This window comes from Aotus nancymaae, unplaced genomic scaffold (genome assembly GCF_030222135.1).
Source record: "Aotus nancymaae isolate 86718 unplaced genomic scaffold, 86718_ANA_hifiasm-v0.15.2.pri h1tg000002l, whole genome shotgun sequence".
Lineage (NCBI taxonomy): Eukaryota > Metazoa > Chordata > Mammalia > Primates > Aotidae > Aotus > Aotus nancymaae.
The window spans coordinates 108,210-251,296 of NW_026988413.1; the positions used below are offsets into that span (position 1 = coordinate 108,210).

Sequence of the window (143,087 nt, forward strand, 5' to 3'; positions counted from 1 at the left end):
AATCAGTTTATGAACTTTAACTTCAAAAATAAATAACAGGCCTGGCAGGGTGGCTCACACCTGTAATCCCAGCACTTTGGGAGGCCAAGGCAGGTCAGGAGTTTGAGACCAGCCTGGCCAACATGGTGAAATCCCATCTTTACTAAAGATACAAAAATTAGCCAGGTGTGGTGGCACAGCTACTCGGTAGCCCAGCTACTCAGGAGACTGAGGCAGGAGAATCGCTTGAATTCAGGAGGTGGAGATTGCAGTGAGCCGAGATCATGCCACTGTACTCCAGCCTGGGCAACAGAATGAGGCTTTGACTCAAAAAATAAATAAATAACAATTTCATTGGCTTTGTGAAATTTCCCATGACATTTCTTCTTCCACTGAAACTCGCTGTTAAGTGGGTCACTCCGCTGAAGTTGTGACTTTACAAGTGTGTAGCTGGTGGGGAAGGGAACAGAAGCAATTGACATGGGTGGGTGCCATTGTGGAAGGGGTGATTTGTGGTATCGCTAAGGAGAATGGCCTGCAAAGAAAGATGGGAAAGAATCCCCCGGCGGGAAATGGCTCCCGAGGAGTCACTGTGTGGGGAGTGAGCTGTTCTTATTCGGTGTGAGCAGTGTCTAGGCTGGATGTTGACAAAAATGAGCAATTTACAGTCGATGTCAGGAAGAGTCTGTCACCACAAGAGGGCCGTTCCTGCACCAAGAGGTGTGGCTCTGGGAAGCCTCTTAGGGGGACGCCAAGCCCGGCTTCCCGAGGGTCCCCCGGCCACACCCACAGCAAAGCCCAGAGCCCACCTCTGTGATCTCAGGCTGATGACTCAGAGCACTCCATTTTTCCAGTTTCTTAGGAATTAAATTCCCGGATTACATTAAAATGGTATGTTCAAAGGAGGATTTCACGAACAGAAGTGTAAGGAAATGGAAGTATCAGAAGGAATGTTCTCTTGTTCAGAGCAACATGTGAGGCCGTGAAGCAGGAGAACAGCCGCTGGGTTTCCACGGGTGTCCAGTCTCCAGTCTGGAATCTGGCGGAGCAGCTCCGATGCCCCGCCTGGAAACCAGGTGGTTTGCTCCACAGCGGCTTGTCCTTTCGAGTTTCTGTACACTTCAGTAATAAAATCAATGATTTAAAAAAAAAATAGTCGTTTTCTTCCATTAAAAAAATGAGTCCACAGTATCTGCCCAGTGGCATTTTGTTAAGGCATAACAATAACTGATGCTTTCTTCTAGTGATAACAAAGATCTCGGCGTCACAGAGTCTGGGAGACGTGCTCCTCGCGGCAGGTGGAGGCACCGGGCCTGTTGGTTGCAGGTGCCAGGCTGGGCACCGTCAGCTGCTCCGTCCCTGCTCATCTGCAGGCATTTGCCCGAAGTTTGCTGCGACAGTCAGCTCCTCTCTGGGATCCAGAGCTTCATGCTGGCCAGTGAGAAGGCAGAGATGCACCTGGGCTGGCCGCTGAGGCATTGAGAGAAGCTTGACTGTCATCACGGCACCTCGTGCTGGGACGAAGGAGCAAAGCATCCCGCATGGACACAGCAGCCGGCCCTGGCGTCTCCAGCTGACCACGAGGCCTTCGGCAGGCACGCTGTCACCTGCACACGGAGGCGTCGGTGGTCCCAGGGTCCACGGGCTCTGAACTCCACGCAGCTGTGAACACGCGGTGGTGCTTATGAAAACGCTGCTGCCACGAGGTTCCAGGGAACAAGTCACGCGTGGACCAACCTCATGTAAGCCGCACACAACACCACCAGACAACAAAACGAATCACCTTTCCCGACACGCTGTGCCCCATACGACGGAGCGGGGAAATCAGCACGGGTAAGGCTAATCGTCGTTTCTGCATCTTGCTTTTGAGTATCCTCTTCATGTTCCTCACGTCCTATTTGTCACGTTCTTACCACACCATCTTTCACGATCCGGAGGGAGGGTGTGCTCGTAAAGAAAATCAAAGCAGAATATAACTGCAGAGGAATGAACACTTTAGTACGGCTACGGTGCCCTGATCATAAGAACATTCTGCAGGAGAAATGCGCGCTGATTTGAGGGCCTATCAGATCTTCATTTTCTGCCGTTACGCTGTGTCCAAGTTGGTGTGTTTAGGACTCAAAGGCGTTTGAGTTAAAGCTCAATACTTATTTCATTCATTTTCTGACTCTCTAAACTCCATCTGTGTAGTTAGTTGAGTTGATCAGAACGAAGCATGAAGAGGACGTGGTCTGTGGTCTCACTGCTGTTTCTTCTCAAATGCCAACCAAAGCACCTTGCACATACTGGATCCTAAACAAATTGTTGATGATTGATTGAATAAGCAGTTAGGAGTTTAACTTTTCTATCTTATGAGACCATCTGAAGATGGCTGGGGCGTGGGTGGAATGTTGCCAGTTCTGTGCCAGCAAACAGCATCGTGTGGAAAGCACCCCTTAGGCACCACTGGGGCAAGAGAGACGAGGTCCAAGGCCCTGCACTCCGCAAGTGTGCACCTAGCTGAGCCACAGACACACAAAACAGTCAGAGGTCACACAAATCAGCCTGTGGTTGCCCGTCAGCACGAGCAGCACGAGCGCCAGCCACAGTCCTGGGCCGAGTGATCCATCGCCCACGCTCCCACACTGCCCTGGTTGCAGTTTTGAAATAAAGGCACAGCTGTGCCAGGTGGCGGAGATGGTCTCGTGACCAGGAGGTGGGCGAGGGAGCCCTGTGTCCTCGGATGTTCTGGGTCTTCATTCGAGCGGTGGTTCCGCAGGCGTAGGCCACTGTAAAACTCTCGAGGGACTGCACACGACTGTGTGTGACTTACGCCTCAACTTAAAAGTCAAAGAGGAAGATTATTTTAACTACAGCCAGGCGCACATTTAGTTGAGTCTGGAAACTTCTGTATTTCTGGCACACCAAGCGTCATCTGGCACATAGAATTATTGTGAAGCGGAGAAGACTGCTGAAGACAGAAGATTCTTGAAAGTACATCACCACTGTACATCAGCTGTAGAAAAGCATCTACAGTTGACCCTTGGTGATGTTTAACCCTCTTCCAGTAAAAGCACGCACATCCCTGGTGCCTCCCACAGTTCGAGGCTCTGAGAGGAGCACTGTGCCTGTGGCTTTGTATCCCAGAGTCCTACGCAAATCTCAGCAGAAATATGGGGGATAGAACGTTCCAACTCTTCTCAGCGAGACACGGTACATGTCTGCGTGTGTGATGGTTAATTTTAGGCGTCAATTTGACTGGATTGCAACACCTGCATAGCTGGTGAAGCACGATTTCTGGGTGTCTCTGGGAAGATGGGTGCGTGGGTGGGTGGACGGAGCAGGGCCGATCTGCCCTCAGCGTGGGCCGGCACTGCCCAATCGGCTGGAGACCCAGATGGAACACAGAGGTGGAGGAAGGGAGAATTCTCTCTCTTCGGGAGCTGGGACACTACTTCTGCCCATGGATGTCGGAGCTCCAGGCTCTCCGGCATTTGGACCCCAGAGCTTGGGGATTTGCCCTGGTAGCGCCCAGGCTCCCAGGCCCTCAGCCTGGGACTGAGAGTTACACCATGGGACCCCTGGCTCTTGGGCCTTTGGACTGAATTGCACCACCAGCCTCCCTGGCGCTCCAGCTTGCAGAGGGCACGTCGGCAGGCATGGCAGCCTCTGTAACTGTGAAAGCCTGTTTACTCCCCCGGTAAACCCCCTCTCACATACACATATCTGCACCTTGTCCTGTGGCTCTGTCTCTGGAGAACTCTAATGGTGTGATGGCTTTTCCTAAAAGGTTCTGCTGGTCCCCAAAGTGTCAGTGCCCCCAAGGCAGGAAGTTATTCAGAGTTCCTGGTAACTGGCTTGGTCCCTGGCACAGTACACATGCTCTAAAATACATCAATATTTATCACATTTAATATAAATAGAGATTACAGAAAAAGTTAAATGGAAAAATGTACTTCCACAGGTACGCATTATTCTATCAAAGACTTCAGAAGTAACAAGTAGCTTTCATGAAATTCAGCTCAGTTGAAAGTAAAGTCACAGAAAAATTCCGAGGTTGACAAATTTACCCTGAGAATCTCTATCCCTGGCCCCCCTTTTTTGTGGCTCATTCGCCCTCATTTCCCCACACCCCCGTCTTCTGCTCTCCCACAGCCCTGGGCTAGATGCTCCACATCCGTGGAGTCTGAAAGGACTGAGGAATGGGGGTGAGCAGGGCAGCCGTGTGGTCAGCGGGTCACACAGCCTTTGGAAGACACAGGGCCCCACTGCCGGAGGTGGCTGGGCTCAGGGTCTAAGCCTGACCTCAGCTCTGGGCGGTGGGGCCTTTAAGCCCTCCCTGTCAGACAGCAGACTCCTCCTGGCTTTCCTAGGACGCGGCTGCTACACATGTCCCTGGTCTTGGCAGTGTTGAGACAGCGACTTTCCTGGAAAAGTCATCTTTTCATGAGTGAGTCTTTCTCCTTCAGACGAGGAACTGATCCTCTGGGGTGAGGACGGAATCCCACAGCACAGGCAAGACACAGCCCCGACCGCAGGAGTGCTCCTGATTCCAGGTGTGCAAACATTCCAGGGCTTTTGTCTTCTAAAGACGCAAAAAAAGAAACTGTAAGGGGTTTTATTTCCGGTTTTGACAGCATAGGAGGATAGGAGATAAAACGCCTCATAACGTGGGTTTTATTAGTTTAAAGACTCCAAATCAATAAGAAAATGAAGCTAAATTTCATTTTTAAATGTCACTTAGTTTGCCGTTGAGAGTGCCAGGGGTCACTGAAATAGTCTACCAGCCTTCAATGGGTTCCTCTTACAAATGAGGAGATTTGTGTCCTGAGAGATCAGGTCACACCTCCAGGCCGAGCCGGCACACCTGAGCCTCTGGGTGCTCAGGGCTCTTTTGATTACCCGGGGGTTGAAAATAAAAGTGATGACCGCGTGCCTCACACTGGGCCTGGGAAAGGTGCAGGAGCTGATGCCAGCGAGGGAGACGGGGATTAGCCACTGCTAGTGCTGTGTCTTGGGAAAACATTGCTTAGTAATTGCGGTAAATAACACTTTGAAAACTCTTTTGTTGAGGGAATATCTCCACCATCTGCCCACCCTCATCTGCCTATCCCATCCCCTTCCCAGGGGCATTCAGAATTGGGGAAAGGACCTAGTCAAATAGGGTAGAAAATGGGAAAAAAGATTAAGAACAAGAAATCAGTATTTTAATGAAAATACTTGGACGAAAGTTGTTGATTTTTGTGTAAAAACAGTAACTGAGAACAATTAGACACAGAAAATCCCTCACTTTCATGTGATGCTTTAATTACTCCCAGGAGAACATTATTAATTATTTAAAGGGTCATGTGAGTCATTAATTATCCTTCCCTGTTCATTTCTAAGCACTTTTAAACTTAGTCTCATTTGCCAATTTACTCTTCAATTAGATTTCTATTTCTGCTTCATATGCAGCTAAAAATAGTTCCCGATTTTGTTCCTTTAATGTTTGTTTTCTTCTCCCTAAAAAGCAAGCCACTTGGAAAGGTGCCATGGCTGTCAAACCAGACTCCGCTTCTCTCTGAAGATCCAGGACCCTCTGGCCTGGAACCATGGGCCTCTGGGCCCTGCAGGGTCTCCCTGTCACTCCCGGGACCCTCCTTCCACCCTTTCTCCCCTTCCCCGTGCTCCCTGGATCCCCCACACCCTCAGAATTTTGGCCCGTGACAAATTCGTGACTGATGCTGCAGATGATGGCCAGGGAGGCTCAGCTGGCAGCTTTCTCCCTCCTCTCAGCAGGCCCCGCCCAGGCCTCACCTCTCAGAAAAGAAAGTTCTGGTTTCCCAATTTGCACACAAGTGTTAGCGATTTAACACCTTTTGCTTCTCCTTTGAAAGGGAGTCGGAGAGGAGAGCACAGCCCAGAAAACAAGGAGGCCCTGGCAGAGGGGCAGGGTCTGGAGGGCAGCCTGCTGACCTGCTCCCAGCCCGGGCCGGGCTCGAGGGCGAGTGCTCAGGGAGGGCCTGCTGTCTTGGCAGCCGCTGGCCGAAGCCTCCCAGACTGCAGTGAGTGTAACCAGGAGTCACTCCCACATCTGCCCACAAACAGGAACCACCACTGTGCAAATCCCCAATGCTGAGCAGTCGGTGGAGGGGCAGACATCAGATAATCTCCCTAAATATTGTATCATATTATGTTAATTATATTAAGCCCCGAATGGTTCTCCAAAAAATGGCAACACCTCCTTGTAAAGGGGAGTTTACAGAACTCTGAGCCTGGCTGGTCTGAGAACTGGAAGCTGGCAACAGTCAGGGCCCCAGGAGAGGAGAGAGAGACGCCTCCTGGAAGAACTGGTCACAATCGGAAGGCAGCGGCTGGCGGCCTGCCTCTGTGAGTCCCAGCATCCTGGGGTGGGAGAGGGGGCCCGGCTGGGGCTGGGCCACGTGCTGGTGTGTGGCCGGCTCTCGGACAAACCGTCCAAGCTGTTCTTCCAGCAGCTCCCGGACCCCCGAGTTTCCTCCCCAAATCCCACAGCTTGGAGTGAAAAAAGAGATGAAAGCTGATGTTTCCCAACATCCTAGGCTTTTCGTTAAGGAGGTGAAGAAAGCAATGTTTTTAAGTCTAATATTTAGGTTTTAAAAGATACAAAAACAGGGACACAGGCAAATGATGAGTTGCTTCACAGTACAAGCTAAAAACGGCCTGGCTGGGGCACACCTGAGGTCAGCATCGTCCTCTGGGGTGCCCGTCTCCTCTACCCAGGCAGATGTGGTCTCTAGAACCCGAAGCACTCATCTGGATGTGGCAGGGACACCGGAAGGATCTCAGCGAGTCGTGTTTCTGGGAAGCTTCGTTCCTCTTCTGGAAAAGCAGGCAGTACTTACTAGCGTGGCGCCTTTTTAAAGTGATTAACCGGGTGCGTCTTTCACTCTGTTCTAATCATGAAGCCCCGAGGCTTCCCCCTGATGTGTCATTGGGTTCCAGGCTTCTGCTTCATGAGGAAAACACACAAGTAGATGCTCAGTTTCTGCCAGTTTCTGCCAGGGATTTGATTCTCCCATCAGAGCTCAGCCTGGAAAAGCCAGGGCAGCTGCCAGTATGGGAGGCAGCAGGGAAGTGGGTGACCTTGGAAGGGGTGTCCAGGGGGCAGGAAGAGAAACTGAAAAGCATCTCGGGGGCCCAGCCCCTCCAGAATGCCCCAGGACAGAGGCAGGTGGAGGTGCAAGGGAAAGAAGGCCTGGTTATGGGGAGGAGAGACCTTGGTGGGGGCAGGAGGCAGAACCCAGGCTTCTGCCGGGTGCATGAGCTCAGTCAAGGGCAGACCATGCCAGAGGCCCAGACCAAAGACCACAGCGCCAGGAGTCAGGCACCAGCAGAGGCCGGGAAAGGGAGCCTTCTCTGCCCGGAGGACACAGGGACTCTGGGAGGAGGAAGTGTAAACCATCCTGAAGGAGAGGGCATTCGCCCAACAGAGTTGGAGTGATCTTTGACACACACAAGTACAAGCCACCCCCGCGCCTGCGGGAATTCTGAGCAGGTTAGGAGCAGTCGGAACAGGAGGAGCCTCTTGTGACGCATTCTGTTTTGTAGGGTGAACTTTACCCCCACTGCGTGTGCCTTCCACTGCATCAGAGCCTCCAGAATTGGCCCTGTCTCCCCCCCGCCACCCCCTAAACTCCTGGCACAATCACCGCTCTCAGCTCTTCTCCCCAGATGTCCCATCTGCGGGAAAGGCTCTGCACCCCACACTCGGCCACCCGCTCACACTCCCCTCACCCACTCACACTTTTCCTCCACCTACTCACTCGCCCTCCGGCCACTCACACTCTCCCCTCCAATGCACAAGTAGCTCCAAGTTTATGGCTTTCCCAGGGTGGAACCGGGAGGAGAAGATGCGTTCATCGAAGGAACCCAGCGGCACAAGCTTTCTTCATAAGCCAAGCAGTCAGCTAGGGCCCAGGTCTCCCTCTCCGTCAGTTTCCCACTAGATACACATGGACGAAGCCGGAGAGATGACAGGTAGAGGACAGATGACAGGCAGATGGCAGATGATTGACGACAGGCAGGTAGAGCCCAGATAAATGACAGACGGATGATAGATGACAGATAATAGAGAGATGATAGATCACAGACCATAGATAGGAAGATGACCGATGACGTAAAGGTACCTGATACATGGATAGGTCATAGGTAGATGACCGATGATAGACGAGAAGTCGGTAGATGGAAGGTCACAGCTAGATGACAGGTACATCATAGATGAATAGATGGCAGGTAGGTGGTAGGTGGTAGGTGCATGATAGATTTTAAATAGGTACCTGATAGGTGCATGAGGGACAGATGACAGGTGGATGACAGAGGATGTGGATGATAAACATCAGATGACAGAAAAATCGGTATCTGTGAATACGGGGGATCAGAGAGAAGCAAACAAGCCCAGCGAGGTCAATGTCAATGACCGAACCCAGATAAAGGGTAAAAGGAGTTCTCTGTACTATTCTTATTCTTCTAATCTTTGTGTACGTTTGAAATTATTTCCAAATAAAAAAAAAAACACAAAATTAGCTTTCGCCTCTCATTTCCGGTGCCTTCCCCTTGCTGGGGACGCCTGCTCGCCCGGGCTGGCCCCAGGGGCCCCGCGTGAGCCCCGCCGCTGCGTGTGCGGGGAGAGGACGACTCCCCGCGCCGCAAACGCGGGACACGAAACCAGCAGCCGAGCTGAGGCCGGGCCCCCCGCCCCTCCGTCCGCGTTCTTCTGCAGCTTTCTGTCCGGCCTGACTTCCTCTGGCGAGGCTGTTCCCGGGTCTCCACCGAAACGCTCTAATTTTCTCGATTTTCAGACGTCTCCACCCGGCGCCAGTGGCTACAAAGACAGCGCGCCCACCCCGGGCGCGTTTCCGGGCGCTTTCTTGGGCTTCTGCAGTTACTCAGCGAGGCAGGTGCAGGTAACGAGCGGAAAGGCCTCGCTCCGTCCGAGCGCGCACACCTGGCCGGCTCCTCCCCCCCCGCCCCGCGCCGGGCGCGCCCCGAGCATCCCCTTCCCCGCCCCTCCGCCCGCAGAACCGGGAGGCGCGGCCAGGAGGGGAGCGCGCGGCGGGGGTCTCGGGGGAGGAGGGAGACGGGGGCGCGAGGAGGGGCGGGGACGGGGCGGGGACGGGGCGTGGCCGAGAGAGGAGCGCGGGGCGGGTACGGGGCGGGGACGGGGCGTGGCCAAGAGAGGAGCGCGGGGAGGGGGCGTGGCGGGGGCGTGGCGGGGGCGGGGACGGGCGGGCGTGGCGCGCGCTCCAGCACCGGGTGAGGGGCGGCCCACGCGCTCGGGACTCCCGGCTACAGCTGCGGGGCGCGCGCGGGCTTCAGCGGCTGGAGCCTGGGCTGTGGGGGCCGCGGTCTCCGCGGACTCGGGGCCGGCCCGTCCTGGAGGCGGCGGAGCCGCGGGGACTCGGGACGGAGGCGTCCGGCGCCGGGCGGCCCCCGGCGAGCCGAGCTCGGGATGCGGGCGCTGCTGCCGCCCGCGCTGCTGACCTGCTGGCTGCTCGCCCCCGTGAGTGCGCCTGCGACCCCCGCGCGCTGCACCCCAGCCGGGGCTCCCGTTCTGACATGGGCGCTCCTCCCCCGGGCTTCGCGCTCCTCCCGGGTCCTGGCGCGGGGACGCTCCCTGCCTGCCCGGGTGCGGGGTGCGGGGTCCGCGGAGCTCCGGCCCTGCCGGGTTGTGGGACCCGGCCTGGGACGCTGCCTGCGCCCCTCCCTGCGCCCTGCATTTCGGGGTCTGCTGGAAGCGGGATCGTTTCTTCCTGGACGCGTCCACGATGAGCTGAGCGCTCCGGGCACCTGCGCGTTTCGCGGGGACGGGGTTGGCGTTGGCCGCAGAGCCTCGGCCACCTCCCTGGACTTAGCGGGCTGTGTTTCAGTGTCGGGGGGACGCGGCGCCGGCTAGGGGGAGTTTCCTGTTGGAAATAGTTGCTGTTTTTCCCAAGAGCGCGGGAGGAAATAACTGCGCGTAAGTTTGTTGAATGAATCACTCACTCTGTGAACCTTTACGAAAAGAAAGAAAGTCCGAGGCTCGTTTCTCGCTTTCCTCTCGGAGGCCGAAGCGCGTTCGCAGTGCGCGCGGCTTTCCTGGCGTCGCGGCCCAGGCGGGTCTGGATGGATACGCGGCCCCTCCGCGGCCGGGGGTCCCTGCCGCCGCCAGCGGGACGCGGTTGTTTCCGGGGCGCCCGGTGCTCGGCGGGGCGCGGGCTGCACTCCGTGGCCTCGTGCAGAGGCGCAGCCAGGCTTTCCCACTCCAGGGTGGGCGCTTTACGGAGCGAGTCCTTACCGTGGCGAGTGCCGCTTTCGTTGCTAAAATGTCCCAAGAGGAGTGATTGCATTTTCCAGGAACGTCAGGTATTGTAATGTCATTTATGCCTTTACAGAGTTTTTTCTTTTTACATCAATATAATTTCCTTAATTCTGAAATTTAAGCCACTGACTTTCCCTGCATGAAAGCAGGACCTGGAGCCCCGAGTCGGGCCTGTGCTGCTTCCGTCATGAGCTAGAAGCAAGCTAGGCTTGCCCTTTTAAATGGGGCCAAAGGCGGCCAGAGGTCCAGCGTTTCTTCCCCTTAATTCTTTAGGAAATTGTGTTTGTGGCTGGAACTCTTGCTGACCATTTCAGTAGTAAGGTAACTGGACGTCCATGGCCGTAATACACCCAAGAGTACGACTCTCTTTAGTTGTTACTTTAGTACGGGTAGAATTTTGGTCGGTGCGGGTGAGGGGAAGATCAAGACCCGAAGGATGGGTGGGTAGAGCCCTCCTTAAGGCCCCAAGGCTGTTGGCAGGCCCGGTGCTGACTCGGGGTGGGCGTGAAATGCGAGCGTGTTGATCTTGGTAGAAACCGTGCCTTCTGAGAGGAACCGTTGTGTAGTTCTGTCTTCTGGCACTCAGAGACAAGGTTAATTACCATCTTTGTAGCATCGTTCCTCCCCTGATGGAGCCTGCCTGGAAATCGCCCCTCTTCTTCGTGAGGCCACAATGGTGTGACTCCCCCACCTCTGCCTCCCTCCTCATCTTCTTGAGTATCTCTTCCACTGCAAATTCTAGTCAAAAGGACTGCAGTTTTACCTGTAGTTATAGGGTTAAGCTTTGAAAGTGTACCAAAGCCTTTAAAAATAAAGCCCTTCTATCCAGCCCTTTCCCTGGTGGAGGCTGTCTGGGGAAAGCCGCATCGTCCACAGGCATCCATCCACTCAAACCACAGCAAAGGCTGTGAAATGGAGGACCCGGGTGTCCAGGGATTAGTGCAGTAACGGGCTCTATTGCCTCCAAATTAGGACTGAACAGCATGCGATGTATTATGTTAGCAAGTTTATTTTCCTGCTCAGAAAGAAAAAAAATCCCATTAGATTTTGTACTTGTAAAATACCTTTACAAAGTAAATACTGAAGTTTAAGAAAAGCCAGAAAAATGAAGGTGACTGGTTTTAAATGAATTTTAGTTTGGAAGTGGTTTAAAACTGTGAGGTTTTTGGGTGTTTTTGCAGAAGTTTTGCTTGCTTTTCCTCTTATTGTGGAATTTTTAGTTACTAATATTTCTTTTAACCTTGAACAGGTGAACAGCATTCACCCAGAATGCCGATTTCATCTGGAAATACAGGAGGAAGAAACAAAATGTGCAGAGCTTCTGAGGTCTCAAACAGACAAATCCAAAGGTAAGGCAGCGAGCTTGTGGGAAAGGGCCCCAGTGACGTTCTGACCCAGGAACATGCACACTCGGCCGTGGTTCGGGGTCACCACCGGCATCTTAAAAAAAAAAGAAAGAAAGAAAGGTCACTTCCCATTGCTTGTTACTGAACTACTGGAGCTAACACTCATGGAGTGTTGGATAGGTGGGGTCTTCCCCACACCTTAGAAAACCCGAATCCTTCACAGTAACGGTTTCTACGGTCTGAGATGATAGCAACAGTTACTTAAACAGTTTCTTCATGGGCTTTGTTATGCTTTACAAAAGCAGCTCTAGTTTTCCAGGGGATAAGCATGTATCTGAATTCCTGCCTTTAAATTCTTAGTTATAGCACAGATGATTTTGAGCTGGTCAAGGATGGTGGATACTTGGCAGAAAGCAAACAGAAAAATGAGTCTTTTGTTGTGCTGAAGACGGGCCTGCGGTGAACACTGTCTTCTCGGGTTTGACAGAGGCATGCTGCGCCGTCGTGCCCCAGACCCGGCCTGCTAACAACCTGTTTATACACTCTGTGCCCTGGGATAGCACCCGGCCTATAAATAGTAGCAAGGCCTTTGTCCGTCAGCTTTCTCTGCTCTTTGTCATGATTTTCTCCTCTTCAAGAAAGAAATTAAATCTGTTGAAACAGTCTGGTGTCCTGTAGAGGGCCTCAGATGGTGGGCTTTATTCAAGAATAGCCGTGCCCAGCAGAAATAGAATGCAAGCCACATTACAATCAGTAAAGGAAGCATGAGAGATTAATTTTAATAGTGTCCTTTGTCTACCTGAATAAATCTGAATCTTTAACATTTCCATGTGTAGTCAACCTAAAATGATCAGTTTTACATTCTTACTTTATGCTAAGTCTTAGAAGTCCAGTGTGCTTTCTTACAGCACAGCACAACGTGGACCCCATTTCAAGGTTGTCACTAAACAGGTGTCCCCGCTTCCCATTCCCCTCTGAGCCACCATTTCCCACTCTGAGATACGCGGCTCTGCCTCTAGGGCTGCTTCTGGCTTTGAAGATCTGTGATTCTGTGGTGCATGCATAGTTCTGTTCACATCTTCCACATCGTCTGGTTGAACTCTGTCCAGAGAAAGGCAGATAAATTAACTTGGCTGAAACCGCGTGGAGAGTCTCTCCGGTGAAACGTTTACGCGGCCGAGATGTGGATGGATGAGGCGGCCAGGGCGCCACAGCACAAGCAGCTGCGTGGCCACGGAGGGTCGTGCTTCCCAGTGAAAAATCTGAGTTAGGAAAAGGAGTCCTAAGGAGAGATGGGCTTTTAGGGTTCCCTGGTTCCCTGGGGGCCTGGACAGCCCTCCTCACCTTCAGGTCCCAAATTGCCCAGCTTCATGTTTTCATAAATGCAGATTTATATAAAACATTCTACTTTCTTAAAAGCTTGTAAACAATACATGTAAAAAATATATTTTGAGGGAGCCCAGAGCCGTCTGATGGCTCTCTGCCCAGCAGCTGGACCTTAGCTTATCCCCAGGTTGGAGGCGCCTCCTGGAGCACCGTCACCCAAAGCCAGGTCAGCACATTTAAACTGTTCACAGGGGCTCCTCCTCAGTGGGTGATCTGTGTGTGAGCCACGTCGGACGCCAGGGGCCAGAGGTCCCAGGGAGTCACTCAGCCCCACACCAGCTTGAGCGAGTTCAGATGCAGGCCCAAGAGTCGGGCCTTGAAGATTCGATTGGGACGTGAAGGCTCCACCTCGTAAGGGTTAATCCATTAATAGATTCGTGGGTTAATACATTTTCATGGAAGAGCTGGTGGCTTTAGAAAAAAAGGTAGAGAGACCTGGGTCAGCACGCTCGGCCCCCTCACTACCTGATGCTCTGCACCACGTGGGGCCCCTGAAGAGCCCCCACCAGCAAGAAAGCCCTCACCATTGTGGCCACTCAACCCTGGACTTCTCCAGCCTCATAACTGGAAGAAATAAATGCCTTTTCTTTGTAACTTACCCAGTTCCAGGTATGTTCTATAAGCAACAGAGGCAAACTTGAGCAGACTGCAGCTCTTCCTGAAGGGGCCTTGGACGTGAGCCTTTTTGATGAAGGATTTGTAGCGTTTTCTGGGTCAATACCCAGTTCCGGTGATGCTCCAAAGGCTTCACGGCCAGGGCCCGTATGTTCGAGGGTAGCCTCATGTCGTGGGATGAATGGAAATGAAACCATCCTGCTGACATTTGCTGATGCATTGCTTGATCTTTTCATTTATTTATCTATTTTTTCTGAGATGGAGTTTCACTTGTTACCCAGACTGGAGTGCAGTGGTGTTATTTTGGCTCACTGCAACCTCCGCCTCCCAGGTTCAAGCAATTCTCCTGCCTCAGCCTCACGAGTAGCTGGGATTACAGGCGCCTGCCACCACGCCTGGCTATTTTTTTTTATTTTTAGTAGACACAGAGTTTTACCATGTTGGCCAGGCTGGTTTCGAACTCCTGACCTCAGGTGATCCACCACCCTGACCTCCCAAAGTGCTGGAATTACAGGCCTGAGCCACTGTGCCCAGCCTTCTCTCACTTACTAACATTTTTTCAGCAGGTTTTTACGGAACAGATACCAGATTGTAAAAAAGAACTTTCTTTTTCATATATTATTTTTTTTTATTATTTTATTTTATTTATTTCTTAAGATGGAGTCTCACTCTGTTGCCCAGACTGGAGTACAGGGCTGCAATCTCACCTCACTGCAACCTTCGCCTCCTGAGTTCAAGCGATTCTCCTACCTCAGCCTCCCAAGTAGCTGGGATTACTGGCGTGTGCTGCCACGCCCAACTTATTTTTTGTATTTTTGGTAGAGATGGGGTTTCACCATGTTGGCCAGGCTGGTCTCGAACTTCTCAAGTGATCTGCCTGCCTCAGCCTCCCAAAGTGCCGAGATTACAGGCACAAGTCACTGTGGTCGGCCCTTTTTTAATATTAAAGACTCACTTTTCTTAACGAATCAAAGACTCACGTAATCCTGACAAAACACAAAATCATTGTTTTCTAGGCCAGTTTCTTAAAATGAAAAAAAAAAATTTTTTTAATTGAGAGAAGACCAATATTTAAGAAAATATTGTCCTATTAACAGAGACAAAACAAACTTTGTGTCAGTACTTTACTAAGCTTTAAAAAAAACTTGTAAACAAAATTCTAACCTTAGTAGTTTGGCCACACGTAAAATTTCTTTTGTCAGACCTCCTACAGCTGTGTGTACCCACTCAGCGCTGGCCGTACTCATTTTCCTCATTTTTACGCTGGGACAATCAGTCGTCTGGCTTTAAGATAACATTCCTCTCTTTTTTCTTAAAACACAGACCTCGTATAGTTTCCCTCATTAAAAGCACATCCTGCTTTCTCTGTACATTTTTCATATACAGTTGTTTGCTTTCATCTTTATTTCTGGTAGTTTTAATTGCACATGTTAATTCAAATTCTTAATCCTTAGTGACGTTAATATCCACTGTAAATTAGGAAGTACATGATGTCATAGTTATTAAATGGCATGTGCCTCCGCAGCCCAGGACACGCTTACGGGCAGACCCAGGTAGCTCCAGTTACACCAAAAATAATTAAGCTGAAACTTCTTTTTAGGAATTAGTATTTTAGGAGTTTATTTTATTTGGGCATGATCTAGATATGTAGTAAATATCATTTAATTTAGCTTAGTATCATTCAGAGTTTCAAGTTTTCAAAAATCTTTTGGAAACTGTTTTTAAACAGACACATAATATCAAACTACCTGTCATCTCAGGTTATTTTTCTTGTTGACAAATTTTTTAACAGGAATAATGAGCTTATTTGACTAGCTCAGCTAAGTAGAATATTCATTTCTACTAAATCATCAATATTCTTATTTATTAAAGATTACTCAAGTCATATGAACTTAAAACCATTGGGTTCCTTTTTTTCTGACAAAATATTGAATTTATACAAGCAACTAATTTTCTCTAGGCCAGTAAAACAGAGCTCTTTTAACATTATTGCTAATAATAGCATCCAGAGGTGGAATGCTAGAACATGTAAATAACATACCTATATATAGATGCAATAACCAAACAGACAGATGCAGAGATCGCTGACTTCTGTTCTCTAACTGTAGCCCTGTGCCAGGTACAATAATATCAAACTCACTGGTCGGTCCAAATTGTATTCTTGGCAGACAAAGTTACCTGTTCGGATGGCCAAAGCCTTTTGTTAATACATATGAAAAGGACTTTTAAGATTTTCCATTTGCCAGTTTTTTTTCACAATGTTCCCATTTCTTCTCCCTTCTGATGAGTCATTTCCCTGATGCTGCATTTTAAAGCTTTAAAAACTCTAAGGCAGGGAGAAAGGACAGTGAGTTTTCTCCAGAGAGGAGCTGTGCACAGAGCTGCCTGTTGTCGGGGTCAGTCTTGTGGGTACCGCAGGCCGTGTTTATGGAGTGGCCGGGAGACACCTGTCTGTTGAGGAGTCCTTCTCCCCTTCAGCCTCAGGTGGCTGCGTTTGTAACAGCTCAGGGTTGTGAGCAAGGTCAAAGTCTGAGTTAGTTGTTGCAGAGGCCCCAGGCTCAGTTGAGGATTTAATTTGTAAGGAAGTTGTTTTTCAGAATCTTCATATGAAAAAGGTTGGAAATCAAATATTAGACTCAAAATAATATTTTCTTCAAGCGCTGTAGAGATTCCTTCAGAGAGGCTATAATTTTGGAGTCATTCTGCCTAAAATCAATCTGTAAACCAATTAAAAAATGTATCGCATGGTTTTGTAGGCACTCAGGATTCCTCTTCTTCAATGTGCCCATAGGTGAATGATTTCATCTGGAATACACTTCCCACTGCGGCCCCTGTAACTCAGAGCCATCCTCCTGAGCTGCACCCATTTCTCTAGAAAGGCGCGGGCTCTGGGTCTGTAGTTTCTGAACATAAAATTACCTGGAGTTCCAGGTGGGGTGTCCCAGACTCCATGGATTCTGATGAACCCACAATTCCTTGTTTTGCTCACATTCTTCTGACCTGAGGCCTCCAGCTGGACCCAGGCCAGTTCCTGTAGAACACGCAGTGTGACCCTGGATCCCAATCCAGGTTCCAGTGCAGTCCTGTCAGACCCAGGCTGGCCTCTGGAATAAAAGTTGCTCCCATGGAGTCGGAGAGCTCAGGATGCAAGTTGTGGAGCTCGACCTCCTCGGGGGACTTACCCTGTGACCACCAAACGCAGCTAGAGAGAGTGAGCACGGTGGCCCGGAGGCCGCCCACGCCTGGTTACTCGCTGCTCCTGGGGGTCATCAAGGGTCTCCTTCAGACCTCACTTCTGGCACGGGACTGTCAAAAAGGTAAACTGAGGCACAGCAACACGTTTAGAGAGTTCATTTGAGCAAGCCACAATTCATGAATCGGGCAGCTCCAAACCAGAGGTGGTTCAGGAACCCCCCTGAGGGAATGCCTCAGGGTTTTATAGACAGCACAGAAGTAAAGCAAAGAGTGCGGGCTTGGTTACACTTGCACAGATGCCCACTGGAAAGTCCCTTGTTGATATGACTATTAAACATGTGTTGGCCACTTCTGATTGTTGAGCTTATGTTCTATTCTTCTTCAACATGGGAATTTACAAGAAATAGCTCAAGTTAAGTGTCGCTTATGTCTGCAAATCAATCAAAGTTGAGGTTATTTGAGACCTGACTGGTTGTGTCTGCTCAGGGATTTTTCAAGTGTTGTCTCCATTTTAACTAACTTTGAAAAGCTTAAGCCACTTCCAGCAAAACCAAAATGAGTGACTGAGGCACGGATTTCAGTGAAGAGGTTTATGAAGCCAGCTTTACAGCACGTCTGGACAAAACGTCAGTCACAGACACACCTGTGACTATTTTTTCTGAAGAGGTCTTCGGTAGGGTCAGTGTTTTTCCTTCTCCTTAAAGCAGCACAGTCCTGTCGGGAGAGGGGTAAGGAGGCAGTAAAGCAAGTGCCCACATGCCGAGACTACTTAGTTCCCGGTGAGTCTGCGTTTTACATCAGACCAGATGAACTTTTGAAGGGAAAAGGGCGGTGAAGGAAGAATCGGTTGTGCAGGTGTCTCTGGGTGGGTGGAGGAAATGACTGATCTCGTCTTGTCAGTCTGCACCTGGGAAGACAAGCTTGTAACTGGCATAATCAGTGTGGAACGGAACAGAATTTGGTCTTAGGAGCTAGACTTAGGTTGCAGACCTAAAGTTAATAATTGGATTGTCTTTGTTTATGGGAGGCCAGTAAATAATTCATTTCCGAGTGATCCCTGAGGACGGTCGTTCAGAGACGCCTGAGGCCGTTTGCCTGTTGAGGGCTGACCCATGATGCTGGCCACAGCACTGCATTTGGAAGAGGATATTGAGTGACTCACCTCCATCCTTAACTTTTCCTTTGGCGTAAAGGTTTGGGAGTCCTGAGATTTTTCTATTTGCCTTTACACTGGAAATAAGGTTTTCCATTTGTTCACCATCCACTTTGTGAAATCAGCATTTTCTCTTCTCTGGTCTATGTTGATTCTTTGAAGTTTGAGGGCAGGGCCCCACGTTGTTCTTTCTAACATTTGATGACCCCTCCTCGTTCCACTGGACAGAGTCTCCCCATCACACCCCTGGCACAGACCACCCCATTCTCTGCCTTTCTGTGTGTAGATGGACTGGGCAGAGGCAGCGTGTTCTGTCTGGAAGAGGGACTAGGCCTTGGACGCCATGCCCAGAGCAAGCTCAGATGTCTGCAGCCGCTTAAGCATCCTGCTGTTGGCTGTGCTTCTGTGGCTCAGAATTAACAGTTAATTTCAAGGCTACCTTCCTCCCAGCCCAGATTTACTAACGGAGCCAGCGGAGAACATAACCACCCGATGGGTTTGTCCTGCCCACTGCGTAAACAAAATCAATCCGCAGCATTTCGGTAAAGAAAGAATTTAATTGACATGATGCCGGCCACGGGTGGGAGACAGAGTTGTTACTCAAACCAGCCTCATCAAAGGCTCAGAGGCTAGGGTTTTTCAAGGTGGTTTGGGGTGTGGGGGACTAGGCAATGGGGCTTGCGGCTGGCTGGTTGGGTTGCCGTCATGGGGTGTGAGAAATGGTTCTGGGTGGGGTACAGGAGTGGTTGGTAGGTCCAGGTGGAGCCGTGGTGTCAGACATGCAAAAACCCCGAAAAGACAATTCAAAAGGCCAGTCTCAGGTTCCACAATAGTGATGTCATCTGCAGGGGTAATTGGGAAAGTTGCGTATCTTATGGCGTCCAGAATAATGGCTGGCAATAATTTCTATCTGTGCCTTAGCAGAACTCCGGCTCCCCTCCTTCCCCTAGCCCAGTGGTCTCTCATTAGCTTTACAAAGGTGGTTGAGTTTGGGGGAAGGGCTCTTATCACTGAAACCATAACCTAAAAGTCTCCAAAAGTTAGCTTGACCTAAGCCCAGGAATAATTGAGGGCTTCTAGAGGCATGATGGTGGGGGGTGGTTAAATCAGATCTCTTTCACTGCCATCATTTTCTCACTGTTACAATTTTTGTGAAGGCGGTTTCACGAGGGAAGAACAGAGGCCAGTTTGAGGGGACAGAGTGTGAAGCTGGTCACCTGGCCCTGTCCCCCCAGGTGGGTGGTGACGGATTCTCCTTACAGCTGCACACAGGCGTGCCGTTGCCCCCAGGACCATTGTCTCCTGGCACCAGAAGGCGCTGTGGGAGCTCACAGGAGAGAGAGAGGGCGTGTCTACACTGGGGCTCAGGCTGGCTTTGCCGGGGAGCTTGAAAGGTGGTGGGCTTTGGTGGAAGAAGCCTATGTCAGGTCTGAGCTTAGCTGCAGGGAGGAGAGGAGGGAGAACCTCAGCATGCCCGAGAGCTGAGACCCCTGAAGGCCCCTAAGAAGTGGGATTTGTGTGTGAGCTGAGTTTCAAGAAGGTCCACAGAGCAGTCATTTCTGGAAGGAGCCAGGGCATTCCTGGAAGTGAGGAAAGTCACTGATCAAGCTTCTCCAGGTGGGAGATAAAGATGTCCTTGTGGCAAGTGTGGGAAGGCAGCTCCAGGAGCCACCTCTGAAGATCCAAGGAGCCAGAGCCAGGCCGCAGGGCAGGACCCAGGCTGCAGGACAGCAGTGCACACTCCCCCAGAAGTTTCATGGAGAACAAAAAAGCCAGGGTCAGAGGCGAGGAAAGTGCCTCTGGTGGGGACTGCCAGGGCTGCTGGGAAGAGGGTGAAGGGGTCCCAGCACACAGGTGGGAGACCTGGAGGCAGGAGGGGAGTGGCCAGGGCAGTGCAGAGGTTTTACTTAGTTGTCGGGACCTCAGTCATCTGAGGGACTGAAGGGAGGTCCTGGTGTGAACGTGGGCACAGGAGGCCACTGCAGGCTCAGAACTACTCCAGGGTAGTCAGGGGTTGGGGGAGGATTGGGCTGTGAGGTCATAAGAGCTGGGTCCCAGGGTATGGATGGGGCAGACATCCCAGGCCCGGCAGCTGACCGGCCGGCCTGCGGACCCTGGGCACAGCTGCTGGCCCTGACTAAGCTGGGGTGGTGGCCCCCTGTCACGTCCTGCAGGGGCAGAGGCAGCAGGAGCCTCAGACCAGTACCAGGTGTCCTCACCTGGCTCCATTCCTGCCGAGACCCACGGCCAAGTCATGCTGCAAGGTGGGCGTAGGTGGCTTGTCCTGGCACTGTGGACGTATGTTCTGGGATGATCCGAGAAGTGACTCAAGTCCTGATCATAATCTATGGAAGATTGTCCTTGGAATAGTGTGGCAGAACTCCCCATGCTCTGAGGCCTTGAATGTTCACCCTCTCCAAGGCAGGCCTCGCATGGCCCTAGCCCTAGAGCCCCTGCGGCCCCAGCAGCATCCTGAATGGCAGGAGTTCAGGGGAAGGGTTTGAGCATATTTGATGTGGAAGGAAGCACTGGTTGTCTCTGAAGGTAATAACAGCAAACACATCGATTTCCTGATCCCCGCATGCGTTTACCCTGTGCCCCTGTTGGTGTGAAGCTGAGGGCCCCGAGGACGCTGCAGTCGTGGGAGAGACTCCGTCTTCGAGGTGTTTGCAATGATTCTTTCTCTTTAGGCAGCGATGGCTGAGCAGTGATCCCAACCACACGTATTGGACTGACTCAAGGCTCAATCTGGAGCACATTTAGATGTTTGCATTTTATCGGATTCAGCGCATTCTTAAAAATACAAAGGTTCTGTCTGCACTTTATATACGTTACTTTGAAAAACCCTCTTGTTCATTTTATTGTTTTGGTTATTTCTGGGTTTGGAGTTGTGGGTTTAATGTTTGTTCAGGTACCAGAATGCACCCCCTGTCTGTGGAGTCCACCGGAACCCCAACCCATCATCAAACTGCTGTTTGTCAAATTCGGAATTCTGCTGTGAGCCAGTTTCCAGGTGCCATCTGAGGGCTCCTGTCACAGGAGATGGTGTTTCCCGACACACAGTCTGTAGTTCACCATCTGGCTGTCGAGGGTGGGATGCGTGCAGTGCGCTAATTAGACAGAATGTCAGTGTATCTGAGTCGCCTGAAAAAAGTCTGGCTCCCTGTACAATATCCTCTGCAGCATTCTAAACACACTTGGAGACCTTGCTCCTCCTGCTCAGCTGCTTCTCTCAGGGACCAGGGGCGGACACTCACCAGCCAGGGGGACGCTAGGAGCAAATCTCCACGTTGAGGCTGTGTCTGCAGGGCTGAGCTTTGCTGTCGTTTCTGGCAGGAAAAGCCCTGGTCAGGGAGCCCCAGATAGTGGCAGGTGATCCTGCCATAGTACAGTGCCTGGCAGTGCAGCAGATGCTCAGTAAACATTTGCCGGAGAAATGATTGCTCATTACTGCCAAGTATAAGGAGCTTGTCTAAAAACCATGCTAAGTCATCAAGAGCAGCCTATTGGTTGGACGGTGTATTGCCTGGTTTCTGCCTCTGTGGACGGTTGGGTTACTGTCGCACCCAGAGCCCCTTCTCCGATTATCTCTGTGGTTAGTCTCTCAGATCTCGGCTGCAGCTAACGCCCTTCCCAGCATGTGGTCATCTGACACCTCCGCTGGTTGTCTTCTGAGAAGAGCACATTCTCATATCTGTACTCCATGCATTCCAGGATGTGCTCTTTTTATTAGTTTTGACAGGTAATTGCTTTGGGTATTTCCCTCCAAAGGCTCTTCCCTCTCTGTTTCTGCCAAAAGCAATTATTGTCATCGTTCTTAATTGCAGCGTTTCTAAAATGGCATTTGGCATCATACCCAGCTTAGCGAATGCATAGACGTAGCTTTCCTTATCTCAGCTGCAAATATTTTAAGAACAAATGATGTAAACGTGCATCTTTAGAACAAAAAGAAAGAAAATCTGTCATTTGGCGGATTTGTATAATCAGTGTTTGTGTTAGAATAACTGGAATTCTGTAGGACTGAGAGTAACAGGATGTTTTGTAATTGGTCACCCGAACAGGCAGCATTCAGAGATGTCACTGACAGGGAGATTTCAGGAGCCTGGCAGTGTGGGCTACCATTTCAGAATCTCCAGATGCAGCGGAACATGTGTTTACCAGACCCCTCAAGTTCACATCCCACAGGGTTGTGACATCTGGACCTGGGTGATGTCACGTTCCAGCATTGTTTCATCAGCTTCACGCTGGAGCTTTGTTTACCCTAAACACTAGGACAAGGAAGTTCTGGAATGCAGCCACTAGAACACTGAGGGTCTCTGTACCGCTACTCCCTGATGGGGTGGGCAGGACCACTGGCATTGGCTCTGCAAAAACATCCACCTCTCAACTGCAAGCCCCTGAGCTCTGGACGTGGACACTGTGGGGTCCTTGCTCTGCATGGCCAGCAGGGCAGCTGGGAAGTGATGGCCCCAAGTGTTCAGGCTGACACCAGGTATCCAGGAATGGTGTTATTTTGAAGGGCCTCTGAGTAGAAAGTCAAAGTAAGGCAGGGATGGAAATCATGCTAAACTGCAGCTTATCATGACGGCAGCGGCCCCTTGAAGGCCCCAGAAAGCAGAACTAGGGTTGGGGGTAGAAATCACAAGTAGCCAGATTTTGGCCCTAGGACATACTGGAGACTTTTCTAGTGAACTGAGGTGGGCAGCTGCTGTAGGAGGTGCTGACTTCCCAGACTCTGAGAGTAACCAGAGGGTTGGGCTGCCCTGGACCAGCTCTGTGGCCTTTCGAGGCCTGGGCACCCACTGGTCCAGCCTAACCACAGTTCCCCGTGTCCTTCTCACCCAGGGACCATGTGGACTGGCCAAGAACATCTTACACTGCAGGAAAGACTGTGTCCTCCCTGTAGGCATGGATGCCAATTGGCTTTGCAAGGTCGGCAAGTAGGGGTCAGTTTGTCTGGTCTGGGATGATTCAGGTCAGAGCAAATGGCCATGGTTCACAGAGGACAAAGCATTTTTTAAAAAATGATTTTCAGACGCCCTCTCTCAGCTCTCCTATTTAACATGCTATTGGAAGTCCTAGCCAGGGCTCTCAGGCAAAAGAAAAAAATAAAGTGCATCTAAACAGGAAGAGAGGAAGCCAACCTATCCCCATTGGCAGACGACATGAGTCTACATCTAGAAAACCTCACAGTCTCACCACAAAAGCTCCTTCATCTGATAAACAACTTTAGCAAGGTTTTAGGATACAAAATTCACATACAGAAATCACTAGCATTCCTATACACCAACAACAGCCAAACTAAGAGCCAAACCAGGAAAGGCAGTCCCATTTACAATTGCCAAAAAAAGAATAAAATACTTAGAAATACAGCTAACCAGGGAGGTAAAAGATATCTACAGTGAGAATTATAAAACACTGCTCAAAGTAATCAGAGATGGCACAAACAAATGGAAAAACATCCCATGCTCATGGACAGGAAGAATCAGTATCATTAAAATGGCCATGTTGCCCAAAGCAATGTACAGATTCAGTGCTATTCCTATTAAACAACTAATGACATTCTTCATAGAACTAGAAAAAAACTAATTTAAAATTCAGTGGGACCAAAAAAAGAGCCCAAATAGCTAAGGCAATCCTAAGCAAAAAGAAGAAAGCGGGAGGCATCACATTACCCTACCTCAGACTATACTACAGGGCTACCATAACCAAAACAGCATGGTAGTGGTACAAAAACAGGCACATAGACCAATGAAACAGAAGAGAGAACCCAGAATGAGGCTGCACACCTATGACCATCTGATCTTCAACAAAGCTGACAAAAATAAGCCATAGAGAAAAGACTCCCTATTCAATAAATGGTGCTAGGATAATTGTCTAGTCATATGTGGAAGATTGAAGCTGGACTCCTTCCTTACACCATATACAAAAATCAACTCAAGATGGATTAAAGACTTAAATGTAAAACCCCAAACTATAAAAGCCCTGGAAGACAACCTAGGCAATACCATCCTGAACATAGGAATGGACAAAGATTTCATGACAAAGATACCAAAAGAAATTGCAACAAAAGCAAAAATTGACAAATGAGGTCTAATTAAACTAAAGAGCTTCTTCATGGCAAAAGAAACGATCAACAGAGTAAACAGACAACCTACAGAAGGGGAGAAAACATTTGCAACTATGCACCTGACAAAGGTCTACTATCCAGCATCTATAAGAAACTTTTAAACAGATTTACAAGAGAAAAACAACCCCATTAAAGAGTGGGCAGAGGACATGAACAGACACTTTTCAAAAGAAAACATACATGCAACCAACAAGCATGTGGAAAGAAGCTCAACATCACTGATCATTAGAGAAATGCAACTCGAAACCGTAATGAGATACCATCTCACACAGTCAGAATGGCTATTGTTAAAAAGTCAAAAAGAATAACAGATGCTGGCAAGGTTGCAGAGAACAGGGAATACATATATACTGTTGGAAGGAGTATAAATTAGTTCAACCATTGTGGAAGACTGGAAATTTCTCAAAGACCTAAAAACAGACTACCATTTGACCCAGCAATCCCATTACTGGCTATTACCAGGAGGAATATAAATCATTCTACCATAAAGACACATGCGCCTGAATGTCCACTGAAGCTCTATTCACCATATCAAAGATATGGACTCAACCTTAATGCCCATCAGTGACAGACTGGATAAAGAAAATGTGGTACATATACACCATGGAATAGTATGCAGCCATAAAAAAGAACGAGGTCATGTCTATTGTGGGAACACGAATAGAGCTAATGCAGGAACAGAAAAGCAAATGCCACACATTCTCACTTGTAAGTAGAAGCTAAATAATGAGAACTCATGAACACAAAGAAGGAAACAGACACTGGGGTCTTTTTTTTTTTTTTCTTTGAGATGGAGTCTCTCTCTGTCATCAGGCTGGAGTGCAGTGGTGAGATCTCGACTCACTGCAACCTCCACCTCCTGGGTTCAAGCGATTCTCCTGCCTCAGCCTCCTGAGTAGCTGGAACTACAGGTACCCAGCACCATGCCCGGCTAATTTTTGTATTTTGGGTAGAGACGGGGTTTTACCATGTTGGCCAGGATGGTCTCAATCTCTTGACCTAGTGATCTGCCCACCTGAGCCTCTCAAAGTCCTGGGATTACAGGCATGAGCCACCATACCTGGCCAACACTGGGGTCTTCCCCCAGTTGGAGGGAGGGGAGCAGAAAAGATAACTATTGAATACTAGGTTTAATACCTGGGCGATGAAATAGTCTGTACAACAAACTCCCATGACATGAGTTTGCCTATGTAACAAATCTGCATATGTACCCTAGAACCTAAAATAAAAGTTAAAAAAAAAAAGATTTTCCCAGTTCAACCAGTCAATCACTTCATCAAGCTGTTAGTCCTTTAAACTGATAATAGTCAGACGATCAATGGCTTTGATGGGAAAAGAAAATAATTGGTTTTTCTCGAAACTCTGTTAGGTCTGCATTTTAGAGCTCATATGGAAACCTCCTTGCTCAGCAGTTGCTTTTCCAGAGAAGACACAAAGGCCCGCAGGTGTGCTCTGCATCTGTACGTGACCCTGTGCTTTCCCGTTAGTGGCAGGGACTCAGAAACACTGCCAGCACCCTCCAGACCCACCCCGTGGCAGGAAGTGAGGTGAGAGCGTCCACTCTGCTTTGCTGTTGGGCCTGTTTTTATCCAGTTCAGTCTCTTCCCTGGGGAGCAGGTGGCTCAGGAGATGACTTCCAGACCCCAAAGAGAGATTCTGATGGGAGCACACCTGCCCCTTGCAGCCTCATCTCTGCCACCAGCCAGGCACTGCGTCAGTTCTGTTTGTGTAGCCTTTGGTGCATGACCTCAGGGTCCCCATGGGAGGGGGCCAGCAGCTTCCCACCACAGCCTCCCCAGGTGCCTTGCTCACTCAAGGACTCAGGATTCCATGAGCTCCTGCTTTTCCAGGGCCAGGCAGAACTCTGCAGGTAAAGGAACCCTGGTCTTCGTTCTCACCTTAATGAGCAGTTTTCCAACATGGAAATGCTGCCTTCTTTCTGAATGTTTGAAAGTTTTTATAATCGTGGTGTTGGAAGGATATGTGGAATACTCTCGCATTCCACAGCCTGGATTCAGCAGCATTTTGCTGCATTTGCTCTGACCGTGTTTACAGATTCTAGAGGGCATATTTTGGGGAACAATGTGAGTGCAGCTACAGACCTGTGACTCTTAGAAGTCCAAGACACTTGGGCCTGAGCCTCCTGACAATGAAGGCATTTTAACAGGCAGGTCTGTCCCCAACCAGCCCAGATTCTGTCACAGCATTTGCTTTTGGTGTTGAATTCTTCCTCTGTTCTCTGTGGTTCTTTTGAACTAGAATTTAGTGCTAAAGGCTTGATTAGATTCGGGTCCAAGGCTTTCGGGAGGAAGACATCTGGGGATGCTCTGAGCCTGCTGGTGCATCTCCCAGCACACAATCCTGCAGCCCATCGTGCCCTTGACCTCCTGTTATGTTCTTTGTCACTCAGTTAGGAAGTGACCTCCAGAACTCCATACAGAAAAGCATTCTCTTTCCCTTCACAGGGAGTCAAAGTGGGGCTGGCGAGTCACCTGTGAGGTTGCTAGCACAGTGGTGTGAGCTCTGGTTCAACAACTTTTCATGTCTTAGCTTTAGTATCTGTCAATGTTTCGTCCCCAGTCAGCTGTCTGGAGGTTAACCATGTTGACTTCTCAAATTTTAATTATTCTCCACACATTATTAATTAGCATTTGCAGTAACGAAGGGCTTTTCCGCATCGATTGTGGAAGAGCCACAATTCCTTTTAAAATGACAGGATAAAAGTTCAAGCATTTTTGGCCCTTATTAAATACAGAATAACTAGATTTCCTATCAGACAATTATTTTATTGCCATTTGTTTATATCATAAGTATAGTGGATATTGATGATTACAAATGGGGCATTTAACTGTACTGTGGAATATTACACAGCCATGAAAAATGATGGCGTTCTACATGAGTAGCATGAAAAATATGCATGATGTTAATGATATATTAAGTGGGAAAGCAAGGAAGGTTTCCACGTGTATAATATCCTATTTTTGTAAAAAGAAATCATACGTAACTTCTGTGTGTCGCGTGCACATGTGCCTAAGCATGTATAACAGTGTCAGAATGAACTCCTGGAGCTCCGATTCATCATGCCTTAAGCAGGCAGGGTCCTCTTCCCAAGCAAGTCCCTGACGTTGCTGGACTCGGAAGTGGTGTCCTGACAGTTATGTCTGCCCTCGGAATGCCGTGACTGCCCCCGTCCCCTGTGGAGGGAGATGGCCACCCAGGTCTCCCGAGCGGGTCAGCGGAGCCCCACAACCCCAGGGGCAGTCTCCCACCCTGCCCTCCAGCACCTCACGCCCTGGGCATGGGAGGGAGAGGCCTCCTCACTTTCCACGCAGGGTTCTGCCCCAAAGCTTATTTAATACATTCAGCTGAAAACTTTAAGTCTAAGCTTAAAAAGCAGGCAAGGGTGCCTGGTGCAGAGGGTTGGCCAGGAGATGGCAAAGTCTGGCTGGATGACCCCTGTTTAAGTCCAAGCTTCAATGTTAAAATTTGGAGCTAAACATATTAAATGAGGAAACCAAGTCATACCTTAGACTAGGGTGGTTAGAAAATGCATTTTCAAAGAGTGGCCAGAAATACTAGGGACAAAGGCACCTGCCCAGAGGTGAGAAGCGACAAGGCCCAGCCTTCGTCAGCACAAACAGGGTGCGGCGGGACACAGAGATGGAGCCTGCACGGCTGCGCCTGCTGCCAGGCTGCACACTAGCCTGTTACTACACAGCGGTGCCAACGTGAGGCCTTCACTTTTCTGCCTGCGCTGGAACGTGTTCCCAGCGGGCAGAGATTACCTTCCTCATTTGAAAACTTACACCTGGAAAAATGTTTGGAATCTTAAATATTTAAGTGAGACACGTGTATTGTCACCTTAGAAAGGAAAACTTCTAGGCTGTTTCCTATAAAAGAATCCTGGTAGCCCAGGACAGCCTGGTGTGACTGGACTTGGCCGTGACCCCTCCGTCCCTGCCTTCGTGACCTGGGACGGGTCCAGGTGCAGTGGGCAGCTCCTCCGCGGTGACACTTCAGGTGGGGCCGCCCAGCCTGGCTTCGCTGCCTCCTGGACAACCCTCTGCACCAGGCATCCTTCCCTGCTTTTCTCCCCGGTAGAAGGCTGCTCCTTATCTAAGAGACAGATGAGAATGACAAATACAGTGAGAAAAACAACATTTTTTCCCATTCAGGGGTGTTCAGTAATTAGTTTGGCATGAACCACCCCAGACCAAAATACAGAACATAGGCACAGCTGTGGTGGGAGGTCCTTCCTGTCCCTGCCCGCATCCCACCCAGGTAGGCCACAGGGACCCCCAGCAGGTGCAGGAAGCTCAGGAGGCACCCTTGCAGAAGTCAGGGGCCCACGATGAGAGATGCCACCAGAAACAAGCTCAGAGCTGGGGGTGGCCCCAGCATGCTGTCCCCTCTCCAAGGGGGATAGGTGTTTCTTCCAACCACACCCACCAGGCTTCATGGGTCTCTGGGTGGCTCTGAGTGGGCGTGCCTTGCCAGGCTGCACTTCCCGAGGCCAGGCCCTCCTGCCCTTCAGCCAACACAACCCCACCCTGGAGGATGCTGTGTGGGGGCTGAGGAGAGGCTAGGCACGCGCTAGCTGCTTCACCTCAGGCACTACACACGTGGGAGATGGGACTGTGGCACCGCCTGCCCTTGGGCTTCTGGTGATGAACAAGTTCCCATGTCAGAGCGTTGGGGAGGGGTTTGCCTTGGCCTCTGCCTCACACCGCTGCCTCCACAGCCCCCTGCGCAGCAGGCTGGTCTGGGCATCTGCGACTGGGCTCCTGAAGGTGCAGGGGGAGCAGCAAGCACGGGTCTGAGACTGGAGGCACAGGCCATGAGTCGTCCTGCAGGAGCTTGAGTGCCGCTGCCTCGAAGTCGCCCCGTGCACCCAGCTCCGCCTTGCGGTACTCGTGATCACCTCCTGCCTGGTGGCATGTCCATTCTGCAGAAGAGCAAACTGAGGCCTAGGGTTAGCAACATGTTCAGGGGCAGCCAGGAGCTGTGGGGTGGGACCCCTGCGTGCCTGGGCCCCGTCTTCCTATCTCCTGTCTCCACCTGGGGAGCTGTAGCCCGTCAGAATTGCTGGGGGCCTGTTTAAATGATGGCTAGGGACCATGCTGCACAGTGACCCCATTCCAGCCTCCACATTCCAAGGCTGGGCGTCAGCCCAGGATATGCTTGGAACCATGAATAATCTTGAAAAAATAAACATTCTCCAGGCAAATTAAACGAGAACCCCTGGGATGTGGGTACTTATAGCAGTTTGGGAGGAGTGGGGCTTCCGGCAGGGGAAGGGCGTGCAGTCGATGAGTATCAGGCAGGGAGGTCCTGCCACAAGCCTGGAGGGACCCAGGGCTGCATTTCAGGAGGGGTGTCCGGTCACCCATGTCCACATCCAAAATGTGGGATCTTGCTGCTAATTTTCCTCTGAAGGTGTGGGTCTGTAGGAGTGCACACAGTGCTGTGCAGCACACCTGGGCCTCGGTTCTGTGCACTCAGGACAGCAGAGCCTGTGCCGGTGACAGCATCCAGGAGTAGCTCTGTGCACTGGCGCCAAGTGACCATGGGAGCCGTGTTGTTCTGGTCACAGCAGATTTTATACAAAGAATGACCAGGGCACAAGAAGTGCTATTGTTCTGGTTTCTCTTAAGGTAAGGAAAAACAGTCACTTTCTATAATAAAAGAACTTGGACCTGATCATGCATCTCCGTCTGGGCTGGAAGAGAAGGGCCAGCGGAGCTGGGCTCACACCTGCCCTCGAATGGCGACTACGTTTCCGTTTCTCTCTTCCTTTCCCTCCATCTCCTTATTCACGGTAGAAACCTACTGAATCTGGAAGCGCTGCAAAGACGCAGAATCAGGAGGCGAGGGAGCCGGGACGCGGAGTACACTGCTCTCCCGCCTTGGTCTGGCCGCATCGGGACCCGTGTTTTAAGCTCGTTCGTTCCCTGAGATGGACTGGGCCTACTGCTTTCACCTGCGGCTCCTTGAGACACAGAAAATGGTATCCAGCAGCACACTCCATCGCACCGGTCAGTCAGAACTCCTCCCGCGGGCCTTTTCCTTATGGCTGCCTCCACAAAGAATCCTGGCTGTTACCATTTGGGGCAGAAGTGGTGAGGACTGCAGAGAACTCAGCCACTCAGACACGTGGCTGGTAGTAAACATCCACCTTTGGAAGGAGTGGTCACAAGGACTTCAGCAGCCCCCCTTGCAGGAAAAGAGAGGCTCATCCCTCAGCCCCTGTTATTTGCCATGAAAGAGGAGTGTTCAATGACTGTGACGGCCCCGAACTCTCTGAGCTCCCTGTGAGAACCAGCTAGGCTTCCTGCTCTGCCCAGATTCTGGAGGAAGTTTTGTGGCTGTCACTTGAGACATGAATCAAGCTTTCTTGAATGGAGGATGTGATTGGAAATATTTGCTCCTAAATGTATCGGAGGCAAGCTGTGATCTAAGCCAATGGCCAATCTCAGGAGGCTTCGCTTCTCAGTTCCCTTTCCCGAGCTGCTCCCCAGCCCTATTGGGATGAGGCAGCTTCAGCCCTCATGCCCCTTCTCCCGGTCCTGCTGACACTTGGTGGTCACTGATGACAGCAGCAGGACAGCCTCCCGTGAGCCAGGCCTCCCGGGCCACCCACCCTCAGCTGCCGCTCTCTGTGGAGTTGCATGTGGGTTAGGGGCAGGTGACGCTGAGACGGAAGGAGGGTGTGGGGGAAATATGGAAAGATCTAGGACGCCACCTCCCAGAGCTGCCCGCTGTCCTAAGAGAGCACGAGCTGTAGCAAGCATGATGCACGTGACGACTGGAGTTGTGCCTCTCTGTGTCCATGTCTCAGGAGAGCAGGTGCAGCCCCCACCTCCAGCGTGATGCCCTACATTGCCTATGCGTCGTGGGCACCGTGGGTGACATGCTCACTGTTATCCCATCTGTTCACAGACCATGCAGAGGGGTTCATCTCCATTCACGCCAGAGGTTTAAAGAGGATCCTGGACCCACATAGCTACCCTTTGGCTCCATGACCAGTGTTTTATAATTACAAAATCGTGGAGAAATTCTTAAGTCACAGGAAGCCTGTGTGGTATACACTGGTGATGAGGTTTGGGACAGCAGGTGACTTTCTAGGGAAAGGGCAGTGACCCAGGAGCCCAACTGCTCGGCCAGCTCCCACACTCCATCCTGTGGCTCAGAGCATGTTTCCCCCCTCTGAGAACCTGCTCTCCTCCCCACTGTGAGGACAGGGGCTCTCGCCTCATTCAGGGAGCTGCTGGGAGGACAAAATGGAATGTTTGTAAAAGTCGTTTCCTAGATAAAGGGAAGCGTGTCGTGTCAGAGTCTCTTGATATTTAATTGATGTTTATGTCATTGAAGTTGAAATAATGAGAAAATGAATGCAAATCCACAACTCAAAATAACACTTTTAATGTCATCTGTGAGAGCCAGGACTTTCTAGGGAGCCTTTGGAGAGAAGGCAGCCTCTTTGATGTGATGAGATTGCAGGTTCCTCCCCACTGGATGCACTCTCCCGTTTGGCTGGAAGGTGTCACATAAATGGGTTACTGCTCTGTTCCTCAGCATTGCACCTGGAGGAGCTCCCAGCATACTGATAAGAACCTGTTCTAGCCGAAGCCTTTCCCAAACCCTGTGTATTCCGTTGAAGATACTGTAAAGCCGCAGAAATGTCCGGAGGCTGCACCGTCACCGGATCAGTTTTTCTAAACCATTTAGTCTAGAATGTTGTTTTCGGGAGACTAAGCTGATTTTCAGGCAAAAAGTTAGGAAGTCACCACTGGCAGTCTACATCAAAAAGTCACTCATTGCCTGGAAGCTTCCAGCCCCCTGGCCGGCCCCTGTGACTGAGCACCAGTCACTGCCCACTTGCTTCCCTGAATGCACTGACCACGCGGGCACTGACCATGCCAGCGCCAACCCGGTGTGGGGCACCTAGAGGGCCCATGTGACTGCTCCGCCAGCTGTGTGCTTCCCAGGAAGATTTGCTCCTGGTGAGTTATGTGTGGCTATGGTACACATTTCCTGAAATTTGGCTTCAAAATTAGTAGTTGGCCCCTCCCAGGGCTCTGAGGTTGGCCCAGAAGCTTCTGCCCACATCGCCCGGGCCGTTCCTTCCCTACACTTAACAGGTGCCTAAGCCTCGCTTCTCCCTGCAGCCTCTCTAGCCAGGGTTCCCACCAACTGATCTAACCCTTCCACGATGACTACCTTCCAGAAGGAAGCAGAGCCTGCCAGTCCGAGTGGTCAGCACAGGTCACAAGGCCACATAGCAGGGTGGGGACAAGATCCCATGTCCAATGGGTGGAGCTGGTGTGCATGGGATAGGAGGAGCTCACAGCAGCCCTGGGAGACCTTGCTGTGTACAAACAAATCGATGCCTCACACCTGCTGCCTGACTGCTTAGCTAAACGTAGCCTAAGCTGGTGTCATATGAAAGGAAGCATGTGGCTCCAGGAAGCTGACTCGTGTGCTTAGGAAAGACTGGTAGCAGCAGCAGAATCGGAGGGGAGAAGGGCGGCTATGGGGTGTCGGGCAGTTCGGACACCAGCTTTGCCAGCCCGAGTTCCTCCACTCCAGGTGCCCTGACCTTGGATGTTCCAGGCAGCACGTCAGGGCCACGACCCTCAAAGGCCAAGGGTGACCCAGCCAGCAAGCCTGAGCTCGGGGGCTTTGGTGATGCGTTCTGAGTGCTAGTGGTGACACACCTTGCTGTGTTCCAATTAAGGTGAAATGTCCAAAGCAGACAGATTGCTGTCCTGTTTCAGCCAGGCTCGCCCACCAAGCCCTGGCTATCACTTCGGATGAAGGGCAGCTGATTATCAGAGAAGGCTCCTTCTCCACCCCTCTGCCAGGTTTTGAAAGATGAAGATTGGGGTGATAAGTGAAATAACTTTCTCATTTATATTGATTTATAGGTATTTTGGATTATTTATATGGAACATTTAAGCTGAAGAGCAGTGACTCAGAGAGGTGGCTCCTCTGAGCTTCTGCCTCGGTATGCAAACTGAGGGGCATCATCGCTCTTTTCTCTTTCGCTTCTTGATTTGTGAGACAAGTTTGCTGGGTTTACACTGCATTTGTCTAACTCTGGCCCTAAACAGTGCTGTCCAGTAGAATTTCCCACGGTAGTGGAAGTGCCGGCGCGATGGCTACCAGCCGTGTTCCACTGCGGAGTTTAAATGCCGTGGTTGCAACTGAGAAACCAAACCTTTAACTGCGTTTCATTTTAATTAACTTTCATTTAAATGGCCACATGCGGCTACTGGTTGCTATATGGAAAGTCCAGTTCTAGGGTTTTTTCTCTGCTTTTTACCAATTTATACCTCAGTTCGTTTTCTTTTATCTGCTGTTTTAGCTGAAACTTATGACACATTGTTGACTAATAATGGATTGCAGGTACCCAACCCGGCTGCTCAGTTGTACAATTGTCTTTAAACATGTCTAATAACATTTGCTGTTTCTTTCTCTTTCTTCTTCCTTTCCCTCCCCTCTTCCTCCCTCCCTTCCTTCATTTCTCTCTCTTTCTTTCCTCTTATTTTTTTTCTTTTCTTTTCTTTGAGACAGGGCCTCACTCAGTCACCCAGGCTGGACTCAAGCTTCTGGGCTCAAGCAGTCCTCCTGCCTCAGCCTCCTGGATTGCTGGGACTGCAGGCACTCACCACAGTACCTGGCTTAATACTTGCTATTTTCAACAAATATTCTCTGTGATGTTAAGGGATTCTCATTATTTTACTTTTTAGGGTTTTTAAAAATTAGAAATGGCCACTGAATTTCACCAAGTAACTTTTCAGAGTCTCTTGATACAAATACGTTCCACTTTTTGAGCGACCTTTATGATCACCATCTCGAAAACCTAGGTTGCTACCAGAGCTTAGCAAGTCCCATTTCCCCGACTGCCTCGTCTAAGCACTTCTGTTTGTTTCTCACTACCTCCGTCTGCAAATCCTTTTTTTTTTTTTATGAAATCTGTAACTGCCCACTGCTTTCATGGCTGTGCTTCTCTCCTCTCGGGGGTAGCCCTGCCTGCCCCCGCTTCTATTCCCATGCTGTCCTGTGCCTCGGCACACTCTCCAACAGAGGGATTTGCTGCCTTTCCCAAATGTACTGCACCAAATTTGAATCACTTACATCCGACACCGAACTGATGGCCTGTTCCTGCATTATTTTGCTTTGGCCTGCAAAAGGTTTCTTAAAAATGTAAATATTTAAAAGTGAGTATCTTAATATTATGATACACTTCAAACATTAAAGTCGTAAAAGGCAAATGATACTACAAGGCTGATGAAGATAATAGTCTCCGGCCCCTTGTTGGCCCCTCCTCATCCCAGTTCTCGGTGCTACGGTAGCATCTCTTTTATGTCTTCTCTGGTATTTATTTTACTTCTAAACAGCATACTTATGCTGCTGTTTCTTTTCTTTCTTCCTCCCAATTTACATCAGTGTCCATTAGATTTCTAACAAGAATAAAGATCAATCTCTCCTGTGCTGTTCTCATCACCCAAGTATAATTTATCATCCCGCCAGCCTCTTGATAGAATCACTTCACATTGCTGGTGTACATCATTGCATCACAGTTGAGCCACATGAGATTCAACATTTCCTTTCTTCATAACTTGACGCCTTTCCTCGTTTTTCTGTTGCTGGGTTTTTCACCTACCTGTCAATAGTTAGGCATCAAACCTCAAGCCAGAACAGCAACAGCAAAACATTCTCCAGATGCCACATTCATGAGGTGGTCTCAGGGTTCCATCTTTTTCTCTTAGAGCCACTCGCTTTGGATTCCCCTTCCTTCCTATTCAGGATCCTAGGGCAGGGGTCTGGTCCCAGGTAGGCGCCCTGAGCCGCCTCCTCGCAGTCGGGATCTGGTCCCAGGTAGGCGCCCTGAGCCTCCCCCTCACGGTCGGGGTTCTTGGCCAGGTCTGGTCCAGGTAGGTGCCGTGGCCCGCCCTTCAGGAGGCTGCAGCCTCAGAGCCCGGGCCTCCACCTGAACACGGTTCCCTGCGGCGTCCTCAGCCCTTGCCAGTGCGGGGGGGAGGGCACCACGGCGTCGCTCTTGCTTCTCCCCCTCCTCTGCCTGGCTGTTTAACACAGTTGCTTCTGTCTGCAAGGCTGTAGGGACATCTCTCGGAGTTGCGCTTTCAAATTCTTGGCCGTCCTTTCCGTGAGGTTGCGAAGCAGAGGGAGAAACTCGCGCGTTCCCGCCCCGCGTGGCTCTTGCCCGGAGGCTGCAGCCGTTGCCGCGCATGCGCCCCAGCGCTGTGGTTGTACTTCCGGCTGCGCTTCCGGCTGCGCGCTCAGCCCCGGCGTCCTGCCGCCCTCGAGTCCGCGTCCTCGCGTCCTCACAGCTTCTAGCTCTGCTCGCTCACGTGCGGTTCAATAAAGGAACGAGTGAAGGGAAGACTTCACCTAGGCCTCGAAGGGATCAGATGACGCGCTCTAGACACTTGAATCAAACCCTACTGTACTGCAAAGACTGTTGTGGTATGAATTTAGTATCTCGGTTAAAATTTAAAGCAGCAGTTAGCAGTATCATACAGCATATGATTGTTGCATTATAATTTATGTATTAGTTATCTTATTATACATTATCTTATTTGTTATTTATTTGAGACAAGGTCTCACTCTGTGGCCCAGGCTGGAATGCAGTGGCATGATCTAGACTCGAGGCAACCTTGACCTCCAGGCTCAAGTGATCCTCCCACTTCAGCCTCCTGAGTAGCGGAACTGCAGGCCTGTGCTGCTACCTCCAGCTAATGTTTAAGAATTTTCTATAGAGACAGGGTCTCACTGTGTTGCCCAGGCTGGTCTCAAAGTCTTGGGCTCAAGGGATCCTCCTGCCTTGACTTGCCAAAGTGTTGGGATTACGAACATGAGTCACCACACCCAGCCCATTATTTTAAAATAACAATATTATATAATTTTTACTATCATCAAGGCAGAAATTTGTCATTTTGTGGTGAAGAGTTGAACCTTCAAAATGACCAGCCAGAAAACTGTCAGAGCTTGCTGTTTTATAGGAGAGGGACAAAACTTTGCTGATCATGTGCAGAGTCTTCACTGGAGGCCCAGACATCTTCACTTTCCTCTCCACCTTGTTCACTCTCTGCTGGGAACCCTATCCTGGTACCTCTCCACCACCTCCCCTATACACCAGCGTTAGAGGTGCTTGGTTTGCAAGCTTAGCACTTAAATAGCTCTACGACTTAGACTCTAAGCACCCTTACACGCGGGCTCATGCCTGGTGAGCCCAAGGCACATCTGGAGTTTCTAGTGATGCCTTTAAAATGCTCACTTGTTTTGAACATTTTAAAAGAAAACCAACATTTTCTTTAAATATGTTAACATTAATGTGATATGAATTTATGGATCTAGTAAATATTGATATGTAATTTTATTTTATAATAAATATATTTTCACTTTTATTGAAAGTATTTAGAAAGTATTTTCATCTGCAAAACTTAGCTCATGCCCAGCTTTTCAGAGACATTTCCGTATTCTTGAAAGTAAAACACTTCTGTGTTCACACCAAAGCTGTGTGTTCTCCATAAGCATATTCCTGCAGTAATTGCACAGGTCTGGGTGGCATGTGTCTGAGAGTTTGTTTGTTGGTTTTTACCTAGGCTAGCACATTGCTTTTCCAAGTAAAAGGTAAAATTTTAGAGGTCTCAAATATAGTATAAATACCATGGACATGTAAGAAAAAGTCCTGGGTTTAAACATGGATTCTGTCACTGTTGCGCAATATTGAAAAATCATCAAATGATTTGAACTTTAGTGCTTTGCATCTGGAAGATAATGCGGCATTTTTATGACTTACCTTCACCACGTGGTTAAGACCAAATAAGAGGTCTAAAAATGTTTAAGCTATGCTTTATGCAAATTATTTGATAACTCCATGAAGGTAACCTAAGATTTTGTTGCTAATAAGGCATCTTGAGAGGACCAAACTCTTATCAAATACTTCAATTTGCAAATAATCAGTGATGTCAGATTCCCCAGAAGCACAAGCATACTTTCCCCGGGAGTCTTCCTCCCCCACGGGCCCCAGTCTCCAAGACTTATGCTAATACCCAGTGGTGCCCATTTCATCACACTGGGAAATGCTGATCACAAGAAATATTAAAAATTCAGAAAGTACATAGTATATATTGAATTACTCAAATGCTTTCTGTCACCATGTGATTATTCCTCCGAAGCTAATTGAGATGAACCCACAAGCTAACTGTAGTCTCAATAATTGTGTTGGTGTGTGTTTCACAGAAGAGGAGTTTGTGAGGCGGTTGTCTCTTTAATGGCTTTTCCATTTGTGACACTTCTGTCACCTTGCACCTGCCTCATTCTGCTTCTCTCCTTTCCAGCCTGCAGTGGCGTCTGGGACAACATCACGTGCTGGCGGCCTGCCAATGTGGGAGAGACAGTCACGGTGCCCTGCCCGAAAGTCTTCAGCAATTTTTACAGCAAAGCAGGTACTGTCTGTGGGTTGAGTTCCTTAGCTTCCCCAGGGTGTTTTTTTCCATCCAAGAAGCAGGAACATCACTTTCCTTCAGGCATCTCCTGCTACCCTGGGGGTCAGGGAACAGCTGTGGCACATTGGGGTGAGTGCCCATCTCAGGGAGCAGGAGGGCATTACCTACCTTCAGCCAAACGCCAGAGAGCAGGGCAACTGCAGGGAAAGAACCAGGGGACACAGGAGCCAAATGGAAACCAAAGCATGGGAAAAGTGCATGAGAGGGGAGGGAAGGCAAGGGGGTCATAAAGGAGGCTCCCCTCCTCCTGCCGAGTTGGTCTGTGAACCCCAGAGAACATGCCCTGGAAGGTTCTGGGAAGTGGGAAAGTGTGGCACCCAGAGCTTCCATGCTCAGGGGAGAGGCCCCAGGATGCAGCTAGCTTACTGAACCCACTCCCCCGACCTCCTTGCTGCCTCACAGGTTTGATGCTGCCTGGAATTTGCAGTTTTCCTGGGGTTGCAGGCTCCTTCTCTGTGTCCAGGGCATGCTCCGTATGCGGTGCTGCAAATATCTCTTGGCTGAATCCTCACAGAAGGGTTTTGATTATTTTTGTGACTGATTCAGATTTTCATAATGTGAAGAAATCTATTTAGAAAAGTAGAAAACGTAAGAAACATCTGGAAACAGCATAATACTTTGGAGTGCTATGGAGAATTTGCTTTTATCTTGGACAGAGGTTAAAGGGTAAAGATGCTGGGAAGTGATAATGTTGAAGTGTTAAAGCAGAGTATTAGAGCAGAGATTGGGACAGAGGAAAAGGAGATTCTGAAAGGAAGATTTTTACTTCCTCACCCCGAGTTGCCAGCAGAGAAGCCTAAAGGCGGGGACCAGACTTGTGTCACCATCATTGGCCACCCCCAAGTTAGAACCTATGTCACTTTAGAGGACCTGAACTTTAAGAACTGCCCCTCCGGTCAGTAGCATTTCTACTAATCAGCTTGGGCTACCTCCATTCTTCCAGAGATCTGGAGTGAATTGGCATGGACTCCAGCTTTTCCTAGTCAATGGCATGGTTCTCAGGCTTCCAGAAAGCACCCAGGTTCCCACATTGGCAAACACCAGAATGCAAACTCCTGCCCTGCAGAGTTAGGACCTGGGATGCAAGCCCCCTCCCCACCCGAGCTAGACTTTACCCCTCTCCCACCCGGGCTGGACTTCACCACTGGTGTCGGGGAAGGCCGTGAGGATTAGGCGCTTCTGGCATTTCCTGTCCCCATCCCCTCCAGGAGGCCATGAGCCAACTGTCTGCACAGAGGGGAACAGAGGGAGCAGAGAGCTGGGGCGAGAGGCACGAGGACTCACCACCCGGATGGCAGCCTTCCGTGAGCAGCTCTTGCTCATGCTGCGTGCTCAGCGTCCGGGAGGCAGCTCTGACAGCCGTGTGCTGGCTTTTCTCCCTTGACTTGCTCTCCGTGTTCCCAGTTGCTCCTCGTGCCCACCTGCCAATTCGCATGGTACTGTTGTAGCCAGACCTAGGGCAGCAGCTCAGCCCCCTCCAGCACAGACGTAGGTCCAGGTGCAGTTCTGAGTCTTTAAAGGGGCATCAGCGCAGCCCTGAGTGGAGGATGATATAGGCCCATGGGGCTTGGAATAGCCGCTGGGAAGCACTGAAGCCCTAAGGAGGCCTTCAAGTATTCTTTGTCTGGCAAGTGGGCGAGAGTGTGGCGCCCCCCTGCCCCCAATCTTTCTTTGCCTCTTTCTTTCTTCCTGGCCTCTCTGCCCGTCCCGGGCATCTCTGCACCTCCCTGATCTCTCTGCAGGTTGCCATCTCAGGCATTTCATATCCTTCCACATCTGCCCCATGTGTCTCAGGAGTAAGAAGTCAGAAAGGATGAAGAACCTCGGAGAGAATCTGCACTTCATAGGATGACTTACTGGCTTAGTTTTTTGAGTTTTATTTAAGCATCTTCTTTGGAGTGGGAAACACTGATCTCCTGTAGGAAGGAAAAAGGGCTGCACCTCACAGAGGCTGAGTGACAGGCTTAGCTCCCACCCAAGTCCTGGCTCCAGGCTCAGGATAGGACCTGCAGGTGCCCTGCTCAGGTGAGAGCAGGCTGTCGGGTGTGACACTTGGCCCATCGCTCACCAGAGTGTGACTTTGGGGAAGTGGCACAACTTCCCTCAGCCTCAGCCATCTCGCCTCTGAGATTAATTAGAGAGCTGCCTCCTGTGGTGGTTGGGATTAACTGGGCTGTTGCAAGCACAGAGCCCAGTGTTCCTGAGAGCTCGGTGAGTCATAGCTGCCACTACCACCTGACTACTATCGTTATAACAACCGTTAACGAGTGTTGTTCCTGAGTCTGTAGTGGGCACATCATTTGTGTTTGTGGGCCTGTCTCCTTGTCTATAAATTTGAGGCAGTGGGACCAGACCTCTAGGAGTATTGCCCCCTTTAGGGCTCTGTTTTGCCTCCACCGTGTATGGGGGTCTCTGCAGCTAAGCAGCCCCCAGAACCCCCTGGAGCTTGCTATGTGAGGTGTGGGTCTTGTCAGAGCCCCCAGTTGGTGACAGTGTCAGGGTGCCAGTGGGTAGGGCCAGCCCTGTGGCCTTGCTGAGACCAGCCTCCCACCCGCTCCTCCCTGGTAGAGTCAGGGCCTGGCCGGGCCCTCTCTCTGCCTCTCACCACTACATGACAAGAATCACACATGCGCCCCACTTAGTCTTCAAAGCTTTGTTTTCCTCTTCTGTGAAATGGGAACAGCAGTACCCACCAAGTCTGTCTTGCAAGGTTGTCTTGAAATTAAAAAGTCATGAGAGTGAATATATTGGCTAACTCCAAAGCCCCAGGCCCTTCCAGTCACCCAGGCAGGGAGACAGGTGCCCCGCTCCGGCCACACCAGGCTCGGGGATGCATGGAGGGGTCCGGCCTCGTGGGCTCTGTGGTGGGGTGATCCTGAGGCCATGCAGCCATGCTCGGGGCAAGGCTGGCATGGGCTTCAGCGCCTGGTTTCATTCTTATGCCTCGGACACCCTTGAGAGCTTTATCACTGTTCTGTGTGGCCCCATCTGCTAAGGACACACACAAATACAAAGAACATCGAGTTTCTGAGCTTACATATGATTTTAGTTCTTGAGGAGCAAACGATGAGATTGTAAGGGCATAACTGCCTTGGTTTCATGTGATTAGACTGTAATTCCTCCACCCTTTCTTCCAATACCAGTGGCCGAGTGGAGCCTGCCCTGCTGGGTCAGGGTTGGTGGTGAGGGCCTAGCAGGGAGGAGGGAGGGTGCTGTCAGGACCCGGGGCAGGTGAGGCACCTGGCTCCAGGATGGTCAGGGCTTGGCTGCAAATATCACTTATGGTGGCAGAACGTAAGAATCTATTAAGAATTTTCATTCTGACCCAAAAGAACTACACTTACAGCTGTGGTAATGATGATTTATGACACAGTGCATTCACTCACATCTCATGCCCCTGAGAGGGGGCCTGCTGGCCAGGTCACGTGCATGAGGAGGCCAAGGAAGGTTTTTCAAGGGGCAGCCATGTCTCCTAGCTGACCCCTGGGCATGGGAAGCATGTCAAGACAGCACAGGCTCAGCGCGGACCAAATGGTGCCTCCTAAGGCCGGTTTTCATGGACTTGCAGATAAAATATCTGAACTTCACTTTCCAGGAAACATAAGCAAAAACTGTACGAATGATGGGTGGTCGGAGACTTTCCCAGATTTCATAGATGCCTGTGGCTACAGCGACCCGGAGGATGAGAGCAAGGTAGGCTCCCACGTGGTGCTGCGGTGGTCGGGTTCCACGTCCTAACACTACATCACCAGCCCCTCCCGCCATGCAAGAATTATTCACATGTTTCCTCTAAATAATCCTCTGAGTACCAACACTACTTCCATTTTCCAAATTAAGCAACGTCCCTGTTCTGCTGTGAGCACTTGGAATTGTTGCACTGTTCGTCGTTCTGCAGGCAGGGAAAGGCAGGTTTTCTTGATCTGCTGTCTGTGTATCTGGAAGATGGTGAGGAGAACCTGAGAGTGGCCCCACCTGCCTGAAAGTAACTTTTCAGATGGGTTCTGGAGAGCGCGTCCTTTCTGCATTTGGATTTCTCATCCGATTTAAGATTTTGCCACATTCTGGGAGGTTGAGCAGCCAGTGCCCTGGTTTCTTGAGCCCTGAGCCTACAGCAGGAGATGTGACCACAGCTAGGGTGTCTTTTCAAGCTGAGAGACCTGGTTGTCCTCGGCCAAGAGGCATCTGGGAGCCAGGGGCCCAGAATGAGTTGGGGACACCCCCATCAGGGCTGCGCAAACTTGCCACAGTGTTCTGGGGCTCTCAGTATGATGTTCACTGTGAACACTTATGCAGGGCTGTGATCTTTCAGTAGTGAGGATGTTTTTCCTGAGTGTGGGATGTGTGGCCTTAAGCTCTGCTCCCGTCCATCCGCGCAAACTTCCCCAGCCCCGCCTCGGGCGTCTGCTTCTCCTGAGGGTTCACTCCGCTGCAACGTCCACCTGTGGTCTGTTTTAGCACCAGACAGACCGCCATCCTCCCCCGCAGCCCTGGCAGCACCGTGTGGGTGGCGGGCGCCGTACCAACCTGCAGCCAGAGGTGTGTGCAGAGCGTGGTCCCCGCACAGGGCGAGATTGGCCGGGGATGCGTTGGAGGCTGCTCTAAGGAGCCCCGGGAAGTATCGCACTCCCCACATGCAGATGTTCTCCTGCAAGCCCACAGAATTCCCAGCAAAACCATCAGCTCCCGGGTGAATCACCTCCGGCCCTGCCCCTGCTCCACCTGCCCCTCCTGGAGGTGTGGCTTCTGCCCTCTGGGTCCCCAGGGGACGGCGATGCTGCCTGGCTGCCTCTTGGGGGCATGAGCCTGACTTCATTCTCACAGAGGCTTCCTTTGCTCACTTCTCTAAGATTCACAACTCTAAGCCAGTTCTTTCTCCACCAGATTATTAAACCCTAGGAAAGGCAGTGAGTAGTGCTGGCTTCGGTAGCACGTATACTAAAATTGGAAGTAAGTGAGTAGCCAATATCCCAGCAATTGGAAGATAAAACTCCTAACCCATGGTATATTAGTTCGTTTTCATGCTGCTGATAAAGATGTACCCAAGACTGAGTAGCTTATAAAGAAAAAGAGTTTTGATAGGCTCACAGTCCTACGTGGCTAGGGAGGCCTCATAATCATGGCAGAAGGTAAAAGGCACGTCTTACATGGCAGCAGACAAGAGAGAGAATGAGAGCCAAGCAAAAAGGGAAAGCCTTATAAAACCATCAGATCTCATGAGACTTACTCACTACCATGAGAAGAGTATGGGGAACCGCCTCATGACTCAATGATCTCCTACTGGGCCCCGCCCACCACACATCAGAATTATGGGAGCTACAATTCAGGATGAGATTTGGGTGAGGACATAGGCAAGCCGTAGCACGTGGCCAGTGGATAAGGGTGACGGTGGCGGTGGCTGACGTTGGTGGGTGTTACTGTGAGCCCGCTGTCATCGCGTTACTTCAGTGAGGCTTGAAAACAACCCACTGCGTGGATGGAGAAGCTGAGGCTTAGGGGAGTGGTGAGGTGTGCTCCCCACTCGAGAGCGGTCACAGCCAGGCCCCCGCCGGTCTGATTCCCACGCGGTCTGCTTGTTGCCGTCTGGTTGGGGCAGCTCCTGGCCCCACTGCTCTCCCTGCGTGGGTTGAAGGCCCCTGCAGGAGCCGCCTGGCTGGGGACCACACCGACCTATGGACCGTCTACGATGCGTCTCCCCCACGGCAACCGGTCGAGTTGAGTGTCAGGGTCCCAGCTCGGTCACGCACGGAGCCCTTGAGGAAGGTCCTTCTCCGGGAGGGTCCCCAGGCGCATAGCTGCACCAGCCCAGCCAGGGAGAAGGGGAACATTGTGGCCTCTGTCATCACGCACCATGGCTGACAACTGGCTGTGGTGTATGAAATCACAGCAGTGACAATCCCATCTGCCCCAGGCTTCCATAGGAGAGGGGGCGGCCAGGCGTCTCGGGGACTTCTATAGCCTGGGTGGGATTCCAAGGTCCAGGTGGGATCCCCGGTGTGTTGGGGGCACCACCTCTGAGTCTTCATCTTCATCTGCACCTGGCCAGCAGCCATGCCTGGGAGACATGAGGGCAGAGTGCTGGTGACGAGCAGAGACCAAGACGCCCAGCAGCGTCACCCAGAGCCCCGTATGTGCAGGCTCCTTCAGAAGGCCTGGGCCTGACGCTCCTTCATTTATTCTTCCTTCCTTTATTCACTCCATGAATAAGCATTCCCTGGGAACCTCTATGCTGAGCCCTGGCCTGGGTTATAAAGAGTGACGTGGATCTGGGAGGCAGTGACAGCCGCCGCCTACTCTGGCAATGTCAGCTCACAGAAGTCATGCGCAAGCTCCTCATCTCCTGTCTCCCCCTGGGCACACTCTGGGGGGCATCCCAGGGACACCTGGAAAGCTCCTCCGGGTCCATTGGTCCTTCAGAGAGGCCTGCAACTAAACCCTGCCTGCATGAGCTCTGTTATCCCCTCGTGCTTTGCTGTTTAGTCTGAAGAATTATTTTTCTTCTTAATTAAACATTTCAGAGATTCTGTGAATATTATAAATGCATATTCACTGCTAAGGGATTAGAAAGTCTAAATATTTTAAAGTGAGAGAGCAAAGAAAAGGATGGCACAAAACCAAAATGAGTAATTCTTCTTCCTGTTGCAGTTTCTGCTCTTTGAATGCTTTGAATACTTGGTTGGTTTAGGGACTCGTTTCCAAGACGAAGTGATAGCACGTGGCGCAGGGCGTTCCAGAGGCTGCAAGCGCCGGGACAGGTCCCAGGCAGCCACGGGACGGACACGCACTGCCCGGGGCCAGGTCGGCCCATCGGTGAGTGCAGAGGCTGCAAGCGCCGGGACAGGTCCCAGGCAGCCACGGGACGGACACGCACTGCCCGGGGCCAGGTCGGCCCATCGGTGAGTGCAGAGGCTGCAAGTGCCGGGACAAGTCCCAGGGCAGCCACGGGACGGACACGCACTGCCCGGGGCCAGGTCGGCCCATCGGTGAGTGCAGAGCTGCCTGGGAGCCAAACTGAACAGGGTTTCTCCTGCCCGGAGCTCATGCTTCATCCCATCAGTGCCCACTTGCTTCCCAGATTCACACTTTTAGTTTCCTGCTTGCACAGAGCCGAAGTCTGCCCTGGTGTTGTGTGTGCAATAATTATTGTTTATTGTTTTCAAAATCAGTTAAATTCAAGAAAAACTTTAGCCTCCACAAAAGCTCCAGACTTGGCTGTGTGTGTGAGGGAATCAGCAGAAACGTGGGTGTGGCAGCCCCTGGGAGGATAAGGGCTCTGGGGGCCAGAGGGCTCTGGGGCAGCCCTGGATGCTGCTGGGCAGCTGCGTCTCATCCAGACCTGGGGCCCGAGGGGCCATAGCGTCCATGGTCTGGGCCTCAGTTTGGGGTCTCACCGGCCGTGGTCAGACCCTGAAGCAGGTGTGCCGACCAGGGTTCAGCCTCTGCATTCGAGGCCTTCCTCACTGTGTCCTCCTCCTGCCAAGACCGGCTTTTAAGCCTGGGGGAAGAACATTTCCATTTTAGGCCTTGGGTCTTCACTGAGTAAAGGGTTCCGTCCCACAGTGTATCAAGGGGTGGCAGCCACGGCCCTTGCACTCCACAGCTGCTTCCCTTTCCCAGCCGCGTTCCCTGTAAGTCGTGGTTCTCAAGCAACACCACCACCAGACTGAGGGCTCAGGACCATCAAATGTGGGCGGTTCCCCGAGCCCTGTGCTGGGGCCCAACCGCCCTGCCCTGCCCTGCCCTTCATCCCATCACATCCCTTCTGTGCTGATGGATGGGGCTGGGGTTCCTATCGCGTGGAATACAGAACAAGAACCACCAAAGGCAACAGAACAGCTCAGGCAGAGGATGGGAGCTGCAGCAACCAGGCTGGTGTGAGGCTGGGGATTCTGCTAGCCCAGGCAGGGCTCAGGCTTCCAGAAGGCCACTGAGGAGCCCCTGGGACTTGGAGTCGCAGGCTCTGGCCCAGTGGGTCTGCGTGGGGCCTGAGACCCACCCTGCCTTTCGAGCATGTTTCTGGCTGTGGAGTCCTGACGTGAGAGTCTAGAATCCTTGGCCTCAGCGGTCTAGGCCTGAGAATCTGCCCAGCTGTCACTCGCCAATGGCTGAGTGACTTCGCACGAAGCCCTGTGCCCACCCTGTCCTACTCCTGGGATCAGGCCCAGAAATCTCTGCCTGTGCTCTGGAATAGCTAGAACTGCTGCTCAGCTTCTGAAAGGCGCCTCTTCAAGCCTGTGTTTCTTGAAACGGGGCACTGAAAAGCGTACTTTGTATCAAAAGCCCAAGGGAGTGGGAATTCTCCCTCGTGATTGGATTTCATCTCGGGCACTGCCGGAAGAGTGCGGAGTGGGGGCCCCCCTCGTCGAGTCAGGGTCAGGCAGGCTAACGCAGTGGAATCTCTGAGACCCTGGGCACTCGCAGCCCCTACCATTGCTTCTGCGGCGGAGGCGGCTGGGGCAGAGTGCAGGGTCCCCAGGAGTGGCCCCAGCAGCACGCCACGGTGGGCACACGAGGCAGCCGGCTCTCGTAAGTCTTTGTGTTACATACTTGTTAACTCCGTTCTTAAATAAAGAACACTTCTGCTAAATTTAGACAAGAGAACTGTTTGGCATTTCAGCCTTCCCATGCTTCAAGTGTACACATTTCTTCCATGTGACGCCACATCCCTAAAAATAAGCCTGTGCCCTCCTCCGACACTCAGACCACTGTGGTGACTTGTTCCCACTGACAACAGACTTCACTCCCCAGGCTCCCACCCCTGACGACAAAGATCACAGCAGCTGGCCCTGCGGGCGCCTTTATGGGAATCACCATCTGATCATCCCGCCAACCCTCCAGCAGCCCCACAAGGACACACCGGCCTCCCAGGGTACCAGGAGGAGTCTGGCAGAGACCCCCAGAGTAGCCTGCCGCAAATCGCCTGGGAGGAGGAGCGTTTCAGAAGGAAGCTTCCCCTCATGGTCCTCAGGCTCAGCAGGTGCCAAGCTTGGGACCAGCCACGGGGTTGTGGGCTCGTTGACTGATGGGAATGGGGACAGCAAGGCAGCCACAGACAGGGTGGGCTCGGCCATGGACACGGTACCACAGAAGCATCCACAGGTGGGTCAAGATGAGAGCTGGACCTGCGGCTGCTGCAGGGCCCACAAGACTGACCTCAGGCAGGGGCAGAAATCATTCAGCAGTCACCTGGCACAACCAGACAGGATTATGAGCACTTCTCTGCTGTTCAGTTTTAACTGAACCTGTGCAAGTGATGCTTAATACTTTCCAAATAAATGGATGTGTCTTTTCCCGGCCAAAGGAGATACAGGACCAGGGAGGGAGGTTAAGAAGGAAATGCACGGAAACCCTGGTGTCCAGGGACGGCAGTTGGGTGTCCAGTTTCTTTAAGTTCTAAAGGAATCCACCAGGGAAGATTCTCCTAAAGGGAGGGAGATGAAGGCGAAGGAGTTAAAGGTCCACATGGTCAGGAAGATGGACGGATGGAGGAGCACACCGGGATCATGTCCAGCACGGGACAGGGAACCCGGAAGAAACAGCAGCACCGGGGCCGTGACGGCACGCCAGGCGCTTCTGGGCATGGAGCTGGCCAATGCCGGAGGAGGGTAGGTGCATGCCTGGCACAGGACGGACCCTCCGAGGCAGTGGGGCCTGCACACCGGGCTCTGCATGAAGGAGTGTGTGGCTGGGGCACGTGGAGATGAGGTCTGTCTTTGGGCTTGGGCAGCCTTGGGCGGGACCCCCGGCCTCATGCTCTGGGGAGGGGTCCAGCCTACCTGCTGCTCCCCTTAAGGGGAGGCCTGTATATGGGCAGCGGATGTTCAGCTTGGGCACCCAGCAGCTGGCTCTGGGGCCCCACAGACGAGCGAGGCAGGGGCACTGGTTCTGAAAAGTCAGCGCCCTGCAGCTGTTGCCAGGAGCCCCCAAGAGCCTCCCAGGGCTCACCGGACACTGCACCGGCCCCTCCAGGATGCAACATTCCGGGACTTAGCATTTATGCTCCTAAGAAACACTGGATTGAAGAAAGTATGGAAACCCAAAATTCGGGGTACTAGGGAGGTCTGTTAAAGATTTAACAGAGACAAGAAAGAGTTTTGAAGGGACTCACCTGCTGCCTGTCAGGCTGGCACCACCTGTCCCGTCAGTGTGATTTGCAACCCGAATAGGAGCAGGCGGCTTGTGGAGAACACCGTGGGCAGGATAGCGGCCGAGGGGGCAGCACAGCAGGGCCTTGGGCCTGGGGCTCCCGGTAACACTCATGTCGTCTCTCTCAAAAGCCCTCTTGCTCTGTTTTCTGCTGTTTCAAAAATAAGAATATATTGGTTTTATATTTACAAAAACCAACTTTTGAGTACTAAAAAACCACTGAAGTCTATGCCAGGTTTGCCTTTGAGCCAAGGACTTTGTCAGGACACTGATGAAACAGCTGTCACGTCCTCTCTCTGCTGTATCTTTCCTAAAAGCTGTTTTGAAGTTAGTTGCGAGAACAAGGCCAGGTTCCCCGGTCGTGAGCCCTGTCAGCGGCCCTGAGCGTTGCGCGCCCCTCACGTTGGGTGTGTGTAGCACACAGTCATTTGAGGGTGGGTTGCACACACGGACCTCTTCACTCCTTAAATGTTAGGGGAATGCCCTGGAAACACTGCCAGCCTCTTAAGTCGCTTCAGTAGTGTTATTAAATTTAGGGAAAGTCCCACTTTCACTAATGCTGTCCTCTGATACGCTGTTGAGGGTCCTATTTCATAGACTCCAGGCCACGGTAGCGCGCTGGTGTGTTGCGGTGGCTCTCAGCTTTCATCGGGAGCGCTCGCCAGCCCCGTCCGTCTTTGCGGCCATGGTGCCCTCACAGGCTCCGGCCCTCTCATTTCATGAAGCAGCTTTGCCAGGGTCTTTCTGATCTGTCTGATGTCTTCTTGGAATTAGGTTCAGCAGAGCTGCCAGGCACATGTTTCAAAGCAAAGTACGAATATTTGGTAGCAAAGCAAAGGCCCCATTTCCAAGGTCAGTTGCCTTTTTTAATCCTAAACTCTATGCATAAACTAGGTTTCAATGGGATAAAAAGCTCCAAATGTCTCTGGCTGTTTCTTCACTTCAGAAATGTCATGTTTGCATTTTAAAGGAAAATCAGTTCTCCCTGTAACTCAGACACACCACAAAGGAAACACGTTGCTTAAACTAAGGTGCGTGGCTCGGCACGGAGTCACGGTGACTGTGGGCTGTCTGCCTAACAGCCCTGTGCGCACAGATCTTCCTCTTCAAAATGTCACCACCAGAGCCGGATGCCACCCCGCGAAGAAGCTGCGAAATCACACTGCAATTATCACCACAGGCTCAGCGTTCACGTGTCCTCACTTAGGGTAACAGCAGTGCACTCTTCCTTCCCTGGGAAAGCAGCCCTTATTCAGGAGGAACAGGACACCACTCTTCCCTCCCAAGGATGTCTCTGCTGCTCCTCCAGGGAGTGTGCCTGGCTGCACCTGGGACTCCCGGCAGCTCCAGCTCCTGAGTGCCAGCCATCAAGGGCTCCTAAGGGCTGAGCTCAGCTGATGGCCAATGTCAGAAGCAGCCATGGGCACAACTCTCTGTGAGCCTCGGGCACTCTCTGGCCTGTGTCTAATGATGTCCCCACTCCTCAGACAGAAAGATACGAGGGGCGAGTTCCCACATGTTCATCGGAGACCCCGATGGCCTCTTCCTCTGCTGAGTCTGGAAGTGAAGCCACAGTTTCCACACCCCAGATGGCAGAGGTGAGGCCCTGGCTCCCCTGGGCATGGAGCGGAGGGGAGGAGCCTCCCCTGTGAAGTACGAGACCAGGGCTGCAGTGAGAGAAACCATCCCGTCCTCTGCATCTCTCCTCTTGGGGCCTCTTAAATGATTTGAAAATCATTCCCCCAAAAATCGAGCCTTTCCTCGAGAGGTCAAGGCAGACTTTCCCGTCACAGATATAAGCATGATTCCCCTCCCACCCGTCACCTTCCTGCTCCCTTTCCATCACCCAGACCTGACCACCAGCCCTGAAAGGGGCAGGCATGAGGGGCGTGCATCAGCACCAGGCATGGGATGGCCACTGTCCAGGAGACCCCGGGATGCTTTGGGGCCTCTCCCTTCTCCAGACCCACAGACACTGCGGGATCTCCCACGTCCAGACCCAGAGATGCTGCGGGCTCTCCCCTCTCCAGACCCAGGGATGCTGCGGGCTCTCCCCTCTCCAGACCCGGGGATGCTGCGGGCTCTCCCCTCTCCAGACCCGGGGATGCTGCGGGCTCTCCCCTCTCTAGATCAGGCCCCTTGGGCTGGATTGCAGCCATCTAGCCTGAGGGTACCTGCCTGTTGTGGGTGGAACAGCTCCTTATTCCCATCTCGGATCCTGAGCCCCTGTCTGCACTGGCAAACTCCAGGGGAGCCTTTGGCCCAGGGAAGTGGTTATTTTTGTGAGAAATCAGACTTTTTAAAAATCTCCCCCGATGAGGTAGAGAGGCTCCTCACTTTCGGCAAGACTTTCCGCAAGACCACGTCACCCCGACCGAGACGTCACTGCGTGAGGTCGACGCCCATGGGGTGGCCCAGGGGCTCCTCACCGCAGCAGAGCCAGGTCTATAGTGGGACCGAGCCCCAGCGGCATCCGCCAGCACCCTCGACATCAGCAAGGAGCCGCAGAGCCTGCTGTGACTTCCGCTAGTGGGCACTTCTTAAATCACGGTTGGTCTGAGTTTCCCGCTTCCCTCAAGGATGACCTCTGAGAAGACTGACGAGACCAGCCTCCCGTGTTGACGTTTCCAGTCTCAACCTAAGGAAAAGTAAATGGGCACACGAAGCTGTCGAAGTCTACAGTGTTTTTAGACATAAATATAATTACGTTTGCCTCTCGCCTTCCTCCAGTAACTGCCAGTGTCTTGAAGAAATGTATTCTGTTCCCGCCATCCGGACTGCGCTTCTCAGCTTGGGAGCAGCATCTCTGCTGCTTGGACACGTTCTCCAAGTGGACAGCACTGACGTGGACGTGGATGGCTGTTCCAGCTGCCTTGACTCCCCCGGGCCACCCGCTCTCCCCGAGAGGCTGCAGCACACTCACATGCTGGTGTGGGTAACGAGTCACAGTCTGTGTTCCCAACGTCTAGGTCTTGCGAACAGAAGGGAGGCAGCTCTTGGTGGCGGCCCCGTGCCACTGCCCAGCCCATGAGATGGCCGGGGCCCAGGACTCCAAGACACCGAACCACAGGCCCTCCAAGCAGAAAGCCACATTGCAAACACCAAACACGTCCCTCTGGCAGACGCACAAATCCCGGTGAAAACAGCCTCCTGCCAAAAAGCATCCTGAAATTGCTCGTGGAAGGAGGTTATTTTGATACCGGAGGCTGTGTAATCTGGAATGAGTCAAGGCTCTTCATTTTAAAATGGGAAAGGAAATGAATATTTGAAGATAAATATCTCAAAGGGCAGTGGCAGCCAGAACCCAGAAACCCTCCTCACCCTGTCATCTTGAGGAGAAAATCCCAGAGGAGAGGGTAAATGGGGACACAGTTCACTGTCTCCTCCCTCTGACCTCAGATTAGAACACGGCGGCTGGGCCTGTCTGGAGGGGACAGGTTAAGACCTGCTCCTGTCGCACCAGCGCCGTCAGCTACTTGAGCGTCAGATTCGCCGATTTCACTCTGGGCCCCAGCCATCCACTGCTGCGTCCTTTTGCTTAAAACGGGCTCAGCCTGCAGCGTCCGCAGCTCAGGCGGAGGTGGGCAGGATGTGCGGGTGGGAAGACCTCACGCCGGCATCTGACTCTGTCTTCACAGGAAAGCCCTGGGAGGTTCTCACCTATGTTTTCTGAGAGACTAACCGCTGCCCAGGAGTGCGGTGGTGCAATCTTGGCTCACTGCAACCTCCGCTTCCCAGGTTCAAGTGATTCTCGTGCCTCAGCCTCCCAAGTAGCTAGGACTACAGACGTACGCCACCAGCTTGGCCAATTTTTGTATTTTTAGTAGAGACTCCTGGCCTCAGGTAATCCACCCACCTCAGCCTCCCAAAGTGCTGGGATTACAGGCGTGAGCCTCCGCCCCCAGCCCAGGTGGCTTTTCTAACTGACGTTGCTCAGGCTCATGGAACAAGGACAGGGCCAGGCCCAACTGACTGGGAAGCAGCCCTCAGGGCCAGGCAGGCTCCCGGCCGCAGGTCGGACCGTCCACCTCCTCCTGTGGCGCCAGCCAGTGCTTGTGTCCCGGGAACACGGGAGGAGGCCAGGCAGGTCTCATGGCCCCTCGTCCCCCCACTGCTGATGCTGATGAAGGAAAAGGAGTGTGTGGGGCAGGGCTTGCCCTGGGCCCCCTGTGAGGCCAGCATGTGCGAAGGAAGCAAGGAGGGCTGCCGTTGTGGGATTACGCAGCATTTCACATCGCTTCCATTATGAAAATGCCTTTCATCATCATATCAAACCAAATAGCATAAATTATTGGCATGCACGGAGCAGCTGGCACCATGCTGAACTCTGTGTGGACCATCTCATTCACTCCCCCGGCAGTCCCATGACCACACTTTACCATATGGGGACACAGCTCAGAAGGGGCAGCCACAGACTCATCCGTGAGCAGGGGATTCACACCAGCAGGCGGGACATCAGCCCTTATCTTCTGCGTCGTGTGCAAAGCCCCTTGTTAACCTCACTTGTGTTGCTCCAGTTCCACCAACCACGATTTGATGCTTCTGTAGAGCTCCAGGGGTGAAGCAGTTTCCCAAAGAATCCGGGCTTTACCAGTTTGGTAAAATGGTCATAGGAGGTGGCCTCTGTGCATGGTCCCAGCATGTCTGTGCTGAGGTCACCAGGGAGTGCGATGGTCACAGGAGGTGGTCTCTGCGCGTGGCCCCAGCGTGCCTGTGCTGAGGTCACCAGGGATTGCGACGGTCACAGGAGGTGGTCTCTGCGCATGGCCCCAGCGTGTCTGTGCTGAGGTCACCACGGATTGCGATGGTGGTCTCTGCGCGTGGCCCCAGCGTGTCTGTGCCGAGGTCACCAGGGATTGTGACGGTCACAGGAGGTGGTCTCTGCGCGTGGCCCCAGCGAGTCTGTGCTGAGGTCACCAGGGATTGCGGCGGTCACAGGAGGTGGTCTCTGCGCATGGCCCCAGCGTGTCTGTGCTGAGGTCACCAGGGATTGCGACGGTCACAGGAGGTGGTCTCTGCGCGTGGCCCCAGCGTGTCTGTGCTGAGGTCACCAGGGATTGCGACGGTCACAGGAGGTGGTCTCTGCGCGTGGCCCCAGCGTGTCTGTGCTGAGGTCACCAGGGATTGTGATGGTCACAGGAGGTGGTCTCTGCGCGTGGCCCCAGCGTGTCTGTGCTGAGGTCACCAGGGATTGCGATGGTCACAGGAGGTGGTCTCTGCGCGTGGCCCCAGCGTGTCTGTGCTGAGGTCACCACGGATTGCGATGGTGGTCTCTGCGCGTGGCCCCAGCGTGTCTGTGCCGAGGTCACCAGGGATTGTGACGGTCACAGGAGGTGGTCTCTGCGCGTGGCCCCAGCGAGTCTGTGCTGAGGTCACCAGGGATTGCGGCGGTCACAGGAGGTGGTCTCTGCGCATGGCCCCAGCGTGTCTGTGCTGAGGTCACCAGGGATTGCGACGGTCACAGGAGGTGGTCTCTGCGCATGGCCCCAGCGTGTCTGTGCTGAGGTCACCAGGGATTGCGACGGTCACAGGAGGTGGTCTCTGCGCGTGGCCCCAGCGTGTCTGTGCTGAGGTCACCACGGATTGCGATGGTGGTCTCTGCGCGTGGCCCCAGCGTGTCTGTGCCGAGGTCACCAGGGATTGTGACGGTCACAGGAGGTGGTCTCTGCGCGTGGCCCCAGCGAGTCTGTGCTGAGGTCACCAGGGATTGCGGCGGTCACAGGAGGTGGTCTCTGCGCATGGCCCCAGCGTGTCTGTGCTGAGGTCACCAGGGATTGCGACGGTCACAGGAGGTGGTCTCTGCGCGTGGCCCCAGCGTGTCTGTGCTGAGGTCACCAGGGATTGCGACGGTCACAGGAGGTGGTCTCTGCGCGTGGCCCCAGCGTGTCTGTGCTGAGGTCACCAGGGATTGTGATGGTCACAGGAGGTGGTCTCTGCGCGTGGCCCCAGCGTGTCTGTGCTGAGGTCACCAGGGATTGCGACGGTCACAGGAGGTGGTCTCTGCGCGTGGCCCCAGCGTGTCTGTGCTGAGGTCACCAGGGATTGCGACGGTCACAGGAGGTGGTCTCTGCGCGTGGCCCCAGCGTGTCTGTGCTGAGGTCACCAGGGATTGCGACAGTCACAGGAGGTGGTCTCTGCGCGTGGCCCCAGCGTGTCTGTGCTGAGGTCACCAGGGATTGCGACGGTCACAGGAGGTGGTCTCTGCGCGTGGCCCCAGCGTGTCTGTGCCGAGGTCACCAGGGATTGCGATGGTCACAGGAGGTGGTCTCTGCGCGTGGCCCCAGCGTGTCTGTGCTAAGTGTCTCCTTTGGTGCCTGCCTTGCTTTTGATTTGCTGTCACGTTTTGTGTACGGTAATTTCTTAAGTCCTGATTTGCTCTTCCTTTCTTTCCACGAGTAGCTTCTCCCTTCACCAGAGCAATCCTTGCTAATCGTAGCATCCTTTAGGTGTGGAATGACTTGCCCTCACAGAATCGCAGCCTCACACTGTCATCCGCTCTGCAGTGTGCAGCTAGTGACGTATTCGTTGTTTTCTGAGACAGCGGGACAGGGTTTGGCTGCTGCTGTTTTACAGATGGAGAAACGTGAGTTATGAAGCATCTAAAACCTTGTCTCAGGTTTCCTTGATGACAAAAATCACTAATAAGTATTGAACATCTATAATGTGCTAATACTATTAGTTATAATAATAATAGTTGTTGTTAAGGGCTTACTGTGTTCTAAGCACTTTACATGAAATTCTAAACTTAATGCACAAGACTGCCGGATAGGACTATTCCCATTCCACAGGTGAGGAACTGAGGCCTGGAGGCACCGGGATTGTGCTCCCAGCAGTGTTTCCAGGTTGACTGGAGGAGCTGAATGGACTCCAGAGCTCACTGCTTTCACTCTGGGTGCCGTCTGTCCCACTGTCGTTGTGTGATTCCCTCTCCAGCTCAGACGGTAGCTGCTCCAAGAAATCCTACTCAGGTCAGAACTTAGTCCAACTTGGGAGGCACCGGCCTGTCCACTCGCTCACCATGATGTGAATAACATGGTGGGACTGTCTTATCTCTTTGCAGGTGTCCAGCTGTGCTGCAGCAGGTGTGCAGGTGTACAGGTGTACGGCTGCAGGTGTACAGATGTGCTGCAGCGGGTATGCAGTGTGCAGGTGTACAAATCTGCAATGGTGGTGCAGGTGTACAGGTGTGCTGTACCAGGTGCGCAGGTGTGCTGCTACAAGTGTGGGGGTGTGCAAGTGTTCAGGTGCCCTGCTGCAGGTATACAGGTGTGCTGCAGCAGGTGTGTGGTTTACAGCTGTGCTGCAGTGGGTGTGCGGATGTACAGGTGTGCTGCAGCAGGTGTGTGGTTTACAGCTGTGCTGCAGTGAGTGTGCAGATGTACAGGTGTGCTGCAGCAGGTGTGTGCTGTACAGGTGTGTGCAGCAGGTGTGCAGGTGTGCTGCACATGTGTGGTGTATAGGTGTTCTGCAGTGGGTGTGCAGATGTACAAGTGTTCTGCACATGTGTGTGCTGTACAGGTGTGTGCAGCAGGTGTGCAGGTGTACAGCTGTGCTGCAGTGGGTGTGCAGATGTACAGCTGTGCTGCTGTAGATGCTGGCTCCTCTGTAGGTTCTGTCAGGATAGGGCAACAGTCAAGGCTGATGGATGCCGTGCTCTAGTAGGTAGAGGAAGGATGATTCCTGACTGTCAGAAGACCCTCAGGCTCATCACAGGCTGTGCCTTCAGGGGTTGGGTGAGCACTGCCTGTGACCCCCAGCCAGCCACAGTCACCACCCAGTACTCGCTGTACCCTGGATTATGGGAGCAGCAGGGAGAGGATAAGAAGCGCCCCCGCCTGGGTTTTGTTTATTCGGGAAGCTGTATCTTGCTATCAGAATCCTGGCAGAGTGTGGTTTTCTTGACACAAGGACGTGAGTCTTCACTAGACCATTTGAGGTGAAAGCTGATGTTTAATTCACAGAATCTGAAGACAAATTGGTGGTGTCACATCTAGGCTCCGAGACCCACTTTTCCCACTTCAGAGAAATGTGTCACTTTCATGTTTATTGCATGGGTATCAGCTACTCACTGAGGAGTGATGGCTTTGCGCCAGCCCGTGGGGTGGAAAGCGAGCACCGTCAGCTGAGGGTCCTGGCCAAGGCGCTCGGAGGCAAGCAGAGTTCAGACCCTTCAGGACCAGCTCCTGGGCATGACGCCCAGCCGTGGAGAATCAGCGCAAATGCCACACCCATGTGGTGCCTGTAAAAAGAAAGAGTGTCCCTCAAAAGAAACTTCACACTGACATCCCCCAGGTTGAGAGCTTCTCTCTCGCGTTCCTGCAGTCACAGCAGAACCATGCAAGCCCCACCCTCAGCTCTTCCTGGTGGCAGAATCTATGTGGCAGGTCTCAGCCGGGCAGCCAAGGTGCAGGATCCAGGCTGCCACAACCTTTGCTTTGGGAAGGCCTTTCCAGCGCACCTTGGATTCCGTGATGCCACAGTGCCCAGCATGGGTCAGAACACGGCACCTCCCTACAACCCAGCTCAGTGTGGTCTGATTTTCATGGGACTCCACAGGTGAAACAAGTCAAGATCATGCCTGTGCTTTACCTTGCTGTTGGAAAAACAGTTCTCAGCCCTCCTCCCCAGTGCACACCAGAGCACACATTCTTGAGATGGAACCACCCCAGGCGTCTTTAAGTTCTCTGCTAGACGTACCAGCTCCTGCTTTTCCAAGCTAATTGACTCTTTAGAGCAGTTCTATGGTGACATAAGAATTAAGCAGAAAGTACAGGGGTTCTCGTGCAGTCTGCACTGCCCAGTGCCTCTTATTAACGTCTTGTTAATGTGCATTTGCTACAACTGATGGCTTTGGTATAATTGGACACCTTATTGTTAACTGAAGTCCCTGGTTTACTTGGGGTTCGCTCCTGGTGCTTTGCATTCTGTGGTTTTGGACAAATGCCTAATGACAAGGACCCGCCATCACAGCATCACACAGGGCGGTCTCACTGCCCTGAAACTCCCCTGTGCTCTGCCTCTCATCCCTCCCTCCCCAGACCCTGGCAACCACTGATCTTTGCCCTGGCTCCATACTTCTGCCTTCCCAGAATGTCATGGGCTGGAATCTGCAGCATGTGGCCTTTTCAGATGGAATCACCAGTTACTTCTAAAGAAAAAATATCTGAAACAAAAGAGTAACTGGATTCTTGCTGTGAGAGGCTTCCTCCAGTGACAGGGTGTCATGGGATTTGATCCTGGTGTCAGCTTCAGCATGGGAACTGTGTTCTTAAACTCACCATGTGTCTCACTGGGGCTCATGCTCCTCATCTGTGTAATGGGAATGGAGCAGTGAAGCTCGATCTGGTGTCTTCACAGGGTTGTTGCCAGAACTGAATGAATTCGTTTTGTAAACTGGAAAACACTGCACTGTTATCATGATGGTTGTGAGAGTCTCCTAAGCAGAGTGACTTGTAGAATCAGTCTGGTGCAAAGCACCAGACTATTTGCCAAAGGATATATCCTTTGGCAACAGTGAATGTCCTCAAAGGATATTTTGCCAGTAACTTAAAAGAAGAAAAATTCTACTTGCTAATGCTTTTACACAGTGCAGCGTTCTCATCCTGAATCTTGAGACAGCACCTCAATTTTGGGAAGAAGCTTCCATGGGCCATGATGTCCTTGGAAAACATTGCAGTGGAATCTTGGAGAACATTTCCCTCAAAAATAGGTTGTGGTTTCTGACAGTGTCTAAAACATTTGAGAAGCAAAAGAAAGTTCTAGCCTTCGACTTTTAAGACAAGAACAGGCACCTCCTACCTCTGAGATGCAACTGGCGGCCTCCAGTGAGGGGTGGAGTCCATGCCCTGAAATCCTCCCTGTGGCCCACTCCGTGCCAGCACAAGGCAGAGGCCCCCAACAGGCCAGCATGCTCCGGGGTCTCGTGAGATGCAGACAATCCCTGCACTTTCTGCAGCATAAGGCTGCGCCTCCAGGAGCCCTGCAGACACTGACCAGGCACTGACCCTGCCGCTCCACAGGCAGTGCCTGAATCCCATGCCCAAGGCCCTCTCTGCAGGAGCCTGGAGCCTGGCAGAGGGAACAGGGGTGCACTGTGCCACCCTGGGAGGGAGAGGCCAAGGGAGGGTGCTGTCACTTGGCATGAAATGCTACCCCAGGGCCCCCACGTCCTGTCCCCTGCCTCATGCTGTTCCTGCCCCACCTGGCAGCACTGCCCTCCAGGCTGCTCGACCGCCTGCCCCATCACTCGCTACTTCCCTTCGCCCACTGAGCGCTCCCAGGGTTCCTGCCCCGAGCACTCTCCTCCCCGCCCACACCTCGTGCAGTCCTGCTGAGAGCCTCCTGCCTGCCTGCAGAACCCGGAGGCACGGCCTCTGCCCCTCTGGCGTGGTGCACGTTGGTCTTGTTTACCAAGGACAGGACAGAAACTGTCGGAGTGATGTGGCTTTGCCTTCCGCACTCCCACAGCACCCTGTGCGAAGTGGCATTGGTTCACACGTTCATCATTACACAAAGGGTCTAGAAGAAGCAGTTTCCCAGACGGAGATGTGTGTGATGGGGGCTGAAGTGGGCTGGGAAGCTGAGACTTTGTCAGAGCTCATCCCGCGAGGATGTATCCACTGAGGGGAAAGAATGCTTCTATCTGAGGGTTTCCCGAGAACATTCACATGCACAGGCCCTGCCACTGCCTGCAGCAGACCCAGGCTCCCGCACAGCCAGCCATGGAGTCAAGAGCCCCCTGGCCTAGCCCAAGACTTGCTCCGAGTTTGCCTGAGCCTCTCAGTCAGGGATACGGTTCACAGTGTGATGCAGTGCAGACACCTCACAAGCCCACAGGTGCTGTGCTGTCCTCTTCCGAATGTCGGTTGTCCCCCACCAAACTGCATACCTCCCGAATGGGTTATGAATGCAGTGACAATAAATGTGTCCACCAGTCCTGGCTTCTCCTGAGAGAACAGGGCTGTGCGTGATTGCCCAGGACAGCAGGTGAGAAGCGGGCCTGGCCCAGCTAGTGGGTGTTGGCCGCCCGGACTGTGGCTCAAGCCGTTGAACCCATGTGCCGTGAGAGGGACTCTGCCATTGTCACTCAGGCAGATATTCATGGAAAGGTGGAGCTGGAAGAGGACTTAGACCCTCCTTGGCCAACACACTCATTTAGGGATGAGGAAACTGCTCCCAGAAGGGGAACCATGTGAGGTCCCTGCTTCAGGGAAGAAAAGGGGGCTGGGCGGCAATAGAGGTTCTTGCAAATGGGACTGGAATGGAAGCACTTTCTCCATGGTGGCCACAAAGTTCCAGATGAAGTTGGGGGAGCCTCCCTCACCCAGACAAAGATGAGGGGAAGGGGCTTTGCAGAGCAGCGGAGAGGGCTTGGAATCCTTGCCGAGTGAGGAGGCTTGGGGAGGCTGCTCTGGGGTGGACAACGGGATTAGCGTGTGTGGCAGGCAGGTGGAGGTAGGGCAGGGGCAGGTAGGACAGGCGCTTCAGGAAGACTTGGGGGTGTGTCCCACCAAGATCCAGTATTAGACCACTGAAGCTCCTGCCTTTCTGTTTTATTCTTGAAGCCAATCACAACTGAAACAAATATAACACCATATGTAACTACATGAGGATGATGATTAGCCCTATTTGCATGCAATTAAAACGGATGTAATCATTGTTCATTATGCATTTGGTGACCCATTGATACACTGAGAAGGTATCATGATACCTTCATGATAGCTGCGTCTCTGTCAACCTGTGCCTGTCTGTCTGTCTGCAGGTCTGTCGGGCTTTCTGCCTATCTGTGTATCTGTCTGGAGGTCTATCTGTCTGTCTGTCTGACTGTCTGTTTTTAGCACAGCCTGTTCTACTGCCTTAGAAACCCAAATGAAATGGGTGAACAGGTAATTAGGGTTAATTCAGAATGTTTGCTCTCTCATAGAGACATTCTTAAAAGTGGCATATGCATCAAAAACGCAGCAAGCACTTGTTTTCATTTACATTATTCAAACCTACATTGTTTTATTATTTTTAAAACTTTATATCCAAAATGAATATGATGGTTCCAGAGGAAATTCCCCCAGGGCTGAGTGGAAGTCACCAAGATAGACTGACTCTGAAGCCCGTTGCTATCACCCTGTGCACACTGTAATTTGGCATACTTATGGTTACAGCTTTCCTGTTAGATTATGGTGAAAAACTTACCTGGGCTGCAGGAAAAAAGCAAAATGTGCATCCAGCAACAGATTCCCTCCGTTTTTTACCCCCACAACATTACAGCACACTCTGAATGTGTACAGTAAGTGCGATGGGGTGTCCGAAGAAATGTCAGAGGGATTTGCTTGATATGAGCATTTTCTCGAACAGGAAACAAACTGTTCTTAAACGGAGAGACTTGAAACCCATAAGAGGTAAGAGGCTCGTCTCGTGGAGGCTACAGGAAGGTTTAGGTTCTGGAAGGAAGGAAGTGCACAGCGCGTCCTGCTTGCTGGCTGGCTGGGTGGGCGGGTTGCTGGCACCCCCCTGCCATGTGCCAAGTCTGCTGACTTCACAGCGGATAAAGGGGCTCTGTGAATCTCACTGAGCTGCTGGGGCTGTGGCTGGGGCAAAAGTCAGTCCCCACCTGCATGTCTGTTTTTATTTGACACTTCTTCCCTTCTGGTCTTTCTCTGAGTGGAGCTGAGAGTGCAGCCCTTCAGCGTTCCTCTCTGTCATCGCCTGGCTCTCCTCCATGACACTGAAGGCTGCAAAGTGGGAGCTCAGTGGGCTCTGCAGGTTGTTGCTTGGTTCTCACGGAGACCATTTGCTGAGTCAGTGGGTACTGCCCAGGAGAGGTGGTGGATGTTACTCTCAGGGGAATAACACCAGTATCCACAAATGCAACCTGCCCAGATTTAAGCAGCCGAGAAACAAATGGGTCACAGTCAGATTCAGATTCGTGTTTCCAAGCCCATCTGCATTTTCCTGCATAACGTGTAATCGGGTTTCCGTTTTTCCTGAGTTACTTCGGTAGACACAATATGATGCAGCACGTGCTCCTCCTCAGCCGTGAATAGTCCGAGGCTGTGTGATTATCTAATGCAAATCAGCCTCAACACTTTATAGATTTTTTTTGCTATAACCGTAAATATTTTTCAGAAGATACCTTCCAACAGGCTCAAATGCAGTCTTTCGTTGGTATCTTTTCCAATAAACTAAGTCTCCCAGTTCTAAGTAAGGGGCACATTGCCTTCTTTTGGAAGCAGATCACAGAAAACCTCTTAAATCTGGTGGAAATGAGCTTTTGAATATTGCATTAGTGCCTTAGAGTGTTGAACCATGTCATGATTACCTGAGACAAGATCAACATGAGGATATCTCATTTCAGGAGGCAGTGTTACAGGTGCGCTTCCTCCGAATGGGATGGCTCATTTCAGGAGGCAGTGTCACAGGTGAGCTTCCTCCTAAATGGGATGGCTCATTTCAGGAGGCAGTGTCACAGGTGAGCTTCCTCCGAGTGGGATGTCTCATTTCAGGAGGCAGTGTCACAGGTGAGCTTCCTCCGAGTGGGATGTCTCATTTCAGGAGGCAGTGTCACAGGTGAGCTTCCTCCGAGTGGGATGGCTCATTTCAGGAGGCAGTGTCACAGGTGAGCTTCCTCCTAAATGGGATGGCTCATTTCAGGAGGCAGTGTCACAGGTGAGCTTCCTCCGAGTGGGATGTCTCATTTCAGGAGGCAGTGTCACAGGTGAGCTTCCTCCGAGTGGGATGGCTCATTTCAGGAGGCAGTGTCACAGGTGAGCTTCCTCCGAGTGGGATGTCTCATTTCAGGAGGCAGTGTCACAGGTGAGCTTCCCCCGAGTGGGATGGCTCATTTCAGGAGGCAGTGTCACAGGTGAGCTTCCTCCGAGTGGGATGTCTCATTTCAGGAGGCAGTGTCACAGGTGAGCTTCCTCCGAGTGGGATGTCTCATTTCAGGAGGCAGTGTTACAGGTGAGCTTCCTCCTAAATCAGGCTTCTACGTGGTGTGAGCAATCGGGTATTTGTTAAGAGGCATTTCTATGGAAACAAACTAACAAAAAAACCAAAGGTTAATAGTTGGAACAGATTATAAACTCAGTCTCTCAGTTCAGAGGGAAGCCGGTTGAGATTTGTAGATTTGAGCTCAAATTATCTGTAGAGGGTAAAACGGGGGGCGGGGGTTTCAATGTGAACGATTTTCCTGATTTTCGGTTTGAATGCCCAAGCAATATTACCAGATGTTCCAATGAGCTCTCTAAGTGCCCCACGTGGCAACAGGCATGAACATTGTCCATACATGAACTGTGGCAGTGAGTTCTCTGAAGTTTATATCAGATTGTCCAGTTTCAACTTGCAGGGTGTGAGGAAATGGGCAGTTTTGTGTCTTGTGATTCCAGGTGAGAAGAGTGGGGAAAATTGGAAATGCTCAGTTGGAAAATCATAGCCAGACATTGGAGGAAAAATGAAAAACTCAAGTTCCATTCCAGGTCAGAGGTACACAGCAAACCCCAAAGACACTGAACAGGGTCCAGTCTGATAATAGGTACACTGTAGTTTTCTACTGAAACACAACTTTTATCTCTTCAATCACCCTCATTCCCACCAGAGATAATCATACTAAGACTAATCTGTTTGCAAAATAAGTCAGGTCTCATTAAACTTGAACCGATCATTTATGTAACTGCATCAAGGGTAGGGATTCAATGCACGTTCTCAAATATGACATTCCAGTCAAAGTTTTGGTAATAACAGAGTGGGGTTATTGGCTCCATAAAGTCGACCACCACTCATTAAAACTCTCTGGTAATAAGGGATCTCAGATTCGACTGTTAAAATCCTCTCCAGGCTGAGCAGCCAAGCCACCAACTTACACAGTTGTTTCCTGCTACAAGGAGAACAGATTCTTACTGAATTTATATAAATAGCTATGTTGCCATGAAAATAAGAATATGCAGTAAGAGTGTCTGAATTCTGGAGGGTTCAGGTAGAGAGAAAAAAGAATAATGTGGGCCGGGCACGGTGGCTCAAGCCTGTAATCCCAGCACTTTGGGAGGCCGAGGTGGGCAGATCACAAGGTCAAGAGATTGAGACCATCCTGGCCAACATGTTGAAACCCCGTCTCTACTAAAAATATAAAAATTAGCTGGGCGTGATGGTGTGTGCCTGTAGTCCCAGCTACTTGGGAGGCTGAGGCAGGAGAATTGCTTGAACCCGGGAGGCGGAGGTTGCAGTGAGCCGAGATTGTGCCACTGCACTCCAGCCTGGGGACAGAGTGAGACTCTGTCTCAAAAAAAAAAAAGAGATGAATGTTTCATTTTTGTTTACAAAAGTATACTTAACCAAATTACTTTGTTATAGATAACATAAGAAAAAAAGCCAAAAGAGGTTCTTTAAATCTGGAAAACAAAACATTAAAGAATCAGCAAAGTTTCAAAAAAAGTCATAAAAATTATAATCATCCTTGTATTCAGAGAACTTGACAATTTGATATAAACTTCAGAGAACTTCAGAGAATTAATTATGTAATTAATTCTTGTTCTGCTTGATCTTGGGTTAGCAGTTTTATGAATCCATCAGTTTGACATTAGGGTTCTGGAAATTCTTGCCCAATCCAGTGGTATGATCTTAAAGTTACCAGAAAGCTCTCTGTTAGTCTTTTCCAAGAATTCTTTCCATTTTGTATTATAGCTGCTTGCAAAAGTTTTCAGGAAAACAGAATAAAAATAAGAACTAACTATGGATGACTAAAGACTTAAAATGGTCATGGTTAAAAATTGGATGGGGAGGAGCGCAGTGGCCAAGCCTGTAATACTAGCACTTTGGGAGGCTGAGGTGGGTGGATCGCTTGAGCCCAGGAGTTCAAGTTCAGTCTGGGCAACATGGTGAGACCCCATCTCAAAAAAAAACCAAATAAATAAAATAAAATAATTTTAAAAGATAAACTTGATGAGAGTTTATTAACATTTTAAGACAGTAGAATTATGACTAACAATATGATGCTAGGGCATATCAGATTTCCAGTAATTTTATGCAATTATTAGAACACTTAATCCCGTATATCCATACAAATATAACATAAAGATTAATCATCACCTTTATTTGACAATGCTTCTCATGCAATTTAACATGTAAAATAAACCTGAATAGTTGTACCTTTGACAATTCTTCACATGCAAATAAGCCTGGTTATCTTAATGTCTCTTTATAAGGAGAGAGAATAATTTTTTTTTAATTTTCTAGAGGACCTCTAGAAAATCCAAAAGTTTGCTTGAGACCAAAAAATACCTCATTTAGAATTTGATTTTGGAAAGTTTGTGAAAAATGTCAAAAGATTTAAAATACTTGATTAGAATCACAGATTATTATCTGCTATGGTTTAAATATGTCTCTCAAATTTCATGTGTTGGAAATGTAACCCACATATGCACGTGTTGGTGACATTTGGAGATGGGGCCTTTGGGAGGTAATCAGGATTAGGTAAGATCATTAGGATCAGATGTCCATGCTGGGAGCAGTGTCTTTATAGGAAGAGGAAGAGAGACGTGAGCTGGTGTGCCGTCTCACCATGTGATGACCTCGGCCATGTTATGACATAGTGAGAAGGCCCATACCAGATGCAGCTCTTTGACCTTGGACTTTTCCAGCCTCCATAACTATAAAAAATAAATGTTTTTCTTTATAAATTACCCAGTGCCAGGTACTCAGGTATAGCAGCAGAAAATGAACTAGGACATATATCCATTTAACAAAAGTGACAGAGGTTTCAAAGACAAATACAGAAAGTTACATCATAGCATTAAAAAAAACTTAATTTTTTTTATACAGAAGCTTAAATAGTCAAATTACTTTGATAAAACATAGTATCTTTGTTTCCTAGGCAGATTACTAAAATGCAAAGGAAAACCTTTCACAATCTCTTATCAAGAGCAGATCAGTACTCTAAGATAATTTTTTTTAACAGAGAGAAGACTAAATCCTAGCTTTACAGCTGTGTATTTTTGACATTAATGCTCATTTTTAAAAACTCTTATAATTCAGTTTTAGCCAGCTTGACCACAAAAGATTGACTCCTTCTCTCTTGCTCTCACCAGCTTTCTATCTGCATTGATTAACCATCTGTCACACCAGCATTTCATAGATTGGCAAATCCACGAATATAATTTGTCTATGTGGCACAGGACAGATATACTAACTGACCCAAATATCTTCAGTTTCTGTCCAAAAGTAGATAAACTTATGTTGAGCAATTAATGTTTTAATATTTTGTCTTATTTGGATGTTCATCAGTTTAATTCTTTTTTTTTATCTTTATGCCTGGAAACTTTGTAAAATGGAGATAATTTGACTAGTAATAGAAGTTGTATGTCTGCACTGTGACAAATATTGATAACTCTGAAGGTATATCCTTTTCTTGTTTTTAAAAACTAAACCAACAGTATTCTTGCTTACCAAAGACTATCCATGTCATGTGAACTTAAAAAGCATTTGAGTAAATTCCTATTTTTCTGAGAGTTTTAGGAATACTTATATAAGTGCTTATTTTTCTTTAAGCCAATTAAATAGAGCTCTTTTACAAATTAATTTTGGCAATGCCATCCGTAGGTTAAAAAAAAAATACTACATTTCATAGACATATAGACAGACACAGATCTTATAGCTTCCATTTAAAAATTTTAGTCATATGTTAGGTACAATAATACAAAACTTGCTAGTTTATAAAAGAATAGCTGGATCCAAATTGTGTTTCTGGCAGATAAAATAAGTTAAAGTTATTTGTTCAAATGGCTCAAGACTTTTTACTGAAGATTTTTCATTTGTGTACTGTAAAGATTCTTTTGGAGAATCATTTTATCTTTTAGAAGCTTCTGCATGACAAAGAATGCATTTCACTGTCTCTGAAAGGATGATGATCCCTGTTTTTAATGGTAGCCCTAAGCTGATCTATCTTAAAGTTTCCCCAAAGTGGCCATGGCAGTTCCTTTTGGACCAGGTGGAGCCCCTCTTTGCCTTAAGTTACCCAGGCGTGAACAGCTGTTCCAAAACAGTTCAGCTGTTTCTTCCACTTCTGTACAGAACAGGGTGACCTACCAAGAAGGTTCAACAAAGATTGCTCAACACAGAGGGCTGGAGATTGGATCCTGGAGACCTACCCTAGGCCTCAGTGGCCCATGAATGAGCAGCAAGTGCAGCAGGTCTGTGGGTGCCAGCCCTGGGCTGTTAGTCACTGGCCTCAGGGCCCATCAGGGGTCTTCTTTGGGTTCCCAACCCCAATACCAAAAAGCTGTCAAAAGAAAGTTTAGAGAACTTCTACTTGATATGAAGATTTTATTGAGCGAGGAAAAAAGTGTTTGCAAACAGGGAGACTTCTAAACCAGAAGTGGTAAGAAGCTTGTCTCGTGGTTACAGAAGGTTTAGATCCGTGAAAGAGGAAGGTCGTGAGCTTGGTTCTCATTGGTCAGGTTGAGTGAATGACTTGGGTCACTGATTGGCTACAATGCGCTGAGGCGTTCCAACAAAGAAAGCAAGCTCAGAATTGGTTTATAGTATGAGTGGATAAGTGGACATCTGCAGATTTTGCTGAGCTGAGGGTAGGCCATTGGCTCACAGGCAAAGGTCAGCTCTAGCCTCCATTTTTTTTTTTTTGGATTTAACAGCAGTAATGGGAGGATCCTAAACTTTTCAAAAGGATCTGCAAAGGCCACATGTAGTCTAAGGCTAACACAGAATAAGCAGCTTTTTATAGTGTAAACTGTATTTGACCACCACCTGTCTTTACTCCAGAAGCCAAGCCATTTAAATATCAGCTAAATAACGGATTCATTGAGGTCACTTTTCATAGACATAGAGCTGCTCCAATCCCACTACCTGTCTTGTGGCACCTCAAGCATAATGGGTACCCAGTGTTTCCTACATGTTCTTTGGTCTCTTTCCAGTGGCTTAAGAAAAACGAGTTCTTTTTTTGTCTGGGTTTTTGTTTGTTTGTTTGTTTGTTTGTGTGACAGTCTCACTGTGCTGACCAGGCTGGTCTCAAACTCCTATCCTCAAGCAATCCTCCCGCCTCAGCTTCACAAAGTGTTGGGATTACAGGCATGAGCCACCATTCCCAGCCAGAAAAACAAGTTCTTACAGATTTCTAGTAATAAGAACAATTTTTAATAGTATATTATCTTAGTCTATCTCAGTCTATATCTTGCTATAACCAAATACCATAGGCTGGGTGGCTTATAAGAAATGGAAATGTATTTTTCAAGCTTTGGAGGCTATGAAGTCCCAGATGAAGGTGCAGCAGATTCCTTGTTGGGTGAGGCCATGTTTCCTCTCACGATGCTCCCATACGGCAGAGAGGCAAGGGGCTCTAACCGTGTTCGTGAGGGCTCCACCCTCATGACCCAATCACCTGCCCCACCTCTTGATACCGTCACCAAAATTAACATAGGAAATGATGTCCTTAGCAAGCTGAGTCTTTCGTACCAACATGGGTCTGTCTCCCTTTTATTTGGATTTCTCTTCTGTTGCTTGGGGAAATGTCCTCACCTTGGGCTCAGAACACTTTCCGCTCAGTTCATTCCTGTTTTACCCTTTGTGCAGCTCTTTTGAATGAGGCCTGATTAAATTTACTTGGTAGTTTTACTGACTATTTCTGTTGACTTTGTTTTATTTTGCTGAGTATGGACTTACCCGATCCACAAGCAACACTTTTGTTTTTTCTTTTCTAATGTGTAAAAAAATTTCATTTTGCATGTTTTATTTTATTGGTTAAAATTTGAAAAACATTTTTGGTAGAAGCAGGAGTGGACACTGCTAATGTTAATAGAGAAATTTCTAGTCAGGGCTCTGATTCCATCAGCCCCCAGAACTGTGTGGATGGCTGTCTGTCTGTGCACACAGTTTTCTTCCTGTAGAAACAAGGTTCCATGTCTCCTTAGACAAGCAGACACCTCCACAGCCCAGAAGACGTGGAGTTCTTCCTGGGGCTCCCCACTCCATGTGACACTGCCTGCACCTGAAAGGAATCGTTCTAACTAATGAGGCCTAAATAATTATAATGATACTCAGTTTTTTAAAAAAGATAGGCTAAGCATGGTGGCTCATGCCTCTAATCCTAGCACTTTGGGAGGCCGAAGCAGGCAGATTGCCTGAGCTCAGAAGTTCAAGACCAGCCCGGGTAACATGGCAAAACCCCGTCTCTACTAAAATTACAAAAAATAGCTGGGCGTGGTGGCACACACCTGTCATTTCAGCTACTCAGGAGGCTGAGGCACGAGAATCACTTGAACCTGGGAGGTGGAGGCTGCAGTGAGCCAAGATCAGGCCACTTCACCCCAGCCTGGGTGACAGGGCAAGACTCTTGTCTCCAATAAATAAATAAGTAAACAAGGACAAATGAATGTCCATTGAGATAAGCATATTTTTCATTGACATAGGGATGCAAGATATTGTACTAATCGTAATCATGTGTCATCTTTGCATCCTGGGGAGAATCTACTTGACTGAGGTGTGTGTGTGTGTTTAATATACTCCTAAATTGATCTTTTTCATCCTCAACATTTTGATATTTTTCCTTTTGTATTTATAGGTGAAATTAGTCTGTAGTTATTACTGTTTGTCTCAGTATATTGTCTGCTTTTGACATCCAACTTATGCTAACTTTAAAAATAAAATGTTACGCTTTTCCTTTATTTGTTGCTATGTTCTGGAACAATTTTTATATCCTAGGACTAATGTATACCTTAGAAGATAAAAAGAACTCACCTGTGAAAACTCCGCGGTTCACTGACATTTTTACAACTTATATCTCACCAATTTTTTAAAAATATCTCTTCTGGTTATTGGTGTTTTTAGGTTTTCCTTAAATCTGTTCTGGAAATGTTTACAGCCCCAGAATGTTACCATTTCATTGAAGTTTTGACTTTGTTAGCACAGAGTTGTGCATCACACTTTAATTAAAATGTATAAAATACGTTTCTCCTTGTTTTTGTTTTGATATTTCATAACTCTATCTACTCTTTAGGCTATACCAAAAAAGTGGATTATTGTAAATCTGATCAGTGTTCTTTAAAATTTACTCTCTTTAGTAAATATTTGCTGGGTATCCCTGCATGCCAAGCACTATTCTGGCCATTTTGGACACACATCAATAATCAGAAAGCCAAGGCCCAGGACTCATGGGCTTGTCTTCCAGGAAGGAGCTAACTTTCGGTGTCTTCCATTTTTGTTTCCTTCTTCTTGCTTTCCTTGACTTGTTTTATCATTTTTCTGGCTTCTTTAGTTGAATGCTTTATTTTCTTAGCTATTAACAAAGGTATTTAAGGCTCTAATTATGCCACAGAATATAGTTTTGGCAAAGTTTTGAAATGTTACCATTTTCTCTTTTTCAGATGTTTACTGTTTTTCTGGTTTTAATTTTATTTTTTGAGTTTATTTGGAAAATAAGTTGACTGTTAATTTTCTTGCTCTTTAAAATTTTATGATCGTGTGTCATTCCGCAAGCTTGAGAGACCCAGGACTCTGGATTTTGTTGCCATTCTAGTGATGTGTGTTTTCTTACCTGCCAATGCCATCCTGCTTTCTGCCAGCAGATACTGCAGGGTTCCCAGCTGTGCTCTGTGCTATTGTGTATATTACAAATTTCAGTTTACCAGAAGTCTCCTCTGGATCTAAAGTTAAAGAGAAAACTCTCTCCACCTGTTCTCCTGTGAACAATCTTTCTCATATGGACAGGTTCACTCATTACCGCTGAACCGAACTCCTGTTCTAGACAAGGAGGAGGCCTGGGCCTTGGGATGAGGCTGGGTGGGGCTGTGGGGCTGAGCTCCAGGCACAACTGAGGAACCACGAAGAACGGAACACAGTGCCCATGGAAAAGCCGGAGGCAGGGAGATGCTCAGAGCCAAGATTCTCTCTGAAGGCCCCAAATGGGGACAGGCACTCTCTGAGGGGTCCAAGACCGAGGGTCTGCCTGGGGACCCTGGAGGAAGAAAGCCAAGATAGGAGACTGAGCCAGGGAAGGTTCTGGGGTCCAGAGGCAGAGGCCTCCCAGGAAGAGACCCTCTGTGCAGCTCTTGAAACTGCTGAGCGGGCTTAGCCCCCTCTAATGAAGATAAACTTAACCTCGCACTGAAGATGGAAAAGCGTGCACTGTTCCTCATGATGACCGTGTTCTAAACATTGGTTCTTATTACAGAAGGTTGAACAAACGTTTGTGCAACCCAGAAAAACCCCAGAAGTTGCTTGTCCTGCCTTCTGCAACAGAGCGGCCTGCTGCTTTTCTTGTGAGTTGCCTCATGTTTTTAAAAGCTGACTACGAGAAGGATTCCTTGCCCATGATGACCGGTGTGGTGAAGCCACAGTCAGCCGGTCTTTGGGCGTGCCGTTTCGCGCCCTGCTGGGCCACGCTGCCAAGGTTCTGACGGGGCCTTCCCACCTGCACGGGCTTCCACCGTCTGCTCTGCGTTCCCAAGGCCTTAATGGAGGCATTTTTGCAAGAAACCAAATAAGCCTTCTTAAATGATTGAAATCACAGGACGTGTAAAATCAAAACCGGCTTTAAGCAATCTAATGTAATTTGAAATGTAGACCTTTCTATTCTTCTAGTGAAGACAAACGCAAATTTTAATTTATATCCATTTTACTTTCTAGCTCATAGATTGTCTTCTGGGACAGTTCCCAAAACAAAGTTCGTGTGGTAAAGAATGGGCTGAGTGACTTGTGGGGCCCTTCTGTCAGTCAGTGCCGTGTTTCCCACAGCGCCTTACATGGTATCTGCATCTTATTAAGTGTCCGTGAATGTCCTGGGTAGAAGAAGTTAAGTTAACCAAGGATACCAAACACATTCAGCAAGAAACACAAATCTTATATTAGAAACTCAGGATAAACAGCTCCCACCACAAATCATCCCAAAATGCTAAATAAGACGTAACCATTATCCTTTAAAATGTGTAGCTGGGATTTCAAGAAAGTAAGAAAATCTTAAACAAAAACAGCTGAGAAGCAGAGTGAGTGTGGCGGCGGTGCTGGGCCCCGGGGTGCGTGCCGAGTCCTCAGTGCGGCCCTGGATGCAGGGGCGGCTGCTTGGAATCTGACCCCAGGACAGCAGGGAAAGTTGCCTTATATGCCTTTGCTTTCAGCTAGAAAGACTTTTAAAGTCCTTCCCAGGAATCTCGCCATGGGCGTGGCCTCCTAAAGGGCAAGTTCCTATTTATCTTACCCTCAGTACAGAAGCTCTGAGCTGAGACCTTGGCAGCATTGTGGGGGACCTGGAAGAGCAAACAGGTTCTCTCTGGAAGGAAACGCCTACCAGGCCTCACAGTAAACTCCAAACATCAGCTCATATTCCAGGTCCACAAACTACGGAAGGAAAAGGCACCATGAACACGAATCGGCCAACGACAGTAAAATTACGCCCAGTCTTCAGCTCATGAAATCATCAGGCACCACAAGGAAATAAATGCATTTCAAATGGATTTTAAAAGGGGGAGCGGGGGGGTGAAAGTGTGACCAGAAACAAGATACTCTAAAAAGCATGGGTTAGATGAGCTTCCCTTTTGGGGGGAAAATGGAGTAGGTGCAATAAACAGCATATTGGACGTGATGCAAAGAGGGTTCTGGACCAGGAAGGATCCGTACAAAGAAACCACCCCAGGTGCAGGCAGAGAGAGGACAGAAAACAGCAGGGTCAGAGACCGGGACTGCCCGAAGCCAGTCACAGGCTTCATGGAGGTTTTCCAGAGTTTTGTGAGGCTCCAATCCTCAGATTCAGAAAGCCTGAAGACCCCAAGTACAGTGAATAAAAAAATCTCCAGCCAGGCAATTGTGGTGGGTCTGGAAAGTTCCGGAAACAAGAGATGGATTCCGCATATGTGAGGAGGAGTGCAGCAGGTGCAATGCTGTTCGGAGCCTACAGCCGCTTTTTTCCAGGAGCGCATACCCAGCCAGACGGCATGCAGGTTCCGAAAGCGGGACTGGCAGGGTCCGCAGCCAGCAGCCCTCACTCGCAGTGCCTGGAGAACACGGTTCAGGGGAAAGTGGACACAGCGGGAAGAACTGAGACACAGGAAGAAAAAGTGAGCAGGAGAAAGGCCCCACGGGAGCCCTGAGCACAGTCGCTGTTTGAGGCAGGAGTGAAACTGGAGAAGGGCTGCTGCGAGACAGGCAGAGTGGACACTGCACAGCCGGGAACCAGTGGGGAGATGGAAGCCCTACGAGGAGTGGGTGCCCTTCCGTAAGTCTGCTCAGTGAGGTTCAGGAATTGGAATGGTTCACGCAGCTCAGTGAAGCCTGAGGCCACGGTGCTGCACAGACCAAGGACAGGGGGCTGCTGGCACCTTAAGGTTTTACTCGCTTGCAGTTCTCTTTCTGCTGTTTGTTAGTAGCTGCGTGTCTTCCTGACGTTGTTTTCTATACTTTTGGTAAGTTTGAAATATACTGTTTCCTGACTGTTAGGTCTGAACTCTGATCACAAGATAATTGGTGAAGAGTGGCTGTTCTGCTCTGGTCCCTGTGGGAAGGTCTCAGTCAGAAAGGAAATTAGGGGACAGTGGCCTCAGTCACCGCTCTGGGGACACTTTCAGAATCCTCCTCGGCCCCTGCATTCTTTTCAAGGCCGTGCTCTTGCGCCCACCGTCCAGAAGTGCGCCACTCCTGCAACAGACATCACAGCAGCGGGATCTGCTGTCTCCCTCACACTCAGGCCTGCCTTGGCCCCAGCCGGCTTTGTCGTGGGTACCAGGGCTGTCTGCACTGACTTAATAATCGAACAAAAGAACAGAGAACCCACTTGTAAACACACACACTGTGGAACACAGAAGGCTAGCTATGTGGGAACCCTGTTCTTGAGTTGCGCCCTTGCTGGTGGCTAATTAGAAATGGGTCATGGCTGCTGACCGTGTTCTAGGGGAAAGAGTGCTGAGTTTGGGGTTAGATGGCTTTGCCATTAACACTCAGCGTGCATGATTTCTCTGACAGATTTTAATCAGTTCTATTCCCCTTAAAGGAAAAGCATGTGAAAAGAGAGCAGCTGGTTTTTTTTTTAAAGGGCCCTGAGTTACAGGGGCAAGAACCCTGGGGCTGGGCTGACTCTCCCTCTCGGAAGTGAGGACATGCTGCTTTGGGTCTTAGCGCACCGTCTACGTGCTGGGAGGTGGGGTTAGCGATACTCGGGTCGACGGCCAGGTCCTCGGACGGGCTTGATATTTTCAGTTAACACACCGTTGGCCTCAGTGTTTTCTCATTTCTGAGACAGTTGCTGTTCACTCTGGAGTTGTCCCCTGTGGTTAGCATACACTAACCTTAGCCTGGCCTGCTCAAGAAGGACCCCTGCAGAGAGGGGCTGGCAGCGCCTGCAGCACCTGCCCTTCCTGCCCAGCCACAAACCATTGCAAATGACAGCAGCGAAGCACCTGCTTCCTTTTGGCAAGCCCAAGTGATTCTCAGCCTTGAATTTATGAGAGTATCTTTTGCCCGTCTCCTTGGCCTTGACAGGATCTTGGGTCACGGGAAGGAACTTCAAGGTCTTGCAAATCCTTCTTTCCAAAATCAGTGCTGGAATTAACTTCTGCTGTGACTGAGCCGCTCCCTGGAGTTGCAGCTGTTAGATTAGGCCCTTTCTGACAATAAACACTTCCTGCTGGACTATTCTCTTTCTAGTATGAACTCATGGTGCTTTTAGAATCCTGTAATGATCAGAGCTATTGTACATTCTTGAGATTTAAAATACCCACATTGAGCAGAGCATTTTCTTGTCGAGAGGAAATTTGAAGGCACTGAGCTCATGGGATGGGTGTAGCTCCCAGGTGTCAGGCTGGCATCAGCTCCTCCTGCAGACCGGGTTCTGGGCCGTTATGGAAAGGTTGGCGCTGTTCAAATAGATCTGCTTTATAAGTTCCGGGCATTGCCCACAGAACTGCCCCCACACACCTGGAATCCAGAGGCTCTGTGTTGGGAATAAATCCTACTGCTACACAACAGAGGTGATGACTTTCAAATGGCTAAGAGCATGTGCTTGGCCGCCCCATATGTGAGAGTGGAGAATACACACGTGCAAACGTTGATTAACAACGTGAAGGTGCTCCTGTGGGTGAATGGTGGTCGTATGGTCTCTGTGCCAACAGAACTGTCTATGCTGATGGTAACGTTCTTTATCTGCTTTGTCCAGTGTGGCAGCCACTGGCCGCATGTGGCCTTGAGCACTGAAATACGGCTGGTGCCACTGAATAACTGGCGTGTCAATTTTATATGTTTAATTAACTTAGATCTCAGCATCTGCACATGGCAGGCACGTGTTGGAGGGCACCAGTGCCCACTCACGGGGCTCCACTCACAGCGTGGGTCTTGGTTTTCCTACTGAGGTTTAACGAGGCAAAAACCCCCTTTCTAAAACTATTAATACATTAGTTTCCCAGATCAAAATTGATGTCAACCTTGATTACCTGAACTATTTGAGGAGTTACACTAATGGATTTAGTTTTCTTGTTAAGTATTTATCAGTATTGTCTTTCTAAAATGTGTTAGCCCGTGATTGAGGCTTTGCAAGCAGTAAAGAGCATAGGGAAACTTTCCTTGAAACATCATCACTGAGCTCAGTTCTCGCACCATGAAGAAAGATGCAGGGAGTGAGTTGTGAAAGCAATGCAGACAAATCTGCTTGGTCCACGGAGCCGTCCCAGAGCAGAGGCTGTCTGACTGGGCCGAGTGGCCTCCAAGAATGCCATGGAAGGGTTTGGAAGCAATTTGCCTGGAAACCATGGGATGGTGTCCTGAATCCCACAGAATGCTGCAGGAGCAGACATCCTGGAATTCCACAGATGGTGCGGAAGCAGGCATCCCGCAATCCCACGGACGGCGTGGGAGCAGGCATCCCGCAATCCCACGGATGGTGTGGGAGCAGGCATCATGAAATCCCACGGACACTGCGGGAGCAGGCATCCTAGAATCCCATGGACACTATGGGAGCAGGCATCCTGCAATCTCACAGATAGTGTGGGAGCAGGCATCCTGCAATCCCATGGACAGTGTGGGAGCAGGCATCCTGCAATTTCACAGACAGTGTGGGAGCAGGCATGGTGAAATCCCATGGACGCTGCCAGAGCAGGCATCCTGGAATCCCACAGATGCTGCGGGAGCAGGACACTAAAGGAAAACCTGCCCCAGCAGCCTTCTTTTAATATCTTAACACATGTTGGGTTAAATGATTATACTTCACCTGCATTTTCTGTTGTCTCAGAGGTCAAACCTCACAGCTCTGAGGTCTATGTGGCTTCTTTCATTGAATAAACACAATGTGTGGGTCAGCCCTGAGCATTCTGTAGCGGACACTGTGGTCATGAACATAACCACAGGTGGGCCAGGGGCACGACAGAGAAGAAACCAGGGTATTTCTGGGTGGGGGGCTTCTGAGGCTTTCAAGAACTGTGTCCCTGACGTCTTCTCGTCTTCTTGTGTGATCTCAAGTTCTAAAACCTGGGTGTTGAAAAATTTTCCTGGTCAATTTGATGGTCTTTTTATGGGGATTCGAGTTCATTACAAATGTTATTGTGTGTGCAAGGAACAGTGTGTCGATTCAGGGTTCAAACAGGACACTGCTGGCACATGCCAAGGATAAAACTGAAAAGTGCCTAAATGCAGAGGATCCTTACAGAGGTCTGGGCAGTCAAGAAGCCCTGTGAGAACTGTGCAGCCTCCACTCTCCAGCCATGGGAAGCCAGAACCCTGGCCAGAGGGGCAGGGAAGGGACCCAAGATACCAGGGCGTGGCAAGAGTGGTATTTTGAGCAGCCACAGAGGGCCAGAGCCTGGGGTGGAGGCAGTAAGCACCCCCAGCCCTCCTGCCCCCATCTCCCGCAGATGCCTCCTGCAGCGGCCACTGCAGAGGAGGGGAGGGAGGGACATGGGTGGGCAGAGGGAGCAGCAACATGACACTGTCCAGGGCTGTCTAAGTCCAGGAGGTGACGTCCTAGAACAACTCAGAAACACAGACACATCCAGACACTTCTCTCTTAGCTCTCAGATCTTCCACTCTCTAGGGATCAGGCCTTTAGGAGAGCCAAGAAAGCCTTAGTTTAGGAAGAATCATGTGGGGTTCTGACACTGGGTTGCAATTTCTGCCCTCCCGGCTTTCAGGGCCCGGTGCAGTGGGCCCACCATGACTCCAAGACCCACGGTACGCTGCTGACCTCGAAGCCTCACCCGACAGCAAGTGGCTGCTTCCACCTTTAGCCCAGCACAGAGCTCGCTGCCACCACTGAGACCACAGTTCCGGCCCCGTCCATTTTCACCCCACCAAGATCCCCACCCGTAAGAGGGGTGGCTAGAGAAGCTGAGGAGAGTATTTAGGTGAAGCAGAGGTGGTTGTTAGGTGAGGTGAGGGTGACAGGTGAGGTAAGAGTTATGGCTAAGTGAGGTGAATATGGGTTAGATGAATTGAGAGTGGTGGTTGGGTGAGGTGAGGCTGCTGGTAGGTGAGGTGAGGGTGGTGGTTAAGTGAAATGAGTATGTGTTAGATGAGAGTTGTGGTTAGGTGAGGTGAGGAAAGCGGTTAGGTGAAGTGGGTATGGGTTAGGTGAGTTGAGAGTGGTGGTTAGGTGAGGTGAGGGTGGTGGTTAAGTGAAATGAGTATGTGTTAGATGAGCTGAGAATGGTGGTTAGGTGAGAGGAAATGGTTAGATGAGTTGAGTGGTGGTTAGGTGAGGTGAGGGTGGTGGCTGAGTGAAGTGATGTGGTGGGTAGGTGAAGTGAATATGGGTTAGATGAGAGTTGTGGTTAGGTGAGGTGAGGAAAGCAGTTATGTGAAGTGAGTACGGGTTAGGTGAGTTGAGAGTGGTGGTTAGGTGAGGTGAGAGGAGTGGTTAGGTGAAGTGAAGGTGGTTGTTAGGTGAACTGAGATGGCGGTTAGTGAGGGGAGATGGTTAGATGAGTTGAGAGTGGTGGTTAGATGAGGTGAGGGTCGTGGTTAGGTGAAGTGAGTATGGGTTAGATGAGACTTGTGGCTAGGTGAGGTAAGGAAAGTGGTTAGGTGAAGTGGGTATGGGTTAGGTGAGGTGAGGATGGTGGTCAGGTGAGGTAGGGGGGTAGTTAGGTGAAGTGGGTATAGCTTAGGTGAGGTGAGAGTGGTGCTTAGGTGAGGTGAGGATGGTGGTTAATGACATGTTCTCGTGACTGGAGTCAGGAAGGATGAGGAGTAGCAAGGAGGAGGGATCTGGCCAGGACCACTCTGTGCTCTTCTCTGAGCTGCCCTACGTAAGCAGGGTCAAGGTTACCAAGAAGAGATTCCTACAAGGCAAAGCAAATGGGTTAATACGTTCTCAATAATGATTAAACAGTAAAATTATTAAGAGTCAAACTAATAAACGAGAGCATCACTTTTTGAGTTTTGCCCTAAATTTTATATCGTAAAGTAACGGTGAGGTTCCATTTCATCTACACAGACTTAGGACCTCTTGGCAAAAATAAAAATCATCATATAAGCACACGTGGATTGTTTACCTCTTTATTTTATAGGAAGTAGCTTTATCAAGGAAAATGCAGATCAGGAAGTGGCTTTTGGGAGTGGTGAGTGATGATGAAGCCCTGCAGGTGTTGCTGGTTTTATCAGGACCGGCACTGGTTTTCCTTCTAGAGGACCCGGTTCTTTCTGTGTAGGATTCCCTGTTGTCAGTGATTCTGCCACTGTGATGATCACGAGTCCCTCCTGTGCCTGATGATTTTGTGGAGATTAAAAGTATCAAGCCATGAAGCTTTGCTAAGCCAAGAAACGTTCAGGAAATGGAATTCCCAAGATACTGCAGCTGAGCAGCTGGCTGTGGCTTAGGCAGCTCCCTCTGTCTGGAGCACCTTGCCCAGTGCCTGGAGGTCATAGCGTTTAACAGACTCAGACTTGTGTGTCCACTCGAAGTATCAGAAGGCTGGATGTGCTGCCTCGGGGACAGGCTGAGCTTTCTTTGTGAACTTAGCTCAGCTCTTCTTCCTCTGCTTTCCCTGATGGTGGTGGGTCATGTTCCCTCCAGACAGACGTGCTTTACGGGAACCATCCAAAGTCATTCGTGATGAAATACAAGAAAAAAGAGGACGTTCTGAGTGGTGGGTGTCATTTTTTGGTTCAAGATGGTGGTGGAATTACAAAGTGAGACTGTCTCATGCCTTCCAGGCAGGCAAGAGTCCTTCATGGCCAGAGCACAGGGCCGGATGTTGGAACCGTTCCCATCGTCTGGTGCTGCTGCTGGTCACCATCAGCTTACAGACCCATTTTCTCTCTTTGTAGATCACGTTTTATATTCTGGTGAAGGCCATTTACACCCTGGGCTACAGCGTCTCTCTGATGTCCCTTGCAACAGGAAGCATAATTCTGTGCCTCTTCAGGTAAGGAGTAGAAATTAGTAAGTCTGCAAAGAATACAAGACAAGAAAAGTTTCCATTTAGGCCTTCTAGGCGCTGTCCAGCCTGAGGCCCTCTGTGTGCTAAGCCAATAAACCTCCCTTGGAGAGTGCTGGCAGGAAATACGATGTTAACAGTTACATGTTTACTCACATGCTCTGTATCTGTCATATAGAGAGATAATACTGACCTTGGATAAGAATTCAACTCAACTATCATTTATTAAATACTTAGCCATTGTGTAAATACATGGAAAACAGAGAAGAGATACGATCTCGCCCTTGCCATCCAGAAGCTCCTGTGTTGTGCCTGCAGGTGCTCCATGAGCAAGATGCTGCAGTGTGTTTAAGAGCGTGAAGGTGGAGCCAGACCGTCTGGGCTCAAATCCTGGTCAGTCTCTTAGCAGCTGTGTGACCTTGGGCAAAGTACTTAACCCGTCTGTGCTTCTGTTACGTGTGGAGACTAGGAAGCCCCCTTCAGAGGGCTGTCGTGCGGACTTAACACGTTGGCAGATGTGAACTGCTTAGCATGACATGTGGGGTGGTGACGACGGCTTGTTAAATGCTGCCCACTCTTCCCTGGAAGTGAGGTGAGATGGCCCCTGCCCACCTGCAGCTTTAGTGGGTCTCTTGGTAACTAATGATGACATTTTACAGATGATTTGACTAATCGAATCATTGTTTGATTTGAGTTGGGGGTAGAGGTTTTGGTCCCAGAACAGCAGTTTCTCTGTAGGAAGAGCTCATTGGTGTATTAGGATTAAATCTGTCTTCCGTGTCGTCAGCACTAAATAAAATGGATGCTATTCCGCTTATTCTAACAGTGTATCAGTCATTACGTATTTTATTTCTCTCGGCTAAAATGTCATCCAAACGTTTGCCAGTATGTCAAATAAGATCAATGGTATAACAGATGGAATCTTTCTAGACCCTAACAACAGTCCATTAGGAGATCCATACTTGGAAGTAAAATAAACAAGTTAGTTGTTGAGAATCCAGCTAAGAAATCCAGCAAATATAATTGAGTTATGTTTTTTGTTGTTCAGGCATCTCAACTATGGTTGGCAATGCTCAGAAAGACTAAGTCCACCTCTCATACAGGGTTGCACTTTGAAAAGTGTGAGGAAGGCCTGTCATATTCTCGTTATTTCAAAAAGCTGGTACAATATTAGTATTTGTTCTATTATACTCTATATTTTATTATATATGTTTAAATTTTCAAGTTGCTAAAGAGAAGAAAGAGAGGAAAAATTTAAGGATGTAAGCTGACCCAAGGTAATTAAATCTGAAATTTTGTCTTATTTTCCTATATTGAACAATCCCTATTTTTTACACACATCGGTTTCCTTCGTGTATGTACAGTGTGACATATTTATTAGGCAACCCAAGAGCATCAGGAATTATCCCACCTCTGAACGCTGATCCTTTAGGGCACAGAGCACGCTCCTCCATCTGTGGGCATCGTTAGTCACCTGCCTGTGGCACTTCTGAGCTGAAAAAAGTGTACGTCTGCATCAGATGTCATTCTGCTGGTGGCCGAGTGTGTGATGTTTGCCAGAAAAAGCATCCAGAGCCGGTGTGCTGTTGTAGGATTGGGGCTCATCCCACATCCTTCCGTCAGAAGCAGGGTCCAGTGTCACCTCCTGAGAGCTGTGTGCGTGTGTCGAGTCTAACGTCCACATTATAAAAATAATGCGCTCCATCGTCTTAGTAATTACACCCAGGAGCAGAGTGCTTCGTGGGCCTTGAACATTTCTTCTCCAAAATAGCCCCATAAGCCAAGAAAGCCTTCAGTCGCCATGTTCTTACTTTACACACAGGGAAATGGAAGTGCTTATTTCTTAGAACAAGTCCCAAAATGCGATGATGGCTCTCACGACAAATATAAGACCAGCTTTGTGTAGGAGTCGTCCTGTGACAGCTGCCCCTGTGACCCAGAGGCCAACAGAGACAGCTCCAGTTCGTGCCAGTCCAGCAGGGACCACAACACAGTTGCTCCTCAAACAACACGGGTTTGAACTGCATGGTCCACTTCTCTGAGAATTTTTTTCATTATGGTCAGCCATCTGTATCGAGGGATTCAACCACAGATCAGAAATACGGCCTATTCTCAGGATGAGAAGCCTGCAGACACGGAGGGCCAGCTTCCTGTGTCGGCGGGTCCTGAAAGGCCAACTGTGGGACTTGGACATTCATGGATTTTGGCATGGTGCAAGGAGGGCAAGGTCGGGGAGGTGGATTAGACCCAATCCCCTATGGACACCAAGGGACAACTGTAACTGCTCACATGCACCATGCCAAGTATTTTACAGATGTTGACGTCACCAGGTAAGTACTGCCACTGACCCAGTTTCACCAGGCGGAGAGTGCAGCCCCAGGAAGATCGCTGGACGTTTCAGGGTTGCTGAGCTGGTACATGCAGAGCCCAGATTCTCTCATCAATGCAGCCTGCACCTCCGTCACTGTCCGATGGACGTGGCCTCCAAAATCCTTTCCCACCAGTGCTAATGAGCAGACTCCAGACCCCTTTCCAGAAGCCACACTTCCCGCTACTTCCATTGCCCATTGGCAGATCCATACGTGGAAGTGAAAATTTAAAATGAGCAGTGAGTAATGAAGAATATCATCAAGAAACCCAGCAAACGTGTCTTTGGATGGCTTGCTAACTGGAACAAAAGCGTGCTTATGTCTGAGCAATGGCTGTAAGTCCCAGCCTCACTCCACAGAAAGACATGGGGTGGGAGAGAGAGGGAAGGAGAAAAAGAAAATAAGAGAGGGAAAAAGGTGACCGGGAGAGATGAACGCAGCCAATGTGAGAATCAGCGGGAAGCGAAATGGCACCGGTAGGGGACATTTGCCTTCTGAGGAGGGGAACTGAGGAGAAGCCAGAGGGAGCGGCGCTGGCTCGTGCACCTGGCGCAGTGGCCACACCGTGCCCACGCAGCTTCAGAATTGCCCCCAAGACACCAAGAAAATTCAGAGCATATTTATCATTCTTCACTTACCGAGGCTCGGTGGCAGTTTCACATGTTAAAATAAACATTTGCTAATGCAGTACACATTCAGAATGCATGCTTACCAAGTGGACACAGCACCAGATCCAGATGCAGGACATGACTCTCACCAGGGATGCTGCAACCACGCCGCATCCACCCCACTCCCCTCCTGAAAAGCAGTCGTCATTCAGCGTTGTTGCACCAGAGACAACTTTTCTCTCCTTTTGAAAATGTTATTTCGGAATCCTACCAAAGGAACTCCTGATCTCTGGGTTCTTCCGCTCAACGTTCTGCAAGGAGGCTCATCCATGTTGTTGCATGTAGTTGCCATGTTTTGTTTTCTTGCTGTATAGTATTCCACTCAGAAAAATACAATTTATTTATCCAAGCAGCTGTTCGCGGACATATGGGTTACTCAGCTGGAGGCAGAACATACAATGCTGCTCTTACACTCTTAGTCACCGTCTCGTGCACATATGCACGTGTTGCTTCAGGTATGTGTGTTTATGTGTACACACATTTATATTTACATTTATGCTGACCTTGTATTTACTGGTCATAGGCTATACGTAGAGATGGTCCTTCTGGACACTGCCAGTGGACACACTAATACCCTGATGGGATCATCATACAGCATAGACATGCATCAAAGCACCAAAGTGTGCCCCATAAATAGATACAATCACCATGTGAGGCCGCCAAGTAATTTCCAAAGTGGTCACCAGTGTCCACACCCGCCAGCAGGGCATGAGGCTTCCGTTCGCATCCTTGCCTCCGTTCCGTGATGTCCGTTTTTAAGCCTCCAGCCGTTCTTGTGGGTCTATAATAACATAGAATGGTGTTTGAATTTACATTTCCCTCATTTCCCTGGTGGAAAATGAGTTCGTATGTTTCAAAATCTTGCTTTTTTTATAGTGCCATTTGAAAATGAGTTTGCTCATTTTTTTATTTGATAGCTCTCTCTATTTAAATCAATATTTAGGAGTCAGAGTCTTTCATTAGGTATGAGTATTACGGATTTTGTCTCCAGCTCCGTGATTGGGTTTAAGCCTCTTTGTGGTCTTTGGATAAACAGAAGCTCTTAACTTTAATGGAGCTCATTTGCCATTTGTTTCTTTATGCCATTGTTTCTTGAGTCGTCTTAAGAAATCTTTTCCATATTCTTCTTTATCATCTAGAGATTTTATTAACTTTTCATGTTTCCGTCCATAATCTACCTGTGATTCATGTCTGCCGTGGTGTGACGTGGGGTGAAGTTCCGTTAGGTTTCAGCGTGTCATCCAGTTGTCCCGCAGGTATGGGAAGGAGCTTCTGCGGCCTGCATTGCTTCTCTGTCACAGAGCAGGCAGTGGCACGTGTGGGGACCTGGAGTCTCAGTTCTGCTCTTTTGGCCTCCTGTCTGTCCCTGCACTGTGTCTGTCTATTATAATTACCCTGCCTTTAATAAGTCTTTATTCCTAGGAGTCCCAAGTCCATCAACTCTTTTTTTTTTTTTAATTAGGAAGAGCTTGGCCATTTGTACTTACATGTGAATTTTTTAAATTAACTTTTAAAAATGAACTTTTTTTTTTTTTTTAGACGGAGTCTTGCTCTGTCGCCAGGCTGGAGTGCAGTGGCGCAATCTCGGCTCACTGCAACCTCCGCCTCCTGGGTTCAGGCGATTCTCCTGCCTCAGCCTCCCGAGTAGCTGGGATTACAGGCACACACCACCACACCCGGCTAATTTTTGTATTTTTAGTAGAGACGGGGTTTCATCATGGTGAGGATGGTCTCGATCTCTTGACCTCATGATCCGCCCTCCTCGGCCTCCCAAAGTGCTGGGATTACAGGCGTGAGCCACCGTACCCAGCTTAAAAATTAACTTTTAATATCAATTGCCATTTTTGAAAAATCAGGCTGGATGGAGTGGCTCACACCTGTGATCCCAGCACTTTGGGAGGCCAAGGCAGGAGGATTGAACTCAGGAGTTCGAGACAAGCCTGGGCAACATAGGGAGACCCCATCTCTATGGTCTCTACAACAAAATTTAAAATTAGCTGGGTGTGGTGGTGCATGACTATAGTCTCTGCTACTTAGGGGCTAAGGGGCTGAGGCTGCAGTGAGCCGTGATCATACCACTGCACTCCACGCTGGGCAACAGAGCACGACCCTTTCTCTCAAAAAAACAAAATTATATTGCAATTTCATTTGGAATTGCATTGTATCTATAGATCAGCTTGGATAAACAGGACATCTTTCTAATTTTGAGTCATCCAACCTGTGATCATAGTAGATCCTTCAATTTGTTTTGGTTTTCTTTAATTTCTCTCAGTGTTTTATGATTTTCTGAGTGGAAGTCTTATACATAATTTAATAGTCATTCCTAAGTATTTGTTTATGCTATTACAAATATTTTGTTAAATTCCATTTCTAATTGTTTTTTGAGGTATTAGTATATTAATCTTGCTTCAGAGGTTAGGTACAGTGGCTTATGCCTACAATCCCAGCACTTTTGGAGGCCAAGGCAGGAGGATCACTTGAACTCAGGAGTTTGAGACCAGCCTGGGCAACAGAGACCAGCCTGGGCAACCCTATCTGAGACCAGCCTGGGCAACCCTATCTCAGAAGGAAAAAAAAAAATCTTGCTTCAGCCACCTCACTAAATTCATTTATCAATTCTTTAATTAATGCATAAATTCACTTGGATTTTTCTGTGTAATTCATGCTGTTTGTGAAGTACAATGTCAAATAGAAGTGGTGACAGCAGATTTTCTTATTTCTGAACTCAGAGTGAAAGCTTTCCATACTTCACTATAAGCATGATGTTTGCTATAGACATTTTGAAGATACCTTTTGCCAGATTAAGAAAATTCCTCTCAATTCCCAGTTTTCTGAGAGTTTTTGGTCATAAATGGCTTTTGAATTTTATCATGATTTTTATGTACATACGTTTTTTATCATTTGTTCATTTAATTTTAAATATTACATGGATAGATTTTTCCAATGTTAAATGTACCTCTCATTCTTAAATTACCCCATGTGGTTTTGACATATTTTGTTTTTAATATATAGCTGAACTCAGCTTGCTAATATTTTGTTGAGGATTTTCGCATCTACATTCATGAAATTGATCTATTGTTTTCCTTTCCCTGAGTCTGGTAAGGTTTGATGTTGGCCCATAAAGTGAAGAGGAAAGTGTTTCCTCTTTTCTATTTTTTGAAGTAGTTTGGGTTAGATAAGATGTTATATCTTCTTCAAATGTTTGGAAGAAGTCACCAGAAAAGCCATCAGAGCAGAGAGTTTTCTTGTGAGAAGGTTTTTTTTGGGGGTCCAAAATTTCTAAAACAGATAGAGAACTATTCAGATTCTCTGTTTCTTTGTATGTTAGTTCTGCTGAGTTGTACTTTTCAGGAATGTGTCCATTTCATCAGTGTTTTCAATGTTCTGTTACATTTTTAACGTGTGTAAGATCTATACCGATCTCTGCTTCTTCAGTCCTGGTATTGTCAATTTGTGTCTTCTTTCTTTTTATCTTGATGAGTCTTATTGAATAAAGTGTTATCAGTTTTATCAGTGTTTTCCCAGAACCAACTTTCAATCCTCTACAGTTTGTTGAGACGTGCTTTATGATCCAGCATGCCACCTCTTTTGGTAAAAGTTTCATTTTATTTTCAAAATAACTTAAATTCTGCAGTTCTTGACACGCTACATATGTCATTCACATCGTTTTTCAATGTTATTTAATTATTCCATATCTTTACTGATCGTTTTAACTGCTTTTTCTACCAGTACTGAAAGACGTTTATTAAAATCTCCGAATGTAATTGCGGGCTTGTCTATTTGTCCCTTTAATGCTTTCACTGTTTGCTGTCTATATTTTAATGTGTCACTAGGAGCATATCAGTTTAAACTGCCCATGTGTAGCAATGCCCCGACCTTAAAAATCTGCTTTGTCTGATATTTAAGATAGTTACATTCGCTTCATTTTGTGTTTGCAAGGTGTCTTGTTTTCTGTGCTTTTATTTTCTACTTCCCTGTGTCTTATACTAAATGTAGGTCTTTTATAAGCTCCATTTAATGGGAATTTGCTTTTTGTCTCCAGTCTTTATTTGCAAATGCAGCATCTTCGTACCACATACAGTCTACTTATAACAGCTCTGAATTCTAATCCAGCTTTCATTTCTTTGCTTTCTAATAGTCTCAGCTGTTCTTTGTCATTTTTGCACATATTCTTGTTTCCTTTGAATTGATCAAGTATTTGTATCATTCCAGTTTTCTCCTCTTTTGGACTGTTAGTCACACATTGTTATTATTCTTCTAGCTGTCACCCCAGATTCACAACAGGCATCCTTTTCCCATGAGTTAACCTCCAGTTACCACCTTTTACCACTTTCCAGTCAATTCAAGAATTTTACAGCATTTTCACTCCATTCACCTCTCATGTGTTTTGTGTTTTTGTCGTGTATTTTAATTCTATATATATCTTAAATCCCACAGGACATAACTACTGGCTGCTGTGTTAAAAGTCGTATTTACTCAGCGCTCCCCCGGCATTTCATTCTGGTGCTCTTCATTCTCCTGCATTTCATGTTTCCATCTGGGGTCATTTTCCTGCTGCAGGAAGCTTTCCCTGTGGCGTTTCTCAGCACAGTTCCACCAGCAGTGAATTCTTATGAGTTTTGATTGCTAGAAATCATTTTAATTTTGCCTTCATTTTTGAGACTATTTTGGGGAGTGTTAATTTCAGGGTTTTTTAAGTTTTTAATTTTCTATTTGATTGTCTTAATTTTAATATCTAATAAAATTCTTCATCTCTTTATCTGTTTTCTTAAATATATTACTTTTATAGTCTACGTCTTAAAACACTAGCATCTGAATCACTATTGTCTGGTTTTTGTTTTCTTTTTTTTCTTTTTTTTTGAGACAGAGTCTGGTTTTGTTGCCCAGGCTGGAATGCAGTGGCGTGATCTCTGCCCACTGCAACCTCTGCCTCCCAGGTTTAAGCAATCCTCCTGCCTCAGCCTCCCAAGTAGCTGGAATTACAAGCATGTACCACCATGCCCAGCTAATTTTTGTATTTTTAGTGGAGACAGGGTTTCACCACATTGGCCAGGCTGGTCTCAAACCCCTGACCTCAAGTGATCCACCTGCCTCGGCCTCCCAAGGTGCTGTGATTACAGGCATGAGCCACTGTGCCTGGCCAGTGTTTTTTCTTTTCAACTTGGCTTTTGATTACTTAGTCCTGTTTCTGGAATACCTAATAATTGTTACTGAATTTACAAATACTTAAATTGCAGAGGCTTCAGGTGATATCTTACTACAGAGGATTTGAATTTTTCACAGTAAGAAGAGCAGACCAGCCTGGGCCGTCGGGGCCAAGTGGGTTTCGGGCTGGTTTGGGAGCTGCGAAAGGCAGCTTTTTAGGGTCACCCTGGTCCTTTCCTGAGGGATTCTCCTTCACGGCCACAAGTGGAGGTCCTCTTTAGTGTGTGTTCCAATTAAGTCTTCTCTGAAGAGAGTTATAAACAAAATGTTCTGAATACTTTTTAGAAAAGCAAGATGTCACATAAAGTTAAGCCCCAAGAAAGGTTCATGTTGACATTTCATGAGGGTCTTGCTGGAAGAAGAGAATTCCAAGAGAGAAAGTTTTATGGGAGTGCGTGCTTGGCAATAGGCATGCTCAGAATAGGAACGCTCAGATGACCCACGGAGGTCACCACACAGCTACGTGCAGGAACAGGGTGGCATCGTGATAGAAAAAATAAAAATAAGGCTCAGGAAACTGAAGGCCAAGAATGAGGAACCTTTTGAGTGGGAAAGAAGGGTCCTCCATGCCTTGAACAAGTGGACCCAGCAGAGGTTTGTGGAAGGAACTAGAGAAAAGCCCCTGGAGCTGTGCAGGACATTGGGGAGGGCTGAGCTGGAGTGCACGCTGGCTGTGGAGGAGTTCAACGGGTGCCAGGGCAAGGGAGAGCGGAAAACGCTGTCAGGATCAGCAGTGTCTGACTGAAACGTCAGCAAAGCCTCTAGCGTAATTGTAAGTGTTCTAGTATCCTCATTTTAACATTTTATTTTAAAAATAAAAAGAAACCAGTGAAATTAATTTTAATAATACAGTTTATTAAAGTTGTTAAATCCAAAATATTACTTCAACATGTAATCAATATAAAAGAATGTTAATGAACTATTTACATTCTTATGTTCAGAGTAAGTCTTCAAAATCCAGTTTGTAGTTCACACAGCACAGTTCAATTTTGTCACTGATTTGTATTGGAAGTTATTTGATCTGCCTTTACAGTTTTTAAAATTTACAGTTGAAAAAGTTGTTCAAACATATCTAGCTGTCCAAACATACGTAAGCTCTCCAGCAAGTCACTCGGGTGCCAGGAGTCATTTCCCTTTACTGTTCATATCCACATTAACAAAACTAGGTCACCGTTTTTAGAGAAGTTGATTTAACTTTGAAGCAAAAGCACCTTTGTTTGAAAATTATGTTTTCTCAAGTTAAATAAGCTTACCCTTGTAGCAGTGTAACTAATGTCAAATTCAAAGGAGCAACACAGAAACTGGCAAACAACTCTAAATTCATTGATATGAAAAAGCGTTCCTCAAATTTATATGGTAGTTTTCTGCCAGTTTACGTAGTTCTCTTTATTGCAATTAAAATATTCTGCACATTTATTCATGTTAGAAAAACATGAAATCATTAGTTACGATTTATATTATGGGAAGTGTTTATTTCCACATAATTTTTCATACCTAGCTATGTCACAAATGAGCTTTCCTTTCTTCAAGGTTTCAAAGTCAACAAGATAGAAGTGAGAAACCATAAATTATATTGTCACTTTGCCTTTGATTATTGAATATTTGGAAAGCACTTATTGTTTGAGGAAAGTCCTGACTTGGAGTTACCAATGGAGTGAACATTGTAAAATTCTTCCATGACTCACCCAAGCCTTGGCAAAGAACACCAGATCATTAAGTTCACTGTCTTCTTTCTTTCTTCTTACTGTTGTGTAAACTCTCTGCAGTTCAAAGCATTTGCACATAAATATTGAAAGATTTTAACAACTACATTCTTGGTGATTTTTCTAGAGTCTGCTTCATAAAATGGAACACAGATACTTTCAATAGTATTATACAGTGGATTGAAGCAATAATGGGAATATCTGTCCCTTATTTTAAATTCTAAATGAATTGCAATAAATTCAGATTTTTGACCTACCATAGCTGGAACAGTGTCTGTCATAATAGAAACTAAGTTTTGTATATGTAATTGAATTCTTTGACAAATGGAAACTATGAAAAAACTTACCCTATAATTTCTAATTTTTGGGCCATCAATTGACATTTATTTATAAATTTGGAATTCCTCTGAAATTAAAGTATTCAAAGTATTAATTGTCCAGTTTCTCTTAACCACACAACTCATCAAAATCAAAGAAAACTACTTGCAACTTTTCAAGTTTTAAGTTAAAGGATCTTTTATAAATTTTTTTTTTTTTTGAGACAAAGTTTCACTCTTGTTGCCCAGGCTGGAGTGCAATGGTGCAATCTCAGCTCACTGCAACCTCCACCTCCTGGGTTCAAGCGATTCTCCTGCCTCAGCCTCCCAAGTAGCTGGGATTACAGGCATCCGTCACCATGCCCAGCTAATTTTTGTATTTTAAGTAGCGATAAGATTTCCCCATGTTGGTCAGACTGTTCTTGAACTCCTGACCACAGGTGATCCACCCGCCTCAGCCTCCCAAAGTGCTGGGACTACAGGTGTGAGCCATCGTGTCTGGCCCGTGATCTTTAGTAATGTCAGAAAGGGCTTGTACTCTGTGGGCAATGCTTTGGCTTAATTGAAATTTTTCACTTTTTGTAAAATATCTTTCTTAGTCTGTTCTTTATATTTCTCTAACAACGTTTACATAAATGAAATAAAAATTTCTTTTAACATCTTTTTGGATAAAAATTATTTTTTTATGCAAGAATCCAAATTGTTTTACAGCTGGCCATAATCATTTAAAAATTTGAAGGGGAGAGTAGATTTTCAAAATTTATGGTAAAATGCCTACAACATAAAATTTACCATTTGAGCCATCTTAAGGTATACAATTCCTTGGCATTAAGCACCTTCATAGTGTTGCATAACTATCACCATTGTCTCGTTCCCAAACTTCCTATCATCTCAAAAGGAGCCCCCTACACATTAGGCAGTCACTCCTATTCCCCTCAGCTCCTGGAAACCAGAATCTGCCTTCTCTGTCTATGGAATTGCCGCCTCTGGATGCATCATAAGTATGTGGCCTTTTGTGACTGGTGTCTTTACTTCGCATAATGTTTTCAAGTTCCAGCCACATCAATACTCCGTGCCTCTTTATGGTTGAGTAATATTTAGTTGTATGGATATGCCACGTTTTGTTTTTCCATTCATCTGCTCATGGACATTTAAACCGTTTCGCCATTTGCCTATTGTGAATAGAGCTGCTGTGAACATTCATGTACACATTTTGTTTGAATACATGTTTCCAACTCTTTGGGGCATATACCTACAAGTGGAATTCTGGAACATATTATAATTCTGTGTTGAAAAACAACCAAACTACTTTCCACAATGACTGTACCATTTTACATTTCCACTAGCAATATATGAGGGTTTCAGTTTCTTCACATCCCATCCAATACTTTTTATTTTCTCTTTTTTTAATTTTATTATTATTATTATTATTACTGTTGCCCTCTTAGTGGGTATGCAATGATGCATTGTGGTTTTATGTGCTTATTGACCATTTCTATAGCTTCTTTGGAGAAATCTATAGTCAAGTTTTTGCCCATTTTCTAATTGGGTTTTGTGGTTGAGTTTTAAGAGTTATTTATATATTTCCTTATCAGATGTATAATTTACAGGCATTTCTCCCATTCTGGAGGTTTTCTTTGAACTCTGTTAGTAATGTCCTTTAATGCATAAAAGTTTTTAATGTTGATGAAGCCCATTTTATCTGTTGTTTTCTTGCTATGCTTTTGATATACATAAGAGCATAAGAAATCCAACAGAACCTAATAAACTTGTGGTGACACCTCAGGTACACGGGAAATCCAGAGGTTATGAAGATTTGCTCCCATGTTTTTTCAAAGGAGTTTTACAGTTTTAGCTCTTACGTTTCGGTCATTGATTCATTCTGAGTAATTTTTAATGTGCTGTGAGGTAGGGGTCCAACTGCATTCCTTTACATATGGACATCTGCTTGTCACAGCACCATTCGTTAAAAAGACTATTCTTTCCCTATTGAATGTCCTTGGTACCCTTGTCAAAAACCAAACAGCCATAGATGTGTAGGTTTATTTCTGGACTCTCGGTTCTGTACCACTGATCGATATGCAGTGCCACGCTATTTGGTAGTCTCTAGTAAGTTTAGAAATTGAGACGGTTCGTTCTTCAGCTTTGCTCTTTCTAAGACTGCTTTGGCTGTTCAGGATTCCTCGTAATTCTGCACGACTTGAGAATTTTGGCACTCCTGCGTGCGTGTGCTGATGCACTTGACGGGGCTCCACAGGCCTCTTAGGCTCCTGGGCTCTCTTCATTTTCCTTCATTCTTTGTTTTCTTTCTGCTCCTCAAACTGAATCATTTCATTTTACCTCTCTGCAAGTTCACAGATAATTTCTTTTGCCTGCTCAAATCTAGGCCAGTGAAGTGACTCACGCCTGTAATCCCAGCACTTTGGGAGGCCAAGGCAGGCAGATCACTTAAGGTCAGAAGTTTGAGACCAACATGGTGAAATCCCATCTCTAATAAAAATACAAAAATTAGCTAGGCTTGGTGACAGGCACCTGTAATCCCACCTACTCGAGAGGCTGAGGCAGGAAGATTGCTTGAATCTGGGAGGCGGAGGTTGCAGTGAGCCGAGATCATGCCATTGCACTCAAGCCTGGGTGATAGAGCGAGACTTCATCTCAAAAAAAAAAAAAAAAAGAAATCTGCTTTGACCTTCTCTAGTGAATTTTTTAGTTTAATTGTGCATTTCAGCTCCAAAATTTCTATTTGGTTAGTTTTTGTAATTTCTGTCTCTTTATTGATATTGTCTATGTGTTGAGACATTATTCTCCTGGTTTCCTTTTTTTCCGTGTTGTTTTGTTTTTTGATTTTTGTTTTCTCTTTAAGCATATTTAAGATAGTTTATTTAAAGTTGTTGCCTATGACTTTAAGGCAGAAACTTAAGGTAAATATATTTCATGTGATGCCTCAGGGACAATTTTTGTTGATTCACTTTCTTTCTCCTGTAAATGGGCCATATTTTCTTATTTCTTTCTGTGCTTTACATTTTTTTTGTTGAAACTGGGCATTTTGAATATTCTGATGTGATGACTCTGGAATCACATTCTCCCCACTCTAGGATTTGCTGCTTCTTGCTGCAGGTTGTAGTTGTTTATTTGGAGACTTTCTAAACTATTTTATAAAGACTCTTGGTCTTTGCTGGTCTCTGAAGCCTCTATACTTCTAGCTCAGTCGTCAGCTGGTTGTTTGACAGAGATTTCCACAAACACCTGGAGCGAAAGACATAAAAAAACTGAAAGAAAAAAGAAAGTGCTCTCTCCAGGCCTTTGCAGGCTGGCTCTGTGTTGGAAGCACTCCTTCAGTGCTTGACCAGACTGTTTCCAGCTCTGCCTTAGCCCTCGCCGCCTGCTTGTGCCGAGCCCAAAGAGCAGCTGAGAGAAGAGCTGGTGGGATTCTCTGGTCCTTTCTGCCCTGAATGTGCGCCTGGATTCTAGGTTCCCCATTTCATGTAAGAGCTTCTTGAAGCCCTTATTCTCCAGGATTCTTACCCCCAGCCTTTCCTCTCAGGCTATCAGAGAGCCTGTTTTCCTCAACTGCCAAGTGTTTCCTGAGCTGGCAGCGGCTTGTACATTCAGCTTCCAGCATGTCTGCAAAGCCACTTCTCAGCCTGAGAAATCTGAGTCTTTTGCCCAGAATCCGCAGAAAGGTCGAAACAAACACAATTCCTTGGGTTTATGAAATTCCTCCAGGACCAAATACCCACAATAGGAACATGGGCTTCTGTCTTCAAAATGACCACCATGTTGGGGGAGGCTGGGGCAAAGGTGAGCTAAATACAGCATGCTCTCTGCCTATTCAGGGCCTTTCTCCAGGCTAGGGGTTCACTTGGTTGCCATCAGCCTTTGAGTATCTTCCAGGGCTCTGGGCCCTGGTTGATTCCAGCAGTTTTTCCTGGGTTTTTTAGTGTTTCTTTAATGCTCCCTATGCTACCATTTTCACTGACCTCCTTTGTTAGGATTTTAACCATTTTTTAAATTGTTGATAGGAAACTTCTCGAATTCAATATGTATTTGCTAAAAACATTTCTTCATCTCATCCACTTTATTATCAAAAAAAATCTTAACAGAGCTTTTTCATTTTTCTCTGCTACAGCAAATTGCAGTTGCCATTCATGGTGAAACTTGCTTCATGCCCTCAACTCTTTTATTTCTCTGTGTTTCTCTGGTGATAGTATGAGTTTCTCATCTCTACCTCGTTCTGCATCAGTATTATGCCTTCATTTTTAATTCTAAAATTTGACCACAGTTATTTCTTAAACTAGAAAAATAAGTATTATAATTAAAATCACAAGTGTTTCCACTTTATAACTAAGTATGATTTACACAAGTATTACTATAATTCATGCTGCCTCCATAAAGTATTCATGTTGCAGTGTTCCATTCATGTATAGAAAAAAATCATTCAACTCAATCTGTCACTATCAGACCCGTGGCATACTGAGGTGAAGTGCTAGGCGGAGCACACGCACCCGTGACACACACACACACAATGCAGCGCCGTGCACGACACAGCAGCTACAGCGAGATGGTGCTCCCAGGACGAGAAAGTCATGTGTAATGGAAACAGCTTACACAGCTTCCATTTTAAAATTTAATTAAAAGTAAAGAAAACGTTAAACGCAGCCCTTAGGTTCTTAGTTGAACTAACCACATTGCAGTCTCCATTGCTCTGTGCAGCCCATGGAAGCTGACTGGAGAGCACAGGTCAAGAGGCACGAAGAGTTGAAAGTCACTGTGAGTGGGAGAAGGGGAGGCACTGACCTGTGGTCTGACCCACGCCAAGCATCCGTCATGAGGGCCAGCAGGGGTGATGTGCAGAGTCCAGGCAAGGCCAGGAGGCCAAGGTGTCAGTCTGGGTCCAGAGACAGGCTCTCAGGTGATCCCAGAGGGTTTGGTGTGGGGCCTGCCTTCCACAGCATTAGTGTGACTAGGAGAAAATCAGCTTTTAGAAAAGGCAGCTTTTCCCACCTAACAAGGGAAGTTATGCATCAACTGGAGTAAGACCTTCGAGGGCCAGGTATTAATCGATTAGCTGAGGACAGGCTGATGCTGCCTTCTCACTCAAGGTGGAAGAGTCAGAGCAAAAAGGGGACTCAGGGATGGAACAGGAGAAGTAGGAGAGAAGCAGTCGTCAGCCTGAGGGCCCGGAGCCCAGGCCCCAGAACACCAGATGTACCGGCCACTCAGCCTCCACACCTGTGACACAGGCTTCTGCCATGGCAGGCCCTGGACTGCGTGCCACTTGGCTTATGCTTTTACCCTAAAATCTCTTCTAGGAATCTAACCTAAGGAAATAGTACAAGATAAGGGAAAAGATGTGCAAAAATATTTATCATTTATTATTTTTTACTTTTAAATTCTTCTTTAGAGAAAGGGCCTTGCTCTGTGGCCTAGGCCGGAGTGCAGGGGCGCCATCAGCTCACTACAGCCTCAAGTTCCTGGGCTCAAGTGATCCTCCTGCCTCAGCCTCCCAAAGTTCTGGAATTAAAAATATTTATCACAATGCAAAACTAGAAACTTAAAGATACAATGATAGAGGAATAAATAAATGATTCACTTCCATAAAAAGAAAGCAACTTTAAGATTAAAACCACCCAGGTGATTATTAGGGTGTTTCCAAAATCAGTGTTGATTCTCTCTCCGTCCCTCCCTCCCTTCCCCCCAATCCCTTTCTCCCCCCTCCTCCGCTTCAGGAAGCTGCACTGCACCAGGAACTACATCCACCTGAACCTGTTCCTGTCCTTCATCCTGAGAGCCATCTCAGTGCTGGTCAAGGACGACGTTCTCTACTCCAGCTCGGGCACACTGCACTGCCCCGACCAGCCATCCTCCTGGGTGAGGCTGTCCCCACCACAGGGTCCCACCCTCTCGTCCCTTTGTCTCTGTTCCCCCTTCTCACGATGATGATGTCTCAGTGCTGGCACAGGGTCTCTGTCAGGACACAGGGTCACAGCTGAGAAACAGAGACTGGCAGAGAGGCTGGGGCCAGAGCAGGCCCCGTCAGCAGCTGAGACATGGGGGTGGTGCTGAGGCAGGGAGGGTGGGGGGTCCCAGGCGCCACCAGGGCTGGGAAATGAAAGGGCCCTGAGCCCTGACCCCCACAGTCCTAGACTGAAGAAAGCCACACCCTTCCTCACACACATCTGGGTTGGGAAATCTTGGCACAGACGAACACACACAACTCCCAGATTCTGAGCAGTAAATGCTTCCTTCCAGACTGCTGGAAGAACTTGATCTGTGTCACAGATAAATTCCGTGCAAAGCCTGATTGTGAAGCCAGCTGCAGGTCTGTGAATATCTTGGGTCCAGCTCTTTGATATGAGGATAATCTTAGTTATTAGTTCCTATAAATGCAGTACAGGGCGTTTCACTCCACCCCGGCCTTCTCCCTTGGCTGTGTTTGTGGTGGTTCTTGGTGGTTATTTAGCACCTAATCAAGTCAGTTTAACACAGCAAGTGCTGTTGAGTGCCTCCTACACGCAGCTCATTCTACCAAGCACATCCGTCTGTGAAGGATTCATGCCCCGGTACCTCACTCTCGATTGAGACCCTCGCTACCAGGGTTCTTCTGCAGGAGCCAGGATTGCCCAACTCTCCTCCCGCATTCCACACAGATAGGTCCGAATGCTGACACAGTTGTTCAGTCTGAACAGACGAATAAACTTAGTTTTAAGACAGTAAAGCCCTTTATAACTGCACAGACATCAGCCGTTTCGTAGGCTGTCGTCTTCATGCAGAAAATGTGGTTCTGGGGATAACCTGGCGCATGATGCATGTGAATCAGACTTGCCGTGATAACAAAATGAAAAACAAGATTTTTCACCTGGCAAACCTGTCCCCAGGTGGAGTTGGGGCCCTGGAGTTCCTGTCCTGGGACAAGGGCCTCCCTACGTGTGTAACCGTGGTAAAAGCCCGTAAGAAGTATTAGGACAGTGTCAGATTCTCTCTCGCCGAGATGGTTTCAAGCTTCACTCTGCAGATCTCCCTGCCCTTAGCTCTTTGTGAAGAAAGCAGTCACCCTTGACAGGTGTTTGACAGACCCTCGATGGACCCGTGACATGGAAAGCGGTGACCCGCTACTGACCCTTGACAGACCATCAGGACCCATGACGAACCCTCAGCGGACCCTGACGGATCCTGGAGGACCTGCGACATAGAAAGTGGTGGCCCTTGACAGACTCTCAGGACCTGCAACGGACCCTCAGCAGACCCCACAACATGGAAAGCAGTGGCCCTCGACAGACCCTTGGGACCCGTGATGGACCCTCAGCAGACCCTCAGTGTAGAAAGCAGTGACCCATGACAGACCCTCAGAGGACCCCAGCAGACCCCAGAGGACCTGCGACGTAGAAAGTGGGACCGGGTGCTGGTCTGGAGCAGCAGCTCTCTACTCTCCCCGTCGCTTCAACCCGAGACGAGCGCCCAGACACTCATTCGCCTTTAAAAGAGCAGTTGCCCCATTTCACAGATGAGGCAACGGAGCCGAGGGAAACCCAGCAACTGGCCCAGAGCCTCGGGATCCAAAGCCCAGGAGCACGTGGGGCCCCATGACATCCAGCAGCGTGGATCCTGGTTCCTGGAGTTGAGCTCTGTGAGGACAGAGGGAGGCGACTTTGCCGCTTGTGCCAGGTGCCCCGTGACTCCTGTACCAGCGAGGGGAAACAGGCAAAGGGAAGGTGTTCGAGCAGACACAGGAGGGAGGGGACAGCGGCCAGGAGGGAAGGGAGGCGCCTGAGACCAGATGGAAGGTGAGCTGGGTCTTCCCTCTCACTGTCCCCTAAAGAACGCTCAGACTTTGAGTAAACAAGTCAGCCACAAATATAGTCAGACCTCAGCATAAGGAAAGGGAACAATATCTTTCCTTCCGGTTGCATTTTTTGGATTTTTTTTGTTCGCAGCTGGCTTCACTAAACCAAGATTATTCTCCCAAGCAGAACACCTGGGGCAGCCTCCCCAAAATAGGTGCAGGGTCTTTTTCTTATGACATTAGGATCAGCCAAAAACATGAAAAGTTTTCCTCCTGGCCCCTTCCACGTGGTCTAGACAGAAACACAGTTTCTTCTGGGGCCCTGGGCTGCCCCGGGCATGGAGCAAACCTGCTGTTTATTCCCACAGTGGCCACAGCAGGCTCTGTGGGACTCCCAGGAGTGCACCCCCAGGCTCACTAAGCTAAGTCCTGCCTGCCTGACATGCATGTGTACACCTGCGTGTACTCACACTCACACAGAGCTCCCCGACAAGGCCACAGGGCTGAGGAGGGACCAGCTGCTGACCGGGCACCGGGCCTTGGTGCGTCTCCTGGCCAAGTGTTCTCACATCAATGCTGTGGGTGGCAGCTGGCCCTGGAGGACCCCTTGTGGCCTGCCGGGCCCCTCCTGCTGTGCTCTGGAGCCTGTGTGATGTGGTTTGAAGGTCACGCTGTAGAAGATGAAGTCCATAGAGGCCTTGTCATTCCCCAGACCTCCCGTGCTCACAGAATGTGTTTGTTTGGTGAATGGACACATGGAAAAAATGCAGAGATGTTTTTGTTCCCATTTTAGAAAGAAAATGGAATCTTCACACTCTTTCTGCATCCTCTTTGCCACTTCAGCAGGACGTCCCAGAGCCCCTCCAGGCTGGCGCCTGCTGTCAGGCAGGACAGTGCCCCTCGTGTGGCCTGGTGTCCTCCATGTAGCCCTTCCCCGGTGCGGGGCCTGCTCTGCACTTGATTTTTCTCTTTTGCCACTGAAGACGTGACTAGACATGCGTCTTTATGGACTAGTGTTCTCGTTTCTGTCGGGTGGGACTCACCGGTGAGGCTGTCGGCAGAGGGTGTCTCCGTCCGGGCATGCTGCTGTCACAGACGGCAGGCATTTACTTCTCGGTTCTGGAGGCCCGATATGGAGGCATCACCAGATTCGGGTCTGACTCCTCTCTGTGTCCTCACGTGGTAGAAGGGGTGAGGGAGATTCGGGTCAGACTCACGTGGTGGAAGGGGCAAGGGATATTGCTGGAGTCCCTTTACAAGGGCACTAATCCCCTCACAAAGCTCCACCCCCACGGCAAGGTCCCACCCACTAACACATCCCGCAGCAGGTGAAGCTTCAACACATTATTTTTTTGTTTTGTTTTGTTTCTTTTGTTTTTGAGACAGACCCTCACTCTGTTGCCCAGGCTGGAGTGCAGTGGCACGATCTCGGCTCACTGCAACCTCCACCTCCCAGGTTCAAGTGATTCTCATGTTTCAGCCTCCAAAGTAGCTGGGATCACAGGCAGGTGCCACCACACCCGGCTAATTTTTTTTGTATTTTTAGTAGAGACAGGGTTTCACTATGTTGGCCAAGCTGGTCTCGAACTCCTGACCTCAAGTGACCCACCCGCCTTGGCCTCCCAGTTTTGGGATTACAGGCGTGAGCCACCGCGCCCAGCTGCATGTGTATTTTTACATTGTAGTAAATATATTTTGCTAGATTGCTTTCCAAAAGGCTGAGACAGCTGACAGCTGCACTTAGGATCACACCAGAGCCCGGAGACCTGACTGGTTTTGCCGTTTTGCCTGTCTGGCAGGCGCTGGCACTGCCTCTGTGGCTCTCACGCTCACTCTGGGGCAGGGCACCTGCTGAGAAGTGGCATCTTTCCACAGGCTGTTCCAGCGCTCTAAATACCACATTCATCTGTAATATCGGTGTTGTAAAAATTAACCATTTGTCAATTCCATTGTCAATATGTTTCCAAATTCATCATTTGTCAATTGTATTTTTATGGTATTTTTGCCATCTAAAAGTTTTTAAAGTTTATGTAACCAAAAATGGCCTTCTATCCTTTTAGCATTTCTTGTTTTCATTTCAGATTTCCCATCTCGATTAAGAGGTTTCTACTCTAAGATTGTTCATTCGTATCTTGGTTCATCCACAGTTTACTCCTCCTTGTGTTTAAGATCAGGTCTTTTACCGAGTGACAAGGCAAGTTGCATTCAGAGGAGTCACCACATCCCAGAATCCCACCGCCTAGAGATTTTAAAACTTGATTTCATTTTATTCAAATGAGTGGCAATGAGTTACAAATTGACTTACTGTGACTCTCTTGTGTACACGGCTGTGTCATCATGTATGTCTTTCCATGTAAGAGCCTCTGTCCTGATACCCAGCGCAGAACTTGCTGGGATCTGAGTGTCCATTCAGCAGGTGTTGACATTTGAGATCCGCGTGCAGGCGCTCAGCTTGCCCTGGTGGCAAACATGAGCAATAAGGGTAACTCTCACCTGTGCACTGCCTCAGACAACGAAGCACCTACCTACCCTGTTATGCTTAGGAAGAGGAAAAAACAGACGAAGGCAAGTCAGATCCAGAGCACTGGGGAGGTCAGGGGCAGCCTGCAGGGCTCAGCGGCTCTCAGGACCCTGGAGGCCAAATTGAAAGCCCACCACATGAACATATAAGTATATCCACCCATATGTATGTATAAGTATATCCACCCATATGTATGTATAAGTATATCCACCCATATGTATGTATAGGGATAGCCATCTGATATATGTGTATATTATATCCACTGATATGTATGTATATTCACCCATATATATAAGTATATTCACCCACAAATATGTATAGGTCTATCTATCTGACATATATATAGAGAGAGAGAGCAGATCTGCCTGTATATATGTGCTTCCTACATATGACTATCTATAGATACATATGAACATAAATATAGAAATAAGAACGGAAATGAAAATACTATCCTTTTTCAGCACACTTTATATAAGCTCAGTGATTAAAAGTAGCAGTTTCACGTTTGCTCATGAAGCTGAAATGCCTGGTACATTTAGTTAAATGAAGGTCTGACAGATTAAAATAGATTTATTTTATTTATTCTTTCCCAGTGAAAATCCTTTTAAAAACCTCCTCAGAAAATATTTTATTTGCCAGATTTCTCGTTTTCCCCCTTTTTCAAGGTTTAATTAGGTTACGTAACATTAAAACCAGTTTTTTACAATTGAGGAACTTACAGGATTGTCAAAAATTTAAAAGAAAATTTGGGGGCCTGATGTGGGTCCATTGTTTTCTCTTCCCAAGCGCTGCTCACCTGAGCTGCTAGTGAGGGAAGCTGGGAGATGCTGCACCCGCTACCTGCACTGGTGCTTGAGGGCGAGGGGGCTGCGCGCCCTAAGACCCTCCAGCAGTGAGTGCGCTCCTCTCAGGGAGGGCTGTTCACAATTGCCTCTGCCAAGTTTATCTTGCAGTGATCAGTGATCGTCCCCTGGAGCCGCGTATACACAGGGCCTGGTGCTAACAGAAGGCGTTCCAGGCCAGCGCCCTGGCCACTGTGTTAATTCCTTCCCAACAGCACCCGGTGTCTCCTCCCTTGCACAGATACTAAGCGCCCTGTATCCTGGAGCGGCCTGCTGTGAACTATTGTCACCTAATTGGGTCCTGCTCTCCTCTGTTTGCGGTTTCCAGGTGGGCTGCAAGCTGAGCCTGGTCTTCCTGCAGTACTGCATCATGGCCAACTTCTTCTGGCTGCTGGTGGAGGGGCTCTACCTCCACACCCTCCTGGTGGCCATGCTCCCCCCAGGAAGGTGCTTCCTGGGCTACCTCCTGATTGGATGGGGTAAGCATGCCCCTTCCCACCCACAAACCCCCCAAGTTCCTAATTCCCATCCCATCTGACCAAACAATGCAAACTTTTTTGGCTCAGAAAAATGCTTTGCTGCTCCCATAGAATGCATGTCAGGGTCATGTTATGAAGAGTTTTTCTAGGATGACTGGACGCTCCTATGAACAACATGTTAATATTTTCCGGTAAGCAGGAACCTAGTCTAAAATGCTCCCATTCATGGCCACTTTGACCCCAATTCAAATGGGGCTGCTAACAAGTAACAAAACAATTTCTTCCTCCCCACCTCTACCCGGTTCAGCTTTCACTGAGGGCGGGGATCAGAGAGCAGAGAAGTTGAGGCCACACTAAGTAGTGGAAGTCTCGCCTTGCCCAGGGTTGGAAAGGGGTACAAATCTGGGACATCCTCATGGAGGGGATGAGGCAGATGCAGCCAACAGTTCCTCGGGTGGCCACAAAATCAGTGAACATGTCTCCTCCCTGGCACGTTTACCTCCGTGGCCTCCAGTAATAACACTTCCTGTGCAGAATGGCAAGTCTCAAAGTGCTGTCAGATTCTCAGCTCTCAAGCATGTGTGTAATTATCTTCACTGCTTACTAAGGCATGAGCATAAACTTGTAAATATTTACAAAGACTTTAAACAGGAGATTGCATTTCGTGTTCCCGTGAGAAAGCGTGTCCTTGAGGGCACCCATCTGTGTGCATGAGTGGCTCCGCTCTGCCTGTGTAACCAGGCGTCTCTCCGCAGGCCTCCCCACCGTCTGCATCGGGGCGTGGACTGTGGCCAGGCTCTACTTAGAAGACACCGGGTGAGTCCATGCCCAGACTGTGGCCTCAAAAATGGGCACGGCAACATCTGGCAACATGAAGTCGTTTGGAAGCCAAAGGTTACCTGGTTGGAAAGACAGGGAGCGTTTGCGGGAAGCATCTGGGAGATTCTTGGGGAGGAATACTGTGAGGTTGGAGTGTTTGGAGGGAGCCCACGTGGGAGACAGAAAGTGAGCCAGGTTTTACAGCGCAGTTGACATTGGGATCAGCCAGGCAGAGACTGGGGCAGCCCCTTTGGTGGGCACAGCAATGTCCACAGAAGAAAAACAAGTGCCCTGCATGTTGTTTAAAGTGTGGAAGTTCAGGAGACGGTGGTGAGATCACCCGGTTGTTTGAAGTGTGGAAGTTCAGGTGACGGTGCTGAGGGCACCCAGCACTTCCTGCATGTTGTTTGAAGTGTGGAAGAAGTTCAGGTGATGGTGCTGAGATCACCCGGCGCTTCCTGCACGTTGTTTGAAGTGTGGAAGTTCAGGTGACAGTGCTGAGATCACCCAGCACTTCCTGCACGTTGTTTAAAGTGTGGAAGTTCAGGTGACAGTGCTGAGATCACCCGGCGCTTCCTGCACGTTGTTTGAAGTGTGGAAGAAGTTCAGGTGATGGTGCTGAGATCACCCGGCGCTTCCTGCACGTTGTTTGAAGTGTGGAAGAAGTTCAGGTGATGGTGCTGAGATCACCCGGCGCTTCCTGCACGTTGTTTGAAGTGTGGAAGAAGTTCAGGTGATGGTGCTGAGATCACCCGGCGCTTCCTGCACGTTGTTTGAAGTGTGGAAGAAGTTCAGGTGATGGTGCTGAGATCACCCGGCGCTTCCTGCATGTTGTTTGAAGTGTGGAAGTTCAGGTGACAGTGCTGAGATCACCCAGCACTTCCTGCACGTTGTTTAAAGTGTGGAAGTTCAGGTGACGGTGCTGGGGGCACCCGGTGCTTCCTGCACATTGTTTGAAGTGTGGAAGTTCAGGTGACGGTGGTGGGGGCACCCGGCGCTTCCTGCACGTTGTTTGAAGTGTGGAAGAAGTTCAGGTGACGGTGCTGAGATCACCCGGTGCTTCCTGCATGTTGTTTAAAGTGTGGAAGTTCAGGTGACGGTGCTGGGGGCACCCAGCACTTCCTGCACGTTGTTTAAAGTGTGGAAGTTCAGGTGACGGTGCTGGGGGCACCCGGTGCTTCCTGCACATTGTTTGAAGTGTGGAAGTTCAGGTGACGGTGGTGGGGGCACCCGGCGCTTCCTGCACGTTGTTTGAAGTGTGGAAGAAGTTCAGGTGACGGTGCTGAGATCACCCGGTGCTTCCTGCACGTTGTTTAAAGTGTGGAAGTTCAGGTGACGGTGCTGGGGGCACCCGGCGCTTCCTGCACGTTGTTTGAAGTGTGGAAGTTCAGGTGACGGTGCTGAGATCACCCGGCGCTTCCTGAACGTTGTTTAAAGTGTGGAAGTTCAGGTGACGGTGGTGAGATCACCCGGTTGTTTGAAGTGTGGAAGTTCAGGTGACGGTGCTGAGGGCACCCAGCACTTCCTGCACGTTGTTTGAAGTGTTGAAGAAGTTCAGGTGACGGTGCTGAGATCACCCGGCGCTTCCTGCACGTTGTTTGAAGTGTGGAAGTTCAGGTGACGGTGCTGAGATCACCCGGCACTTCCTGCATGTTGTTTGAAGTATGGAAGTTCAGGTGACGGTGCTGAGATCACCCGGCACTTCCTGCACGTTGTTTGAAGTATGGAAGTTCAGGTGACGGTGCTGAGATCACCCGGCACTTCCTGCAGGTTGTTTGAAGTGTGGACGGTCAGGTGACGGTGCTGAGGGCACCTGGCACTTCCTAAGTGCTGGTCTTGGCTCACGCAGCCCGGAGCGCTTCCACCCTGTGTTCACCCTGAGTGAGACCATGGCCCAGATACCAGCACACGTGACTCCAGCACAAACATCCTGCCTCATAAAGGGCCTCAGTGTGCATCAGTTATCCACTGCTAGTAACAAATCACTCCAAAATGTGGTGGTTTAAAACACCCACCTAGTCTAGTCACTGCGATTCTGTACCTGATGACCTGGGAGGACTCAGCAGGGGCACTTCTGGCCTTGGGAACTGGCCCCCACTTGGTCCCCTTCGGCCGGCTGCAGGCTTGGGCCCCTTGTTCCTCTTCAGGCCGGTCTGAGACTGCACCAGCTGGAAGACTCCTGCCCTCAGCCTCCGAGGGAGCTCATGTACCCAGGCCTGTGATGGAGATTCTGCTCTGTGGGAGGGCTGCAGACTCCCAGGACAGGGCGTGGACCCTGTGCGGGAATCACTGAGGCATTTTACCAGCCAGGGGTCACAGCTTCCTGCTGGAGACACCCCATGTGCCACGAGATGGAGAGCTGGCATCTCGCCTGCCTCAGTCATTCTAAGGACACTTTGAACCGTTTGCCACACACATGCACACCATTCGGGAGGTGGAGGGACGCTAATTTTCAGGAGGAAGGTTCTTTGCTCATGACGTTGGCTGGATGGGGCCAACACACGAATTCATGCTCAGAGAGGAGGGCTTCAGCACTGTCCTGCCTGGTCCCGGCTTCTGGGACCGCACCTGGATCCCTCCTCCCTATAAGCAGACTATCATTTTGAGATGCATAAAATGAAACACACTCACTCACTGGGACAGACTCCTTTACGATCTGTCAGTGTAGAGAAGTGACGCTTCCACAGTGCGGGGAGCGGGCACATTGGGAGGGCAGGCAGTCCCCCAGGCAGGCGCAGGTGTGAAGCAGGCCTTTCTCCTGCACCCCTCTTATGAGAGTGGTCGGTGGTATCCTGATTTCCCATCTCTCTGTCTCACAGTTGCTGGGATACAAATGACCACAGCGTGCCCTGGTGGGTCATACGAATACCGATTTTAATCTCCATCATTGTAAGTAGCCCCTGTTGAAATGTGGATTAGCTGTGCAGTCGCACAGCTGGGCAGACAGCAGGCCCCCATCCTTTATTAAATAGAAATGACCCGTGCCACTCAGCCATCCCAGAAAAGGACCTCTTGAGGGAGGCAATTCCCAGGAAGGAGGGAGGGACTGCGGGAGGAGGGGAGGGTGGAAATCAGGTGGACTTCAGGGAAGTTAGGTCTCTGTGAGTCAGTTTCACAAACTTTTTATCTCTTTTGTGCAGGTCAATTTTGTCCTTTTCATCAGTATCATAAGAATTTTGCTGCAGAAATTAACGTCACCAGATGTCAGCGGCAATGACCAGTCACAGTACAAGTGAGTATGTGTCCCCGGCCTGGCCGCCCTGGTGGGGATGCTGTGCAGAAACCCCCCAGCGCTGCCAGGAAGGCCTTGGAACCATGGTGACTACACCTCCGCCTCCACCACGCCTCACCTCGCGGCTGGGCCCCAGGGCTCTGCTCCTGCCCGAAGCTCAGAGAGGCCCTGGGCAGCATTTCCCTGGTGACTGTGAATGTTGCCACCCTTTCTTTTATTTCAAGGCCAGGAGAAAGTCCTCTGTAGTGAGCCGGCTTCAGTTCCGCCCACTTGCATGTTATATAATCTGTCTTCTCCTTGGCCACACATTATCTTGATTTTACTTTTTTTTTTTTTTGAGACGGAGTTTTGCTCTTGCTACCCAGGCTGGAGTGCAATGGCGCTATCTCGGCTCACCGCAACCTCCGCCTCCTGGGTTCAGGCAATTCTCCTGCCTCAGCCTCCGGAGTAGCTGGGACTACAGGCACGCACCACCATGCCCAGCTAATTTTTTTGTGTTTAGTAGAGACGGGGTTTCACCATGTTGACCAGGATGGTCTCGATCTCTTGACCTCGTGATCCACCCGCCTCGGCCTCCCAAAGTGCTGGGATTACAGGCGTGAGCCACCGCGCCCGGCTGATTTTACATTTAAATCTGTCTTCCCGTTCAGACCACATGGTCCATGTCCATGTGTCCACTGCCAGCCCTAATACCAGGCCTTGTAGTTAATAATTCAGAATGTGTTTCCTCCCTGTGTGATTACATGACATGGCATCATGACTGCCCTTCAGTAGATGAAGACAGGGCAGACTTTTCACCCCCAGTCATCCAGCTAATTCACGATGATCTGGGAAATCTCTAAAGTAATGCAAAGACTCCATAAATTTATATCAACATTTATAAAGAAAAGGTAAAATCCAAAAATTCAAGTGTAAACTAAACTTGGTGTGAAAGTGGCTGGCCCAGCCAGAAGGCACCTCAGGCCCAGACTGACTGGGGCTGGAAGGGCGGCTGTGCTCAGAGCTGCTCTGTGGCAGGACCCCTGCTACCCAGGCCAGGAGGGTGCCTGGCCTGCATTTCCCTTTAGTCCCGCCTTAGAAAACAGGATGGATTTGGGGAGGGGCGGTTAGGCAGGAGCATGACCAAGAGCCCCAAAGCTGGGTGCAGATACTGCTGGTGCCTGAGGGAAGTCACTTTGCCACTCTGTACCTCAGTTTCCTCATCTGTAAAATGGAAATCATAATGTCACAAATGGAGTCGATATTTGCCGGATATTTGCTGCCTGGCACCAGAGGTATCGTGAGAGTTTGGTAAACCAGAGAATCTAATTCTGCCATGTGGCATCTAAATCCAGGGAGTGTGCACCTCTGCCTGCCCACATGAGGGATGGGATTCCATGTCAGACCCTGCATGGCAGTGTGACCTTGTCCCTGCTTGGGGGAGGCCGGTGGTGCCTGCAATGGCAGAGAAGCAGGAACAAGATTGTTCCTGGCCTTCAGGCGGAGCTTTGATTTCCTAAGAATCTTGTGTAGTTTCTTGTTTAGTGCCTTCGTATTGGATCTTTGGGAGTGTTTGTTAAATACACTTGGAGATGGATGCTTTTATTTTGGAAACAGAATTAAGTGGGGACAATAAAATCTGTTCTCGGTCCAGGACAACAGAAAAGGCCGAGACACCCATGTGGCCACGAGAGGTCTTTCTGTGTAACTCTGGTCACGGAAGTAGCAAAGTCTCCCTGGACAGGGCCAGGAGCTCAGCCACAGGGAGGCCTCTTTTCCAGCAAACTTCAGACGAGTTAATAGTGGGAATTAGGCGGGTTCTCTGCTGCTGACTGAAAAGCCTGGCTCCCACGGAGCCCAGCTGTTACGAGCCATGGGCCCGGGAGCACATGGCCACGGTGGAAGCTGGCCTTCTCGTCCCATGTGGCACCCTCACCTGCCCCCTGGCAGGTCCCCTGCAGGCTGTGGGTCACTCACAAGGAATCTTGTCCCGGTAGCCATGAACCCTGGGGCACAGCATGTGTCGTTGTGAGGGAATTTGGGAGAAATGAACACTTTCTGGAATGCGTGTTCCCAGGTCCTGAGTGCTGGATCTGCACGGGGCCTCAGACGTAAACATCATAAAGGAGCGGTGGCTTTTCCTGCTAGCCGGCGACTCCGGTGGTGGAGACGGGGGTGCGGAACCCCTCCCACGCCCAGCTGCCCGGTCCTGAGCAAGACCCTGCCAGGCATGCAGCGGGCTCGTAGGTCCAGCAGCTGAGCCGGCTCCTCTCCTTCTGTGCAGGAGGCTGGCCAAGTCCACGCTCCTGCTCATCCCGCTGTTTGGCGTCCACTACATGGTGTTTGCCGTGTTTCCCATCAGCATCTCCTCCAAATACCAGATTCTGTTTGAACTGTGCCTTGGGTCATTCCAGGTAGGTGTGGAGGCAGCAGCCCCCCCCACAACAAAGGGGGTCCCGGCTGACCACCCCTTCTCATTGCAGGGCCTGGTGGTGGCCGTCCTCTACTGTTTCCTGAACAGTGAGGTAAGTCCGTGGCCGCCCTGGAACCAGGCACAGGTACTCAGTTGGTTCCTGAAATGCTGCCCAACCCGGGCTGTGGCCCCCACATGCACCTGTCTTCCGTGGGCCAGTCCCACTGCCCAGGCCCCCACGACTCTCTGTGTCCCCATCAGAGCCCACAGCGACACAGGCAAGCCCACTTTCTGGGCCCAGCTTCCAAACCCCCCGTCCTTCCGTCCACCCCGAGCACCATTGACTGCTGTCCTCTCAGAGCCTCTCAGGAAAGCTCCCGGCCGGGTCTAGACAGAGATAATCTGTTTTTCCCCCGGTCAGCGTGTTGCTTGTGAGTCCCAGAAAGCGGGGGCTTGGATTGGGATTGGGGCTGCACAGCATTTCATGAGTCCCTGTTGACAGCCGGGAGCTGAGCAGCGTCCCCCTGGCCCTCACCTGGCCATTCAGTTCCCACTCCCTCCAGCATCTCTTCCCCAAGCCGTTTCTGTTTCTGTCCATCTGACGGGGACACAGATGTAGCCCCACCGTCCACATAGGGTCAGGCAGGAGGGAAAGCTGGAGGTTCGTGGGCCGTGCTCCTCAGAGCACACACACGCCCCTGCCCAGGCTCACAGGTGCTCCCGGTGCCCTCACCTCCCCAGGTGCAGTGCGAGCTGAAGCGAAAATGGCGAAGCCAGTGCCCGACCCCGTCCTCCAGCCGAGATTACAGGGTCTGCGGCTCCTCCATCTCCCGCAATGGCTCAGAGGGCGCCCTGAAGTTCCACCGCGGCTCCCGCACTCAGTCCTTCCTGCAGACAGAGACCTCTGTCATCTAGCCCGACCCCCACCTGTCGGACGCAGCGGGAGCCCATGGTACTGGGGCTGACACGGGCTGATGCTGGCTTCCTCCTTCCAGAAGCCCGGGCACGCTGTCGGGCAGGTCAGCACGGTCCTCATGCGGTCAAGCTGGTTGTCCACCAAACCCCACATGTGGAACTGGGGTCGTGTTGTCATTGACTCGATTTAAACTCCAGCATTTAGATAATTTTGTTCAGCATGTGTTTCAGCCATATAGTTGGATCCATTTTCGAAGAGAATAGGGAAGCCAAGGAGGAAATGTGGAAATGCAGTTGCATGGCCCAGCACGGGCCTGGGCGACCACAGGTGACGTCCATGCCATTTCAGGACGGCCTCCCAGGTCCCACAGGGCAGCCCCCTCGTCTGCAGGACAGAGGGAAGCCGGTCAGGGCCCCCCTGACATTAGGACCAGGATAAATCAATGCGAGGGCAACCCGCCCTCCCTCCTGGGGTTCCCACCTGGCCTGCCCGAGCCCTTCCCCACCCAACTCTTCCCACAGGGCCCGGCACAGCTGCCCCCACAGGGCTGTTCTGCCTCCCTATGGAAAGTGGGCTGAGGAGACCATCAGATCAATAGAGCAGGTCATGAAGGAGGGGTGCCCTCCACGTAGGTGTTGGGAGGCCCCTCAGCAGCCCTGGCTCTACCTTGAGAGGTCACCTGCCACCCTGTGGGGGCCATAGAGCCCAGCACTCAGCCTCAGGCCAGCCACAGCCAGGCCTGCAGCCCCTGGTGATGGGGTCAGGTGGGGCACGAGATATAGCTGAGTGGGAACCAGAAACCTATTATCTTTTTAACAAAAATAATCTTAGAATCATTTCCGTCCAAATGGAGAATTATTTTAACAACATATACAACTGTTTCAAGCCCTCCTCCCCAGAGCTGGCGCTAGGCAGCCCTAGTGGTTGTTCCTCCAGGCGAAGGGTGACCTGCAGACTTGGAGATGGTGTCTGGGGATGTTGCTGAGCTGGCTGCAGAAGGGTAGGGACATCTGGGCACAGTCTCCATGCCTGTGACATGCCGTGGTCCCCGCAGCGCCTGGCAGACCTCAGCAGGCCACTCACTCCTAGCCCAGCTACCTCGACAGTGGGGCTGGGTTGTTCTGAGTGCATCTGACCCTGCTTTTCCCCTTACAAATGAACATCTTTCTCCCATGCTTTGGTGCCATCACAGACCCCAGTTGGAGCGAGGTGCCAAAGGTCAAGACAGCTATGCTGGGAGGCGGCCACAGGGAAGCTCAGGCATCCTGACAGCATCACCTTGGTTTGGAAAACCCACGTCCCCAGTAAAATGAGGCCGGACAGAGGGGCTGTTAGGATGGCAAACCAGCAGTGTCCAGAGACCCCTCAATCCCCGACGGTCAGCGCTCCATCCTGCATGCCCTGGGCCTCACCAACCACATCCCATCCTATATGCTCTGGGCCACACCAGTCACGCCCCATCCTGCATGCCCCGGGCCATGCTGGCCATACCACTCTATTGCAATGGACTCATCCCTGGACCTGTGGGGAGAATGAGCCCAACGTTAGTTTGGAGACGCAGGTGAGGCAGTCAGAAGATCTAGAGAACAACTAACCCACCAATTCTGGGGGCTGCAGAGGCTCCATCAGGGGCCGATGTTGGGGAGCAAATGACCCAGGGCAGGTGGCCAGGAAAGGATGGAGTGTGTGGAGTGCAGTGAGAGGGAGGCAGCTAGATGCTGCAGACCCCAAGTTCAGTCCCGCCCATCGGCTCCACCCCGCCCCTCTGCTGCTCCTCCCTGTAGGGTTTGGGAGACCCAACCCCAGCCTTGCCTGGCTTTAAAAGAAGGACAAAGAGGGCATCCCCCACCCACTCAGAGTTTTGGGGAAACAAAGATTTGTGGTAACTGAAGGTGTTGGGTCAGTGACCAGGTGTGGACGCTGAGCTGTGACCCAGAGGGGACGCGGAGGCACTGGTTGTGTGGCTGACCATCAGGTGGTTGGGTGTGGGTGGTCATCAGTCTTCAGGTATGCGCAGGGGACAGTGTTCAGCAGAGCTGAGGACCGGTTCCTCCTGCCTGGTAGAGGGGCAGGCTGCCCGCTGTTCCTGGCAGATACCTGGTGAGCAGGGGATGCAGGACCTAGCAGTCAGCGGGTGTCTTTAACTGTAATCGTCTGTAGAATGTCTCAGACTCCTCCACGTGGCAGAAATGAGCTGTGTAAATACTTCAATAAAATCTGACTTCACATCTGCAAGCTAAGAATTTGCTCTGACCAGACCTGAGGCCCTGGGGCACAGAGGACGCGTTTGCCATGTTCACTGTGTCTGCTGCATTCAGATGAAAACAGAGCCTGGATGGGGAGGGAGAGGGTGAGCAGGGTCCCACCAGCCACAGCGCACCACGGAGGATGTTGGATATGGCCACCCATCCCTCAAGACAGTCACGGGCCCCTGTCAGAGCATCGCCATTGGGGAACCTCCATCTGGCAGCTGACAGGTGAGCAGCGCCCTGGATAGGAGGCCCCTGCACACCCAGCCTTGTCTCACCGTGCCCGACACAGCCTCTGTCAGCTCTGCAGAGCCAAAAACCTGTTAATAGAGCAGGACTGAGTGCAGGAGTGTATGTTTGCGTGCGTTCAAACAGTCCACATGCGTGTGTGGGCGTGTGGGGGGTTGGGTGTGCACGCCTGTGTGTGGGTGTCTGCATGTGTGTGGAGTGTGCACATGTGTGTATGGGTGTCTGCATGCGTGTGGGTGGCTGCATGTGTGTGGGGTGTGCACGTGTGTATGGGTGTCTGTATGCATGTGGATGGCTGCATGTGTGTGGGGTGTGCACATGTGTGTATGGGTGTCTGCATGTGTGTGGGTGGCTGCATGTGTGTGGGGTGTGCACATGTGTGTATGGGTGTCTGCATGCGTGTGGGTGGCTGCATGTGTGTGGGGTGTGCACGTGTGTATGGGTGTATGCGTGTAGGCGGCTGTCTGCATGTGTGGGGGTGTGCACATATGTGTGTAGGTGTCTGCATATGTGTATGAGTGCATGTGTGTGGGGGTGTGCACATGTGTGTATGGGTGTCTGCATGCATGTGGGTGGCTGCATGTGTGTGGGGGTGGGAGTGTGCACGTGTGTATGGGTGTATGGGTGTCTGTATGCATGTGGGGGGTGTCTACATGTATGGGGGTGGGGTGCACACGTGTGTGTGTCTGTGCATGTGGGGAGTGTACACGTGTTTGTGCCTGTATGCACACACATATGTGAATCTCTGTGTGTGCTGAGCCTTAGTCACATTTATGCTACAGGCAAATAAAATCTATTTTTAATGAATTCCATGCTCCACCAAATGGCTGCATTGTCAGGAGGAATACAGCACATGGCTAAAAGCCACGTCCCCAAGGAGTCAAACCTAGAGTGAGCCAGACCAACCAGCCCTTGCTGACATTCCTAAGAGCAGAGCAGGTGGGAAGGCGCTTGGCACACAGCCCTCCAGGGAGCACACACCCCTCCAGGGAGCACATACCCTTCCAGGGAGCACACCCCCCCAGGGAGCACAGACCCCTCCAGGGAACACACACCCCTCCAGGGAGGACACACCCCTCCAGGGAGCACATACCCCCCAGGGAGCACACACACCCCTCCAGGGAGCACACACCCCTCCAGGGAGGACACACCCCTCCAAGGAGCACACACCCCTCCAGGGAGCACATACCCCTCCAGGGAGGACACACCCCTCCAAGGAGCACACACCCCTCCAGGGAGCACATACCCTTCCAGGGAGCACACCCCCGCAGGGAGCACAGACCCCTCCAGGGAACACACATCCCTCCAGGGAGCACACACCCCTCCAGGGAGGACACACCCCCCCCAGGGAGCACACACCCCTCCAGGGAGCATGCACCCCTCCAGGAAGCACACGGCCCTCCAGGGAGCACACACCCCTCCAAGCAGCACATACCCCTCCAGAAAGCACACGGCCCTCCAGGGAGCACACGGCCATCCAGGGAGGACACACCCCTACAGGGAGCACATACCCCTCCAGGGAGCACATACCCCTCCAGGGAGGACACACCCGTCCAGGGAGCACATGGCCCTCCAGGGAGCACACGGCCATCCAGGGAGTCAGTTTTGTCTGACTCAGAGGGGCTTAGTACCCATTTGCCTGAGGTGGGAAAATATTCCAGCTGCTGGAGGAGACTCAGCCCTGATGGGAGGTGGAAGGTGCAGGCCAGGGGCCACGCTGAAGAAGCCCCTCCGCCATCCACAAGAATAGGTTCGGTCTTTCTCATCACAAATGGTAGCTTTTTAATTGGCTATTTTTTTTCAGGCTTTCAGATGACAGAAATTATACAGGAAAGTTATAAAACTTCAAACTCTGTGCAAAGATTATACAGGAAGTATGTGTAGGGGTGCCTGCCTCTCCCCTCTCCGGGGAAAACTCTTGCCCGCCCGAAGCAGGGTCCCAGTGCCTTCCTCCATCTGACAAACCATCTCCCTCCTACCCTTTCTTCTGTTTCTTCGTGGGGATCAGGTTAAATTGTGTCAAGGTTCTGCAGCTGTCTTTCTCCCGCTGAGACAGCGCATGTCCATCTTTCCCATCTGAACGTGCACATCTCCTGAGATTTAACCGCTGCCTGATGTTCCACAGCCTGGCCTTGGTAGGATCGAATCCCTGCTGGTGAGCGTGTGAGTTGTTCCGTGTTTACCCGGGTATTCCCTCACCATTTGCTCCTGAAAGGGGAGAGGTTAAAGGGCACGCACATTTGCCTCAGGACGATGTTCGCTCTAGGGCTCCCCCACCCCTCACCAAGCCTCCTGTGGGGTGGGTCACATAGGAAACACTCACTTCCATTTACATATCTTGAATAGTTTCTTCGCAGGTTTTTTCTTTAACTCTGATTTAAAGCTGAGCCTCTGCCTGACACACTCACATCGCAGCTGCCTACGTCTCCAGGGGCCGCCTGGCATGTCTGTCCACGTGCCAGTTCAGAAAGTCACCCCCGTTCCTGGGACCCCGGCTAAGGACGGGAGTTGGCAGCTCACAGAGGCCAAGTGCTGTCTGCAGGTGGCAGAGGCCGGCAGAGGCGTTGCTTTGTGTCAGCGCAGGCTGCTTGTGGGCCGACATCACAAAGGATTTAGGGCACCTTTTATACTGAAAAGTGTTCTTTGGAAGATGGAGAGAAAAAGGGCTCTCACCTCCTTTGTGTTCTCTAAAGGTTTAATGAGGAGAGAGGAGCAGGCGGCAAGGGCGGCGGGGGGTCCACTTGTTCCAACTGTGGAAACAGACCCTTCCCAGGACACCCCACAGGCCCGTGAAGCGGGCGCCCCAAGGTTGTTACCGGGATGTTTTCTAAGCTGCTATTCAGCACCGGGAACTGAAGGTGCAATAGGGAAAATAAACTATTAAAATAGAAAACAGAACAATGAGACCTGGTGGGACCAAGCTCTCCCTTCGAGATTCAGGGCGCTACACAGCCTGATGCGTGCAGTTCCATGTGAGAAAGTCTAAGAGAGCCATGCATGAGCAGGGCACCTCAGAAGCACAGCCGTCATGGTTTAAATGCTGCAACTATGAATCCAGATGTTAAATGTGTGACTTCCCGATCACTAAATAATTACTGTCCCTTCAGATTTAAAAGCACGCAAACCATGAAGCCCCACCATCTCACGGCTTAGACGGATCACACTCTCCCAAACCCGTCAGCATGTGGTAGAGACCTGAGTGTTCATTCCCAACTCTGGAGAAGCTGGAGATGCCGGCATGAGCCCCGAGCCTCCAATCTCTGTTTGGAATTATTATGAAGAGTCCCAGGGAAGGGGATAAGAAGGAAGCCATGAGGACAGGACTTCCCTTGGCCGGGCGGCGAGGACAGGTTCGGTACAACAGGAGGGAGCAGAGTGGAGCTCCAAGCAGGAGAGCAGAGGGCAAAGCGGAAAGGTCACCAGGAGTGCCCAGGACCCAGGCGCAGCCTCCAAGCTGTGCAGAAAACAGCGGGAAGGGGTCGGACCTGCAATCTCTTTTGACGCATTCGTTCTTTTGATCCCACCACTGCCCTGGGAATGAGGCCGGCGGCCTGTGGCTCCAGGAGCACTTGTGGTGGTCAGCCACACCCAGTCTGCACTGCATCCCCTCGACCATCCATCCGTCTGGCCACATGTGAGCAGTGCAGAAACAGCAAAGAACGTTCAGCAGGCATGCTGCCTCTCAGCAGAGGAGAGAGGAAGAGGAGAATTAATGCAAACGTAAGTCCACGTGCAGGGCTGTGCTCCCAGGGGCATGCTCAGTTCTGTGGGGAGAAGCAGGAACTGCAGTGGCACCCTCAAGGTCACCCTGGAAGGGCACCTGGCGCCCTGTCTGTTGGAAGACAAATGGGAGCTCTTAAGGCTTTAGAGCTGGGGAATGACATGGTCCCAGCAGTTTTAGGGTTAACGGCGACAGCTTAGCAGTTGGGAAGAGGAGATGCCGATGGGTGTGGTCTGCAGGGGGTCCCAGAGTAGAGACAGTTTGTGAAGAGACGATAAGGGGGTCGCAGGACGCTGGAGTTGCCTGGCACCTGATGGCGGTGCGCCCTGCCAATGTGAGACCGCTGCGTGCCACCAACTGCCCAAACACCCGATGGGTGCCATGGCACACTGTAAAGTGGACTTTGTCCTTCACGCTGACGCTTCTCAATGGCATTGCCGGGCATTTGGGCAGTGGGTGGGCACGCATCCATCTCGCATCAGAGGGCACAGCAGCGCTTTAGGGTATGGGGCAGCCACGGCAGCCTCACAGTAGTGCAGCTCGGGGTGCCTGGCAGCAGCAGGGACAGCCACCTTCAGGCACTGCACAGCTCAACCTTGGGCCTGGCTGAGCTCCTGGAGCCCACTGGGCACTCCAGCCTGGGTCTAGCTGAACAGGTTTTATGTGAGCCAAAACCCACATCTCTGCCAGAATTCTATCCCAGGTACTTAAAGGATATGCAGGGTTGTGAGTAGCTTCAGAAGGGAGGCGTCTGTCCAGGAGAATGGCCCTGAGCGTCGGTGATAAGGTTAAGGCCACACGACCAGGCCCAGGTTAGGGGCAGGAGAGCAGAGCGGAGGACAGGGCAGCCAGAGGGCCCACAGAGCAGCATCACAGAGAGAGGGTGCTGGGTTGTCAGTTCGGTCCCATAAACCAAACCTGAGGCACGCTCTATGTGGAGAGAAAGAGAGAGGCCAGTCCTGGTGCAGCGTGTGAGAACCTGCAGCTGGTGATGTCCTCCAGGTGTGATTGTGGGCACAGTCAGAGGCAGGCATGGTGAGGTGGGTCGGGAGCAGTATCTGCATGGGGTGGGATTGTGGGCAAAGCCAGAGGCCGGGCATGGTGAGGTGGATCAGGAGCAGCATCTGCATGGGGTGGGATTGTGGGCAAAGCCAGAGGCTGGGCATGGTGAGGTGGGTCAGGAGCAGTATCTGCATGGGGTGGGATTGTGGGCACAGCCAGAGGCAGGCATGGTGAGGTGGGTCAGGAGCAGTATCTGCATGGGGTGGGATTGTGGGCACAGCCAGAGGCAGGCATGGTGAGGTGGGTCAGGAGCAGTATCTGCATGGGGTGGGATTGTGGGCAAAGCCAGAGGCCGGGCATGGTGAGGTGGATCAGGAGCAGCATCTGCATGGGGTGGGATTGTGGGCACAGCCAGAGGCAGGCATGGTGAGGTGGGTCAGGAGCAGCATCTGCATGGGGTGGGATTGTGGGCAAAGCCAGAGGCCGGGCATGGTGAGGTGGGTCAGGAGCAGTATCTGCATGGGGTGGGATTGTGGGCAAAGCCAGAGGCTGGGCATGGTGAGGTGGGTCAGGAGCAGTATCTGCATGGGGTGGGATTGTGGGCAAAGCCAGAGGCTGGGCATGGTGAGGTGGGTCAGGAGCAGCATCTGCATGGGGTGGGATTGTGGGCGAAGCCAGAGGCCGGGCATGGTGAGGTGGATCAGGAGCAGCATCTGCATGGGGTGGGACTGTGGGCGAAGCCAGAGGCCGGGCATGGTGAGGTGGGTCAGGAGCAGCATCTGCATCAGGTGTGATTGTGGGCACAGCCAGAGGCAGGCATGGTGAGGTGGGTCAGGAGCAGCATCTGCATGGGGTGGGATTGTGGGCACAGCCAGAGGCCGGGCATGGTGAGGTGGGTCAGGAGCAGCATCTGCATCAGGTGTGATTGTGGGCGAAGCCAGAGGCTGGGCATGGTGAGGTGGGTCAGGAGCAGCATCTGCATCAGGTGTGATTGTGGGCGAAGCCAGAGGCCGGGCATGGTGAGGTGGGTCGGGGCAGCATCTGCATGGTGCATTTCCCCAGCTGGGCTCTGTCTTTGGAGCCAATGCAGACTATTAGCGGCGGCAATGAAGACCACGCCTCCAGAACCCGTGAGGCCATCACTGGGCCCAACTATGCTGGACATTGGCCCAGTGGCTTCCCCAGCAAAATTGAATCTGATGACAGCCTTGCAGCAGCATGGAGAGTGCCCTTCACTCAGGCCATGATGTGAATGTGCCCCGGAGGTGGACTATGTCAGGGCCCCAGACCAACATCATGGGGGCCTGACCGCAACTGCCCAGGGATCACGTGTGCTCTGGAAATGGACACCATGCGGCATTTGACTATCAGTTCATCTGCACGAAATTCTCTACAGGCCAAAAGCCACCCATCCTCCACCACCCTCCTTTGCCTTTTAACACGCTGAAGGTGCAGGCCTCGACGGAGTCTGTCAAAGTGCCCCCGCCCCAGCTCTCACGCAGGCTTGTGGACCCCTCTAAGCTGGCTGGACACCAGGTCCTGGACAGTGGACTGTGAGCTCTGACCCAAAGTGTGAGACCCAATGTCATCAACAGCCGGGTCCTGCAGCTGCCTAGACCCTCCCAAATCCCCCCCGGGCTGTTGCTGGCCAAGTCTGTTTCACAAAGACCCTTCCTGATGATGCAGCCTGCACCATGGCTGCGTTCCGACTCGAGAGCACTGGGAAATGCATATTTATTTGCTTGAATTTTTCAAAAAAATTCCACAAATGGGGAGATAATACAGAGTCTGAGGCCCTAACTCGGCTGAAGAATCAACCAAAACACTTTTTTGGTCTAGATGTTTTTAAAGTTCCAGGAATATTTGTCGTACTCTGCGGGCACTGTCAGTGCAGGTACACTGTGCCAGATGGGACCCCGGAGTTTACACGCGTGACAGGCTCCAGCCTCCCAGCCCTGCTAGGACTGACGCTGAGTCAGCAATGCCCAGGTGTGAACGCCAAGGCCTGCTCCACACTCGGGACCTCCAGGCAAGACCCTCCTCAGGGCAGGACCCTCCGGCCACCGCACTGTGAGGACAGATAGGCAGCCCTGGAGCCAGGCCTGGCACCACAAGGGCCCAGCAGGTCTCCACTCTACTTGTTTCTTCTTAGGGGGAGAAATTCTAATCTCCCCACAGGAGCTTAAGTCAATGAGAAAAATAACACTTAGAACACTGGCAAACGGACACAAGCAGCCGATGTACACAAGACTGTAGAAAGCAAAAAGAATAAGGGGGAATTACTCAATAAGCAAAAGAAAACTAAAACTGGGGCCATAACTGCCTGTAAAAATGACGCACATCCCAGGATAAGGCGGGTGAGCTTACAGTTGGATTATGTGGTGTGGTATTATAAATTTGGATTTCAGGGTTTTACTGTATCATAGTGTTATAATACAGCATAAAACTCACTTATGGCTGGGTGCAGTGGCTCATGCCTGTGATCCCAGCACTTTGGGAGGCCAAGGCAGGCAGATTACCTGAGATCAGGAGTTTTAGACCAGCCTGGCCAACATGGTGAAAACCGTCTCTACTAAAAATACAAAAATTATCCAGGCATGGTGGCGGATGCCTGTAATCCCAGCTACTCAGGAGGCTGAGGCAGAAGAATTGCTTGAGCCCAGGAGATGGAGGTTGTAATGAGCCAAGATCATGCCACTGCACTCCAGCCTGGCTGACAGAGCAAGACTCTGTCTCAAAAAAACAAAAACAAAAACAAACTCACTTCTATAGCTTATTATTGTGCCATATTTATTTACTCTATAAGTTTTTAATATGTTATAAACTTAGAATGTTCATTCCATTCAACCTAGTAATTTCATTGCTAGGAACTTTTCCTAGTTAAATATTCAGAATTATGCACAGTGGTTTGTATATGAGAATGATCATCATGGTGTTATTTGTAATATCAAAGAATTGAAAAGCAAAATTCTTTTCAATTATTAGTGACTGACTAAATAAACCGTAATTGGGAATACAGAGGCCAACAGCCTTGGAGGGGCCTCTAAAGGAGAGTGTGTCCTGGCCGTCGCTGTTTACAAGATGCACTCACTCAGCAAGTGCAGGCATGAGGCCAACAGGCTGGGGTGGAAAAGGGCAGGTCCCCGGTGAAGCCCAACTTCAGGCTGGGGAAGACCTGAAGCCTGGGGGCCAGCTGCCAGCCCCATGGACCACAGGGGGAGCTTGTTCTTTTTCCTGGGCCCACCTATGGCCTCCCATGGACCAATCAGCATGCACTTCCTCCCCTCTGAGGCCCATAAACACCCTGGACTCATCCAGAGTCCTAGGGTGGGGGGCGAGGGGGACCAGATGACCGGCCTGCAGAGAGGAGTTACTGAACGAAGTCAGAATGATGGGAAAGAGTGAGCCAGAGGCAGAAGAAACTGTGAACTATGCGGTGTGATCTGAGAGGCATGTGCCAGTCTCAAAGTAGCACTGTTGGAGCAGGCAACCGGGAACTGTTGTGCATTCCTTGTAGTAATTAACCTTGCCAAGCACACCATTAATAATGCAGCACAAATTACGTGATCCAATTACTCACCTAACAAGGATATTAGGTGATGATGCTGCTTTTTGATCTTAACTGTGGAAAGGGGAAGTTCAGCTCATCTAACACGGGTGGTTTAATTATAACGCAAAGGGCTGACACATCTTGACTCCCAGCTGGTCTCTCCTGTCCTTAGACATCTTCCCCTGGATATCCCCTTCTATATCAGCATCTTCTTCCCCTTGCATAATGAGAGGTCAGTTTATCAGGAAAGCACAACAATCGCAAACATGCATGCACCTAGCAACAGCGCTTCAAGATACATGCAGCAAAATTAACTGAAAAGAAATAGACAAACCCACATGGTTGGAGGTTTTAATGCACTTCTCTCTGTGTAATTGATCAAGTAGGCAGACTAAGAAAATATGTAAGAATATAGAGTGTTCAAACAATAATATTAATTAACAATATTAACCAACTTGACCTTATCAGCATACACAGAACATTTCACCCAACAACTGCAGAGTGCATATTTTTTTCAAGTGCACATGCAACATTCGCCAAAATGGACCATATACTAGACCATAAAGCGAGTCTTGATAAATTCCAAAGGAATAAAATAATAGAGTAGGTTCTCTGACCATAATGAAATGGGACTAGCAATTAATAACAAAAAATACCAAATATTTGAAGTTAAGCAATGCATGTCTAAATACATCAAAGAAGAAATCACAAGAGAAATCTCAAAATATGTTGAGCTGAATGATAAGAAAACCACAACACAGTAAAATCTGTAGGATGCAACTAAAGGAATCCTTGGAGAAAAATTTATAGCTCAAAATATAGATATTAGGAAAGAAAAAGGATTAGAAAAATTAGTGATCAAACCTCTACTTCATAAAAAGAAGAGCACCCTCCCCAATCTGTTTTTCCTCTCATGTTTTCAAGCCAGAAGCATTGGAATCATCCTAAACCCTCTTCCTCATCCAGTCCCGCCCGTTTGTCAATTAGTCTCATCAGTTCTGCCTCAGTCTCTGTCTCCTGGCGCCTTTGAGTGGTCCAGTCATCTCCTCTGTTTATATCCTCATCACTTTGCAAGTGATTACACCAACAGCTTCTTAACTGGTCACTCTGCTAATCCTGTTTCTTCCAATATTTCCCCAAATTCTCTGTTAGAGTGGCCTTTCCAAGATGCAGTCTTGGCTGTGCTGTTGGTCACTGCACTCCCTTGACAGGAAACGAGGCAGGAGAGCCTTTGGCCAGTCTGATTCTTTCTGTTCTGAAATAGCAGCATCATGACTTTCTGTCATGAGGTGGGTAACTGTCATGAGGTTGGCAACTCCAAGCTTTGGCCAGATTCTTTGACTATTTGAGCTCCTTCTCACCTTCTGTTTGATGTGGAGCCCCCAACGTGGACAGCTACATCATGCCCTCACCCACCCTGGGGGGCGCCTCACGCTCTCGCCCACTCTGGGAGGCTCTTCTGCACATGCTCCACTCCAGCTGCACCAACTGCACGACCCGACTCCTCCACCGGGGTGGTCATGGCTAGCCCAGCCTCGGCCAGAACGCCACACGCTTTGTCCACACACCAGACACACTGATCAGACACTCCGATCAATTCCTTCACTCCAGACTCCCACCGTCTGGGAGGTCTGCCTTCAGGCTGCCCACCTCCATGAGCCGCTGCCCTGGGGCGCCCCCTGCCCCCGACATCCTCTGCACCTCTTGATAATAAGCTTTGATCATGGCCTTTTCAGTTCCCCTTTTCCACTAGAACGAAGAAGGATGTCTTGGTCACCTCTGTGTCCTCGGCACTGAGAGAAGTCACTTGTGGAAGGTAAATCCATGTTGTCTTCCTCCATGTTAACTTACTGATGACGTTTGAAGCACATGCTATGTAGAGACATGTGTAGGAATCTGGCCAAAGCTAGTAATTTCCCCATCAAGACAGAAGCGTCAAGTCACAATGTTGATATTTCAGATACAAAGAAACAGACTGGCAAAGGCTCTCCTGCCGCTTCCACTGTCAGTGAAGAGCAGTGATCAAAGGCAGGGCAGCCGTGCCCCACACAAAAGGGCAAACCTCACCCAGAGTGGCCAGGGAGAGCGGGCGAGGCCGACCAGGCCCCGTACAGAGCTGCTGAGATGGTTGAGTCAATTTTCCATCCTTCCTCAATGCAAATGGCCAGCAAATGGCATAAAAAGCTCGTGGTGCAGGCGGCATGCGTTGCTTAGAGGAGCAACAGTCAGGGGTTTATGAACACTCACTGAGCCATTAGGAGAGAAAAACAAGGTCTCAGAAAGGTTCTAGATTATCACTGAAATTTTCCGTAATAGTGGAATAAATCAGAGCAAGGCGAAGGGGGCGCGGGGAAGGGTGACCGTTTCCTTGGGGAGCGCCAGGAGGAAGAAGCCCCACAGGCAGCCAGCTTGGCCCACAGGAGGCTCCCTGTGGTTGAACAGGCCAAGAACACACAGGCCTTCCATTCATTTTGTTGGAAATACATTTGAAAATATTTAATTCCATGAGAAAAAAAAAACTAATTTATTTATTTATTTATTTATTATTATTTTTTTTTTATTGAGATGAAGTCTCACTCTGTTGCCCAGGCTGGAGTGCAGTAGCACGATCTCAGCTCACTGCCGCCTCTGCCTCCTGGGTTCAAGTGATTCTCATGCCTCTCGGCCTTCCTAGTAACTAAGATTACAGGTGCATGTCACCACACCTGGTTAATTTTTGTATTTTTTGTAGAGATGGGGTTTTGCCATGTGGGCCAGGCTAGTCTTGAACTCCTAACTTCAAGTGATCCACCCGCCTCAGTGTCCCAAAGTGCTGGGATTACAGGTGTGAGCCACTGCACCCAACCACAAAACCTAATTTAAAGTGAAACAATGATCTGTTCTTCAGTCAGGTCGCTGGGCTCCTTCTGTCTGCCATCACACAAGATGCCTGTTGCTGTAGCAACCACAGGGAAGGAGAAATAGTAACTGAGGGCTCTTCCATGGAGGGAAAGTTTCAGGTTTTGTTTTCAGGAGCTTTTTTCTTTTAGATCATTCTGTTCTGAAATGGCATACAGATCTGGTTTGACGGCAATGTCAAATGAAGCAAGTGTTTCCTATCCACAGTCTGCCCACACTTCCTCTCCATTGGTGAGAACACAGACTCACTGTTCCTCCTGAGTCAGGAACAGCCCCCAAACCCCAAGATCTTCATGGTGGTGCCACAGGGATTGGAGTTCTGTGGGGACCCAGGGAATCATGCTTTCTTCATGGGTCACTCAGCTCTGCAGATGCTCTTGTCAGTAAAACCCAACTGTGGGACCCCACATACATACTGGAAAAGTAAAGACAGAGACACAATCAGGAAATGAGACCTAGACACAATAGGGAGGTGAGACCGAGACAAATGTAAGAGATGAGAAACAATGTGGGGTGAAGAGACAGACACAATGGGGGGGAGAGACAGACACAATGTGGGGTGAAGAGACAGACACAATGGGGGGGGAAGAGACAGACACAATGAGGGGGGAAGAGACAGACACAATGGCAGGGAGAGACAGACACAATGTGGGGTGAAGAGACAGACACAATGGGGGGGAGAGACAGACACAATGTGGGGTGAAGAGACAGACACAATGGGGGGGGAAGAGACAGACACAATGAGGGGGGAAGAGACAGACACAATGGCAGGGAGAGACAGACACAATGTGGGGTGAAGAGACAGACACAATGGGGGGAGAGACAGACACAACAGAGGGGAAGAGACAGACACAATGTGGGGTGAAGAGACAGACACAATGGGGGGGAAGAGACAGACGCAATGGGGGGGAAGAGACAGACACAATGGGGGGGAAGAGACAGACGCAATGGAGGGGGAAGAGACAGACACAATGGGGGGGAAGAGACAGACGCAATGGGGGGGAAGAGACAGACACAATGGAGGGGAAGAGACAGACACAATGGGGGGGGAAGAGACAGACGCAATGGAGGGGGAAGAGACAGACACAATGGGGGGGAAGACACAGACACAATGAGGGGGGAAGAGACAGACACAATGGGGGGGGAAGAGACAGACACAACAGAGGGGAAGAGACAGACACAATGTGGGGGGAAGAGACAGACACAATGGGAGGGGAAGAGACAGACACAATGTGGGGGGAAGAGACAGACACAATGGGGGGGAAGAGACAGACACAATGGGGGGGAGAGACAGACACAATGTGGGGTGAAGAGACAGACACAACGGAGGGGAAGAGACAGACACAATGGGGGGAAGAGACAGACACAACGGAGGGGAAGAGACAGACACAATGGGGGGGAAGACACAGACACAATGAGGGGGGAAGAGACAGACACAATGGGGGGGAAGAGACAGACACAATGGAGGGGAAGACACAGACGCAATGGCGGGGAAGAGACAGACGCAATGGGGGGAAGAGACAGACACAATGGGGGGAAGAGACAGACACAACGGAGGGGAAGAGACAGACACAATGGGGGGGAAGACACAGACACAATGAGGGGGGAAGAGACAGACACAATGGGGGGGGAAGAGACAGACGCAATGGAGGGGAAGACACAGACGCAATGGCGGGGAAGAGACAGACGCAATGGGGGGAAGAGACAGACGCAATGGAGGGGGAAGAGACAGACACAATGGGGGGAAGAGACAGACGCAATGGGGGGGAAGAGACAGACACAATGGGGGGGAATACACAGACACAATGAGGGGGGAAGAGACAGACACAATGGGGGGGAAGAGACAGACACAATCGGGGGGAAGAGACAGACACATGGGGGGCAGAGACAGACACAATGAGGGGGAAGAGACAGACACAATGCGGGGGGAAGACACAGACACAATGAGGGGGGAAGAGACAGACACAATGGGGGGGAAGAGACAGACACATTGGAGGGGAAGAGACAGACACATGGAGGGCAGAGACAGACACAATGGAGGGGGAAGAGACAGACGCAATGGGGGGGGAAGAGACAGACGCAATGGAGGGGGAAGAGACAGACACAATTGGGGGGAAGAGACAGATGCAATGGAGGGGGAAGAGACAGACACAATGGGGGAGAAGAGACGGACGCAATGGGGGGGAAGAGACAGACACAATCGGGGGGAGAGACAGACGCAATGTGGGGGAAGAGACAGACACAATGGAGGGGGAAGAGACAGACACAATGGGGGAGAAGAGACGGACGCAATGGGGGGGAAGAGACAGACACAGTCGGGGGGAGAGACAGACTCAATGTGGGGGAAGAGACAGACACAATGGGGGGGAAGAGACAGACGCAATGGAGGGGGAAGAGACAGACACAATGGGGGGAAGAGACAGACGCAATGGGGGGGAAGAGACAGACACAATGGGGGGGAATACACAGACACAATGAGGGGGGAAGAGACAGACACAATGGGGGGGAAGAGACAGACACAATCGGGGGGAAGAGACAGACACATGGGGGGCAGAGACAGACACAATGAGGGGGAAGAGACAGACACAATGCGGGGGGAAGACACAGACACAATGAGGGGGGAAGAGACAGACACAATGGGGGGGAAGAGACAGACACATTGGAGGGGAAGCGACAGACACATGGAGGGCAGAGACAGACACAATGGAGGGGGAAGAGACAGACGCAATGGGGGGGGAAGAGACAGACGCAATGGAGGGGGAAGAGACAGACACAATTGGGGGGAAGAGACAGATGCAATGGAGGGGGAAGAGACAGACACAATGGGGGAGAAGAGACGGACGCAATGGGGGGGAAGAGACAGACACAATCGGGGGGAGAGACAGACACAGTGTGCGGGAAGAGACAGACACAATGGGGGGGAAGAGACAGACGCAATGTGGGGGAAGAGACAGACACAATGGAGGGGGAAGAGACAGACACAATGGGGGAGGAAGAGACAGACGCAACGGAGGGGAAGAGACAGACACAATGTGGGGGAAGAGACAGACACAATGCGGGGGAAGAGACAGACGCAATGTGGGGGAAGAGACAGACGCAATGGGGGTGGGAAGAGACAGACACAATGTGGGGAAAGGGAGACACGATGGGTGGGGCGAATCTCAGATACAATGAGAAGGTCAGACTGAGACACAATGAGGGGGTGAGGCAGACACAATGAGACAATGAGACAGACATAATGAGGGGGGTGAGACAGACACAATGGGGGAGGTAAAGCTGAGATGTACTGACGGGATGACACGGACACAGTGGAGGGATGAGCCTGAAGTTTAGAGGGACTGAAACTGAGACATACTGGCTGGGGGCTGGGACTAGACACAGTGCAGAGGGGGGTGAGACTGAGAAACCGTATCAGAAACCACAAGCTAAACTAAAAGGGAAACAACAATATGGAAAAATAAATGCAAGAAATATAAAAGGAGTCAATATTCCTATGGCTCAATGAATAAGAGAAACACCAAGAGTCTAACAGAAAATAAACAAATTACATAAAAAGTCAATCCAAAAAAAGCACAAGTAAAAGTGCTTAAGAAATATTCAAAAAGTGTTCAGCTTCACAAATAGGTAATGCATTTGTATTTTTATTCTCCAATGTTTAAAATGATTTGTAAAATTAAATACTGTATTCTAGCCATGTGCAGAATGTTACTAATCAGAGTTAAACTGACCCAAAATTTCAGGAAAGCAGCTTGGTAAAATACAGCAATAATTTTTTAAATGCTCATGTGCTTTTAAATAGGTAATTTCACCTAAAATCTACCATAAGCAAATAATTCCACTTTTAAATAAATATGTATGTACAGAACTGCACATTCTAGCTAAAGCTGAATACAGTAGGGCCACGTCACTGTATGTCCATTTCCTGGGATATAATTTGACCCTTACAGAGATGTTTATGAATTTTTTATGGTAAAAGTTAATGCATATGGGATTAAGTGCAAAAACCAGCACATTAATTTCATATAAGAATCCTTTATTCAAACAAAATGCATTAAGATACTAAAAATATTAAAGTGGTTATTTGTAGGGGGCAGGATCTATGCATTCATTTTCATGAATTCATTCTTTCTTTCTCTAACTAACAAGTGCTAAGTACCATCTCCTACCAGAAAGGCCCCTGGGGCACTGAGCATATGAACGTCAACAGAGCAAAACCCTTGCCTCTGTGCAGCTCACACTCCAATCAGGGAAAACAAACAGTAAAATATCAATGAACACAGACAGTAATGCAGGAAGGGAAGTGCTGTAAACATCTCTAAAAATGAGAGACACAAGGACATTTCCAGCAGGAAAATGGAGGTCCCCCAACACTGATTAGAATCCAAAGGAAAAAATGCAACAAATAAAGTAGAAATAGAAACGTTTCGAAGCCTGTCCTACATACCATCCCTTATGAGATAATGAATACAGCTGCTGAGAGATGAAGTTCCCGCCTTTTGTGGTGGATTGATGCCATTGTGAATCTTTTCTCCTCTGTAAGACACCACTGCCTACCCCGAGGTGCTAATCTAACAATCAGAATAATGACTACAAACACTTGTCACAATTATTAATCAACATGTGTGTTTGAAACATTATAGCCACCAGCACACTTTTAAATGGAAATAAAATCTTATCATTTTAATGTGATCGAAATAGTTTGCCTCTTATGAAGTTACTCCCAAACAAGAGTTGACTTTCAGACTTCAGCTTTATTTCAGACAAAATTTGAGGCTTCACTCGGATAGCACCCATCTATCACATCCTCCCCTGGAATAAGCACAACCTTGGGGAGAGGCTGCGGTTAGGGCTGTGGTCCTTCAATTCTGTCCATTCGTGCTTCAATCATTTTGATGGTCTTGTTTATAATTGTATATCTTTTTAGCTGTATTGAAACTTTTATTAATACATTATGTCCTTCTTTGTCTCTCGTAACCTTTTTTGATTTCAAGTCTATTTTGTCTGGAATTAGGATTGCTGCCCCTGCTCTCTTTTGGTGACTGTGTGGAACATCCTTTTCCACACTTACACTTTCAACTTATATATGTGTTTGGATCTAATGTGGGTCTCTTATAGACAGCATATAGTTGGATCATGATTTTTCTGATCTGTTCTGCCAACCTCTATCTTTTGATTGGAGAGTTTAATCCATTTACATCTAAAGTAGTTATCGATAAGAAAGGACTTACTTCTCTCAATATAATGTTTCAATAGGTCAATTTATCTGTTAAAGGAAAAATCTCAGATTGGGTCTAAAAACAAAATCCAACCATGTGCTACTTGTAAAAGCTACATCTAAAATTAATGACACCAAAATACCAGCGCATAAATTTCATATAGAATCCTTTATTCAAACAAAATCCATTAAAGTTTTTTCTGGATGGGGGGTAAATTTATATATTTATTTATAAATTGGTATACTGGCAAAGCATACAGGTAAATGCAGTGAAAAGAAATTCAAGGATTTTATTATAAGAGTAGGACTGAATTCTTAAAGTATTTTGTTTGACAATGAAGATTTTTTTACATTGACAAAGGCCACAATTCCTAATGAAGATTTAAAAAAAGAGAAATACTTTACAAATGCAGTAAGAAAACAGCACAAGCCTGCCAAAACAGGAAATATTCAGCCACCTGCATCTGCGGGATCTGGCCCCCCAGAGCTCACAAGCTGGGGGTGCAGAATCACGGGGCCATGTCAGAGCCCAGGCACAGGCAGGGTCTGGAAGCGAACCTGGCCACTGGTTCTTCAAGGGCTTAGCAGCAAAGTAGAAACAGCCAAAAGTGCTGATGGGAAACAGTCAAGAGGGGTTTATTTTTCCAGTTTTGTTTCAGAATGGGAAAGACCTGTACATATTCATACGACATTGTTGAGAGAGAGACAGAGACCAACAGGGAGACAGAAGTGGAAGACGGGAAAGGAAAGCGGACCCAGAAGCAGAGCAGGTGTGCGGGGCCAGGTTGAGCAGTGGCAGCAGGCATCCCCACAGAGTGAGGCAACATGACCCACGTGGGGACCGGCAGTGTGGCTCTGCAAGGTGCAGCGGGTTCCCTAACACCAGACACACCCCAGTCTTAACCAGGGATGCATAGCAGGTCAGCCGGTAGTCAGCCCGGAGCCCACACTCCAGAGGTGAGCCCTATCAATGCCACTAAGGGCCTGAGCACCCTCACAGCTTCCTGATCAGCATGAAGAATGCTGGATATGAGCTCTGCTGCCGAAAATCACGGTATTCAAGACCTGTGTCAAGGCTAACAGTTGCTCAGCTTTTCCTCCTAGATAGGCATCTAGGAGGCTGGGCATGGCAGCTCACAACTGTAATCCCAGCACATTGGGAGGCAAAAGCAGGAGGATCACCTTAGCCCAGGAGTTTGAGACCAGCCTGGGCAACATAGCCACACTCTGTCTCTACAAAAAAGTTTTTAAAACTTAGCCAGGTATGGTGGCATGCACTTGTAGTCCCAGCCACTCGGGAGGCTGAGGTGAGAGGACCACCTGAGCCCCGGAGGTCGAGGCTGCAGTGAGCCGTGTTCGCACCACCAGGCGGCCTGTGTGATGGAGTGAGATCCTAGCTCTGAAGAATAAATGACTGAATAAACAAGAATCTAGGGAAGCGTCTGTGTCTCTGTTAGGAAAGTCACACCGCACCTAAACCCTACATCCAACTGTGAATTCAGGGAATCCTGGTGCTGGGTGGGAGAATCAGTGAGCACGGCCCCCAAAACATTGTCACAGGAATTTTGACAAACCTTCCTCGAAGGGTGCAGCCAGGACTAGTAGGAGGACTAGTGGGGGTCCTGGCAACCCCTGAGGGAGCCGTGTGCCTGGTGACTAACGCTTCCAACATGCCAGTGCATGCGCAGAAGCTGGCCTGAGGCCCCCATCACGCAGTGTGCTTGTGGGAGGGTAGGGAATGGTCACCTGCCCCAACTTCCCCACACTGTGCTGTGGCCCCAAAGCACAGGACTTGCCCTGGGCTGCCTGGACAGCCGGGGAGTTGGGGACAGCATATGTCTGCTGGGACATTTTCCAGGTGCGCCCTCTGAGCCTCCTGTCCCACAGGTGGAGGAAAGGGACTTGAGTGAGACCCTCTCAGGGTCTGGCCTCAGGGCATGTTGGACATGAACCTCCTCCTTGGCCCGGCACCAGCCCCGCGGGTTTCTCTGGGCCCTCCCACGTCCTTTGTTCTTTTTGTAAAACTGATCCCAGCCAGAGCACTAATAAGAGCTGCGTGGTTAGACCCGAGGGCTGCGTGCAGCCAGTGGAGAAAGGACTCAGGAGCACGGAAGCCTGGGCTGGTTTCTGCAGAGCCTGCCCCACTCCACCAGCTGACAGCGTGAGAACGCAGCAATTGCTGAGAGCCGGGAAAGGCCGGAAAACGTTTCTATGTGGAGACTCAATTAATTGGTGCTTTATTTTTCTACTTAAGCATCTAATGATTATTAATTTTTGTTGAACAATTATAAACTACAGCTTCTCAGACACGTGCTTTTGGAGCAGGAGGGATTAGAGCTTCACTCTGTGTGCCTCGTTTACCAAAGTCGCAGAGCCGAGTCCAAGAAGAGAAGGCGCTGGCGAGAGAACCCTCGTGTCAGCTGCTGCAGCCCTGCGTTCCCTGAGACGACAAAGTTCAATGCCTGGGGTTTGGGGAACTACTGCAGAGGAGGGAGAGGGCTGCTCCACCTCCATCCCAGTATCTGGTGAAAGACTGAGCCCTCCGCGGCACAGCAGGGCCGGCGTGGGTGGAGGCTCCAGCTCCTGGAGGGTCTCCTAGCAGCTTCAGTGCTGCGGGACTTCCCACTGGTTGTCGGCTTCATCCTCTTTGTGTTTCCCTAAAAAACTGCTCACAACTAAATGAGGGGCAGATCTCAGGACGTCGCCCCTCAGGAAGCTCCGAAGGCTCCCAGCGCAGCTGGCCCTCGTCCCCCACCAGCAACAGCAGCCTCCTCTCACAAAGCCAGTTTACAAAAGAATAGAGAAAAAAGGGAGTTGTAAAAGGAAGAAAGAAGGAGGGAGGAGAGAGGGGGAAGAGAGGGAGGAGGGAGAGAGGGAGGAGGGAGAGAGGGAGGAGGGAGAGAGGGAGGAGGGAGAGAGGGAGGAGGGAGAGAGGGAGGAGGGAGATGGGAGAGAAAGAAGGGAAGGTCTTCATTTTTAAAAAAACCTCTTATTCACGACTCAGCTTACTCATAAAATAATTGTTTTATTGGTAAAGCCACCAAAGCATGAGGTCCGTGAGGGCAAGGACTTGCTCTTTACTCTGCGTCATGAGTGCGGACACAGGAGACCCTCCGGGGCATCTGCTGAATTAATTGCACATCTCAAGATTCGAAGCGCAGAGAGGAGAGGAAGCCTCCCCTGCCTGAATCTCTCGCTCTAAAAGCCCTTGGGCGTCTCTCCTGTATCTGCCATGGAAATCCCTGTGACTCAAGCACGCACCCCTGTGGCCTGCCAGGTTCTGAAGGACTGGCAGCCTAGGGGAGGAGAGAGCCAGGGAGCACCTGGTCCTGGTCCTGTTCTCTCTGACCCTCCAGGACACAGGGTGGGACCCTGACCTGAACTTGGCCAACCATGGAGCTGCACAGCCCGTAGTCCCGCAGAAGGGCCCTGGGGCTGGCCGTGCGCTGGAACCAAGAGGAAGCCCAGCTCCCACCCCTGGATGTCCTGCTTGGTTGGGCTGGGCCCAGCATTGACATCAGAATGCCCAAGCTCTCCAGGTGACTCTTTCATGTGGTCAGAACCAGGTTCCACAGGCCACCACTCTCAGGATGACCTCTTGTGTAGAACACACAGACGTCCACCTGAGGGGAACTGTGAGAATCCCAAGTTAAAGAAGGGAGTGGCTCCCTCCACTGCCCTTGCTGTGGGGAAACGAGGGAGGTACCAGCCCATCCTGACCTAGGTAACCTCATTCAAACCCACTTTCTTCTCATCTTAGGAAATCCTAGCCCTAAAAGTAAGTAATCTCTATTCTGGTCAAATATTATTCAAATACTTTCCTGAATTTTGTGCTGTTGATTTTCAGATTAATATGTCCCATTCTGGGAATGATAAATCAGTGTTGATCCCACAGAAATAATTATAAAACAATTATCTCATGAAGGGTTTGGCCTGTATTAATGGCTGTGCAATCTCTGTTCCTGTAGAACACTTTCTGGAACAGCCTGTTTCATAGAATAAATTTCAGAAGCGCAAAGCAGGGAAGACACAGCTCTTTCTCCCACAGAGCTGACTTCCTGGGTATCCGGAGGCACGGTCAACAGAAAGGGTGACCCCGTCTTACGCCCACATTGCTGTTCCAAATGCACTGTTTAATGGTCAGTTGACACCTTAACAAATGAGGTGAGCCCTGAAAGTCAGAAGACTGGCTCCAGGTCACACAGGTGTGAGAGGAGGCTCCAACCCCAGCTCAGCTTCAGACTCCCAAGTCAGCAGTCACTCCTCTGACCGAAGGGCCTCTTTGCCGATGCACCGGGGAAGCCCGGTTTATCAAAGCAAAACAATAGAAACTGTGTAAATCCTTTAGTTTGATGCACAGGGACCTTCCAGCGTACTTGCCCACTATCTACAGAATGTTTTTAAAGTTAAGACATTTCCACTATTTGCTCTGTATGCATCGCAGCCCTCCTGAGAAACAGAAGCAGTAGGCAACAGAGATAGAGAGAAAGAGTTATGGGTAAGCAGGTGCAGGTGTAGACATGGAATAGATACAGCCTAGAGAGAGGGAGAGCGAGAGCTGTGAGCACACGGGTATAGCTGTAGACATGGAGCAGATACAGGATAGAGAGGGGGAGAGCGAGAGCTATGAGCACACGGGTATAGCTGTAGACATGGAGTAGATACAGGATAGAGAGAGGGAGAGCGAGAGCTATGAGCACACGGGTATAGATGTAGACACAGGATAGAGAGAGGGAGAGCGAGAGCTATGAGCACACGGGTATAGCTCTAGGCATGGAGTAGATACAGGATAGAGAGAGCGAGAGCTATGAGCACACAGGTATAGATGTAGACATGGAGCAGATACAGGATAGAGAGAGGGAGAGCGAGAGCTGTGAGCACACGGGTATAGCTGTAGACATGGAGTAGATACAGGATAGTGAGAGAGAATTTTGTGAAGGAATTGGCTCATGTAATTACAGCACTGACAAGTCCAGCCTCTCGCTGGGCCACAGGCTGGATCCCAAGGCAGGACCCCTAGTTTATCGTCTTGATGCCAAATTCCTTGACCTTCAGAAAAACTTCAGTGTGAGCTTAAGATCCCTCTGTTGATTGGACGAGGTCACCTGTAATCATGGAGAATGTCTCTCTCACTTAAAATGAGCAGATGGAGGTACAAGCCACACCCACCACATGCCTGCCCAGCACCTGCGGGCCATTTGGCTGAGCAGCCAGGCAGCGTAGGCTGACACACAAAGGCTTCCATCCACGCTGTCCACGCAGCACAGAACTGATCTCACTTGACAGTAATGCTGTTATAGACTCAGTTTCAGAGTGAAGGGAGCCCTGGGGACTGCCAACTCCAGACCAGAAATCTGAGGCCCAAAGGCTGGCGCCCTGCGCCCCATTCTCCCTGGCCTTCGATGCTTTGACTTCCTCTGCTTTCTGGGGTCATCTCTGTTTCCCTCCACCATGCTGGTCCCACTGCAGGATTTCCTGTGTTTGTGTCTCAGTCTGAGAAGTGGAACCCAGGCGATAAAACCCATGACAGGGACATAAGAGTCAACACATCCACGCGGTGCCTGTGACGCCGTAGTGATCATGTCCTCCCCGAGGGAAGCCTCAGCTCATTCTGGGCACGAGGGAGATGCTCTGATGGCCGAGCAGGCAGCCTCTGCCCCGGCATGCCGTGACCCCCTACCGAGCCAGGCCTGGCCAGCTCCCCACCTGCAGCTGATGCCGCACTGGCCACTTTAACCATCAGCTCTCCAAACAGAAAGTATCGTCTCATGATCTCTGTTTCAGCACTCATAGTAACTGGATTTACTTTCAATTGACAGAGTCGGGAACCCTGGAGTCAGAGGACACCCAGCCCCGGCACGGGCTGCCTAGCATTTTTCCCAGCCTCTCATTGGCGTCACCCAGCGGGATGGGCTCAGGTTGCCTTGGCCCCCTCCCTCCACCACCTCAAACCAGGAGGCGGCTGAGGGCGGGAGACGCGCCCACCCCTGGGACAACCCAGCGCACCCTCTCCCTCCTACCTCATCAAGAGGCAGGGCTAGGGGAGCCCCCAGTCACTGAGCAGGTGCACCCTAAATCCGACTCCTCCAGTGACTGTTCTCACTCGTGTTGGTGCAAAAATAAGTAGATTTTAGATCAATAAATGAACAAACTCACTCAGTTCCCTTTGTCAAATCGGTCAACAGTCTGAGAAACTCCAGGAGATTTTCCTGCTTTCCTGTATTTTTTGTTCTTTTCCAGTTACCTTTTCCAGACCAAGGGATCATTTAGAAGCATAATCACCCTTCGGTCTGGGCTCCCCAGTCGTGCCTCTTGCTGATGGCTCCCACGTGTGTCTGCCCCAAAGCGCTCTCAGAGAGACACCCATCTCTGCCGGCCAGAAATATCCTTCTCATTCCCACCGCAGGGCAGAAGCCCTGATCTGCTCCATCAGAAAGCCACACGGGCAGCAGGCTGGGCACTCAGCCCACCCGCATCAGTGCCATTGCCGGGGAGGCCGAGAGCCTGTAGCTCGTGCTGCCTGGGACCCTGCACCCTGGCCCCAACACAGCTCCCACGAGGGCAGGTCCAGGCCCCCCAACACCGGCCCCTGGCAGCCTCTGAGCCCTGCACGCAGGTGGTCCAGCCCCAGGTCCAGCCCCAGCCCCGCTCCTTGTGCATCCCACAGCTGCAGGTTTTGATGCCTCATCTTCAGCCTCCTCAGCAGGCTCCGAGCTCCTTGAGGCAAGAAGGAGGCTACACAAGAGCCCTGCCCCATGTGGGACGAGCAGTGTGTCTGCTGAGGAGAGGGAGGTCGGCTGCAAGCGTTTCCTTCAGGCTCCAAACGGGGGAGAGACCCCTGCACGGGGGTCTGTTGATTCACATGCTGGGACCCAGGATCCCAGGAAGTTCAAGGGACAGCTTTTGGTGCACGGCACCTGCCACTGTGGCAAACTCCAGAATCTCCACCGAATAAAAACCAGCCCTAGAGAAACCACATGACACTCCGTCTCATTCCAGTAAATAACTGAGTAGTGTGGTTAGTCCAGGGCCCAAATGGTGCTCCAGACCGTGACCGTGCACCCGCAAATTCCCTTTGGAGGAGGCCCTGTGGGCCCAGGCTGGGACCTCCCACACATGCCCGTCAGTCCTGCGGGCTTCACGGGAAGACACCCAAACTTGAAGGCCAGTGGCAGGAACCTTGATCCAAATCTCATCGAGACCAAGAGGTGCACAGAGAGATGTTGTTTCACAAGGCTTGTGCTCACCTCTGAGGCCACCATGAGGCGTGGTACCCGACAGGGGCAGGTGGTCTTCCCAGACCCCATCCCGAGCCAGCACACGGTCCGGCCCAGCGAGGGTCTCAGCCCATTGCAGGCCCTGAGCCGGCTGCTACCAGCTCCTGCAGGGCAGGGATGCAGACGAACGCCCCCTTGGTCTTCAAAGGTGAGGACCTTGTATCATTAATCCAGTCAACTCTTTCCCCAGCAGAAGGGAGAAGCAGAAATTCTGGATGCAAAATCATTTCAGACAAACCAAGGAACCGTCCCAGGATAGCCCAGCCGCGGCAGGAGCTGCACACCGAGGATGAAGTCTAGAACGAGAGCCAGCTTCGTGCCGCACCTTCTCAAACCCGCGGTTGTGGCAGATTTTTGTTGTTCTTCGTCTCACAGGACGTGCAGCATTTTCCATCTGACGAGTGGCCTCTTGGGAAGGCAGGAGGGCCCAGTTAAACTGGATGCGCTTCCTGTGTCCTGCCCCAGGCCCCCCACCAGGCGGGGTGCCCCATCTCCTGAGGATGACTTCCTCCCACACCGAGGCACTGGTCTCAAGGGAGATGCCCAGGACATCCACCACGCAGAAGAGTGGGAGCGTCCCTCCTCGCCGGTCCGTGGAGGCGATGACTCGACATTTGTGTGACCGGCACCTACACTCAGCAGAGCGGCCAGGAGGTCCTGGAAGAAACTGCCGAGGGCAGCTTCCGCACAGGCAAACCCCAGGAGGCAAAGGCCTGCAGCCAGCTGTCCAGTGACCTGGCACCTCAGCTCTTTAGAAAGAGGTCCACCAGCTCCCCACAGGGATGCTTGTGCCCCCCCCAGTCACTCTCACGGGGTTTTCATTGTCCTCATCCACTGGGACAATTGATGACATCTCACATCTTGCAAATTCCTGAGTGGGGCACGCTGTGGATCTCGCAGAAAAACTGCTGGGCTGAAAGTCAGAAGGCTTGGATTCTGTTACCAGTGCGAGTCCTTTCTTTCAGGGAATCGTGAAATCCACAACCAAATTAGGTTTAATTTGTAAACGGTAAACTTGTTCAGTGAGCAAGGAATTTCAGAATTCTTTAGGGCCATGCTGGTTTGGTTTGGGAGACGAGGTGACTATAGCTAGAGCCTGGTCCTGACCTTGTGTCAAGGGAGACCCTAAGCAAATCATCAGAACGTGCCTCAGTTTACCGAGTCATTAAACAGCAACACTGCCACTTCCCGATCTACTTAATTGAACTCAAACATGAGGGAAATACAGTCGCCATTCTCAAAATTCAAGTTTTTATTTGTTGACCAGATGCATAATAAAGGGGCCAGCCTAATTTTTACAGATGGCCGGGTTCTGAGACAGCCAGATGTCCCTCGCACTGGCTGGAAGGGGGATCCCAGAGCCCACAGGGGTGCAGCAGCCCCTGGGTTGGCCACTGCACACAACCGAGGCAGGGCATCAGGCACAGGGCCACCCACCAAAGTGGGGAGCACAGCCCCGAGGTCCTTGGGGGGAAGCCAGGCCCAGGGCCACCCACCAGAGCGGGGAGCACAGCCCCGAGGTCCCTGGATAGCTGGGAGTTTTCCGTCAGCACCAGCTCAAAAACCCCACAGTGTCCTGACATGTAAATTGTGATGGGTCCACTCGTCCCGCACAGGAAGACCGACGTCCACTCTAAGGTCTATGGCCATAGAAGGGAGGGCATGTATTTATTTGCAGGGCACCAAGCAGGGGCAGCTCCACCCAAGACTGACCTCCTCACTGGCTGCAGACAAGGGTTCTAGAGGCAGGGACGAGTTTCAGGAAAGCAGAAGCCCCAGGCAAAGTCGTAAATCAGGATGTCAGGGTACACGTGGGTTTTGGCCTAAAATGGTGGGAGATCTGGAGGTGGGGATTTACGCGTCACCGGAGGATTCAAAGGTTTCATGATTTGCAGTTGGTTATGGAAGGGAAGCTCTGTTTAAAACTTGAGGTTAACAGAAAAAATGTTAACCAGCTGAGGTGAGTGGCTCCCTCCAAGCCCCTCAAGGAGAAACTGAGACCCAAAGAACAGTAGTCAAAGGTCAGCCTTCCCCCCTCTCATCCGAGGTCTATTCGTGGGGTCTTCGGCGGGGTCTGGGCCTCTGAAAGGCAGCTGGGGCCGTGTGTGAAGATGGCATCTAGTGTCTACAAGGAAACAAACATCTCTGAACTCACTCCCCTGGCTCTGACTCGGGCTGCTGTTACCTTCTTGCTTATCAAGTCACTCATTTACTTTCCAGGGCAGGCTGGGTGCCTGGAAGTCCCCTTGAGGAAACTCTTTGTAGGGGGTTGGGGGGGCCAGGCCTCTAAAAAGGGAGTCCCTGCTCCATCTCAAAACGAACCCCTCGATCCCTGGAGGGACTGTGAACTTCAGCACCCACACTCATGAGCTGGCTCTGCAGGCCTCGGGGTGTCCAGAGACAGAACCCCCCGCAACCGCCTGGGGCCGGCCCCTCCTCCGCACCCAGCCAGAAAGAATGTGATGGATGCCGTCATCCCCAACACGTGGCTCGGGTAAAGGATTTGAAATGGAGAGTTTTCAAGAAATGTTTTTAATAAAATAAACCTTGAGGTCAGAGACTGGTCATGTCGGCCCCAGGGCAGAGACGATTTACAGTCTTTGGAGCCTAAAGAAAGGTCAGAAAAATTCCAGGGCCAGCCTCCCCTCTGCAGGAGGTCAAGTTTCATTGCCAAGGAGACCCCTTCTGCGGCCTGTGGGCTCTTTAAAGGCCACATCCCTGCCTGTGCCTGCGCCTGAGCCCAGATTCCCGCTCTGCCCCCACTGGCTGCTGCCCTCGGACCTGGCACTCTCCCCAGGAACGCCTGTGAACCATGCTGTCAGCTCTTCTCACTGGGTTTCTAGTCAGAAAGGCTGGTGTGCAGGGGCTCAGAGACCACCTGTGCTATTTAAATGCTGCAGTCAACTCCCTTTGCCTGTTCCCATAGAAAACAAGAATACTCATTTCCTGCTTCTAAAATACACAAAGGGACATTGGAGGTCGCATATACTACATACTCTGTGTGTGCACGTGTGAGCATGGCTGGTCACTGACGCGTATACTACAAATTCTGTGTGTACACGCGTGAGCATGGCTGGTCACTGACTGTATACACTACATACTCTGTGTATGCTCATGTGAGCATGGCTGGTCACTGACTGTATATACTACATACTCTGTGTGTACACACGTGAGCATGGCTGGTCACTGACCGCATATACTACATACTGTGTGTGTACACGCGTGAGCATGGCTGGTCACTGACTGTATATACTACATACTCTGTGTGTGCTCATGTGAGCATGGCTGGTCACTGACCGCATATACTGCAACTGGACAGGGAGCTGTCCCAGTTCCAGCAGCTGGACCTGTCCTACCTCTGGATCCACTCTGACCCCTATCAATTATGTTCTGGAGTATGGGGGGACTTGTAGATCTGGAGATGTAAAGAAAAGATCAGCTCTGACCCCCGAGCCTCTGTTAACACAAACTCCCCAACACAAAGCCCCTGGCAGAGGTGCAGACAGGTGCTCTCGGGGCCGACAGCTGCTTTGTGTCCACACATGACACCACCTCACTGTGGGTGTCCTGAGGAACACAGCATCCTTGGAGGGCTCCCTGAGGTTAGTGTGGCCACAAAGGACAGCTTACCAGTGACCCTCCCTCAACCCCGGGGAGTGGTCATAATGACTCGAAAATTATAAACACCTGGAAATCCACCAGATTAGCTGTTCAAGAGCCAAGCATTAGGAGGATTTGGCTAGGAGAAAGCATGGAGGCTGTCACGGCAGGCATGGGTGGGGGTGTCGGGAACACAGCCCAGGAAGAAGTCCCGCCCCTGAGGCAGCCTCCCACTTGGGGAAGCCAGCACCTGCCCATGCCCTCCAACCTCTACAGTGTTACAGGCCCACAGAGGAGCCCAGCTGCTTCCCTCCCCGCATGGTCCCTCCTTCCCAAGACACTTCCCACATGTGATGTGACTCTGACCTTGGTCTCCCAGGAGTCCCATGTGTTCATCTGAGCAGGGCATGGGGAGCAGGCTGGCCATGCTGAGCAAGAGGATGTGTGGTGCTGGGGCCCAGGCCAGGTCTGAGGTCTGCAGTGCCCACAGGTAAGGCCTGGGAAGCAGGCTGGTCATGCTGATCAGGGGGATGTGTGGTGTTGGGTCCCAGGGCAGGTCCGAGGTCTGCAGTGCCAGGTAGGGCCTTGACAGAGCATCTCTTGTGGCTACTGCCCTGGACACCAGCCAAGGGCCCTGCCATGTCCACAATTTGTGCAGACCCAAAGGAGGGACAAGGCCAACAGGATTTAATGGCCCAGGAGAGCCTGGAGACTTGTCTCCAGAAATGTTACCATAATGTTGCTTTAAAAATGCCAAAACAATACATTTAAATCATTTCAAATAGGATTGAAAAAAGAAAATACAAAGATACAGAAGGGCACAAGCCCCCTTGACCTCAACCCTACCCCAATCCTACCTCAACTCCGACCCAATCCTGACCCTGACTCTGACCTCAACCTTGACCTCGACCTGACCCAAGCCTGACCCCAACTTCCACCCCAATCTGACCCTGGCCCCAACCCCAACCTCAACCCTGACCCGAGGAAGGGTGAGGCCACTGCCATCCTCACAGCAGAGCCTGGGTCCCCCAACCGCAGCCTCCTCTGAACTCTCCTGGGGATTAGCCAGGTCCTGCCATGGTGAGGATTTACGAAAACCCAGCTGGTGCATTTCAGAAGCAGCCTAACAGAAACCGCAGGAAAAAGCCCATTCCTCACCTTGTGCTGTGAGCCCTCTGTGGTTTTAAGAGTGGGAGAATTCAGAGGACGTTGGTCAAAGGGAGTTCCTTGGGGCTCTGTCGTGTAAAAAAGCCCCTGGTTGCTGCCAGCTTGCAATTGTGACCAATGCTGGGGCCAAGAGGAAATACGGTAGCTTGCAAGTGAACTCAACCCTTCCTCGTAAACTTCACTGCATGGAACATACACTTCGTGATTCTGGATTCTCTGCTAATTTGGAAATGGGTGACACATAGATGGGGCTAGGCTGACCATTCTGCTGAGTAACAGCTGTGTTCCAGGGATGGCATGATCTAGTGTGGGTAACTGGTACCAACGAGTTCTGGCAATAGGCAAATGTAACTCATGTGACCTGCTAATCAGAAATCATTTCTATAGCATATTGAGGACATGCCCCTAGGAATCACATTAATGGATCAATTTGAATTTCTGCATGAGACCAGAAGTAACAGAAGTACATTTTACCTAACAAATTGTTAATGCAGATTTCCCTTTATTTTGCACCAGACTCTTTTCTGAGTAGGAGCAATGATGTTTTGTATGCAAGCAAACACACACAGCTTGCTAATAGTAATGCACAATGAGCATAATTTCCAGAACCAGAGACACTCCCAACACACACACGACTCCTAATGTAATTAAGATACTAAAGAAAGTAAATTACCAAAGAGATAGCTAGAGATGTTTTTGAAGATGTTTATTATTTTAACCAACCTTGAGTTTCTTGGGGCAGAGAAAGAGATTAACGCCATGATGCTTAAGGATCTCGCTCATTAGCAACAGACCACAGATGCTGAACAAAGGCAGCGTGCTCTGTCCACTCTTCTTTCAAAACAGAGCTTCAAGAACAACCTTCTGCGTTACAGACCCTCTGCCTCTTACCTTTGACTGAATACCAGATCTCATATGGGACACAAGACAATTTTACAAAGAAGCCATGTTCCAAACACTTCACAGTCAGCTTTCTCCTCTGAAGACTCTGCATTTCACTTCCTGACACAGCACTTGCCAGTCTCTAATTCAGCTTTCACATCGCTTGCTTTCTCTCCTCTGCTAAGGACTGTTCTGGCTCAGGAACTGCGTGGGTAAAGCCAGTGCACTCTGGGTGCTGCGAGCACCTCCTTCCTCTGCTCTGTGGTCCTGCCTCTTCCCTCCTCCCTGCCCCTCGGGCAGCATGGACCAGCAGCCTCTGCATCTGCCCTGTTGGGATCAATCGCCCTGACCTGGCTGTGGACCTCTAAACATACTCTGAAGGCCCAGGCTGCTCCTTCCTCCTCCTCCCACAGAGCTGCCAAGCGAGCCTCACAGCAAACCCCTTGCCGTCCACTTCCTAAACATGCATTTGTAACAATCCACTCTTGGGTTCGACCTCTCTTTCAAGTGACCTTTTACACCCCTGCAGCCACCTTGTGACTCCTCTGCCCCGGCCGAGCTGATGCCCATCTTTCACAGTCTGGGTGCAATTCCACCTCCTGAACACACGACCCCTTCTTGGTGTCTTCCACACACTGCCCTCCACACCAAAACGCCCTCCTACGCCTCCCCTGCATTTCAGCCAATGCTCCTCCTTCTCCTCAAGGGAATTTTTCCTCATTAGTCACCAGCTGTGAACATTCCACTCATCTGGGCTCGGCACAGGGCTGTTTATCCGTTCATATTCCTGATTTGCCTCTCACTGCGGTCGAACTGACAACCTCCACTCATCGTGTGCTCTCTTTGTGGGATTAGGTTATTAGGCCATCATGCAGGACATGGGCCAGGAGTGCTGAGTGTTTGGGGAGAAAGCATTCCAGCCACAGAGGTCTGTCCGTCTTGTTGGGCAGATATGGGAAAAGTTAAATACCAAGTCAAGAAATAAGTAGTATTTTTGTCATCTTTGCGGACACTCTCGTTTAATACTTCTTATAACTATGCATTAAGCACAGTCCTGGGTGCAAGAGAAGCAACAGGAACCTAACCAGACAACAGTCCTGCTCTCTGTAGTAGGTGGTGAGTAAAAGAAATAATTCAGCGTGCGGCAGCATCGCACCAAGGGAAACAAGAGGACCCAGGGAAGAGACGTGGATGGTGGGGGTGCATTTCCAAGCATGCCATCAGGGAAGGGGGTGCAGGGCCAGCAGAGGGGAAGGGACAAAAAGCATGGTGGGCAGGAACAGGCTTCCAGGCCTCAGCCTCCGCTTCCCACTGCGTGGTGCAGGACAGGGGTGTGAAGTGACCGGCTCGTGGCTCACATCATCCTGGTACTGTCCCCAGGACGGGAAGGAGCTGAAGCAGACAGTCAGGCTCAACCCCAACAATCCAATGAAAAATGGTGGCATTGGAAGTGGGAGCAGCGGGATTGGTCAGAGTTTGGATGTAAAAGTGACCTAAGCCATTGTTAATTAACGTTTGCATGTAGAATGTAGATAACACAGCTGTAAATCTGGAGGACAGAAATCGCTCAGCTGGTGGATAAGGCAGGCTTCATAGTAAGAAGCAAAAAAGTCAGGTCTCTGAGAAGGGCGTAAGTGTGGCCAGGCAAGGGAAGCGGGAGGCCTTGGGAGCCTGGCTGGCTCACTGTCCCAAAGGTGTCAGCTTCATGCTGTTAGGATGCCGGCAACAGCCACATCAGCGTGCATCTGGAACAGTGTGGGATAGGACCCCCACTCCCGCAAAGGATAATTCCTGTAACTGGGGAAGTTGCGACAGGAAAGAAAAGACCCCTCAGTGTTTTCAGGAGAGAGAATGAGGAGCAGATCATATTAACTATTCAAGTAAGTTGAAAAGTTGTTACTAGGGAGAGATTATTATTGTCCTTGTCCCATAACCAGAGGAAGAATTAGGACCTGTGGATACAAACTGCAGGGAGAGAGGTTTCGGTGTAAAAAACAGAAGCTGTTTCTTGCAATTAGAGCTGAACAGAAATAAACGGCTACTCAAGAAGTGAGCTCTCCATCACTGGAGGTGCCACAACCAGGAGGCACAGGAAGGTGCATCGCTGCATCAGCCCGAAGGCCAAGCATCCACATATCACACGGAGACCCAGGTCATCTCGAGAACTCTTCCTGCCCATGATTTCATGAAACAGGGTCCTCTGAACCCCACTGCCAATCATCGCCAGCCGTCCACTTGGCAGCACGTCTACAGCCACCCGAGTCTTCACACAGAACCCTTGACACCATGAGCCTCACAGCTTAAGAATACTGATAAAAGCACAATATAATGACCTTTTCTGTTGTTTTTCCTAAATATGATGGGGTCAAGGAAATGGCAGGTTTCTGTGGTCAGCCCTTCTCCTGGTAGCTTTTTTTCCTCCACTAGCATGGATCTGACTCAGGGAGAAGAGTGACTTCTCTTCTGAAAATCAAGAACGTTTTTAAAGTAAGCCTTTGTAAAAAAAACTGCAACTGCCCAGTCTATGGTTTGTTTAATACACAGACTCCAGGAGGCTGATGCCAGGCTGGGAAGCGTAATCACGATGATGGAGGGCGTCAGACATCCTCTGCCGCTGGGTAGGATGAGGTCCTCCTTAGACAGGAAGCCAAGTTGTTGGCTGAATGGAATAAAAGACGCCTTCATCTCCCACCACAAAGGTCTCCAGCCTTCACTTTCTGGGCGGGAAATAATCATTCCTGCCTCCTTCAAAGTTATTTTTGAAATATTGGTTTGATATTATAAAGCAGTAACTGGCATCTTCTGAAATATATTTCTGGTTTTTCAGGACTTTACCATTTTCCTGTGAAGCTTGACCTTTCAAATCCAGTGAGCGGAAGTCCTGAGGTTTGTAGTACATCACACCTGGGACAGTTTGTCACCCATCAACACTCACAGGGGTGGCATGTTCTGAGTTTGCCTGATTTCTGAAGACCATGCAGATGACAGGTTCAGCTCCCAGGTTCTCACCGCACGCGATCAAAAGAAAAGCTGCAATATCATTTCAGCTCCTTTAGATGAGGCATGAGCTGCAGTTCTTCAGGCTCTCCAAGCCAAGAGCTGGCTGCACAGATGGTGACACCAACGGCTATGGAGAGCTAGGGCTGGATGCCTGGGGAAGGATGTCCTGGGACAGTCCCTCCTGGTGGAGTTGGGAAAAGAAGCGAAAGAGTCCGTCCCCTGCGAGAACAAAGGCTCAGAGACTGAGGAACCCTGGGATGCAGCAGCCCAGGGAGCAGCTGTCTCTCTGACCCACCAGCTCCCTCCAGGAGTACTTCAGAGGGGCATCCTGGACCCACCTCTCCCTGCAGCAGACACTCCACAGGGGCGTGCAGGTCCTGGAAACCCCCACGTGTGCCAACTAATATCCAGTTTCAGCAACTTCTCTTCCATGTCCCAGATTCTAACGCAACATTAAAAAACAAAAAGTACCGCCCCCTTGTCCTCTTAGGAGACCCCTAGAAAGCTCTGAACAGGCCAGGGCTGAGCAGCAAAGCAGGGAAGAAGAGACACTAACAGCCAGACAAACAAATCCGCTAAGAAGCGCCAGAGTTGCAGGCTCAGAGCCAGGTGGCCTTGGAGACCTTCCTAGCAGTTTTCAGGCTGATAGAACATTTTGTTCAAATAGAATTGAATGTGGATCGCAGTTTGTAGAATAGATTTATTGGCTGATTGATGGAGGGTGAAAGCCCCTGACCCAGCACAGCTCCTCCCAGCAGGGAGACCCTCAGAAAGCAATTCAAAACAACTGCATCCCATTCACCCTCTTTTACCTCAAAGAGTTGGCCCTAGGAGGCCCTGGGACCTGCTGAACGTGAAGTCTGGCAGGTCGCGTAGGCTTCACAGGACAGGTTTGCAGACCCCGG

The 143,087-nt window shown here is 50.0% G+C and overlaps 1 protein-coding gene across 3 annotated transcripts; it reads left to right on the forward strand.

Annotated features, from left to right (window-relative positions):
• The first annotated feature begins 9,889 nt into the window (after nt 1-9,889).
• Nucleotides 9,890-109,607, forward strand: VIPR2 (vasoactive intestinal peptide receptor 2). Of its 3 annotated transcripts, none has more exons than XM_064366458.1 (12): nt 9,890-9,934; nt 11,526-11,625; nt 37,472-37,579; nt 78,017-78,114; nt 94,118-94,259; nt 99,863-100,013; nt 100,769-100,829; nt 103,652-103,721; nt 103,973-104,064; nt 106,328-106,457; nt 106,527-106,568; nt 107,198-109,607. In XM_064366458.1, exons 3-12 carry the CDS (start codon nt 37,517-37,519, stop codon nt 107,369-107,371), a joined length of 1,023 nt encoding a protein of 340 aa, XP_064222528.1. In that variant the 5' UTR covers nt 9,890-9,934; nt 11,526-11,625; nt 37,472-37,516; the 3' UTR covers nt 107,372-109,607. The 3 variants fall into 3 exon arrangements, with proteins under 3 accessions (XP_064222528.1, XP_064222572.1, XP_064222493.1); XM_064366423.1 differs by lacking the exons at nt 9,890-9,934; nt 11,526-11,625 and adding exons at nt 35,514-35,594; nt 41,235-41,332; XM_064366502.1 differs by lacking the exons at nt 9,890-9,934; nt 11,526-11,625 and adding an exon at nt 35,508-35,594.
• The last annotated feature ends 33,480 nt before the right edge of the window (nt 109,608-143,087 follow it).

Bases quoted from the DNA above. Each gene is read 5' to 3' on its own strand.
- VIPR2 (XM_064366423.1), top strand. From the start codon at position 35,540: ATGACGCGCTCTAGACACTTGAATCAAACCCTACTGTACTGCAAAGAC. The intron at 35,595-37,471 runs GTATGAATTTAG...TCTCCTTTCCAG, and splicing joins GTACTGCAAAGACTGTTGTG to CCTGCAGTGGCGTCTGGGAC. The intron at 106,458-106,526 runs GTAGGTGTGGAG...TTCTCATTGCAG, and splicing joins TGTGCCTTGGGTCATTCCAG to GGCCTGGTGGTGGCCGTCCT.